This window comes from Varanus komodoensis, unplaced genomic scaffold (genome assembly GCF_004798865.1).
Source record: "Varanus komodoensis strain SLA01 unplaced genomic scaffold, ASM479886v1 scaffold18_1, whole genome shotgun sequence".
Lineage (NCBI taxonomy): Eukaryota > Metazoa > Chordata > Lepidosauria > Squamata > Varanidae > Varanus > Varanus komodoensis.
In genome coordinates, this window is record NW_025335548.1 from 5,808,539 (window position 1) to 5,952,717 (window position 144,179).

A 144,179-nucleotide genomic window follows, 5' to 3' on the forward strand; every position below is an offset into this window, starting at 1 on the left:
ACTGGCCCTCTAGTTCTCTCACCGCAGTTGCCCCTTTAAGAGCACTGGTCAAGCAGGGCGGGACCTGCAAGAACAGGTGGTTGTTGAGGCTGCATTAAAGTTGGCCAGGCCTTCCCAGAATCCTCTGGCTCCACACACATTGTAGAGAAAATCACACCACTGGTGCGTTTTAGCATTCAAGAATGACAACAGTTTTTCAAGAAAAATGATCAATCCGTTCTTCAGCTCACTCCACTTTTGCATGTATTTGTTGTCCTTACCCTGAAGTTCTATTAATTTTAACCTGAAATTAAATTAGAGGTGCATGATTAGTTTCAGGATTTTTTTAAAACTAGGAGACTATGACATTGGGGCACACTGTGGGGGACAGGGGCAAGACTTGTCCGCTTTCAGCAAATCCAGGCAGTGCTTTAGGCCCTCCTCATAAGGAGAATGAAAACATAAAGATGCCTGAAATCAGCTTTCTAAATGTTTTGCTCCTGCATTCCTCTTGCAGTTGAGCGGATGCCTGTAACCTTTCAAGTGCAGAAGATTACAGGCACACAAACAGGACGGTGACTTTAACTGCATTTTTACACCTTCATTCCATGCTATCTTTCCCCCTCTTCCTTGTCCGTTTCCCGCCACTGTCAAAATTGAGACGAGCTCCTTATGGAAGGACTTCGACTATGTTACTCTGTAAAGCCCCATTTTTGTGGATGGCACTGCAGAAATAAATCGCTTCCATTCTTCTAAATAAACAAACAAACAGCACATTATAAATCCTTTAGAAAGTCTTCTTTGTTCATGAAACCCTGGAAAGGGATATGGATAGTAAAACAGATCAATGATAGTCCAGAGTTTTATTACAATATTTTATTATGTGTCTCTGTAAGGAAAAGACCAACAACCATATAAAAGCTTACAAAGATGGTTAACCTCCAACACTATAAATGTGTTAATGTGACAAAAGAAACTCATGATTCAGCATCTTGATTGACTTTTACAGAGTGAAGGAAGAAACGCCCTCAGAAACAGCCTACCAACGGTACGACTTTCGATGAGAGACATTTACAATTGTTGTCAAGCCTTGATGTTTGAACGCAAGTCAATAAATCTGGCTTGCAGTTTTAGAAGTGAAACATACACAACTAGCACCATCACATTAATCTTTTTACACTTCCCTAATTTTAGTGGTCTTGACCAGCAATGACAGGAAAGTATAGGAGCACCCTTAAAAATGCAATGCAGTCCAGCCATAAATGGATTTTAGTCCTGTTGGCACCAGGGTATTTGCTGCTTCTGATGGACTGTTTTCTGTTCACCACAAATCACAGTACAGAAACGAAACAAAACAACAGCAAATATCTGACCAGATGTATTCACCGGTTCCAACGTATTTCAATTTGGCTTTCTCGGTGTGAATCCTCAAACTCATCCCAGTTTCTGTCCATGCTGAGGTAGTTGAAACAGGGAACGCTTTCTAGCTTTATGAACTGCATCTTATTGTGGAAGGTAAACTTGGATGCTTGAATTCGTCAGTGCTTGATCGGTGGGCAAGTATTCGACTAAAATTGAACAGTTTCGTTGTACTTAGTGTTGAGGTTGTAAGGTAGCACCATGGAGATATTGATGGAACTTGGGATTTTGGTGAAAGAAAATAGAGCAAAAGGTGTTTTGTTGTATTTGTGTACGAGTGAAATAGGAAAATGGTAACCGTTTATGTCAATTTATCTCTTTTTTCCTTCCTCTCTCTCCAGAATTTTTGCAAATAAATAACTGGGACACAGTTGATTGGGCTCGAATTGTTGACAAGGTTAAAACAAGAGCAAAGATGGGGTGTGAATTCATTTGCTGGGCTTCAGAATGAGCGTTATTCTTGGCTTACAAGAAGCAAACTGGGCCAAGGTCCACACCGAATTCCTGATTGGGCGCGCCGATATCAAATGGTGCAATATCTATCACAGGCAACCTCATTGGCTTGCGTGTTCTGTACTCGAAGACTGTTCTGCCCCATTCGTTAGTGTGTTTCTGTGAAATGCAGAAAGAAAAAGGACTGTGAGAAGACTCCTGTCAGAGAAATGTCAGATCACATCCCGAGGAAGTCACTACGGACACTTCAGTGGAGAGAGAGGAAGCTCTGGGGTCTTGTCCTAATTCTCCTCTCCACCTTTCCAAGTTATGTGAAGGGAAGGGAAGAAAAGGTGAAAAAACCATTGGGGAAGGTGCTGCTGCTTGTGCGTTTCCTGCAGGCAGCTGATGGGCCACTGTGTGAATAGGCAGACCTTTGGTTTGATCCATCAGGGCTCTCCTTACAGTCCAGAAGAGGTCCCTTGTATTTAAGGAAGGTCTTCCTTTGCTAATTTGTGTAAGATGCTTGCTCACACCCCCAAAACCCTTGAATACCACCTGAGCATTCATGAGGGCTGACATTCAGTGCACCTTTCACATCCCTCAATCTGCCATCACATTAGGAGCACTGGGTGCAGTAGACCTGATGTTCTGGGGAAGTGGAACCCTAGGTCACCCATGGGTCTTCTCATCATGGCTAGGGAATGGCTGAAGTAGGCATCCTTCCTGTCCAAGATAACACTGGATATCCTCTCCAGCTTTGATTTCTCCCACTTTTCAACTTCTGCAGTCTTAAGTTTGAGTCATCCCATACTTTGAGGATTTCTTTCTGAAGTTCTATGGAAATGCACCTGACCAGTGGTGGACATTACATTTGGTGCACCCTGGAGCAACAGTAGCTACAAGGTAGGAGGAACGTAGGAAACCGCCTTCTACTGGACCACAGAATGGTTATATTTAATGTTTGCAACACTGATTGGCAGTGGCTCTTCCGGACTTCAGAGAACAGCTTTTCTAGTCCTCCACACCCTCTGCAGACAACACACTGGTGGGGCATGGCCCCTCCCCTAAGCAGGCCAAGGAGCCGCTGGAGAGGGCTTAGGTGGAGCAACTAGCTGTGGCATAGGCGGTGAGGAGCTTGCTCGTCACAGGCTTTCAGCCTGTAGAAGGGATGGAATATTTGCCTACAGTTCTATCCATGGAAACTCTGCTCAAAATTCCTGCCTCCCTCGTAGTACTTCCTGCAAGTACTGTAGTAGAAATGGAACTTGCACTGTTGTGTCTGACTCTTGCGTTTTGCTCCTACAAGTCTGCAAGGGGGATGTGAAAACACCTTTGCAACATCAGATCCTATGGGTTGGATTGAGACCAGGAGGGGTTGGATCCAGGCTGCTGCCAGATCGGCACATTCCAACCTTCTGCTTCCCACAGCAGTTGCTCCCCTGTAAATGCTGCCAGAAAGCTGGGAGATCCTGCTGAATGGGGTGAACCTTGATGGAAGGGGTGGGGAGGGCCAAAGGCAGAAGGTCTGCTCCCTTCATGGGAGGCACATCCTTGGTCGAAAGCCCCAAGGAAAGGGCACTTTCATCCCATTCATTTCAGTGGAACTGAAGCCGGATAATGTGCATAACTTATTACACCTATTTCAATGAGACCTGGCTGCAACTAATCGCATTTGATTGGCCCGTAATACTTGGTGTTACCTGATCCACCATTCTGCCATAGGACAGGACAGAAAGTTCACAAACAGCACATGGGTAAAAGTCAGGACACACACATTCACTGAACTAGTATGGAGATAGCTACTTCAGTAAGGCTATTTCAAAATGCACACAGTTAAGGTAGGTGTGTGTGTGTGTGTGTGTGTGTGTTCATGGGTGTGGGAAATATATTGGCCAAGTGTACAGAACCCCATTTTCTTTTTTAAAAAAGCACAGTGCTGGGCTTGCATTTACTTACAGTACAACCATCTTCCAGAACAGTGTATGTGATTTTGTTGCTTCCTTCTGCCTTGATTTCACTGTCAGTCGAACTCATCAGCTTAAGTGCTCTCTTCACATTCCCGCTGGCCTCATCCATGTAGGCAATGCTGTTTTTGCAGTGATAGGTGATGTTCTGAGAGGCTCGACTAGAGAGAATTCGAAGGAAGGCCAACTGGACATCTGCAACTTCTTCCGGAAGGTCTGGATCGCTGTAACTGAACTGTGATATGAACACAAAAGGGTCGGTTGCCGCTTTACACAATTGTTTCCATCCTCCCCTTTTGTCTACCAAGCTGAATATTTTGAGGAATAATATAGAAATAGATATATAGATATCTCAATTGCAAACATGCAATTGAGAAGAAACTCAACATTGCAAACAAAATTGCCCAAGTTACTTATTTGAATGGTATACCTGGAAACCTCCGCTCATAGACTCTGCAAACCACACGTGTTTCTTTTCAGGTCCTGGGCTGATCCACCAGTTCTTCCGGGGAATAGTGTTGGGATTGGCACGGATGCATGTCTCCCCAGTGTCCATGTTGCAGAACACTTTAATAGCATCCAACTTGCAACCTTGGTTAGGATCGATCCAATACTCTCCTACAAAGACATCGTGCAAACGTATTTGTATGGTCCTGTGTAGGTGGACCCCTGCAACCCTTCGCTGTATCTGTCGCAGCTTCCTGTGCCACGGGCTCTAAGTAGTGAACATTTGGGTAACCGGGCATGTTGAGTCGGCACATGATCTGACAGATGGCTGATCCCCCTGCCTCACCTTTTCCTTCCTTTCCTTTCTATTTTTAAACAGCCAATTACATAATTTAGGAATTCAGTCCCTTGGGTTCTTGTCTCATTGCGACCGAGCAAGATGAGTAAGCCACAAGGGGTGGAGAGGTCGGGAAGCAAGTCGCTTTCCTACGTGTGGCTTGGACAAAGTAGGCTCAAAACTTCAGTGGTTTCAATAAAATGAAAAGGTTGTAGACCAGTCCTAATGCCTCTGCCAATTTGTACTTGGCAATCACAGTGGGGCCCAGTGCTTAAGGAGGTGTGAAGTTATACGAGGGGATGCTGCAAATCTTTTTCCGTGTCGTACATTCAACGCTCAAGGAAAATTCAAGTTTGTTGATGGGAAGGAACTTTTTATATAGCTTCACTTGCTGCTCCTGGTTCACCCCATAACCATTATGCTTTTTTTTAAAAAAAAAGAAATGCCATTTCTTTGAAGGGGTCGATGAAAAAAATCCCAGTCATATCCAAAATGTGGATGAAGTATTACTATAATTATGGTGTTTGAGTTATATATGGCTTGCAGCAAACAAAATGGTGCTCTGGGTAGCTAACAGATCAAAGCAAGCAACCATACAAACAACATTACATTGCATCAGCTGGATCAGGGGTTGGTGACCTTGCAGCTGCTTTGAACCCCACAATCCTTGAACATAGGTGAGGATGGGGGGCGGCTCATGGGAGGTGTAGCCCAAAATCTCTAGTGCACCCTAGCTTGCCTACCCATGAGTGAGGGCACCAGCCATTGCACTGAGCTTCCTTCTCCCTGCTTTCTGCTCATGTCTGGTGCCCTCACACATCACACATGTGAAGGCACATCACACATGGTAACGTTCACTGTGATGAGAAGGAGCGAGGAAAGGGACAGGGAGCAGTGGCTGTGTTGAGTCTCTTGCATCGCCCCACGATGGTAAGTCTCTTGAGGACCCCCCAGAAGAGAAGAGAACATACCACTCTTAAGTTCAGGATGGCAAAACTTCAGATCTCTGCAATTGCGGGCGGGATTCTTCCGTGAACCATCAGGGCTGATAATGTTTTCAATCTGGTTATTGATGGATTTCAGTGAAGTTAGAACATCACTTAATGCAATTTTGTCTTCTGATGGCTGATCTCGGTAGTAGGTTGGGCCTTTTTCCAGACCAGAAATACCAGTACCACCATCACAACATGGACCAGGAAGTCCAGGTGGGCCAGGAGGTCCTGGAGCGCCAGAATGGCCGGGTGGGCCCTGCGAAAGCAAACAAGCAAAACAGTCCGTTCAGAGGGGCACACAAAGGAGATGCGCATTCAAATAGAGTGGGTCTTGTTTCCATATGAAGAGGGCTTTGCTCCACATGCCTTGCACCAAGTTCCCTGATTGAAGGATTAGTGGTTTCAAGATTATGTTCCTTGTGAAGGGAGCTTAAGAGCGGACTCTTTCCATTGTCCCATACAGTGCTACTTCTCTTACCGCAGGTCCAGATTCACCTCTGCTCCCACGAGGACCTGGAGGACCAATGGGGCCAGCGTAGCCAGATGTGCCATCTTTTCCAGGTGGACCACTAGGTCCAGGGGGGCCCTAAATCGCACAAGAAATCAGTTGTTATCTACAGTGTTCATGTACTGTGAAGCACTGATATGAAATAAGAGGAGGTTGGGGTCCATTCGCTCTCTCTCAGAGATCCAGCCAGAATTTAAGGATGCATCCAGTGGACACTGAAAAGGGAAGTTACTTACTCTAGCACCTGAAGGTCCTGGGCTTCCAGTGGGACCTGGGGGACCCGCTGAACCCTGTTAGATAACAATGAGAAACAGAGGTAAATTAATCCAGATTTGATCGTCGACTCTTTGTGGCACTCGCTACAAGGGGTGGTGACAACCACAAGCTGTTCAAAGCACCATTTCTTGATGAAAAGCTAGGCAAAAATCAGATAAATGAAGAACTTAGGTTCACACAAAGACATTTTCGTAAAGAGAATGGCTGTATATCAATAGCAATGAGCTGTGCCAGGAAAGTGGAACTTCTAGTTCCAGAGACAGAATAGCTACGAGGACTGAGACTAGCAAAAAGTGCCTGTTTATAGTCTTCCCAGGATCATCACTGAAACAGAATGTTGAATTGGTATTGTAGTGGTTAAGAGGCTGTGCTTTGAATCAGGAAATACCGGGTTCAGATCTTACCTCTGTAGCAACTCATTGGCCTTTGGCAAGTTACTGTCTCTCCTAGGAATCCACTGAAACAGGGAAAGCCAGTTCCAATCTAATGACTGGAAACTGTCCAGTTGGGTTTTTTTCTGTCTCTAAGGCTGATCATGATCTGTGCATGATTTCTAATCATAAGTGGTATTTGCATAAATAAACATCCAAAGAACACATGGCTTCAGTGCAATTTGTGCAAACTCAGTCAATTTATGTAAATCATCATTTGTGAAAAATATGATTTGTGCAAAACAAGCCATGTTTCACAAATTGTGTGAGATTGAAATTGTGTGAGATTGGGTCAACTCATGGCATAGCAAATCTGTGTCAGTGCAGAGATAACAAATCATAATCCGGGGAAGGGAGAACTCATGATCACCAGATTTCCACCTGCTTTTTGCATTCCTCACACAGCCTGACTTTCAGCCATCTCTAATACCAACAACAACCATTTCAACAGGCTGTTCAGCTGCATCACCTGGACATACTTGTCTGTGGCCACTGGGAGCACTCCATTACTTTCATTAGTCCAGCTGAGCACATTTTAGATTTGTTGCTCTTTGAGCCTCATTATTAAGAGGGAAGTTGTAGTGTTTGCTTTAGGTGGTTATGAGGAACACAAAGATCCACATGCAAGGGAAGTGAGACTCAAAATTCTCCTTGGTGCTCCACTGAGGACTGTCCTGGCAAAGCCAGATATAAATAATGTGGTCCTCAGATTTCTGTAGTAAGAGATCTAAATGCTCTCAAATACCTTTCAGTTTAGCAGGACTTGAATGCTTACATTTCTATAGATTTTACCAAGGGCCTCATGGGTTATAAGGACTGAGCGCCTTTCTATTTTATCTTGTTGTTGTTGATCACAGAAAGCTAGTTGCTCTTAAGTCCTCTTGAAATTAAAAGGACCTGGATTTGCTGTGATGAACTTGTGGGGCTCATTTCAAAGGAACCGAAGGACCCCATTTTCTGAACTGGTACCACTGTTGATTTCTTCTGGCAGCAAAATCAAATATTGCATGCAGCAAGAAGCTCCTTTTGTGCATTGCTTCCCAGGATTTGGAGTGATGACAAAATAGCTACTTTTACACCTTCACAATTGAAGCAATGACATTCTAAAGTAATATGGCCAGATGTCTTCCTCTTGGGAAACTTAATTGACAACCAAGAACCCAGACAAGAAATTCCAAAATGCCAACTTCTTGGCAAATCAATGCAATTTTAAGATAAAAATGGGGCAAGAGGGGGAAAAATTCAGCCATGTAATACACAAACTGTATTCCTTTAACTTGTCCGAGTTATTTATGCTTATCTCTTGGAACATGCAGAAATAAACATTATTTACCTTCTACAAAAGCAATATAGTTCCAGAAACTTACCGTTGGACCAGCAGGCCCTGGGCTGCCAGGAAATCCTCGATGACCCTTCATGCCATTGGCACCACGTTCGCCAGTTTCACCTTTATCACCACGAGGACCAGCAGGACCCTTTAGAAAAGATTTTTCAGATGCATGTTAGGTCCAAGAGGATCGGTAACATCTAAAGAGCTGAAATTTGGAAGTGTAGACTTACGGGACCTCCACGAATTCCAGCAGGTCCAGCAGGGCCGGCTGGACCAGCAGGGCCCTGTAAGCAAAACAAGAAATGGATGTCAGGTTTTCCTTGTAAAAATAAACATTTATAGTATCACACAAAGATGAATAACACATGGGGATGATAGAGGGTAAACAGGGCATCCAAGATGGCTTTCACACTTACAGGATGTCCTCTATCACCTGCTTTTCCAGCAGGACCGGGACCACCTGGGGGACCAACATGACCTGGAGCCCCTGGCAAACCTGGAGAACCACCTTCACCACGATCACCCTGAGGAGGAGAACATTACAGACCATGTGAAGAATATATCCATACAGTCAATGACTTGCCCATGAACCACTGACGTGCTGTGATACTGATTCTTGTTGTGGCTCACATCCTCATTTCCAACCTCTCTCCTTTTCTCCCCAGCAGATCACAATGACAGGCTTCGAACGACAATTGGTATCAAAGCTGGCCAGCCAGGACTGGCTCTGCAATACAGAATCAGTACTGCAAAGACTGTCAGCAAGAGGCCTCCACTGAGTGCCTCTAACTGTGGACTTAGTTCTTTCCCATATCAAGGGTTTCTTACAAACTGAGTTTCCCTCCTTTCTTCCCCACCAAACAGAATTGGCTGCACGACTGGGGAGATTCATGCTCCTTGTGGATCAGACTGAATTGGCCTGCTCATTTGACTTGGTGTTGGTCTATGGGGCTGCAAAAGACACGCCGCTCCTCCTGCGACCTTCCCTGTTCCACAGTGTCTCACCCTGAACTAGAAGTGGCCTGGTTCTTACCAGTCTCTTGGCTCATCTCACCACCCATTAACCTTGGCTTTCCAGCTAAGCATTCCAACCCAACTCCTCTTCCAGTTCACATTCAGAGACTGAAATATCCCCCTTGGAATGTTGTATTCTGGCAGAGGTGGGTCCAATCCCTACAGTTAGGGCCTAGCAATAGTTAGCAACCTTAATCATTATCATTATACCACGTACACAAACTGTGCTGACAGCTTCTCACCTTTGGCCCTGGAGATCCATCACGACCTGGCAAACCATCAGATCCAGGGTTACCCTAAGACAGACAGGATAACGGATAGGTATAAGTATCAAAGTTATGGAGGGAACATTAACATAACCAATTTAAACACCTAAACTTTTCACCCAAACACCTAGACTTTGCATTTTTATCTTGCACATGTTTTTCCTATCTTAAGTTTAACTCACTTGAAGTCAAAAGGATTTCTCATAGGATCATAGAATAGTAGAGTTGGAAGGAGCCTTGAAGGCCATCAAGTCTAACCCTCTGTTCTTGCAGGACACCACGTCACACTATCCCACCCAGATGGCTGTCCAGTTTCTTTATGAATGCCTCCAGTGTGGAAGAGCCCACCAGTTCCCTAGGCAGCTGGTTCCACTGCTGTATTGCTCTGACAGTGAGGAAGCTTTTCCTGATGTCCAGCCTAACTCTGGGTTGTTGCAACTTCACTTGATTATTCCGTGTCTTGCATCAGCAAGAAGAGATCTTGACCTTCCTCTCTGTGACAGCCTTTGAGGTACTTATAGAGTACTATCATGTCCCCGCTCAGTCTTCTCTTCTCAAGGCTGAACATGCCCAGTTGTCTCAGTTTCTCCTCATAGGGCAATGTTTCCAAAACCTTGAATTATTTTTGTTGCCCTTCTCAAAGATCTTGTGACTGTATTTATAACATGACTCATTCATTGCACCCTGCTTCACATCCACACATTCATCAAGTGGAATGCAGCATCGAGAGATGATTTGTGTGTGTGAAAGGGCTATCACAGCTGCGACCACATAGCACTTTCATGGAGTCAAACTACATGTTGCATTCACTAAACAGCACATAGCTGAAGATAATTTTCCTTTTGCTTTTTATTCTAGACTAAGTCCATATGACCACGATCTGGACTGGGATGACTACATCAGGAGAAGAAGATTTAAACCTTCTTTCTTCCATTTCAGGATATCGAAACATGATCATTTTTTCTCATTTAGTGAGTACAGCATAGTGCGGCTCTTTTGAGCACAGTGAGTGCTTCTTTCTGGGCGCAGCTAAGAGGACCCATGTTGCTTACATCTCTGCCTGGTTCTCCAGCCGCTCCATTAATTCCTGGAGGACCCTGTGGACCTGGGGAGCCTCGTTCTCCTGGGCTACCATTGGAACCTGGTTTGCCATCTTCACCCTGTGTAGGAAGAAGAAATGGATGGGTTTAAATTAACTCATTTTTAAAAAATCCTTCTGAATCATGAGCAGCCCACCTCTATCCATCTAATCAGAAGATACCTTTATGTAGCAAAGCTATGTTCAAATTCTATTTCATTTCCATTCTTGCTGGTTGACTCAATAAGAGGTTTTCTGAAGATCCTGCCTATTTTAATTAGCAGCTCTCAGAGAATCCTGAAATACAGCTGCTAAGAGCTGAAGAAACCATATACTCATCTTTCATTAAATCCTTAATTTTTGCAGACCATGAATTAAGCTCGCAAACAAAGGGTTGAGTCCAACATGGTTATACTGCTGATAGAGGCAATTTTGTCAGTGAAACGAGGTGTGGGGCACTTCTGCCCTTGCAGCTCCCACCGCTGCTTGTCCTCCTTTGCTATCTGTGCTGGTGACAAGACTTGAGAAAAGGGAGAGTGCTGCTACTGCCCTGCTATCAAAGATCACCATCATCTGTTGACAAACAAGCAACGTATCTGATTCTACATGTAATTACTGAGGCAAGGATTGTATTTGCCTGACACTGAAGGAGTGAAGAACCACCCACCGATGAACTGATTTTAAAAAAAGATCCTGGATTGCGCTGAAATGGACAGGCTGACTTTGTCTCTGAAGGAGAAAGAGGATACATACTTCTATCAGACTTGAAACTCTTTTTATTATTGGTTAGAGAAACGGGACTATGCATAGATTTGAATATGTCTATGGATTGCTATAAAAAAAAATGTAGGGGGCTGACCCAGCAGGTCTGATGTATCTGATGAATGATGTTTTTTAGTTTCTTTTTTTTTAGTTTGTAGAAAATAATAATAAAATTTACTTAAAAAAAGTTTATCATCATCATCCACCTGAAAAACAGTGCTCAGGTCCCTGCTGTTGAAGAACTCGTGCTTTTGGCAAAGCCTTTGTTCTGTTAGATACTTACAATCAGTGCTTTTTTTGTCATAGAAAGCACCGGAACAGAGTTCTGGCACCTTTTTTCAACAGATTTTCCAAGTTTTAAAAGTAACTGTTGAAAATTTGATGTTTGGTCCACGTGGATTTGAATTGTCCTGTCGAGCGTAGCAGGTCGGCGGCAAAATCATTAAAACGGTGCATGCGGGCTGCTTGTGTGTCGAGTCCGATGCATGCGTGCTTCGTCCGCGCTGGTTGTGATGGTGCTGCTCGGCTTGTGGCGCTGCTCAGCTTGTGATTGGTTGTGTGGTCGCGCACTGAGTGCTTACTGCGGGCGGTGACCATTATGTTTCGTTACACAACTGACGTGTGTGGGTGTGTGTACAGTGATTGACTACGTGCGAAAGGTAAATAATTTCAGGAGTTTCGACACCTTTTTTCTTACAAAAAAAGCACTGCTTACAATGATTCAAATAGTGGAGTAATGTCTCACCTTTGGACCAGCTGGACCAGGGGAGCCTGATCCACCTCTCATGCCTGGCAATCCCACAGGACCACGTGGTCCAGACGGCCCCAAAATTCCTGATGGACCTGGCATACCCTATGGGAGATAAATCAGTCCAGGACAATAAACATTTAGTGACAGACTTATGAAAAGGCTTTGAAACAGAGGTGTTAGGTAGTCTAGAGAAACAGAAAAGCGTATTTGTAGAACAACTTCAGCTGAGCTGAACATATTCAGTGCAAAGCAGAGAATACATTTGGCATGTTTCAGGTTGTATCGTTCTCTTAGATAAATATTTTGTAAGGTATATTTGGGCCAGACAAAGAATGAGAAGAGTACCACACGTCTTTATCTGCCCTAAGTTCATTTTAAAAAGAGCTTAAAGAAAAAGGGACAGTTCAGACAGAGTGCAAACCACGGCTTCTTGCCATGTGGATGTGCTGGGCAAAACCACTGAGTTTCCATATTCCTTCTCCTCGAAGGTGTACGGAAGGTTTCTCCCTTTGCCTGGTTTGAAGCAAATCATAGTTCACCTTTTTATATGAACTGATAAACTATAGTTTGAGGCTTAGCCTGCAAATGAGGGTTCAAACTCCAGAAATTATGTCTGGAACTTAAATAAAAGAGGGCATAACATTACATGAAATATCACCTGAAAGTCTCTTAGAATTCATCTGCAGTAAAAGTAGGATTTGGAAGCATTTTTTGATATAAAGTGATGCTATTATTCAAAAGAAGAACTACCAAGACTATTGCATTTCTATATATTTATTTATCTACCATATTTATATCTCACCTTTTTTTCCTTTCAGGGAACTCAAGGAGACTTGAGTTCCTCCTATATCCCATCTTATCCCCACAACAACAACCCTGTGAGGTAGGCTGGGCTGAGAGTCTGTGTCTGCCCAAAGTCACCCCGTTGGCCCCATGGCAGAGCAGGGATTAGAACCCAGATCACCCGAGTCCCAGTCCTGCACCCTGAACCACTGCACCACAGTGGCTCTCAATGATATAGATAATGTAGGTTACTGTACTCAGTTCATTTGCAGTTTTTAAGTATCAGAAGGAAGAAATGACAGGACAAGCGTAATTGTCACTGACTATTTACTGGTCCTTCTTTTAAAAGTAGAACTCTCAAATAGTGTACATACCGCTTCTCCCCGTGGACCTGCTGGACCTTTTTCACCTGGCTGGCCAGGCTCACCTTTTGGACCTGCAGAACCTGGGCTACCGGCGGGCCCAGTGGAACCAGCTGGACCTGGTGGGCCATCCTTGCCCGGGGGCCCTGCATTACCAGGTAGCCCAGGGCTACCCTAGAAATCACAAATGAAAAGCAATGATTGAATACAGGATTTGAATCAACATTATCAGAATACCGAAAGAATGGAGAATTGATCATGTAAACCAGAAATGAAGAGGAGAGGAGAGGAGAGGAGAGGAGAGGAGAGGAGAAAAAACAAAACAAAACAAAACAAAACAAAACAAAACAAAACAAAATGGGATGGAACAGGGTGAGATGGGGTAGGAAGAGACGAAATGCAAAGAAAAGGTGACTCTTCTTTGGCCATTCCCTACATCCCACCAAAAGAATATATGGTTGTATTCTGTAAACATATTAGAGGGCTGAACAGATACAAGGAAGAAGAATTAGGATAAACAGACTATCAGTAGAGATTCAGGAAGAACAGAGTCTTATTTTCCAAAGTGGATTGATTCCTTGCTTCAGGGATTCATGTTTAGACTTCTGTCAGGGATATTAAAGATTACAAGTCCTGCACTGAGGAGGTTCCAGTGCAAAGCCTCCAATGATCTTTCTAGCTCTATGATTTTACAGTTCCTCTGACATAATGGAAATAATTTCTGGACAACATGGAGCACTCAGTTAAGGTTTGGCCTTCTTATGAATTGTGGGTGAAGGACTTGGCGAAGACTACTGCTACTAATTAGCAGGCAGGAAGGGCTTTTAGAGGGAGGGTGGGTGGGGAGAAAGACCTAGAAATAGTTACTGTTTTCTTACAACCTTGACATAAGTGAGGCTAGGAAGTAGCTACCTTATCAATGATGGAGATGCAACAGTTTGAATTAGGTTAGTGTTCCTCCATGAAATGCATATTTAAAGCTCCATTAAGAGCAATCAAGTGAGTAATTCAAGAACTACGATCCAGAGTATGCCATACGCCCCTCCAGGGTGCATATGGAGCTTCTGTGCAAATGAGTTTTTGCCTTCATTTCAATGGAAGGGCCAGCAAAGCTCTAGATTAGAGCAAAGGGATTTGAAGAGACAGTGCGAAGGTTGCAAAACGAGAGTAATTCTTACACTGTTGCCGGGAGGCCCAGGTAAGCCACGACCACCGGGAAAGCCGGCCTGGCCCTGAAACACACGATACCGAATGTTCGCATTTACAAGGCATAAAACTTTGTTAAGCAAATGCAGAAATAAAGAATTCAAGAAACTGGAATACTGTTCACCACAGAAGTTACTGCCTATATTTGACAATTATGTGAGAAGACCCTTCACCAAAAATATAAAAAAACATCATTGTGACTGCTAACAAACACTTAACCAAATAGTAAACTCACAGACCACTTCTAAAGAGCTAGAAATGTAACGGCTTGGTCTGCATGCCATAGATAATCAGAACTTCTTGGATGAGGTTGAAAAGCAATTTGTGGCTTATAAACTCTGGCTTGTTAGGAGAGCAACTAGCCATAGTTCCCAGTTCAGACACCACACTAAACAAGCGATGGATGTTGAGTCCCTGGATTGTTTAGCCACTCCTTCTGGCAGGAGGAGCTAAGCAGGAGTGATCAAGCAACAGGGCACCCACACCCTCATTCACACAAACCAGGATGCAAGACCAATTCTGGGTTACCATGACATCAGAACATGGTCGATGAAAGGTCTTGTCCCAAAACCCCCCTAAATATTAATGAGTTTATTTTGCAGAACTTTTCATGGACTAGAGCCCAGCTCATCAGATGCATGAAATGTTACGCTTAGTTGGCCCATGCTCATATATCCAGAGTGAGGTTCTAGAGCAACTCTGTGCAATACATAGTCACATTTCCCCAGTATTGGATCATGTAGGGCAGATGTTAGTGTTTTACGATGGAAATGTCTAACTGTAGGTAAAATATCAACTCATAGATCCAACCACACCATTAAAGATGATTTGCGGAATCAGAATGTCAGGTGAACAGGAACACTAAAGTACCTTTATTATTTTACTGATGCTCTTGAAAGAAAATGTTGGGTACTGTTCATAAATCATGGTGTGATTTAGGACTCCTAAGACTGTGCATTCTGCTGAAGCGGCAACCTGCAACATCCCTGTTGAATAGCTACAGATTGCCTGAAAAAGTCGTACTTACTGGAGGTCCGGCAGCACCACGTTCTCCCTTCCCTCCTTGTGGACCAGCTGGACCCTAGGGCAGAAGCAAGAACGTCCCATTAGACCCCCAAGAAATTCAGGCCAGATAGCCATGAAATCCTTTGAAATCAGCCACACTGAAAATAGCTACGACAGAGAAGGACAATCAAGCCTCAGAAGCAGGCTACTCAAACACATGTCGCTGGATACTCACTGGTGCACCAGGGCCTCCGGATGGACCTGCAGCCCCTGGGGGTCCAGCTTCTCCTCGCTCACCTGAAGGGCCTCTCTCTCCTTTTGCACCAGGTTCTCCATTTTGGCCCTATATCAAAAAATGCATTGTCACACAGAGTAACTCTTAACATCAAGAGGTACCTAATAAGCCTTCATGGTTTTGTTAGGGCTGTTGGAGATGATGGAAGAAATGGTCCTTAAAGGAACCTGAGGTCTAAATCTAATTCACTGTCAAATTCAGTGTCTGGTTATATTGCAGAGACCATGGCAGTTACTCACCACAAACAAGCAGATGCAGGACTATAAGCCTTTTTAATAGCCCTGTTGATTTCACCCAGGACCATCCTTCCCCAATCTGTTGCCCTCCATGTATTTTGGACTACAACCCCCAGAATTCATGAGCATCCGCTTGGTGGTTGGAGAAGACGGCTATGCTTTTTTGCCTTCTTTTTTTTCCCCTTCCTCTGCCCCAGCACTCCCTTTAAGCCGTTTGCTACTTGTAAAAGAATTTCAGTTTGGGAAGGACAGAATTGGTTAAAATAGCAACTGATTGGGACTGTTGCATTGTACAGATCATTTGAATGTTGTCACTGTTAAATCATTATGAAGTAACAAAAAAGCAGTGCTCGGTTATTCTTGATGAAGAAGCAGAAGCAAATACATCTAAATTAGTAATAATCAAGAGAGAAACTCTACAGAAAGGCTGCTGCTCCACCAGCCGTCCTGTCCCGTCCCATCCCGTCCCGTCCCATCTTGTCCCGTCATTTTCAACAGTCTCTCACATTTCATGGCTGCTGAGAATACTCAGTCCTCCATTGACCATATTAGGGAATTGTGCCCCATTATTGTATTTTTAAAAATCTTGGGGTTCCACCAAGCATGCTGATTGGCTCCCTCTTGTTTCCAGGTGCTTCGGTTTTGACTGTGGTTCTATCAGCACTGGGCAGCTGTACTTGCTATGAGGAGCAGGGATATTCCTGCGTGTTGGTTATCTCCTCCTTGCTTTGCTCAGATGAGAAAGAAAAGGAAAGATCCACAGCATGTTGGTAGCTGGGTTCCAAAAATACGTATCTGAAACATTTCGGAGTGGCCCCTCTGAAGTAACAAGAGGACACTAGAATGCAAAGTTTAGTGGTGGGAGCCTACACGAGGATGAGGAAAGCTTGTCCTTTAAAGGTACATATAAATAAGACTCATATTTAAAGACATCGATAAAAACAACTCCATACTTACAGGAGCTCCAGGAAAGCCAGCAGGACCCGGAGCGCCTTGCTCACCTCTTTCACCCTGCGGATTACAAAGACTGTTGTGAAGAATTAGCAAAAACCTACCAAGATAACTTGAAAATCACACCCCTATCTGAAGAGGTTTCGGATATTCTGCCTTTCAAATGTCCTGCCCGTTCTCTCCTGCCAAACATTAAACTATTTAATGTCCCCAAGAAAGTCTGGGAAATATTAGATTTCCAGCACAGCTGGCTGTGGGGTTGGAGGTGGTTGTGTCCTTGGGTTTTAATGTGCATGACCCTCCCAGAGAGCTTTGGCTGTTGGCAGTATAGAAATGAGGCGAATAAACACACTAACGAATTAAGTTGTTTATTGGCGTGCCTGGTGAGGAGGGAAGGACAGCAACCTGCATGTGTCTCCGGTTAATTGCTTGATTTTCTTACCTGCTGAGTCTGTTTCCACCTTGGAATGTCTCCTTGTTCTTCCTTATCTCTTTACCCCCTTGCTGCTTCAGTGCTCAAAAGCAGGGCACTGCCCTTCACCCCTGCTTGAGATTTTGGTATGACTCCCAGGGGCCAACCAGTGAAATTAACCCACTGAGGGGGTCTTCTAATAATTATTCTTTCTAAAGCTCTTTTGGCACCATCATAAACAAATCCTTTCTACAGGGCCACACAGTCAATGTCTCTTTCCAGGACCAATATATAGAAGAGGCGTATCGGCCATATTCTTGCACCTGGCTGAAATGCCGTGCAGGGTCTGCAGATGTTTGATCAGCCCCGTTGATCTTGACAATCAACAATACTGTGCTCAAGATGTAGATTTTAGTTACATGGGTTTCTGATGTGGATGGAGTTGGAAGCTCAACATGCTTGAACAGTGATCAGCAGGCAGGTCTTTAATAAGACAAAGTAGCATGCCAAAGTCGCAACAGTCCTTACATTCACTCAACTGTAAACTAAAGGGAAAGGAGGAATATTCATGCCAGAGCATTAGGTGTGGTAGTCAAACTGGATTGTGCGACACCAGTCTGAAGGCACTACCTTGGTGCCAGTGAGCTTTTGGGCCCTGTTCTAGGCTGCACTAGAAAGTCCTTGACGAGACAGGAGCCCAGGAATTACCGTTACCGGGGTGCCTTTCCCAGTACGGACTAGTCTGCGCTTGTGGATGAGGTGGAGAGGCTCAGCTTGAGGTTCTGCCAGTGGGCATGGCTGGCCCTTTCATGTGGTGATTTGAGATAGGACCTCCCTAGCGGCGACACCCAAGCCGTGGAATTCCCTCCCTGGGGCATTGTGGTTGGTCCCCATGGGGCTGAGCTTTAGACAACAAGTAAAAACATGTTGGTTCACCTGGGCCCTGGGATTTGGAGATGGAACCTGGTCCTGGGACCTGTGTGATGTGCATTTTTCCTTTAGTTCTATAGCTATATTTTTATCATGAATGAATGGCAGTTGGTGTATTTAATTATTTATGCCTGATATAATTTTATTATGTTGGGGTCTTGTGGGAATACAAAGGGTGGAATAAATAACATTTTAGGAGCAGTAGTAGTGTTTGTATATTTATAAGACATTGAAGTTATAGTTATTAGTTTGCATTGCATTTGTAGCCTGCCTTTCTCCCCCTTTCAAGGAACCCAAGGCGGCTTACAAGCTTCCCCTCAATAAAATCCCTACTACCTCCATCACCACCCCTTCTGCTAATAAGGAATTAATTTATTAGTAATTGAAAGATCCAATTAAGATTCACCCACTACCAACTTCCATATAACCTGATTTCCTCTATTAAAGCACAGATCCATCATCAAATATTCTTCCACAAAGTACTGGAAACCTGTGAGATGGTTGGATTCTACCAACTTAGGTTTCTCCACATTTTATTGAGGAGAAAAGTTTAGGAGTAGTGAAAAATAATTGAGTGTTGCATAATCAAAAAAAGGAATGCTTACGGGACCACCACGGGGACCTGTTGGGCCATGAGGTCCAGCTGGACCAGGTTCTCCCTAAAACAAAGAAGTATACATGCATCTTAGAATCTGGCTCTTTAAAATAAGAACAGTTATCATTTATATATCAAAAGCAGTAGTACTGGAAGGAGACTAGTACCTTATCACCAGGTTGGCCAGCTGGACCAGGGGGTCCAATGGATCCTACAGGACCCTGCAAAGGTAGAAAATATATAGTCAGCAACAGAAGACATGGGCACATCCATCCAAACATAAATAAATACAAAATCTGGAATTGAAAAATGTTTTGAATATTTTTGTCATATTGATAGTAGAGATGTATTTGAATTTTTCTTGGATTCACAAAATAATAATGCCCTATTTGCAACTTTGAACATGAGTACAAGCAGGAGAACATGTGCTCAACATATTTATTTAATGGATTTTTTTCCCTTCAGAGTTGTCTGAGAAAGTTTTGAAAAATCAAGCCAATTCCGCGTGAGAATGTGCCCACCGCGAATGAGAATTAGTCAGTTCACTTCAAACCCCGTGCTCTCTAAATTCAGTATAAGTTCTGTCAGACTGAGTCAAATGACACATGCTGTTATGTATGAGGTGAACATGTCCAAATGACAGGGGAGGTTCTACTCACTCGTAGTCCATCTTTGCCAGGTAAGCCATCTGCACCTCTGCCACCCGGTTCTCCCTGTCAAATAAAAGGCAACAACAATTCAGAAAGAAGCCTCTACTACTCCTTGAAATGACTAAAGCAATGAAGCACTAGCAGTCTGCTAGCTGCGTCACCATAGGTGGAATGCAATGGTGAACAGACACTACTGGGAAGGAGAAAGAGTTCTTGCCATTGCCAGAATACCAGACTGTGTTTTATTGTTTTCCTTGAGCTCTATGGCAAGAAAAGGCATGAAGGTGGGGGCACGAAAGGGGTGCCACTGCTCTCCCCTGGCCCTTTGACCCTGGCAAGGGCGAAGAGGCAGACTTGTTACAGCCATTTGGGGCCTACTAATGGCTCCCTGTACCCAAATGGGGGCTTTTGAGTTATGGCAATGGAGGTCAACAGACTGCAATGGCAGTCACAGTCGGGATGGGGGAAGGAGCCCCTCTTCACAACTCCGGAGATCCAGTCCAGCAGACTTTGCCCCCGCTCCACTGCTTGGTTTCAGAGAGGTCATGGGGAGCCATTGTCGGAACATGCCTCATCTGGATAACCCCTCCTCCCCATCCCTAGCTGTAGGGCGCTCTTTGGTCCTGCTCTTTGGAGAGGCCCATGAGCTGGCACCTATATGGTCTCCTCCACAGGGAACTGCCTTACGGCACGGCGGACCCTTGATCCATCTGGTCAGGTGTTGCTTGTAAAAAGCTGTAAAAGTCACGAGGACCAGGAAGATTGAATTGGCAACTGATCGATCATGGAAATCACACACAAATCTCTTACTGAACAACTCCATTTTTGACATAGCCCCAATAATAGGAACATAATTAGAGTGATCAGTAGCTCCATGCAAATTCCTTTTGATTCAGAAGATGGCCCCGTTGATGCAGCAGCAGAAGCGATCTCCGTTTATTTATACTTAGGGCAGAGGACCTGGCCCCACACTTCCACACATTAAGGTCGTATTAGGCTTTGTAAATCTTGGAGTGCTTTTAGGAAAAGAAGAGTACGTACAGTTTTCAGTTCTCTTACCTGAAATGCAGTTGTGCAATAAACCAAGACCCCATCCAGTAGTAAATGTCTAGCTAATGCTTTCCAAATTATCTAATTCTGAAAGGGCATACCTTGTCTCCCTTGATTCCAGGGCCTCCAGGTCCTCCTCTCTCTCCAGGCATTCCTTGCAAACCTGGTGGTCCCATGCCCCCAGGAGGTCCTGGAGGACCAGCAGGGCCCTAGAAGAAGTTTTGAGAAGATACATCATGCCAACAGAAGAGAAAGACCAGGAATTCAGTTTCAGATATGCATAAATCTCAGTCATGTTGACGTACCTTTCCACCTTCTGGACCAGCAGGGCCGACTCCTCCTCTAGGTCCTTGCGCACCTGGAGGACCTTGTGCACCTCGTTCACCTGGGACACCGTTTTCACCCTAATATAAATAAAACAGTTTCGTTTTGCAGCCTCCTTAGTCACATCATGTATTTGCTTGATCTCTCAGGTATCATATTTTTAGAATCATGCATGGTTGATGCAAAATTTACCTTAGTTCCTGGGAGTCCTGGAGCTCCATTTTCACCTCTTAGACCCTGTCATGAACCAAAGGTAGGTAGGTAAGATTACTTAGATGTGTTCTGGGTTATACTTGGTCAACATATCTTCAAGCACTTTTTCTGATTTATCTGTCCAGGTCATGAGCCAACTATCTGAATCCACATCCAGCAAATCACTGCCACCCATAGCTGGATCATAACTTTAGCCATCAGGTGGGGGGCTATGAGCATATTCAGGAGGGGTAGAAAGAAGGATGGGGGCAGAGAAAAGATCTGCATAGGGAAGACAGGTAAGCAGGTGAAATAAAGTCGAAGCAATATGTGTCAAAATATTGAACTACATCCCATGTTGTGGGATAGGCCAGTGGGCCTTGGGTTCACTGGTGTTCCATAACCTGCATATATCAAAGGGAAAGGCAAATGTCTGTGATGGAGAGATCCATTTTGGCAAAAGGGATGGGATAGAAATAAAATAAGTAGGTAAATAAGTAACATGGTGTCTCCCAAAAGCCAATTCTTGTTTATGTGTGTGTATATTAGGGTTAGGTATTCAAAGTCAAAGCCTTCTAAGCTTTTAAGAAGTTCTTTTTCTGGGTAAAGTTCTTGAAGCTCCTCCCCTCAGGAATAGGATCAGGAATCACTCTAGTAAACCTGGAATTTTCTTAGTGTTCTAGGTTTGCTAGGGTCAGTTTGTGGCTTGAACACGTGTTGCCAATTCAGGATACCATTCAGGCTTTTCTGAATTGCTGTTCAGGTGGGAAAAATCTGTAGCAGCAGTCATGTCTGAAGGAGGCTGGAAATTGTTCTTCATACCCAGTAACACAGGATATCTATCGACACACCTTTAGAAGAAGGATAACTTACTGGTTCTCCAGGCTTTCCGTTCTCTCCAGGTGATCCAGAAGGACCAGGAAGTCCCTAGGGTAAGCAAAAGTGCTGCTCAATGCATAGTCCTATACAATATTTTAACTCTTCCCACCCATGAGATTGCATTAATTTTTTCCAGGCTAGGGGGCTAGGTTATATTGTCAGACCAATCAATTCAATTATTACCTGCTGTAATTGGCACCAGACCTTAGACAGAGATCTTTCCCAGCTACCTGAGAATTGAGATTCTTTCACTGCAGATGCCAGGGGCTGAACCAAGAAGCTTATGCATGCAAAACAGGGGTTCTGAGTTCCTGTCCATGTTAGAAGTGTGTTTGGCACATGTAGTGCTATTGATAACCTTGGCAAAGGGTATATTATAACTATTTTCTGGGTGGTTGGCATATAGTGACTAGTGAAGCTAATGCAGAGGCTACAGGTAAGGTGTCTGTAGCTGCAGGGGAAAGGTTAGTAGTATAATGCATTGTTTGTTCTTCTGACTGAACCCCTTTTCCAGAGTTGTGATACTCAAGTGCTACTTATTTTGATAGGAAAGACAAGATGAGTTCACGAATTTATGTATTAACGTATTTGATGTGCATCCTTCCCCCCAAGAAAATGTCACTTAGAGTTACTAACAATCACATGAACTAAACAAACAAAATGATTGGAGCCTCCAGCTTCAGAATATAATTGAACGGAATTAAATAGGCATAATTAAGCTTTCACTTCCCACGCTAACTTTTCAAGTCCAATTTCAACACATTTATTTAAAACAGCAATAAAAGAGGAATGTCAAAATACCTGGAATCCAGGTGGTCCTGTTGCGCCTGGCTCTCCTCTTTCTCCAGAAGGACCCTGGAAAAAGAAGAAGAGAACCAATCCTGATATTTAGCCATCACATCGTACTTAGCCATCATCAGTGCATCCATTTTGCATTGTAATCAGTTTCTTGTTCCTGAATATGCTGAATTTAAGAAACTACAAGTGTACAATACTAGTCAATAAAAATAATAGAAATTATTATAAAAGTATTACGATAAGGCATTGATCCCCACCCCCATCACACTTTAAATGGTGCTATCTAAAACAAAATAACGACCACAAAATGACTCGCACAGGTTCCCACTGGAGTTTGAGCCTCTCTGTCCAATGATGGGACTCACAGACAGTGGGGAAGACGAGTCGGGTCAGTGCTTGCTAGGCGAGCACTTGTCTGAGCGGCTTTCATAATCCTGCGAGTAGTTGACTTACACTGGGTCCTGGGGGGCCTTGTGCGCCAGGCTCACCGTCTTTTCCAGGTCCTCCCTGTTAAAATAAGAAGAATGGCTGCTAAGGTCATACCTCCATTGGTTTTAACAAAATGAATGTGAAAACTGTGGAAATACTAAAAGATGATTTAGTATTTGACTGACCAGTTGGCCAGGGGGTCCAGGTGAACCTCTTTCTCCATTTTTGCCTGGTGCACCCTAAGAGAGAGAGAGAGGAAGATATATCATAGTTGAAAAAAATGTGATTGTTTCTTACGAATGAAGTGTGATAGAATTTTAACAACAGCTGTCAAGACCCTGTTATACATCTCGGATGTGCCTTGTTAAAGACAGATGTGGACAGTCTGCTATCAACCATGTTCCTGTGGTTAAGGTGCTCCTCACAACCACCCTTCCCTTCCATTTGGATTCATTGTCACAACACATTAAAACTGTTGGCACATGGAATTCCAAAAAGTTTCAAATGCCCTTCCCATATGACGTTACTGTGAAGTGTAGAAGAGGAGAATGTGGCATGGATTCTCTAGGTTATACTAACCTCGCCACCCTTTGGACCTGGGAAGCCCATGACACCTGGTTGACCTCGTGGACCAGCTGGACCTGGGGGACCACTTCGCCCTGATTCTCCAGGAGGTCCCTGATGCAAACAAATAGAAGGCATAGAAGAGGAGAGAGAAATAATGATGAGTGCAGTAGAGAAGTGGGAAAAAACCCGGAATAGTATCAGCCTTATGAATTAACAAATTGGTAAAAATATCTCATTATGTGAATGAGATTTTTTAAACTCCCTCCACCTAAGATTCTGAAGGTAAATTCCCATGGGCTAAAAGGAAATCTATACATTTTTTGCCATATAGGTGATAACAAAGTCAGGTATAATGACAGGAGTGGCATATAATTATTTACGTACAGAAGGACCAGGTTTTCCATCAGCTCCGGGACTTCCGGGACTTCCTGTTAATCCCTGTGTGAGAAAATAGAAAGAATATTTGTGCAAGATGTGCGCCTTTATTGTCCATATGTCACAGCACTTGCTTTTTAATGTCGTTTCGGATTAAGCTTGGGGATGTGGACCCAGCAGATCAATAGTATGAAGATTGCTTTCTGCACAGCAAGGGTTGAACAAATGTTTAGGCACAGAAAGCAATAAAGATGCTTATAAAGAAAGCAACAGAGCTCTCATTGCTGAGCCATGCAGTGACTGATCCTGGATTGCTTGCCTCAGTTATCTGCCTTCAACAGGAGGCAGACCAGGCTTCCTCAACTGAGATTTGTTTCCTCTTATTTTGTATGAGATGGGTCATGAAAATGCTCTTGCCGCCTTTGAACCTTTCTTCACCTAGCATCATCCCCCATGCTGTTCTGGAGGGCTTGTGGAGCAGATGCTAGGGGCACAGGAAGCTGGAGATGGTGGGAATGGCATCCCTGCTTCTACCTATAGGGCATCTAGGGCAGCATCCTCAGGTACCCATGTACCCGGGGCATCCACTGGCAATGCAACAGTGAGGCCACAGTACTCAGAGCAAGCCAGAACAAGCAGAAATCTCACTCCTGTCATGAGGAGCTCTCTTCCGGATCTCTCCTGATCCAGGCAAATATTTCCACTCATTTCTGGGATTTCTTCGTGAAATGCTACCTGTCCATTGTGCTAGTATGGGGTCCCACTGGTGCGATGGAATGAGGGGAAATGCAGCAGCAGCAGCAGTGATCACTGCCCACACCCCTCAACCTGCAGCCTGCCCTTCTGTGCAACTCTAGCGCAATGCCAGCATTTTTAGGCTGCAGTTCTACATGCGCTTGCCTGGGCTAAGTCTTGCTGAACTCGGTCTTACTACCTGTAAGAAGAATGCACTCAGTCCCGGAATTTGTGGCTACAGTACCAAGCAGCTCTGCCGTTTCCTCCACTGTACACCAAAGTGCTTCTCTTTATACGTCTCAAAAATGTATAGGGGAAACTGGATTGTCCAGGTCTTGAAAACTGGTAGGGAACTCTCATTAAAAGGGAAATCCCCTGATCTCAAAATGCATTCAGGTTTCCTAGAACATGACCTCTTGATTCTTTGACTCCAAAAAGCAAACGCACAACATCTTGAGGACTGGCATCTGAACTGACTATTCACAAAATAAATTATGGGCATGTGGGTTCTGTCTAGTCACCGCAGCTACTCCCAGTCTTCCTCTTTGGAGAGGGTTGAACTTACTCTCATTCCTGGAAGACCAGGGCCGCCATCACGTCCTTGCTCCCCAGGGGCACCCCTTGGTCCGGGGCTGCCTGGAGAACCTCGTTCCCCTGGTACACCCTGCAAGGACATTGAAAGATTACAACATGGGGCTATTAATGCAATACAGACATATACTTTTCTCTGTCATCTGAATGCAAAGTAGAAGAAACACTACAGAAAGCAGCTTTCTAAGAAGAGGACAAAACTGTACCTTTTCGCCTGGAGGCCCATTGCTGCCAGCAGGTCCACGGAATCCTGGGCTACCCTGAAAAACAAGCAAGCAGACAACACCAGGCGTTTTCATTTTGTGGGCCATGAAATATTAGGTCAAACAATTTTGGAAGGGATATTTTGAAAGGAACTGCGCATCCCCACCTATTGGTTTCAGTCTTTCAGCCAGTGTGAATGATTGACTGAAGGTGAATTAAATAAACCCCAGAGTGGTAGCAGTGTTGGTTCCTTGCAGCAGAAACAAGAAAGAAGCATAATTGATTCGTCCTGGCATAAGCTTTTACGGACAAACACTTGATGTTTGCTGCATATCATTGCTGCAATTGGTGGTGCTTCTCACATTCTGGTCTCCTGCACCTGATACAGCTAATGGAGGGGCACTTAATTGTCTGAAGGGACTTACAAACTCATGGTATAGATAATGAAGAATGATACAGGCCAGGACTGGGATATAAGGGCAAGAACCTAAGGGACCATGGGAAATCTCATTGCCTTTCCTCCAATTAGCTTTCATTCTCCTGGATTCATATTCTTCTGCATAGTGTGATGGGCCTTGACAGTTATGGTAATCGCAACTCAAGTCTCCCATCTTGGAGTTAGGCTGCAATCCAGTCCATGCTGACTGGCAGTGAGGCCTACAGAACTCAGTAAGACATACCTCTGAGTAGATATGCAAAAGGCCGCACTGTTAGGCTAGGGAATGGTGCAGTCGTAGAGCCTTTTCTGCCTAAGCATGCATCCATGCTTACACAAACAACCTCAGCTTAAGTGGGACCCTGGTGTGGATGGCTGCAACTGTGCCATCCCATAAAACGTGATGCTCAAGTACTTGCCCGCTCTCCTGGATTTCCGGGTATTCCATTTGTGCCAGGTTGACCGGCTGCTCCTGGTTTGCCTTCTTCTCCTGGAGGACCAGCAGCACCTGGAGTGCCATTTTCACCCTTATGGCAAAAGTCAATAAAATATTATTAACTGGTAAAGCTGACAATATTTTGCAGATAGAATCCCAATAGGGCAATATATTTTCTGAAATCAGTGTTAATTCATCCAAACAAATAGGAATTGCAGATTTATCCTACCCAAGTTTACTAGGACAATGGAAGCAAGCACTTACCCGTTCTCCTCTTGCTCCAGGTTCTCCTTTTGCGCCGTTCTTACCATGTTCACCCTGAAAAGAACATCAAGCCATTAAAATTTTGTGAAACACAAAATGCTCGGTCTAAACAGGCACAGGTTCCAACAGTCTTTTAGAGTTGCGCTAGCAATCCAATGTGAGGTTATTAGTATTATTTTTATTATAATCCCTATAAAGTCCCCAAAGCTTTGTGAGTGGTTGATCACAATTCATAAGACAACACAAACCAAAATACAATAAAAACAGCATAAAATACCAATATTTTTTTAAAAAACACATTTTTTAAAAAATGGGCAGCTAAAACAATTTCAATAAAACTTGACTGACATAGATGTTCCCCATATGTATTCAGGGGCCTCAGAATTAATGGATGGTTTGCATATTGATCATTTAATGTGCTTATGAGCTCAAACAGTGCAAACACATGATGCTCATGATGATCAAGTGGCGGTCATGAAAAGCATGAACACAGTTACAGATAGTTACCAGTCATGCAATTACAGCTATTGAAATATTTTGTTACTGCTAGTATTTTGGACAGTTGGTGCCATCTCAGGTTGTATTATGGGGATCACAAGAACAACATGCCAGGAAACAACAAGCAACGTTGTTGCCCAAGAAAAGCTGGAAGCTCGAAGATTAATGGTTATTTTCAAAGGATGTCCTTCTGATAAAGGGCATCCTACAGGTTATGACATCACAGGTTTTATTTTTCTAGATGTATTTTTCATGAGGACACATGAAATAAGAGCCTTTAGTGACTTACAGGCGGGCCTCTTTGTCCAGGGTTTCCATTAGCACCGGGAGGACCGGGGGGGCCACGGGCTCCGCTTAATCCAGGAGGACCGGAGATACCAGCAGCACCCTATGGAGAAATAAGCTGTGCTCTAACCCCACGCACTGGACAACGTGTGCAATCTCAGCAGGACTTGAGTCAAAGCCATGTCTTTCACTGCGATACTTACCGGTTGACCTTTTCCACCTGGACTTCCATCACGTCCTCCGGGACCCTACCGAGAATAATTGGACATCAGTGATAAAAGTCCTGTTCTAGACTTCATGCTTTCAAAATTCTACAGTGCTGATGCAATAGACTATTGTGGGTCAATAAACCGATATACTTTTTGTGGAGGGCACTTACAGGAGGACCAGCAGGACCAGGCTGACCTTGAGGACCAGGTTCTCCTCTTGCTCCAGGAGCCCCTCCAGGACCCGTGAGACCAGGAGGACCAGTTTCTCCCTGTGAATCAGAGAGTATAAAAGCAACTGAACTAACCTCATTGATTAGCCAGCTTTTTTCAAGGAGAAGAGGGAGGGCACGGTAGACCACTGATGGACAGGCATCCTGAACAAGCCTTGGCGTGCACATGAGCCATGTTCTCTCAAGAGTCATCAATACTTAGAATGTGAGGAAAAGGCTTCATGGAACTGCTGACTACAAAGTGGAGGACATTCAAGGTGGCTCCACTGCACACCTCTATGAGCTTTCTACCTCTTAAGCTGACTTTCCCCCAAAGGATTCTGGGTAGAACCCAATGTCTTCTATTCAGAAGTAAGAAGAAGAAGAACAAAACCCCTCAGTGATAGCCATGCAAAATGGTAGCCTGTACAGAAGCTGAAGCACCTAAACACACACAGAGGTGATATTCTATAAAACATCTCCATTTTAATGGAAAAGTTAATATTTAAGTGCGAGAGAACTATGACATTTTTCCTACCAGGCATATGAACATAAACAATAACTAATGTAGAAGCGGATATGGCAGTTTCACCATGCAACTAAATTTGGCCTTCTGCCAGGGACTGACATATCTGATTGTGTTGCTTGAGCAGGTGTTTCATTTTCCCTGCTCACATGGGCTAATTCATACATTGCTCATTAGGTCTGCATCGGTAAAAGAGGGTGTGACGCTAGAGACAGGCTATTCAAATCTATACGTATGGACAATTAAAATGTTAATTAATTAATGTAGAATCTATGAATTAAGAAATCTTCTAGTGACAAGTGCGCTATTAACCTATACGAAACAGTGAAAAGCACACATATACCATCTTAACTTCAATTGCAGTGAAACCAATTGAAGAGCAATTGTAAATACATTAAACAACTGTAAATGCATTGAACATTTTTTTTTTCCGCAGAAACACATGAATATGTTTAGGCAGATACCTTAAAACCTGGGGCACCTGGGATTCCTGAGGGTCCGGGAGGGCCTGGTGGACCCTATAGAAAACAGCAACAAAAATGCAAGTTAGGAAAAAATATACTAGTCATTTTCATTATTTTTAAAAAACCGGATGTGTGGCATCATATTCTCCTGGGGATAACCAAATATCTATCAGCCCAACAAACAATCAGGGCAGGGAGGGGTATGAAAAGGGTCACCACTGCTAATGTAAATTAATGGCAATAGCTTCAACTACTATTGAAGCTATTGCTGGTGTTCAGAGTGCAACACCGGTAATGTTAGCTGGCATGCCTACATGTTGAGATACCATTGTCTGCACTCTTCTGTTTAATTTGGAAATGATTTGAGGGTGGAAGGGGAATACGTGGAAGCAGAATGCCAGTAGTTGCATGCATTGCCTAACTATAGCCTCGGACTGCTTCTCCACAATTAACAGAATATTTGAATTGGAATTCAGGTGACTTGAGAACCATGAGTTGGATTTTAACCAATACTTTCATTATGGGAAATCAGAAGAGCAAGGCACTTGCGCTTTTGCCTTGCCTTCAATTAAAACAACAGAGGAGCTGGATGGATGCCACGTTAACATGAACAATATTTACAAATGTTAGAAGAGGCGAAAGGAAAGAGAGATAATCACACAATGTGCTGATACTTACAGGATGGCCAGCTGCTCCAGGAGAACCATCGTTGCCACGAGAACCCTTTAAAAAATTGAATATATTAGAAATGAAATCACTTTGCCATTTCATAATGTAACTGTTGTTGTTACATGTCGTCAAGTCATCTCCAACTTAGGCACCCTTCTAAAATGTCCTGTCCTTGATAGCCCTGCTCAACTCTTGCCAACGCTTGCTCTTTACAAAGAAGTCAGTTGAGGAAGGAAGGAAGGAAGGAAGGAAGGAAGGAAGGAAGGAAGGAAGGAAGGAAGCCTAACATGTGAAAACGTCTGTATCCTTTCCTGTGCTCCTAGGTTACCCACAAAAGAAGAAGGAATAATGTATATTTGAAAAAAAAAAAACTGTGAGTAGTGTCTACAGCTTTGTTCAGAGTCTGGAATTTAAAACAATCCTTTATGTTGATACTGTTGAAGATGTCCTGGCTGAGGGTCCACTGACAATCACGGAACATGCTATTCTGGCCCAGTTACTTACAGCACTTCCTGGAAGTCCAGGTCGTCCTCTCTCACCAGGTTGGCCTCTTGGACCCTGAGGAAGATACATGACTTTTAGAAAAGGAAGCGAAAGCAAACACACTTGGTTTCTAGGCAAATGTTATATTAAAAGGGTTAGGGTTGGGGTTGGGGTTAGGGGATTGCATTTTTTAAAATCTTCCTTTTTTTGTGGGTGTAGGGGAGATGGGAAGAAAAATTACCATTGGTCCAGGGGATCCATTTTCTCCAGGAAGGCCATTTTCACCCTATTAAATAAACAAATAATAATAATAATAGCACTTGGTAAACGTACGGTCTTTCTTGTTTCTCATTTGAATGGTGTGTGCAAGCTATTTTCTAATGAACTATGAAAAATGTTTGCCCTGATCCAGGCAGAATAAGCAGGACACCATACAGAATAAGCAGGACACCATATGTGGAGCCCTTTTGGGATCACACCTTTCTTCATATGTGCAAGAAAGGAAATCCATGGGTTAAAGCTGCCGGCAGCCTTCGGGGCTGTCCATGCAATGATCTTGGCCTGATTGGATGCCCATCCATTTTTCTGATCAATAGTTTGAGAAATCGTGTAGGGCTGGAGGACTGAATCCAGGCACCAAATCTATCCATTCTATCAATGAAATGGCAAATATTCTCCCACTCTGCTTAGCACATGAGTGCATAACTGTATGTCTGTATGGGTGTGAGAGGGTTTAACAAAGAGATACGCAAATAATGGGTGGTATCTAATGCTGCCCACATGCTTGTGGGACCCAGAGCTACTGCAGTGGGACAGAACCTGCAGTGATAAAAAATGAGCAAACTGCTCATTTCTGGAACGAGTCAGGTCAATGAAGCTTTCAGAAAGGAGCTTTGTAGGTCTGTCCTATTTTAGTGCCTGTTGCAAGAGTGGTGGGTTCTTCTAGCTGAACTAAAGTGGCAGGAATACAGAAGCAATATTGGACCTTGCCCTATGTAATTTGACAAAAGGTAGAAATGAATCATTCAGTGCAGCCATATATTTATTACTAAAGTTGCACTGAATTCACATGCAAGCCTGTAGAGGTTTACTGAAAAGTAAGTTCTGAGGTGTTCCATGGGACTTACTCCTTCGGAAGCAGTGTTTAGGAGTACACTCTTAATCCAGCACACAGGTAATGCAGCTTCTGTTCTGGTGAAAGCAGCTGCCAACAGGATAGGATTTATTTTCCAAGGTTTTATAAAATAATAATTTTATTATTATTTATTTTATTTAAATTCTATTTTAATTTTTTTGTTTTTATTTCCCCAATATTGTAACAGTTAATTGGTTTTATCTTTGAATTTATCATTATTTATTGGATGCAGTGTGTTGTGTGTTGTTTGTGGTTGTTTTGTTTTTTGTAAGCCATTCAGAGAATTTAGTATTGGGCGGCATATAAAAACTTTAAGTAAGTAAATAAATAAATAGGTGGTAAGTTAATATTTACCTTTAGACCAGGTGCACCTGTATCACCCTTGGCACCATCTCTTCCATCAAAGCCCTTGATGAAAGGAAAGGGAAGAAATAAAATATGAACAGCACATCAGACATTTCATATGACAACCTTTTGAAGAACTTGCTTCAAGCCTTTTGGATGCACATGCTTGTTCTGAATGGCAAAGAAAGCACCAGAGGCCCAAACCAAATGAAATGGGTATGCCATTATTAAAAATCAATATGTCGAGGTGAAAAAGTAATCCTGGTATTAAACCCAAACTGGATTAACATTGCGATGGAAATGAAAAATCATGAAAATCACATGCTTCTTAAGATACCTTCTAATTTCCCTGTCTTCATCAGTGATGTTCATTCTTCCAAGGGGCCCCGATCCTATAAAATTAATTGCAACTACCTTGTGCTGAGAAAAGGGATTGGTTGAAATGGAGCTAAGAGCTCGATCGTTTGGACTTCAGTGGCTGCCAACCTACTTCAGCCAGAAAAGCCTTTGAGTTCAGATGTGTGGTCAGTTGCAGTAAGGGCTTCCTTTACGCCAGTATTTGTCTGTTGTTGGGAAGGCTGTGTGTCCTACAGTATAGAGGGCAGTCCTTTATTCAAAGGAGTCCTTTCCTTCTGCGCAGTCCAAGTCTAGTTGAAAGGCAAAGCATCAGACAGGAGAAGGAGCAGTTGCCCTGAAGTTGCTGCTTCTGAGCAGCAGAAAAGCAAATTCATCACACCTTACCACACCGCTCCCTATTACAGTAACATGAACTGCATTTCCATTTCCATTGTAATAATTATATCTGCATTTGCATCTATTTCACAGATCAGCACGTGCAGATTGTATGCAGTTCTGTGTCCTCTCTTGTCTTCTTTTTTGCATCCAACCTCTTGGTATTTTTCACCAATTGGTGGTTAAAGTAAAAGTCGCATGTGATAAAACACTTACTCGGTGACCTTTCATTCCAGGCATTCCAGGCATTCCGGGAGGACCTTTGTGGCCCTAAAACGGAAGAGGAGGAGGCAGGAACAGTAAATTAAATTGAGAATTTGATTCATAGGTATTGGCTAAAAGAATTTGTATTGCATTCTCTGTTTTATGTTCCAAGCACTGTAAAAGACAGCACAAAGAGAAACAAGCACAGTTGCACATACTAGGAGGTCCCCGCAAAGCAACTAAATAACTAATAAATCAAGTTCATGTCCACAGACAGCTTTCCAAAGGGCTGGTTGGGCACTTTGAAGGGTTGTCAGTGGCTATTGAACAGGGATCATGTAAGCTGGCTTTTAAGCTGCTTTGCATGAGTTCTGGAATAAAAATGCATAAAGGGCAAAACAGACCCATAAACTGAAAAAAGCTCATGGTTGCAGAAAGGGAAAGAAGTAAGGTAGTGCAGGCGCCATTTGGGTACTTGTGGAGCAGCTGGTCCTGGTAGGCACTTGGGCAACCTTGGCAAGAGCAGTAAGTCACTCCTGCCGAGAAGTTTGCTGGGCATTTTTGGTCCTCATGATGGGGTCAGTCAGCTGACATAACTACCCATTAAAGGTATAACAGATCTATGGGTTGCCAAGGGAGTTTGTTGCCCACAAACAAGCCAAGCTAATCAACCCTGTGGCTAGCAATCTACCATGTTGTACAAATCAGGCTGTATCTAACATGGTTACTTGGAAGTATCTCGCATTGCATTCAGTTAAGCTTGCTCTCAGATAAGCTTATGTAAGAGTGTGACCTTAAGCACTATTGATGAAATATCAAATTAAGAAACGAAGGATATCCAGAGCAATCAAGCTAAGTAAAGCCAAATTAATGAAAAAGCCAAACAGTACTGAATTCAAAGAGGACACAAATGCTTCATGACTGTCAGGAAAAAGTGACAATATAAAAAAAATAGATTCTGAACACATTGGTATTTGGAGTTCACACATCTGGTCCAATAACAGAAGGTCTGAATTTTATAATAGATTGGAACCAGTAATGTTCAGGTATGATTGCTCTGAAAACTTGGCAGTTTTCAAGAATCGGGATGCTGACTCCACTAGTATTTTAGCAGTTATTACCATTAGCTGGTGATAAATTCATTGATTTTTGTGAATTTTTGACATGAGAAACTAAATCACCTTGTGAAATACCCATGTTGTGCCAATCATGTACCCTTTTTTTCTCCTGCTCATTTGGGATTGGTTCAGATTGTTTGTGTTGGTCCATGTGTTTTGGATAATGTGACATGAGTTTATTGGCAAACTTGACTTGGGTTTCCCTAACCAACCAGATGAAAAGTTAGGGAAACCTAATGAAACCAACAGTTCAAAGAAGAAAAATGGACCAGAACATTCATAGCCACTGCAGGGATGGGGAATTAGGGTCAAATCCAGATTCCCACTAGACCGTACCCTTTAACCTGGCCTGATCCCTTTTTTCCCAGTCACAGATCACTTGATATCCATGATAGTTTGCTGGATTTTGTGCATCCAGGGCTGATGCACATCTCCTAAGGGATTGTTTCTGGCAAGACGAGCTTTAAGGCACAGCATGGCAGTTTCTGTACTTTTGGCCCCACCCGCTTTGTCTTCGGCTTCACCCAAGACTGGAATACAGCTGCTGAGAACTTCTTCAGAATTTAATTTGGCCCTTGGGTTGGATGAAGTTCCCCACCTCTGCATTAGGGCATAGAACAGCATTGAAATGATGTGAATGTGTTTACAAAACAGGACACCCTTCTTGACCTGCACAAAAATTAATATGAAACTAAATAAGTAGCCTCAACTTACAAAAATCGGTATAATTAATTGACCATTATAAATCTTACAAGCGCATCTAAAACATCACAACCGCTGAATAGGCCTGAGTAAATTTACAGTTTCACAAAGCTGAGAAGGCCTTTTCGATTTTCTTTTCCTGGAGAAAATGAATCATTCCATGATATTTTGTCAGGGTATTTTGTTGGGAAGGTTGCACTGAGGCTTGTCACAGCTTTGCTCTTTCGAAAACAATTTGCTCCATCACCATGAGCGGCCAGAGAGATGCAATCCTCTGAATGACACTGCAGCAACCTTGCAGAGGGGGCTTTTAATAAGATCTGGGACTTCTTGACATGCCACACCCAGACTGGACTATTCTAGATTCACCCTGGAATATATTCAAAACCAAGAATAGGCACGGGTGTTTCTCCTTACAGCAGCGCCGGGCAATCCACGTTCACCAGGTCTGCCAGGTCTGCCAGATTCTCCCTAAAAATAAAAAAAGAAGGAACTGTATCAATATTTTTACACTGTTTTGCTCTGGCATTGCAGGGCCAAGCTACACATTCTGTTAATCATGGAGGTGTAGCTGAACCCGATCGCTTTCATGAGTCCACTGTCCTAATTTAGATCAGGGTCAGCACATGCCATGAGCAAAAGATTAAACCTTTGTCTTCATATGTTTGACTGCAGAAATTCCACTCAGGAGAGGGAGGGGTTAATTGAAGAAAAAGGTCTCTGCTAGAATTAATCTTTTGATCTTTTTTTGTCAGTGTGGAATTTTGGAGGAAAAATGAGCAGTGGGAAGTTTAACCCTTCTCTTTCCAAACAGATTGGTCCAAATCTGTACTAGTACCACATGAAATTACATTGCAGTACCAGATCCAGCTAGACGTATTAGCAGAATGAGCAATATTCAAGCTTGTCAATGTTTTTCATTTTCTACCCTGATGCTTCTTTCACCTGGTTCTTGCTCTGGAATGTGAGCATCTCCCCCTTGTCCTCCATCCCAGACAGGAAAAATACACACATTTTTGAACAGGGAAAACAAAAAATTTCCAAAGCACATTCCCAAATGTGTGCATTCCCCCATTGAGTAAAGCATGAAAATATTTCTTTTTTGGAAACTGTGCTGGAGAATGTGTGAGTTTTCCCCCATACAATGCAATTACAAAATATTGTGCAAAATTACTGAGAATTTGTACAATACAACTCCAGGGCATATTTGGTGTGAGTGATGGGAGGACAATCCGCAGGTGATCCTTTCTTTCTGATTGCAGGTCAGTGTACATTTATTTATTTATTTAAAACATTTTTATGCCGTCCCCATCGCAACAAAGCCTCGGGGTGGCTTACAAACAAAACCAAAGTTATACAATAAAAATATTAAAACCCAGTGCATCTCGGCTTGAAAATTTTTTTAAATCCTACACAATAAATTAACACTTAAAGTAAGTTTTAAATAAAAAGGTCTTAGCCTGGTGCCGAAAAACAAATAACGACGGCGCCAGGTGGACCTCTCTGGGGAGCGCATTCCATGGGTGGGGCGCCACCGCAGAGAAGCTGGTATCTGGACAGGTGGGACTAGGGTGTCACCAAAGCCGGCCTGCTAATCTATTCCCTCCACCAGTCTCTTTCATGGATCTTTGTGAGTCTTGCGGATTGGAACCCAAAGTCATGTGAAAACCAAGACAAAGTATTTAGCACTGCACATAACAATGGCCCAGATCCAGCACCGTGTGAGCAGAATGCTAGTCACACAAGAGGGTCTTCCTGCCACCTCTGTAGCACAGCCCTCTTAAGTCCTCTCCCATCCATTCTTAATGGCTGAGAAACCCTCTAGAATGGCACAGGGCACGGCACACAGGATTGCATAGGGTGGGAGAACATGGTGAAAATTGGGGACCACCTCACATGAGAGGAAGAACTTTTCATTTGTACAATACACTGTCAGAGAGACACTCTGCTGCCAGCTCTCTTTCAATAAGATCTTCTGCATAAATATTTTAATTGGCTCATCATCGGCCATATCTTCTTTTGGTTTCATTGCAGAATTGAGATCTGAGTACTCCATGCAGAATGGTTTCTCTCCTGCTTTTCTACTAGATGACCTCTAGGTGGCACTGTGTTATGGTGGGATAGCAGAGATACACAAGAAGGATTGCACCTTCTTTCACTTTCTCAGTTAAATGACACATTTTCCTACAATAAACAAGCTTACCGAAAGTGGACATTAGACACATAAATGAAGGTAAACGGGTCTTCTTCTTCCCAACCATGCGTAGAGAATGACAACTACATGATAAGTATGTAGCATGTAGCAAGGGGATGGCATATAAAAACTTTAAATAAATAAATAAATAAATAAATAAGTGCCCCATGTAGAAAAGCCCTGTAACTTTATGTACATATGCTAGCATCTTGCTAATAAACAAAAACAAAAGCAAAACCCACTTACATCTTTTCCAGGTGAGCCAGCAGGACCAATCATTCCAGGGGGACCAGGAGGGCCCTGAAAACAAATAAAGCCAAAATAAATTTCCCTCCACAACTCATTAATGGAAGTCAAGGCCAAAACATTGACCTTGTGAAGTACACACAGCAGAGACCATTTAAGACACGATCCTACAGAGACGAGCACAAACCCCTGCACTTGGAGGTTGCACTTGGCTGATGCAGAGCGGGAGGAGTGGTGGAAGCACAACCTTTGTCCTCCTGCTCCTCCTAGATGGCTGAGTTCATAAGAGTAGGAACAGCAGAGGTGAAGAGAAAGTGACCGGAAGAGCCTTGCGAGGGCTCGTATCTTGCCAGCCTCATTCTCCTCCACTCCTTGCCTGTGCAACAGCTCCTTCTCCCGTCTCCAAGCTTACTTCCCTGATCTCAGGGAGCAGCTGGTGTGAATCATTTCCTGCCAGCTGCAAGCAAGCAGGGAAGGGCCGTCAAAGCTCTGAAGATGGAGCACCCTCTTTGAGTTTGGAGCGGGGAACATCCCATGCCCCCGGATGATGTCTAGGAGCCATGGGATCGTTCCCTCCGTCACGTGAACACATCCTTTTATCTGATGCTTTTATGGTGTGTAGCACTAGTCATCATATGCACCAGTTGCTTGCTCATGATCTTGCATGGTTAGCAAGTCTTGAAAAATATAAAATTTTGACGGTTTTGTGGGATGTTACTACATTTGTTTATGTTCTCATTTACATTTGGCTGTAGTAATTTCACTTTTATGGATCTAATAAGGTATGAACTGGCCATTGTTCAATGACTCAGCATTATGTCCAGTGATGTTTGGTCATATAATTTAAAGCACTATTATGTGCATAATAAAAAAGGAGATCAGTACTTAATCCAGAACTGAAACTCAATTGGTGGAGTAAAATAGGATCTGGTGGAGCCTTCTTGACAGAGGGAAGAATCCAGGGAATGATGTTCTCCAATTTTGCATCCCTCAGAGCACCCTCACACCTTTTTCTGGAGTCTTCTCCAGCCCCCTGAAGCAGATCTTGGTGGGCATAGGAGGTTGCAGAGGAGAGGAGGAATTATCTAAAATGGCTACCTGTTCCTTCCCACCCATGAATTCATGCAGTCTGTGGCGTTCTCCTCTCAAACCAGGATCTATCCCACTATGTTGAATCCTTCCCCCTCCCCCTCTCTTTCCTACCCAATTTACCCCTACTCTTCCCCCCCTCTCTCTATGCCTCCTTGATTTGATATGCTTAAAATCATAGTCCAAACAGGACTGTAGATTTTGTATCTGGGTGAGTTCTATGGAAGGCACAGCAGAAGCTTTCAGGAAACAAATGGGCAGACAGACAGACAAGCAAGCAAACAAGCCTGATGTTTGGAGCCGGTGTGGAGTGGTGGCTAGCGGTGATGGAAGATCTGAGTTCTAGTCCCCACTCAGCCATGGAGCTCACCAGGTGACTTTCGCCAGCCACTCCCTCTCAACCTAACCTTCTGACCTACCTCACAGGATTATTCTTGTGAGGACAAAATGGAGTGGATAAAAATGATGTAAGCCATCTTGGGTCCCTTGTAAGAGGAAACATTGTGGGATAAAACGTGATCTCATCACCATCATCACCATCACCATCCTCCTCCCCCTCCTCTTAGAGGCAAGCTACTTTTCAAACCGGGGGAGCAAAATCTTTGATGGCAAGGTTGTCGTCACTATTTCTATAATTCTAAGAAAACAAATACTGCAGATATCTAATAAAAATGAGGGCTGCTAATGACTGCAGGAAGGATTCAATCTAGACTTCATTACAGTACGACAAAAAACCCCCAACCCCCCAACAAACAAACAAACAACAAAACAAAAGGTGGGGGCAAGCGAGGGGAAGACAAGTTGTAAGGGCCTTTCTGTAACAGGCACCGTGATACTCACTGGTTGGCCAGCTTGTCCAGGTTCACCGGGAGGACCTTGGTATCCATGGGCACCCTAGTAAGACAGACCAAACAACTTAGAACTCAGGAGCTCCATTCTTTGCTAGACCATTAAAAACCATCATCACAGCTAATCGGGACAATTTCTCAATTTGTGAATGCTCAGTTTCTGAGATGCCAAGAGGAAACTGAAGAGCATGAGCTGGCTTTACACCAGTACAAAGATATCATTGTGCAAATTAATTTTTAAAATGCAATAATTAATCGTATTTGTATCATTTAAAAAACTAAATTATATTTTGCCAAACAGTAGTACAGTTTGGACTGAGTGCTGCTGAACCACAGTTTGTGCTACTGAATGAATCTTGGCAAGTATCAAATCTGCAAGTGCATTTTCTCCCTGCTCTTCTTCTGGCATGCACCAAGGGATAGGATTGAAACATTTGTTCCAACTCTTAAACTAAAGTGAAACCTCAGTTATATCTCAGTTACGAGCCAGGTTTGATTATCGTTTGTTTAAACTAGCTAGAATTCCTGGTACTTGGACAAAAGGGGAAGCTCTAGGCACTGGAACTGAAAACAGATGTTTCCATTCTCATCCACTAGTGTGTACTGGGGAGGAGGGGAGGAGAGAAGGTGTGAGAACCCAACACTGACTGAGATTCACTCGTGTATAACTTAAGTATGGCTTTGGATTGGGCCCCTGAGCTTACACTTAAACAAAGACTAGAAGATGTAGTTACTTGCTACACCATCCAGTTGACATCTTCTAATGGACCTAACTCCACTCTCCAACCCAGTGCATCCCCCAGCTGCCCATAATTCTTCTGCTTGTTCTTGCCTTACACACCTCAATTTAGCAGTGGCCCTTTAGGCATTTCAGGGCATGGGAGGTGTGTGCATGAGCACATCCTTCAAGCAGGATTGTGGCCAGGCAATGCCAACACCTCCATGACAAAGGAATGCGGGTAACATCAAGACCTCTTGACGAGGGCATGGGTGCCTCTCTAAGCTGGACATCGGTGCCACCGTTCATGGATTTTCCATGTGTGACATAAGATGCTTTGCTGGAAGTGGGTAGCTCAGGACCTGGACTAATGTGCTGAATTGGGACAACTACTAACTGTGAACCATTGAAGAAGTAGAGTCAACATAGGCATTGCTCCCTAGGTAGTGGCCTGACCGCAGGTGTGTTTTAAAGAAAAGTGGCCATGGGTGTGTGTGTGGGTGCAATCAGAAGAGTGAATGGGAAGAAGATGCTTAATCCTTTGCCTTCTATTCAAAGCACCCCCCTCCAGCGTGTCCCCCCCCCCCCACTTGGGGACTATAGTCTCAGAAAGCCTTTTTTTTTAAAGTGCATCTCTTCTGTAGAACATCTAGTCTGGGCTTTGTTCATGAAATGCATTCCCATTAATCAAGAGACTGTTGCATGCAATAAACAAATAAATTGTACTTACAGCTGGACCGGGAGGACCGACGGGACCAACAGGCCCAGGAGGCCCAGGTAAGCCAGGGAATCCACCAGTCTATGGGAAAAAAAGAGGAAGTCATTGAGATAATGCAGAATTATTGTCATATCATGTGAGCTGAGAATATTCTAGTGAAGCAGAGTGAAGGTGCCAAACATAAGCTGTAAGAAAAGTGGGTTAATGTTGGAGGCAAAAGCAAAGAGCAGCATGTGCTTTAACAGAACCATCTTTAACCCAAACGGAGAGTTGAGGTTCATAGCCATGTTATGGGCAACTGCATGGGGGCTTCCATGGGTGGTGGTAAGAAGGGCCAGTGGCAGAGGAAACAAAGAACCATGGAGCTTCCTAGCTCGCGCGTGTGTGTGGAAAATGTTGACAGTACGCTGGCTCATCCTACCTGCCACGCAGAAGGATTTGGGAAGGCTGGGCCTGGAGCCTGCATGGTGCCAGGAGCTCACTGGAGGACCCTCTATTTCATGAAGAGCCTGGAAGTGGTGGGAAGAGATTGGCAGCTGCCGCACTCGCTCCCTGCCCACAGTTCCACTCCAGTGTAGTGCGCCATTCAGAACGTCAGCCTAAGACTGGGGAATGGCAGGTTCGGGTTCTCCCTCAGCTCATCTAGATAACTAAATTTGGGTAAGTTAGCATCTCTTAGCCTAGCCTAGCATACAGGGTTGTTGTGGGGGAGAGCCATGCATTCTCTTCTGAGTTTCTTGAGGAAGGGTGGGATATATGGAATATGACTAATTTTCCAATGGGTCTTGGGGCTCCCTTCATTATTTTAAAAATGAACTCATTGGTAGGTGCATGCATAAACCCTTCATCATATCAGCTAGTATGCTGATTCGACTAAAGCCGTGGACTATACACGTTTGATTTTTATATGGCACATGGGAGAATGGTAATTGTCTACATGTTATTTCATTTTGTCTTATGTCAAAGATGACAAATATTAATCTTGCCTTCCAGGCAGCTGGGCAACATAAGCCTTGCTAACTGAAGCAGCATTGCCAAGAAATTGTTCAAACATATTAAAATAACTATGCACCCCCTTTGCCCCCAACATGTACACAAAAGGCACAATGTTTCAGGGAAAAGGAAAGGGATCTCTATGTTTGATATCTAAAGCTGAGCCCATACCTTGCCATCAAATGCTTACCCCATAAAACTCTCCCCTGGCCCCTCTGTGTGTTTGCACAGTAAGGTGCATCAGACATCTATAATTGCTCTGATGAAGGGGATCAAACCCCATTGGTTTCTTTTCATTAAAGCACAACTAATATATTCCAGAGCTATGGAAATATATTATATGACTCACAGCATAGGTGAAACATATTTCACTAGGCAGGATGGAGATATATATATACACACACACATATATATATCTCACCAATTGAGCATAAAGAGCATTGACAGCTGCACAGGAAACATATTGCAAGAATTACAGCTGCAGTGATGTACTGCACAGCACAAGGAATGGGCTGAATGAATGGCAACAGCAGCTCCAGTAATCTGTTCCATAATGCAGTTAATAATAAAGCTACTGATTTACAACAGTTCATACATTTGGCAGCTGTTGCATTTCATGTCCGTGTCATTTGTACTCAGTTTTGATAATTCGTATGTACTAAATATTATTTGACAGCTGGCCTGGAAAATGCAGTAAAAGCAGTTGCATCCACAAACGACTAAGCCACGTCGGCTCTCCCACTGTGATCTTAAAGGCTGATGGAGCCGGAACAGGAAATGGTGGCAGGGTGGCGTCGGATCTGACAGATGTGGGGATGTCACAATGGGTTTAGCGGGCTTTTTCGATATACTCGCAGATCTCTCATTGTTGAGGATTACGCTTTGGATCGAAGCATTCAGTGGATGCCAGTTGCGCCGTGGCTGATCGCAAGTGCCCCCCTTAGTTACTGGGGTATCTTGCACATGATGATAATGATGCTTAGAGATGGAATGCCAGATTATATTGTAGGGGCTTTAGTCCCACCTTCTTAATAAGGGCTGTCATTCCTTTAATGCACTCTGCAGAACAGACTGGCACATGCGCTCCATTTATGTACTGTCACTTTCTGGACATGTTTGTGTGCATGTGGGTATAAGTCACCATACAAATCCTCTTTCAAAGTACAGCTTGAATACATTCTGATGAAAATACAAACTCGCTATCCAAAGTCAAGAGCAGAGTAGATTCTATGCACACGGATGCATAACCATCACACAAGTAAACCCGGGATGGTGAGATGTGCTGATAAAGAAATACCTCTCATGGTTAGCTGCTATGATGAAAAAGAAACAAATACTAGGCTGATTTCATTGTCCAGCAACCTGTGAACTGTTTAGAAGGTCCTCATTTGGCAGCAATCCTGAAACCACATATGGATGATCAATAAAACACCCCGTGCTATAGAATGTTAAGCGTGGCAGGTACAGACATTCATGTGAGATGGTATATTTGTAGCTATTGTGTGCCTGACACAGTGAACCTCTCTGCTATTTTACTGAGGCTTCTTCCATTTTCTTGCTGGGGGGAGGGGGGAATTGCACCCTTAACATGCCTCCTCCCCAACCCAGGTTTGCATTGCTTTGCTCTTCTGGAGATTCTATTAACCAACCACAAAGTGGTGTTAGGGCAAAGCTGCATCAGAGTGGATTTGTGAATTCTCATGAGGCTTGTGGCATGAAACTTCCTACCAGAATTTCCTCACTCCAAAACAAACAACCCAAAACAAAAATGTATGCAAGAGGAGGAAAATATCGGAGGGAGACTCTGGAGAACACAAGCTACCATGAAAGAGGATCGTGAGAGCACAGTTAGTGCCTCTTGTAGCCTCAGAACACTAGTCAATAGCCCAGAATACACAGACATTGAGCTTTTATACCTATTTATTTGATGGATCTATATGCCACTGCAAAAGCCCATATCTGGGTCCTCTGTGCAGCTGACCGATGAGTGACTCCCATTCATGGAAGAAGAAGCATGAATCTGCTTCCTTCACTAACAGGAAATTTGCAGCTGAGGGAGTTTTGGTTCTTCACAGTGTTCCCAGACCTGTTTTTTAAAAATGCTGCACCAAAATATAACCATCAAGGGCAGAATTTTGGACGCAAAGTCCAGTTTCTCATTCTAGCACTCTCCAGTGATTAAGAATGCATTTCCCTGCCTGTGGAAGAAGCCTCGTTCCCAAATATAAGCCAGACCAAAAGTTCACAAATGCGTTTGTGACCAAGCCTGCATGCTGGTGAGGTATTTCTTTTTCCCTTCTTGGTTCAGCACATCTCGGATGAAGAAGCCAAGCAGCAGAATGCAAATGACACACACTGTGAGGGAAAAATGGGAAGCAACTGGAAATGGAGAAATGAGTTAGTGGATGGATGGATGACTGGATGGAGGGATGGATGGATGGATGATGAACAAATGAACCGAAAGAAGAAAAACCTGTGAGGAGCAGAAGAGGAATGGATACTATGATTAATGAACATATTAATAAATGGACAACATAGGAAAGATGTAGCAAATAACCAGAAAATCCCTCTGCTGAGAACAATTTCAATAGCCCTGGTCATGGAGTACCAGCAGAGAACCAGAGTACTGTCCTTGCAATGTAAATGTGAGACGTGATCGGCTTCAGGCAGGAGATGGTGGAATGAAGCTGGATCTGCTGCCTGATGTACAGCGGCAAGACTTTTAGCCGCGCTGGCTCCTCTGTGTGTGTGTGTAGGGGGAGGAATTTGGGAACCACTTTGGACATAAAATGCCATGCACTGGGACTGGATCCCTAAATGTGCACTGATTCTCTAAACATACCCCACTGAAATGAATAATCAATAATGTTTGAAACAATCATTGTTGGCAGCTATTGCCTAGTAATAGGAATTACTACTCCTATTGTAATTACTGACTCACATGATTTGCATGTAAAGAGGAAATTACAGAAATTACTCCTGTACACCACATTTGTAACTAAGAGGGTTTTATATGAATGTTATTACCTTTAAACAGATCTAGGGACAGCTCCCTAAAAAATCTGCCCTCCCACAAAACAAAATATTTTGTACCATGCCCAGTGAATGATTTAGCATCCTTACTGGGGGGAATCTTAGCAACTGTAGATAAGAAAAACACATTAAAATGGTGTGGAAGTTTTTTTTAAGCTATAAACAATGAATGTATTGATCTGTTATCAGTCGATACTTGCATTCTGGAAATAGAGAATAAAGCAGCATGAATGGTCTGGAAATTGTCACTAAGGGGAAAAAGAAGTGAAGAAGAAATGGCTAGCAGAGAAAAATGAATTGAACAAGCAATGAAGAACTATATATATATGGTCAAAATATGCATAAGAGAAAAGGGAAGAAGGAGGGAATCAAATATGGGAGCAGGGAGGCAGAGGAGTGGAAATAGAAGAGCTATACTGGGAAATGCAGAAATAGATAAAGAAAAGACGGAAAAGGTAAATGACTGAAAAGTTTCAGACAATTGCTCAGATTAGGATCCGGATAATATTTCCTGGAAAAATACTGCTTTAAAGCTGTTACTTTCCCAGCTACTAACAGAACAGCATTTCTGAATATTTGTTCAATAGGTAATCTGTAGAAGGAGGGGAGAAACAATTGTTTCAAAGGGCATTCAAACACAAGAGAGACAGCGTCACTATCTTACAATAGGGCCTGGGTATGGTCCAGCCTTGATGTCAGTTTCATACTGAGAAGCAAAGTTCTGCAACAGAAATCAAAGAACAGAAGCCAAATAAACAGGTCAGCAATATGGACACTCACAATGTCATACAAAATTGAAACATTCAGTACGTACAAGTCCCAGAGCAAGAATATCTGTCCCAACCTGGAGCCCTTGGACGAGTCTTCATGCCTTTGGTTGATTGTCTCTAACCAATTAGCCAAGAAGGGATGCTTCTGTGCCAACTCTGACAAAGTTGGCCAGATGTGGATCAGGAGCTAAACATCTCCCTTGAGCTGCTAAAGTTCAGGTTCCAGACAGTTGACCATAAATATCTCTTATCCACTTTCCCATCCCTCATCCAGTCTCCTCCATAACATCAGATACATGGTTCTTATTATACCAAATAGTGCATCTTATGTTGAGAAGGAGGCAGCTTGGTAGACAGTGGCCAAGAAAGAAGGTTCTTCAGGGCTTCAGGGATTCCTCAGGTATCATATGCTGCTTGGATAGGAAGAGGGAAAAAACCTCACATTTTTCAGGTTGCCCAAAGCTTGGGTGGCAAGGACAGCTAACAGATGGAATTAGCAGGAAAGGAGAATCATAAAACAACAGTGGGCTTGGCTGTAGAAAGCCACATGTGGCATTTTTCACGCTCTCTGGATGGGGATCCCATTTTAGGGTTGAGGAAGGAGGTCTACAGAACAGTTGCAGAAAAGATGAGAAACATGTGAGGTACGAAGTCCTGCTTTGGATACATTCAAAAGTAATGTTGCTGTGACTACTGTTTTAATACGTCACAATAGCCACGCAACATTTAACAATTTGTGGTGACAGCAGAAGCTATTCAGAACCAGGGAGGTACCACAAAGCCTGATGGTTCTGCTCTACAGTCCTTCATTAACTGTCCGTTTTGCAACTCCCCTGGCCATTTTCTATGAGCTCTTCACTCTCCCATCCTGTTTGAAATATATGCGCTTTCTGTTCTTTTATGGCAGATTTATTTTAGCCCTGGAGGGCATGTACCTTAGAGTACTAGAATGGCTCCACCAAGCCGACATGACTGAGAGTCAACATACACACTACAAAAAGTAGAATAGACATGTTTTTGCTGGAAAAGACTTATCCATTCATGCATATTTGAATGCATTGTGTAGATGCTCAGTGGAAGGACTAACAGAACCTCAAAATCAAATGTGGTGGAATGGGTCAATTTCCCCCCACCATGTGCAACCTTCCTGAACATGCTGTTGAGTGACTAGACAAGTCATGTGAAGCATCTCTAAAGGATTACATGCAGGTTCATTCATCTGCACTTTAAGCTATTGTGTTAACCAGTATTTGTGTCACCTGCAAAGTAAAGCCACAGGTAAAGGCAAGCCCCAGTTTGGAGAATGGACATATTACAGTGAAAGCCGAAGCATCATTGCTCAAAATGAATCTCATTAGGTTCAACAGGACTTACTCCCAGGTAAGTGTGCAGAGAGGCCACGTGTGGACCAGTGGTGGCCCCTGGTGGTGGTAAGTGGCCGCTGCTGCTTCTAAAGCTGTGGGAAAAGGGAACATAAGAACCATGCCAGATCACCCCACAGGTCCATCGAATGTGGCCCACATGCTGACCGATCAGCTGTCCATGGGGAATCCACAAGTCAGACATGAGTGCAACAGCATCCTCTTGCCCATGTTCCCCAGCTACTGGTGTAAGACCTGGAGTCATTGAGAGCCCTCTCCTCCATGAATTTGCCCAACCCTTTACAAGCCCTTTATATGGGTGGCCATGGCTACATCTTACAGAAGTGAATTCTGTAGTTTAACCCTGCACCAAATGAAGAAGTCCTTCCTTTCATTTGCCTTGAGTCTCCTATCAACTGGCTTCATGGGATGACCCCAGGCTCTAGTATCACTAGTACTTCTTCCATGCCATTTTGTGTATCTCTATTATGCCACCTCACTCCCCATTTTCATTCAAAGCACTGTTTGATGGAGAAATAAGCAACAGGTTTTTCTTAACAACTTGGCACTGGATGCAATCTTATATGTAATAAATTTGGAGCAAAAAAGAAGAAAGAATTACTTACCCCATCACCAAAACTAGGGCAATTTTGGCAGATTCCAGGGGGACCAGGATTCCCAGGAATTCCTGGCTGGCCAGGTGAACCAGGTGAACCATTTCTTCCAGGTGGGCCCTGCACATTGTTTTACGGGGAAAATTTCTTTTAAAAATGAATGTCATACACAAAATGCTCAGTGAAATAATGGAAAGTTATAAAATAGAAACAAATGTGCATACACCCAAACACAGAAAATAATAACCTTATTAGTTACTGCCAGTGGTCCATCTAAACTAGCATCTTGCCTTTGACAGTGGACAGATTCAGACATCAAGGGTGCTGCTTACAACATCCCAAACCAAAGGGGAGGCAGGACAGCGGGACGGAAACTGTGGATCTGTCAATATCAGTGCCCCGATTAACCTTCTTCCAACTACAATTGGAGCTGGGAGTCCTCTTTTCCCCTTCTCACCCCTGTCTAATCCTTTCAGCTCACTGCAATTAATTGTCCTGGGAAAACTAATGCTTCTGAGGAAAACAACCAGATATAAGAAGCAACTTCAGATGGCCAGTGGCACAAAATAAATGCCACCTCTCCTCTAATAATCAATTGCGATATATTGACAGACAGACAGACACATATATGGGGCCCAAACAGAAGAAAGGCCTACAATCCCCAACATGTCTCAGCCAGCTGTGGCCGGGGTATATTCTGGGTTGTAGGGCTTCTTTGGCTGCCTAAACTTAAATAAGGGTCTGCCTTTATTCGCTGCAATCCTGCAGTTGTTTGAAAGAGTCTAGAGGGCCCTAGAAGAGGTTGACGTCCCAGTTCCAATCTCAGTAAGAGTCTCTTGGAGAAAGACCCCTCCCTTGGCCTTCACAGCCAGCCTGGAACAAGGCCGGGCCTCAGAGCCAGAGACCTGTGGACATTCGGGGGTGGGGAGCAGAGGAGCAAGGCCCTGGCACAATACACAGTGTCCTGGTGGTGCCTCAGCCTCTTCTCCTGGGGCAAAAGTCTTTGATGGCCAGAAACAGCCATCTAAGCCTTTTGTGGGGTGGGAGGAGTGAGAAAGCAACCTTCACCTCTCAACTCCTTCCAGCATCTACAGGATGTGTGTGCAGGTCCTGGGGCCCCTTCTCCTGTAATACAGACTTTGAAGTTGTTGAATATGATCCTGATACAGAAGTGGAAGGGGTGCTGCTGGGACTCACAGCTACACTGCCAAGGCCAGTGGACCCAGAGAGAAGCCTGACAGTCACTGAGAATCAGGCATTGTCAACTGCTGTGGAAAAGTCTAGTGAACTGGCTGATATGGGAGAGGCAGACCCAATACCGTTAGTCTGATCAAATGGCATCAGGTTAGATGGGTGGACCAGTGCAGACTCATTAGATGCTCAAGTGATCAGCCCATAAGCAGCATGATCCCCAATGAAGCTCTTTTTGGTTTGGGAGGGAGCAGAGGTGGTCAATTTGGAATCAACTTCATATCATTAAGCCACATTTTTCCAATGGCTGAATTCTAATTTCGCTTGCATCTTTTATGCAGACTTCTGCAAGACTCCTTTGTATCTAAAGCCAGCCTAGCTGGACAGCTTTAACATAATAAAGGCATTTGTTTGGAAGAAGTGGGAGAAGACCAGTTGCTGGTTGAGACAGTCTGCAATCCTCCAAGTTCATTGGGTAACAGGTAGCCACATTGGATTGCACTGCCCAAGTTGTAAATTGCAAGCATATTTTGTTAGGAGGAAATTATGTGGCACTTTACCTGAAGAACGGAACAGTTTTTCTACATGAGGCTGCTGTATCTGTTTTCAGTTTTGTTACAGAACTGAGATCAGAGCGTTACACAAAGAATGTAATGCTTTTTCACTATATAACCTCTAGTTGGCACTGTGGTATAATGGAAGAGCACAAATATACAGGTGGAAAGAGTGTTTTCTTTTGCTTTCAGAAATAAAACTGTACTATCCCTGCTCTACATACCCGCCGAAAGGACTCTTTAAACACAGAAGTGAAAATGGAGGGTCACAACTTCATTAAAAGAATCCATAACATCATGACTATGGAATGATAAATGTACAGAAATTAAATATAGGAAAAGCCCACGGTATTTCCCTGAATGAGAGCAATTAGACCTTTGATGGCCAAGGAAATGGGAAGTGGGCAACAGTAGTTGGCCAGCATCTGACTCAAAGGCTCATTCTCTCTCTTGTCTTGCATCCGTATTAGGTATTCAGAATCTCTTGCATTTTAATAAGCTGACAGGATACCCGCTATGCATTCATTCAACTTACAGGATCTCCTTTGGCTCCTTTGATGGCATGCCCATTAGGAGGTCTGGTAATCTAGAAGTGAGAAAAAAAAAACCCAACACATTTTACATAAAAGTTTACAATTGATGTCAACATAAACCTAAAGAAAGAGGTGATGAGGAATTTCAAACAGGGCTGCAAACAAACATTTAGATCAGCACTTGCTTGTAAATGCTGGCATTGATTCTCCACAAATGAGAGCCATGTACTGCAAAGCAGGTAGCTGTCTTGATAAAAGGAAAGAAGCTTTTATCGTTTTCTTAGAGAGGGACCGCATTTGATTTGCTTTCCTTCAATTCTTCCAGCTGAATCTCCCTGACCCCTTCCATCTTCCCATTCTGCTCAGAGCCTCTATTTAACAGCCAGGCACCTCACAATGGGAATGGGTAGTTTTCAGGTTTCCAAGATCTACTTTGCATCTTACTTGAACATAGAGACCTAGTAGCTGGGGCCTGGTGCAATAGACTGGCTGAGATGGATGGATAGATGCTCAGATTAAGGAACAGGGGACAGTATCCCCGGCATGTGAATTTGCCAACATAGTTCAAAGAGGGATCTCAAGTCCTTTCACACAATAATCTACTCTTGTCTACACCCGCGGGGTTCATTTTCAGCATGCCAATTTAGTTGTGTGTGCATAGGAGGATTTTTTAATTCAGAGTCTGATTCTCTTGCTGATTTCAACAGATCTCCCAGTAGATGCTTTCTGCCTGAAGGGCTTGTGTCACTTTAATCAAAGGGAGTGGCTCAGTTTTGAAGTGAGGGCCACCAATTGTCCATGCCTATTGAAGCAACATCAGAAGAAGTACTCTAGAACTGCAGGACTAAACTCTCCTAGTTTCAATGACACTTATCTGGTACATAATAGTGACGTATTCAGTGACAATTTACTGAGGAGTACACAGTACTTCGGAATGCGTGACACAGTCGTTCCGTGTCCGGCTTTCCTCCTCCTTGGTGATGCTAGCCATCCCGCCTGGGGAAGGGGGACATCTTCCATGCAGCATGGCCGATCATCAAACAAGCCACCCTAATCTCATGAGCAGAAGATAACCTCACAGGTGTAAACAAAACAAACAGATACTTTGCAGTGAGACCATCCTATGCCATTTAATTCAGGATAATTCTTTCCCTGTTTTGAACGCCTATGTTAAGAATTTCAAAAGGAGGGAATGAAATAGCCAATACAAAGCTACCTTGGCATAAGAAACTTGTCTCTGTAATGAGATAAAGACCATTCGATGGAAGCCTGTATGTTTTAGGATCATTTGTTTTAATCTGAAACTACAGTCAGAGTGAAAGTGTTCCCTTAGTTTCTGGGTTGCTTGTTCCTTTTTCTTTTCTGCTACAGAATCCTAGTTTGAGGAAGAATGCAGTTGTTTTAAAGGATTGGGGAATGTTATAATGGCTTTGGGGAGACTGGACTGGGTTTTGCAATGGCTCCCGCCATTAAGAATTCTGAGTAGACTTTACAGTTTCAGAATCATCTTGCATTGGCCTGGGCTTACAATGGTGGACCTAATTTTGGAGGGAACTGTGCTAAGCAAAGAGGAAATAGGCCACAACAAAAGGAGTTGTAGACTCGAAGCTTTTCGGAGTGGCTGGAACCTAACAATTTTTGCAAATGTAGTGCCACGTACAATGATAAAAGCCTTTTCAATCATCCTCCACTATTAGAATTGGGTGAGAGGAGAGTGGGCACAGGTCTATTTCTATCCCCACTGGTGCTTTGTGCAACTCATCTTGTGTGTCATTGTTAGAGAAAATGTTGCAGAAAGGTAGTGCATTGGACCTATTTAATCAGCTCTGATAGTATTATTATTACATTGCATTAGTACCCCACCTATTTCCCTCTTGAAAGGACCTCAAGGTGACTTAAATGTTCTTCTTCTTCTTCTTCTTCACAATCTTATCCTCACAATACAACCCTGTGAGATAGGCTGAGCAGAAAGTGAGTGTAGTGGTGTAGCGGTCAAGATCACAGGACTGGGACTCAGACGATCTGGGTTCTAGTCCCCAACCAGCCATGGAGCCAACTGGGTGACTTTGGCCTCTCACAGACTCTCAGCCTGGCCTGCCTCAAAGGTTCTGCAAGCCAGACCATCTGCGGGCGGAGAACTGGTGCTTTGGTATGTTGCTCTTTGCCGTGTTTACACAAAGCAACTACGAATGCGGCTCCACTTTCCAACAGCTGAGCCCCAACCCAGTTGAAGTTCCTTATGCCTGGAACCAGCCCTTGGCCACCACGTGCTGTGGACTGTGTGAGCAACACGTGGACATGAGTGTCGGGCCCTACTTCACGTCCTTCTTGCCTCATGTGGGCTCCCCCAGTGACGTAGAGCCCTGGGAAAGAAGGGGCCTACCTTACACGGGAGGCCTCATGAAGGGAGCTGGTGCCATACGGAAGCCGTTTTGCCCCCAGCATGTGGTGAGCTGCAGAACCAGCAACAGAGAAGCCCGGGAAGAGGGGGCCAAAGGTGACAATTCACGGTGGTATGGAGGAATGACTGGAGAGGACATTGTGTGCCCCATGCAAATGGGAGGGGAAGATGGAGTGTGACTTCAGAGGGGAGCAGAGTCGCAGTGGCCAGCCCCGCTATGAATCTGTGTGGCATGGATCACACATGTGTGCAAACCCTACACACCCAAGCCCTGTTCTGCTTCACAGGGGAGAAGATTAAGCCGGTGCATGTCCAGAGGTCGTATGCATGCCCACAGACTCAGCTGAGAGCTTCAACTGGCTGCTGCTGCAGCATCCCTTCCTCCATCCCGGCAAGCAAGCGAGGGGCACCTACACTGGCCAAGCCTTTCATCTTGATCATAACTCTGAACCAGAGGCTTCATGGAACTGCTGTCAGCTCCACCACTGCAGCTTTTGTGTGTGTTGTCTCTGGAGCTTGGCCTCAGCACACAGCATATTTGGGCTGCTGCGTGGGCTCCCATGGGGCCCGCCACGGATGGCTGGGGCAGGTAGCTGGGAATGGCCACTTGAATTCCCACAATGCCCCGCTCTGATGCTATGCTGGGGGCCATGTGGGAAAACCAAGCGGCTCCAGCTGCAAGAATTCTTGCAGAGCTCTTCCTCTGCCAAAGCTCATTAAAGTCAAAGGTGCCTCATTGCTATATCGCCAGATATTTTGGTCTTCAACTCCCAGCAGCCCCAGTCAGCTGGGCCAGCGTTCAGGAATGCTGGGACTTGAGCTCTAAAGCATACCTTGTGGCTCTCATTGCAATGATGGTTAGCAATTTAGGTGCCCTCCACCATTGTTTGAAGAATAATTTACCTCAGGGTGGGCATTTTGTGGCCTTCAACTCTCATCATTCCTCACCACTGGTATGCTGGCTGGGGCTGATTGGAGTTGTAGGCAAAAACTTCTGAAGGGCCAGACTCTGCACACCCTTGCTCTTAATGCACTCTCATCCTATGGATGATTACTCAGAAGTAAGCCCCTTTGCATTCTGTAGGTTGTACTCCTAAATAAGTGCCCAAGTTCCTGGCAGGAAAAAGGGTGCAAAAAAAATATGTTCACCTTCCCTAGGACTGTAGCTTTAAGCACTTAAATTGTGGTAACACAAATTATCATAGATTTATTAAAATATCAGGGGGGAATGAAAAGAATGCCTTAGGCAAGTAAAAAAGATTCCAATACTTCGTAAACAAATTTCACATTTGGGATCACCAGCATTTGTAGGCAGTCATAAAATGGAGAAGCCTCCATTTTATGAAAGTTTCCATCTTGATCCAAATCTGGGTTTTAGCAGGACATTTTCCGCTAGCGACCAAGTGCTTAACATATGGGGTACGTTCCAAGGATCCACGCAGCATGGGCATGTTCCAGCTGAAATTCACACTTGGCAACGTCGGTGGTGGACAAAGAGGGCTCTCTCCCGGGACAGGGCTCGGGTTCTCTGGAGCCAAGTTTTTTGGCATGAGCAGATCCCGACGAGACTTGCCAGGCTTCCTTTGCACTCAAGTGAATAACAGGCTGAGCTTGACTCCGTAGATTGAGGCACCTTTCCATTTCTATTAAGAACAGATTTTCTTTTGGGATTGCTCGGAGACTTTCCTGTTGACATTTGGCTGGAAAGCAATCTTTGGCAGTATATCCTGGCAATTCACAGCCTAACCCTTTATCAGCCTAGGAAGTCATAGATCCTGGTTGAATGTAACAAGGGAGGAAATGAACTTTCCAGGACCTCCGTGAAACAGCCTGCTCGAGTACTTATGTACCGGGAGAGGTTACAGGGAAGCCTTGTGCAATCCGTGCCCCTCAGTCAACTTTCACAAGCCCTCTGAAAGACCGTCAGGATGCTGGCAAGTGGGAGTTGTTCCTAGCCCAGCAAGCTGGGAGGAAGAGGAAGAGATTGAGAGAGAAAGAGCAGGATGACAGAGGGAGAACAGGAGGGCATGGGAGAAGGCTGGGTCACATGATCACTGAATCCCACTGTGCCATGTGCCACTGGCCATTTTGAATATTCCATGCCCATCTTCAAGGGGCTTGTGACTGCTGCAACATTTCAACATGGGGCAGTAGAGTTGGTGGAGGGGGAAACAACCCTCAAATAACCCTTGGTTGGCTGAAGGGTTGATTGAGAATTGTTTCCCCCTCCAACAAGCCCTGTCACAAGCCCTGTTAGGGTCACATGGAAGACCATGACAATGCTTCTTCCCTCAAGGTCGGAATATTCAGAATGGCTACCACCATGAGCTGCAAATCACTGTGGCTTAAATAAATGACAGTGGGTTGCAGTAATCCGGTGAACCCAGTCAGAGAGAGAGTGAGCTAGTGGTGGTGATAGCGACCAGCAGGGTTAATGGTGGCTCCATCCACTTCTAGCCTCTGCTGTGTGCATTGCCAACATGTGGCCATTTCTAACAGAATGGAGCCCTCATAGGAACATAAGAAAATTCATGATGAATCAGACCAACGATCCATCTAGTCCGTAAAAGATTTCCCCCACACACACCACCGCTTTAGATCATTTTTCTCTCCTTTGCCCCTTTGTATCATTGATCCTAATCAGTCCCTAATTATTTCAAATATATAGCAAAGGAGTGTTTATCATGTCCTAAATGTGGTTATCCCCCTCACTAGTTGTATTTGGGCTACTACACCCCTTTGTAACCAATAAAATCTAAGCCAGTTTAACTCTGGGCACTGGCACTGGATACAGGTTGCACCCCGGGACGCGGCAAGTTTAAAGTAGCACTTACAGGTGGCGGTGTTGGCTGCGGACAGACTGGGCAGCATTCTCCAAATGGAATCTCTGGATTGGGGCAGTCTAACTCCTGGTCGTCGCAGATGATGTCATCACAAAGAACAGCTCCTTGGTCGCACACACAGATTTGGCACGGTTCTGGTTTCCACACATCTCTGTCAGCATACACCTGGCCGAGGTGGGTGCATTCTCCTAAGACAGCTAGGGGAAAATGGCGGGCAGGGGGAGAAATACAGGCACAAGGTGAGTTGTTTGGTGAACTTCGGTACAATCAAATCGATGGACTTATTGAACAGCTTTTTCATGCAACTTGTAAGATATATACTTATGTGTGTACACATTTCTAACAATGGTAAAGTTTAACAGTCTGATTTCATGATCTACTACAAAAGCCAGTGCGGTCATCAGAGGTCAGGTTTTTAGTAACAGAGGAGGGGATACAGTGTTGTTGTTGTTGTTGCTGTTGCTCAAAAAGTTTAAATCACGTTTCACATGGCATGCCTTGGTTAACATTTTCAGGAAGATCAGTGCTAAAGAGAAGACTGCGGCAGTTTTGGCAGAATGCAACTAGGCAAGGTGGGAGACAGACATGCACAAGAAGCCCGTGGGGAATCCATCTTTGACAGAGCCGCTCTCTTGTCCCCTTGCCTGTCCCCTGATTCTGCTCCAGAGCGTTGGAGCAAACTTGGAGGAGCTGCAAAGAGGAGGAGCACAAAGGGCAGTTAGCCTGCAGGCAACAGGTCAGCTCCAAGCGCTGCTGGCAACCTTGTAGGGAGCTTGCTGGTCCAGTGGGCATCTAGCGTGGGAGGCCGAGCTATTTGAAGTTAGGTCCATGCACAAAAGGAATCCAGACCCTCCGGCTGTCAGATTAATTTTACGAAAAACAGGGTGTTCGGGCTTAAATATGTTGACACATATTCCTTGCATTAAAATGGTACCCACCCAGCATTCCACTTATGTCCACTGATTATCTGTATACACCACTGTGCTTTCAAAGTCTACTCAAAGGGATGCTACACTGTAAGCTTGCAGCTGAGCTGCAGCAGAAGGATGCTGAAGGTTTGCTTCTCGGCCACCTTTGTTTACCTGTTCATGGCCATCATTCGACAAAATGGTCACAGTGGCCATCACAGCAGCAGAGCTTCCTGCATGCAGTTGCTGATGGATAATGCATCAATAATCAGATGGGAAATTTGTCCCTGTGATATTTTGTTCCCACATCAGGAATACACGGAAACATGACTGTGGCAATACATGCGCGTGCACACGCATGGGAGGCGGGCCATGCACGTGAATCTTTCCTGCATTCAGCCAGTGCTGTGATCATGCCAGCAATCATGTGCACGAATAGGAATTTGTGGGAAAGGCTATGGCCCTCGCAGCCAATCATCTTGACTTTTCCAGGTTTAATTGCAGTTATTTCTATGAGATGTAGGTTGCTACTTAAAAAAGAGCAAACTACAAACCCAGATTGATATTTTATTTTCTCAGAAACAAAAGAAACCCATGTAAAGGACAAAGTGAAAGAAATACATCAAATGTGACTGTTCTTAAAGCATTAATTAAAATCTATTGAATTAGTATTGAAAAGAGTAAAAAAAAAACACACTGAAGAATGATGATAGTTCAGAAAACTCTTTTATTTAAGTAGGATGAACACTAAAGTACTCCTTCAAATCTATGTATGCTTGTGCATTTTGGTTTACAATACTAGCAGTGTTAAAAATAAGGTCAGAAATTTATATCCTTCCCATTACCAAGTAAGCAATGTGTGACATGTAAAATAAAGCAGGACTGTTTCCTGCATCCTCTGTTTCCTGCATAAATAGAGTTGCATGGCAAAGTCCCAGTACAGTCCCTGAGTTAAGGCTCAGTGCCATGTGGTTAGAGAGAATCTGGACTTGGAATTAGTAGAAGCCCAGCTGTCATCTGAGTCCAGCCATAAACCTCCTGCCTCTATGAGTCTCCCATAGCATCTGCTATCCATCTTTAAAATGGGAATGAGTGTGGAAGGAAGGAAGGAAGGAAGGAAGGAAGGAAGGAAGGAAGGAAGGAAGGACTTAACAAGGGTCAGTCCTCATTGGTTCTCATTGGTCATTGCTTCTGAACAAACACAATGACTACTGCATCTTCTGTAACACCTTGCTTACTTGATGGAGCAGGCCTAAGCCAAGCTTCAGTGGATGGGTAGCAACACTACATTAAAGAGAATGGTCTGTTTGTTTGTTTGTTTTGGGTTTTAGAAAATGTCTATCCCATCGCCTTCCACATTAACAACACCAAAAGTGCAATAAAGACAATGAAATGATGCAGTGCATCAGTTGCACACAATTCATCAGTGGAGATCATTAAAGGAGCAGTCAGCCAGAAAGGCACATAAAATGAATGGGTTGCTTGATTATCCCTTGATGTTCATGGAGTTGTTCCCTTTCCTCAAAATAATGAGAAGGTCCTTCAAAAGTTGGCAGGAGCTGATCTGCTTGTACGGCTACAGGAATAAAATGGCTGCTTAGCAAAATGAGGTCTTTGGGCTGAGAAAAGCTAGTTATTTCCCTCCGACAAAAGCAAATAATGCAATGCAATGGAATGGAATATGCATTTCACATCAAATTGCTGCCGGTCATAGTGAAATAGGCGATCTTCACAGCCTTGTCCAGGAACACTGTTGTTCTGCTAATACACAGTAGGTGGCATTGTTGACCAGACAGTAGGTAAGGTTGCAGCCATCTGGTTATAATGATTTGCAGCCTGGTGGCTAATCCTCTGGTTATTGTTAGATCATTTAAGAGGCAAACTGGAAGTGCTGCACTACAAGTCTTTGTGGGTTTTGGCAGAATGAAAGCATTAAATAATTTTTTCCAAGAGATCCTTCCATATGGGTTGATTTGCCAGTTCAAGAAACCCCTGCTAGGTTAAGATGTAAATCTCTGTGTCAGCTCACCATGACGTAATGCCCTGTATATTGCACATCAAGACTTCCTTTCTTTCCATTCTCAGAAAGGGTGAAAAATACCCCACAAAGCTAAATTGTGTTCCAGCATTGGCAAAGAATACACCAAAAATAATGGGAATTCAATGCTGCAGGCTGAGTCGCGTGTTTCCAGACATGTGCTTGAAATAGTGAAACACGAGAAGCTAAGACGAGCCCTGAGGGATCAGACGGAGGGTTCCTCTTGTCCAGCCTTTGGTCCATGGAGGCCAACCTGCTGTCCACAGGAAGCCCACCTGCAGGACAGGAGAGCAACTCTGGAAGTAACAAAGACCATCCTTAGGCAGCCGTTTGATGCAGCTGCCAGGGATGGCTTTTCTTTCATCCTGGGTTCCTGCAGCAAGGACCTCCGGCTGCATTAATCTCCTTGGCTACTGAATGGTGAGATGTCCCTGAACTAGAGGGAGGAGAGATGGTCCCATCGGTCGAAGCATCCACTGCTAGTGCGGTGCTGTGCGAAGAAGCCTCAGGAAGGCTCCAAAAGTTGCAGACGCAGGGATGGTGGTGAGGACAGCAACCTGGACGCTTTCCCGACCACACAGGGGTTTTCCTTTGCACTGTGGCAAGTTTGGAAGGCTATAAAAATGCATGGAGGGATGGGGAGAGGATCCCCGTTGGCCAAATGCCCCTCCCGTGGAGTTTCCTTTATCAAATGAAACAAGGATGAAACAAGCACACGGAGAAGTGGCAGGGGGCGGAAGGGGAGGAGATAGACGGTGACGAAATACGCCATCCACAATCCTCTGCAGGATTTTGTGAACTTAACCCACTTATTTCAGTGGAATTCTACACTCCCTGCAGGGCTAGATTTGGGGGCCATGTCGGCACAGGCTCAGAGATTTGATTAAATGTCGAGGATGAATCATCTTGTCACGGGCCCACTCTCAACCTCTTCTCAACCCACAATAAATCACAAGTTAAGAGTTGTTGTATACCATTTCCCTTTTAAAAATAAATTATTGGGATGGCTTGCCAGCAATTGTGTAAATAAATTACTAGTTATTGAACATCTGGAAGGCATTTTGCAAAATATAAATGAGGTGGGTAGGGTTGTTTGGAAAGTATTGGAAAATTTGTGTGGAACATCAAAATGACATTTCCTGCCTTTCAGAGCTTACTGTTGGGCATCCACACCAATGGAGTTCTCTCCCTGTGCGGAAACATGTGAAATTCTAACAGAAGTACGCCTTTGCCTCCTACAAGCGATTTTGACACAGCGGCAAAATACCTATATATAAACTATTAAACAAGCACCCCGGCCAATCAGGGTGGAACAGCAACGCCCTTGTTCAAAAGCCATGCTCCACTTCAACCATTAAATTGGATTGGGGTGGCACTATTAAAATAGATCAGGAGACAAGTGATCTTCCCAGTGATTTGTGGGAAGAATGGATAGCCTAGGAAGAAACTTTGGATAGCCTAGGAAGAATGGATAGCCTAGGAAGAAACTTTGACTCACAGAGGTAAATGGGGAAATGGAAGTGTGTCATTAAGGTTGCAGTCCCATCCACACTTACCTGGGAAAGAAGTCCCATTGAGTTCTTGGGGCTTACTTGTGAGTAGGATTACGTTTTGAATGCCCTAATTCCTTTTTGATGTTCTTCCAGGAACCTTAAGCTGGCACATATTGGATCAGGCCCATTTCCCCCTTAACACCCTGAAGCAGATTAGGCTGTGAGGCCATGCCTAGATTCAGTGGGGGGCTTCATGGCTGAGATTGGAACCCCAGTTTTTGCAGTCTAGCTCTATCCCAGTATACCACAGTGAACTGGGAGTTTGACCAGTTATGCACCTGCACGTATTCTGGGCCCAAACTACAGGTCAGATGGAGTTCGGGGAAACTGGGGCCAGTACCAGAGCCGACCTCACCAAGGCTTATGCTACAACCCATGCACAGCTCCTCATCGACCCTCAGAGGCCTTGGCCCAGTTCCTCCTTCTCCTTCCTGCCCATTCAGCTGCTTCCTCCAGGCAAGTGAGCAGCAAGCAGGAGGAAATGCGCCCTCCATGCTTTCTGCCCTCTTCTTTTGGGGACAAGTGGGACAGGCACAACCCAGCGGGGCCAGTGAGGAGAGGGAGGGAGACGGAAGGCACCTGGCCCCACCCCTCTCCCAGCCCTGGAGATGGTGCTATGTGGAGTGGCCTCCATCCTCACCGCTTTGCTCTTAAAGCAAATACAGAATGGAAACGGGGCTCCACTGTCCCCCGCTGGCTTTTTCTCTGTGCAGAATCCTGCTCTTTCCCCTGCAAGGGGAAGGGCAAGGAGAGGAGGAGGCTAAGCAAAGGAAGGAGCAGTGGGGAAGTGCATAAGCAACTCTTTCTGACTCAGCAGTGCTAGAGATTACAGCCTCCAGCAACTGCCAAAGAGGCAGGGTCAGGAGAAAATTATGCAGATGTCCCCTGAAAATGTAAGCAGGCAAATACCGCAAGTTCACTGCACTCCCAGGAGCGGCGGAACAGAATGGCAGGATGTGTCTCCGAGAACCACTCTCTTCTTCCATTTCCCACCAACTGATGTGCTCTGGATGCCACGTTTGTTAGTAATGGTATTTCCCAATATCTGCATCAGACTTAACGGGTGTTAACCAGCGTGAGCAACTAGCTTATCTGCTTTCTAATCACCAGAAAGCCATCATTGCACGCACACTGCTATCTTATGCTGGGGTTTGAGATGTTTTTGGACTGCAACTCCTATCATCCTTCATTGTTGGCCCTGCTGTCTAGCTCTGATAGAAGTTGCAGTTCAGCAACATCTGGAGGGCTACATGTTGTATTTTTATTTATATATATTTATATTTTTAATGTATTATATTTTAATTGATGTTTTGTGAGCTGCCCCGAGGCTTCAGCGAATGGGGTGGCATAGAAAATTTCTAAATAAATAAATAAATAAATAAATGTTGCCCATCCCTGCTGTGGAGCATGGATTAGCTCTCTTCCCTGAGCCACCTACAGTGATTTGAGGCACATGGGGCTCCCATTGTGCTCTTCTGCTTCATTTAAGATAAAGGGGGGAAGATCTGGGATCCCCTGCTTTGCCCAGGGGAAGATTGGTGGTACCCTAAGAACTACAAACAGCAGACGGAATGTCTATAATTTGCAAGTATATGCCTATGTACCTTTCAATATCTGTTCGAGATACATGGATATATACTTGCAAGCATTCAGCTATGTGGAAACAACTCAAATTCTGTCCATTTTGTGAGGATTTCTACATGTACCTCAGTAGAGATTTATGAGCACGTTATAAAGGGTGCCCTTTTTGATTTACCAAACAAAATGACAAGACGAAGATCTCCCCCACCCTGGAGTGAGCAGTCAGAGTCTTACGTTTCTTTTCATGGCCATGTTTACAAGAAAGCCAGTACATTTGTTCCATGCTAAAATTCGTAATAGAAGCAAAGCATATTCTCAACATGAACTCATGGTGCAGCTCAGCCAAAATGGGGAGTGATTTCAGTTTTTGGCACTTGTAGAAGTGCTGAGGGCAGGAAACTGGAAACATTTTGCTCATAAGACTGAGACCTAGACATGAAGAAATAACTATAAAACAAGAATGTATATGAAGGGTGTCTTTTGACCCTTATTCTAGCCTCATGTCATGTGCAGTGTTTTCATCCTTCTGAATGACAAAGGGATAAGCAGATGGGTATTTGCAAAAATCTGCCAGCATCCACCCTAGTGCAGCAACGACTAGGGTGGTGCAGAGTCTTGGATGCCCAGGTGCTCATTCCTTCTCCCTTCTCCCTGCGTTTTCTGAAAGTGCACATGTGCATTTCTAAGATGAGCATGACGTGTTGATGAGTCAGAATAAATTTACCTTCCTTCAAGCTGTTTATAGAGAACATAGGAAACTGGGAAAAGCCCTTAAGAAACCTACAGACCTTACTTCTGGGCTGAGTCCATGGGTAATGAGTCTCATGGGCCCTACGGGATTTACATCTGGGCAGGCATGTCTAGGACTGCAGTATTAGGGCAGTGGCCAATGCTTTTGCTTGGCTTACATACTTAGGAGTGAGAGCAATCTGTAGTGTAAAGCCAACAGCATGTGCTGGCACACTGGGCCTTCCATAGAATTGTGTCCCAGCAGCTAATGCTGTTGGCACTGCACTGGCGGTCTCTCACCTTAAGTGATACTAGCACAGCAGCACTGTTGGATAGTTCCCTCAGTGTGCATGCTATTTAATGACAAATGAAGGCAATTCAGTTTTCCATGTCTCGAAGGCTCAGCTGAGCCAATCTCCATGAAAAGAAATGTAGGCCTTTGCACACAAGATATTTCCTGTCGATGATAGCAATCCTAGAAGGAGCAGAGGTGGACAACAGGCAAACCAGGCCATTCTAGAATTTCATTTTTCTAGGTGTCATGATGACTGGAATTGCACCAATAGGTTATAAGTGAGATCGCTTGAATCACATGTTTATGTGGCTACAACCTCAGAGATGCTTCTCCAGAAATGTTCTTCTACACTCATGTAGAATACAATCTCTTGTGAGAATCTGCCATTAGCTGTGGCTTCTGATTATTGGTCCAAATGATATTCTATTGCCTGTGCATTTGTCTTCTTTCTTAAAATCCTCAAAATACTGGATACTTTCTACTCTGATAGGTTCAGTTTCATAGCTGTCACCTTTATAGTCTCTAACTGCTATCTAGTTGGTATTATTTTAAATTGGCATTAAACATAAGATGGGAACATATATAGTCTATGTAATGGGTGGTAGAAGATGGAAGGTCAAAGTGGAGCTCCACCATTTTCCATGGAAGTGTCTCTTGAAATACAAATAGCTGCTTTAAGAAAGGCGTGTTTGGCAGCGCTGAATTCCCCTTCTTTTCCCGCAGTGGTTCTGAGACCACCCAGGTGAATTCACCAGGGCTGTTGTTCGCATAACCAGTAACACAAGCACTCATTGCTTTCACCAGTGACTGGGTCAGACGACAGGATGGATGGAGTATGAGTTTAAGTGTTGGTTCTTGTTGAACTATCTCTTACAGTTGAAACACGAGCTATCATGCTGTCGGAACGCAGCTGCACCAATGAGCCATGGCTTGTTCACTGCGAACAACACACAAAGAGGACCAAGGATTTGCTGTCGGGTCATGAACTGTGGGTTATTCACCATGATTTGTTATGTTGGCTGGGTTTAGACAACATGATAACCTGTGTTTGAACAATAACCCATGGTTCAGTGACAAACCGTGCTCAACCCATAGTTAGCCTATGGGTGTAGGTTACTGAGTTGTTTGAACCCAGTCAATGTCATGGCACATCTAGTTTGGCTCTGGATTTGGCAGGTGTGGATTTTGCCAGCATCACAACACCATCTCATAAGAAGATGCAGCACATCTTGAAACCAATTAATGAAACCAACTTTAATTTCCATGATTTAATATTCTGGTCTCTGCATAATCCATAGTGCCACTGCTATGGAGAGCTGCTCTCTGCACTCTGAAGCTCATAAATGCCTGTAACGCAGTAATCCTTTGCGGATGTTTGGTATTGGCGGTTACGGAACATATGTAGGAATAAGTAGAATACGTAGGCTATTCCCATCCCCAGGAAGGCAAGACAGTCGTTGCTCATAGTGCGTAAGCTGGCCATGCCCCCCAGTATCATTTTGAATCAGGATGGTATAGGTAGGTTGTGATCCAAACGGTGTAACTCAGCTAAATTATTTTCCTGCAATAAAGTTTGCTAACAAGAAACATCCATTTTTGTCTGCTATCTTTAGAGTGCACCTGGAAAGCTTCAAAGTCATCAGTTGTTGGTAAGAGAATGACAGGTCATATAGAAGGCAATGGCATCAGTTGCCTTGTGTCTTATTAATCATCCCCTTGCATCCCAAGACTGTGAACACCTATATGGAACGTGAAGCAAAAACTGGATCTTTAAGGAAACACATCCTAATTCCTAACACCTACGCAAGTCTTGGAGTTTTCAACAAATGCCCCAAAGCTTTCTCTGTGCTTCCTAGGAAAACTTTCTGCGACTTCTATGCAAAACAGAGTTCAAAATCCAGGGTTCTCTTTTTGCACAGAGGCACGCAATCATCTCTGATATTCAGGGAAACAATCAGGACATAAACTTCCCCAGATGTTTTATAGATCTCCCCTCCCCTCCATTTTCCTTGCCATGCAGGACTAGGTCACAGAACATGAAAGAAAATGTATAGCAAACAGGACAGAATGGAAGGAGAGAATATCAGCAAGAGAAAGCCAGTTTGATCCTTTTATAATTTAGTGGAGGATGCCTCTAATAAAGCACTCTACACCTTTGAGATTTATTTTTCCTGGCATTTTTCCTGCTGCTGAACATCATTCTTTCCGTTATGGCCTGACCCACCATGTCTGCATACCAGAGTTCAAACAAAGCTTGGCACTTGGACTTCTGCCTGGTGCTTGGATGAGCACTTCTATTTGGAAATCCTGCAGATTTCAGTGAAAGTTGCTTCCAAGTCAATATGTTTAAAATAGGACTAACAGCAAGATTTAGTTAAAGGCATGTTGCAGCTATGAGAGCATTGCTAAATTCAGTCTCCTGACCTTATGGACTTTACTTTTAGGTTCCTAGCAAAAATGTTATGCAATATTGCATCTCCCCCTTTTGCCTCAACTTGTCAGAAAGGTACAGAAATAAGTGAGACGATGACAAATGGGATTGGTGGATGCCCGCTCTGTGCAATCATTCATCACTTACTTTCTCCTGAGGAATACTTCCTGTCAAGAACAATGTAATTGATGGAAGCAATCAATGGCAGGGAAAAATCAGGCTGATAGGCTAACTTCAGCATCGACTCTATGCTGATAGTAGAGTTGAGGTGAACAGAATTCGGCAGAAGCAACCTAAGAACAAGAGGCCCTATAGATCGGGAAACATCATTGGAACTTCTGCACACCAGAGGCCATGTTAGGGAGCAGCCCCCTAGGGCTGGAGGCCAGAACCTTTCATGCAAAGTTCCAAATCTCTGCTCCATCACTCTGCTGGCTGTGGACCTTTGCTGAAAGGCCTGGAGAAGACTCCTGCTTTGTCCTGTGGGCCTGAGCCCCAAATCTTTTCAGAACCTGACACCAGCCTTCAGTGCACTTTGATCGTAAACCCTAGCTGCTGTAACGATCATGTACAAGGAGCTCTTCCCTTTTTCTATCTGCCGGGTGAAGAAGGAACTCCAAAGAACACGTGCTTAACAATGCTTGTCTGCCACACGCCTCTGCACTTGATTTATGGTTAGGCAGAACATGAGTGATAGCAATTTTCTAGTAGGCTGCCTGCAGAATTATGCGTGCTCTCTCTCTCCTGAATTCCCCAGTTCCGAGCTTTTAACAACAAATGAATCAATTAGCACGTTCAAAATTGGGAAAGGTCTGGATATTGTGCTGCTAGTGGCATAATGGAGAACTAGTTGTAACTTTTATTTGGAGGAACAAGATGTGGAAGGAGGAACTTCTGTGCACAAACCCTTAATACTAGTTGAAGGAGGCTCTTGCGCTTAGGCAAACTGGTATGTGAAATAGCAGGTGAGAAAAGCTGGTCACTTTTCTTTCCATTTCAGGGTGATCTTGGTGCTGTTGGTGGACCAGAGGTAGAGTCGGGGTAGAGAGAAGACATGTGGTTATCTAGCAAAGCACGCAAGGACTAGGCAAAGGGCAGCGTTACTTGGGAGGCAGATAAGCAGAGGTGGCCGATGATGCCTACACTAAAGGGGCTCCTTACTCATTGCAACTTTTATTGTGAGCTGCCTAGGAACTATCCATGTTGGTCCATGCTGCTGAACCTATTTTGGGCCTCCCCTGCTGCTCCAAGCATGCTGTTAGGGGAGAAGAGCTTAGCAAAGAATGGATGGTCTCAAGAACAGATTGAGTGGGGAGAGCAGGTGGCTGCAGGGAGGGGGAATCGGTGAGAATCACCTCGCCTGTTTCCTATTACCGGAGACTCGGCTAGAAAAACCATGCTCCTCCTTTAAAAGCTGGAACCTTTCTGCTTGGAGAAGAGCATGTCTGGATGGAACTGGGACCAGGGATGTAGACCCTTTGGCTCAAAAGCGAATCTGGCTTGCAGAAGTTCTACGGAGCATCTCCAGGGGAATTCTGTGCCTCCCCAGAACATTAAAACCAATGGCATCAGGGGTGCCACGGAGGGCCTGGCAGAGGTCCGCTCTTCCCCCGGTGCGGCTCTGCACACCTGTGTTAATCACTGCCTAATGCAAGGGCAAAGTCCTCAGTCTGCAATTTCTGGGCACTCCAGACTCTGGAGGAATCTATTGAATGGGGCATCCCTGTAGTTCACAGACTTCACTCTGTAACCGATGGCACCACTCCCAAAGCCTCTAACCCACAATTAAGCCCTGATGCGATGAAATCAATCATTTCCTAATGTGTAAATTTAGGCACGATGACTCAGCCGCCATGTTCATTTCTTACATCCACAGCCACAACCTGGTGCCCTCCAGATGTGGAAGCCTGCAACTCTTCTTCCTTTCCAGTCAGCATGGCCAAGAATGTGCAGCCCAGAACACTTGGAGAGCACCAGGTTGGTGCATGCTGCCTTATTTCCAGAAAAAGATAACATGTGCTTTCAATGTGCATCATCAGTAGTAGTGAATTTAAAAATTCTCTCAGATAAATTGGATCATTTCCATATATAATTGTGTTTTTCCCCACATTTTGCCACTGTTAATACTCTGGCTGTTATGTCTTTGAGGCATTTACCTTGGAGTGGTTGCCATCTGTCCTTACATTAGGCTAAATTAATGCTTGCCATCTGTTACCACTGTATACCAGAGAGAAAATGCAGAGATGTTGCCAGTCAACGATCATGTAGAGGTAGGTTTGTAGACAATTAGACATAAAGGGAGTAATTGCCATTTGGTTTAGTAACCCATTAGGAAAAGGAAATGAATAAATGTACACAGGGGTCAAAATATGCAAATAAAAGGAGGTGTTTCCCACCAATTGTGTGTGTGTTGCATTATGCAAAAAACTCTTGGTGTAGCCACAAAATTGATGATCACCTTTGGGCATCACTGTTTATGAACAAGCACGAGCCTTGTTAGGAATACACATATTATGGAATTCACTAGGACAAGATGTGATATAATGGCTGTCAGCAAAGATTCTACTCTGCATTTCTTTTCTATAAAGCCCCATGTGTGATGCTGGTGGAACAACAACAATGTAGGAAAATAGTTCTCACAACATCTGTTAAGTGTTAGCTCATGGGACCAAGATGCTTAGAGGTACTTTGCTTCTGAATAACAGATAGGAGGTGGCTGGATGGGACTAGTGTGGAGGGAAAGCTGTATATTTTGTGATTGCCAGTAAGTTTCCCAGAAGCTTCTGGCTGGCCACTAGTGGAGACAGGATACTGGGCTAGATTACTTTAGTCTGGCGCTGCAGGCTATGCATGTTTCCATTTGGGAAACCTGGAAACTCAAATAGGAGATCTAGAGTAAGAAATATTAGTTACTTGAAGCTGCTTTGGCCAAATGTGTTTCCTGTTCAGCAGGAGGAACCATGGGGAAAATCTCAAAAGCAGGCGAATTAAGTTTTTCTGCCAAGAAGACGAGTTACACATTTTATACAGTGAATGTTTAAAGGAGTTCTGTGGAAGTCCTTTATGGAAGCACCTTACTATGCACATACTCATGTTCTCCATCCCTCCCTCTCTCTCCCTCCCCCCTCCCACCACCCCACACACACTTTCTCTCTCTCTTTTCAGATAGGAATGAAATTTATTCCTGCTCTGTCTCAAGCTTCAGCACTATTTCATCAGTGACTCATGGCTAATTCCATGCTAAATTATAAATTATGGTCTGGATAATTCCAGTGGTTATGAGCCAGTGAAGAATATAGTGCAAATCATTTCAACGGGTATTAAAGTGATCCAGCATCACTCCCTCAGATAAATGAGTGCAAAATAAAATGAAAGTACATGGAAGTCTTCTGATATAGGACACATCAGCTAAAAACATAAATCTTGGTGCATATATTCCTTTATCAGTTTTCTCTTGAAATCCCTCAATGCATCTGTCCTAGACTCCTTGGTCAGACATGCATGGCACTTTCAGGAGGTGTTCTCTGTCTGCACTGAGACTCCTTTAATAATCGCACACTCAAGTGCGGTTGGGTCTAACTCACAAGTAATATTCACACTGCTTTCAACTTTGTTGTCATGTCCGCTGCTATTCTGGTTTATTTCTCTTTCACAGGGACAACCAGCTTGAGGCCTTTTCAAAGACTTGTAAAACAAAACTTTAGTGAGTGCGCAGGCTGATGGAAGGCAGGTGTTGGAAGGTATGTGCATTCTCCCTGCCACTGAGATACTTCTCGCTTGATCCTGTGCATCCATAATCAGCAGTTGATTCCACAGGCATCTGTAGGGCTTTTTCCTAGGTAGATCTGCACATGCTGGAACCTAAAGGTGAACATTGTCTGCCCTCATTCTAGCAATGCTTTCTCTTCATCCCAGCTTCAGCACAGCTGCACTGGAGGGGAAGTGGCAGTGTGCTCCTGGCTCAGCTCACAAGCCCTCAGGTGCTCCCAGACCACTCCCTGCCAGCTCTCTGCCTGCACAAGCCCTTGCTTTGGCAGGGACACTCGCCGATAAACCACAGGCCTGGCCCTTGAACTTGGGGTGATGCTTCTGAGCCATTCCTGGAGGGTCCTTTCTTGCAGTGGATCATAGAACTGGTAGTTTTACTTGGCAAGTGGGCCTGAGCCTGGCTCAAATGGGGTGCTTCATTTTCAGTGCCTTTTTTCATTTTTGCGACCCTTCTCCATGCACTTCATCAGCCTCCCTGTGCAGAAAGAACTAGGTTCTAACTAGGTTCTACTCTACTCTAATTACTAGATCTGTGCTGCAGAGAAATGAAGAGCTGTAAGCACTCCGAAGCTATTACAGGCTTCAGTGGAACAGAGATACAGAAGAGGGCATGCATGGAATTTCTTCACTTACAATGAATAGCTAGGTTGGAGCAAAGAGAAGGGGGCTACCATGAAATCAGGCAGATGTGACCAATTCCACAAACTGCTAGACCATGGTCCTGAGTTCATAAGAAACAAAATTGGCATTTTCTCATCAAAGATCTAACTACAAATGATCCCAGTGATTACCTGTGGATGGTGATGGAGCTGTGGATTTGTAAGAGGCCTGCCACTACTGTGCATGTGCGGCGCTCTCTGATTCCATAACTACCATCCCCACCAGCACTGGGGCATATTTAAAGCATTTATCCATGAGCAATGGAAATATTTCAGTGTTCCTGATTCTCTCAGCTCACACCTCTAAGAACCTTCATTTCAAGCCTTCCCCAAACTGGTGTCCTCCAGAGGTGTTAGACTGAAACTCCCATCATTCCCAGCAAGCATGGCCTGCAGATCTGGAAGGTACAAGGTTGGGAAGGGCTGCTGCAGTCCATCCCGATTTCTAAAAATCACATGGCAGGCTATACATTCTACACTGTTGCTTTTCCATAGTTCCTTTCCTTCTGTTGCTACAGCATCAGGCTGCCCTACTAGTGTAGAAGTATGCAAAGTCTGACTATCTGTCCATCTAGCCCATGACTGACTGGTTCAGCAACACGATAATCCACACTCAAGGGTCAAGTTTGACTTGCTGTTGAACCATGGTTGGGAAACACAGTTTATTGTGTTGCTTCAACCCAGATGTGCTGACAAGCCATGGCTAGTTAACCACAAACAAGCCACAAAAAGAAGCCATGGTTTGTTGTTGAACTGTGAACTGTAGGTTGTCACCATGGTTTGCTACCTCAACTGGGTTCAGACAACACAATCATATTTTGGAAACAGCCCGTGGCTCAATGACAACTCACACTCAACCCATATTAAACCCCTGAAGATTGGTCACCATGTTGTCTGAAGCCATTCCTTGCCTCTTTTGACCAGAGACAATGGAGATCAACTTGAGGCACTGGGGACTGCGCATGAGAGCTGCTGCATGCAAGGCAGGTGCCCTACTCTGGAGCTGTGACCCAACCTTAATGAGGAGGCCATGAGGGACCAGCACATGCGAATGGTACTTCTCACAGAAGCACTACCTCCTCTTGGGAGTTAACAGTGCCAACATGGAGAATGACCCAAAGATACACCCTCCCTGCATGATGCCCTGATTGCATGCATTTGCCAAATGCAGTGGGAGGCTGCCGTACGAAGGAGAGTGCCCCTACACTGCTAAACTGGCATAGGAACTGGTCCAAACAATGCTGTTCTGCGTGTGACACCTAAGAGGCCTCTAGTGGCAAGGTGAATGAACATCAAGGTAGTGATGTAACACATATCCCATAGAATAGACCATGCTATTTCTCTGAGATGAGAAGGAACAACTCATTGGAGAAGACCCTGATGCTGGAAACGATTGACAGCAAAAGGATGAGGTGGCTGGATGGAGTCACTGGGGCAGTGGGGGTGAGCTTGGGTGGACTCTGAGGGATGGTGGAGGACAGGAGAGCCTGGAGGAATGTTGTCCTTGGGTCAGGCATTACTTTGTGAGTAACCATTGAAGCAAACATTTCTCCCAGAACATTTCTTTAGGCTCATTTCCATGTGGATACATTACATTAATTTCTTATATTATAAATTATATTTCTTATATTTCTGTTCCACTGCTTTCCTGCAAGAAACTGTAGGTGGCTTACAATAATTCTCTTCCTCTCTAGTTTATCTTCACAAGAAGTGACTGACCCAAAGTCATGCAATGAGCTTCATATCTGATCTTGAATCCCAGTCCAACCCTCTAAGCATTATACCAAGCAAAATATGTTGTCTTCTATTGATTAGCAATGCTCTCTCACCAGGATTACAGAGCTAGGCAGGACTGTTGTGGCTGTTGAGAAGTTCTGGCCCGCAACCCTTCTCAGCCCTAAGACGGCACCGTCAATGATGAGTTGTAGGTCAAAACATCTGGAGAGCCATAAGTTGACCATCTGTGAACCCTTATTTTAACAAACCTGAGGAAAAAATAGGCCCGACCCTCCCTAAAATGGTAAAAATCATTTCTTTGGTTACCACTCCCTCCCCACACAATTCTTGGTTCTTGGCAAATGTGGCATCCTTTATCTAGCCCAGGGCATTTTTAAGTGACTGTTCCTTTGAGTCATAATTATCAGGGAAAGTAGAATCTTAGCAAAATAAAGAAGCAAAATAAAACCCAAGAGAGGGCTGTTCTATTGACCTCCAGGATCAGCAACACAATTCTTTATGAAAGAGGAAGCATAGCTTCCTGCCACAGATCAACAGCATTTTTATGGGAGAGGGGAAAACACTGCTTGAGAACCAGTGTCCTGACTTAGATACTATTGAAATGTTCAAGAAAATATGGGGCGGCCCTCCTAGAAGTCTACTGCATCAACATTTGTTTTGGCAGTCTGTGTGAATTTTTGTGGGGGCAGGTCAAAACCTCCCTCCATGTGGAATACTTCGTTCACTGGAAGTACCACAACATGAATCACAGAATCACACAAATGGAAGGGGCCTAGCAGGCCATCAGGTCCAACCCCCTGTTGAGTGCAGGACTCAAGTCTCCCGTCCACATTCTAACCAGGCCTGACCCTGCTTAGCTTCCAAGATTAGGCAGGATCAGGCCCTCGTGGAAGCATGGACTATGAACTCTCTGGGCACCAACCATTTTGTACATTGTTTTTATATTGCTGTTATTTATTGTTGTGAGCTGCCCCAAGGCTTCCTAAATAAATAAAATAAATAAATACAACAGCTAGTAGCAAAAAAAGCATTAAGTTAATTAATAAGCAGCAGAAAAATACGTTCTCAAAAAGGTGCAGCTACTTGGCAGGATGGTAAGGGGATGTTTCATCGCACATAATACTTTCTCCTGTAGTGCTATATATTATATGAAAGCAGTAAGAGAACATAAAAAATATTACAAAAGGGCCCATCATAGCTTTTGCCTTCTCTCTCTCTCATTCTCTCTCTCTCTGTTTTCTTCTTGTCTCTTTTTCTCACTCAGCATGAAGTCTTGGAAAATGGGCATGGTGTTATTAGCTAATACGAAAGGAATCTCCTTTGCTGTATTTCATTAAATACAGCCAAAAAAATCCTGTGGTCGAAGTGCGCCCAGTGTTAATCTAACAAATGACTGTTGTTAGAAGAGTTATATCATGTTTTCCATTGTCATTTTGACATGAAACAGGCAAACTTTCCAAACACTGGAAATCAGACTCAGCTTGCTGTTAGGAATGGGGAAAGGGGTGCATGAAATTTTCCATGCAACAGGGAAGAATCAAGGCTTGTAAACAGTTGTTCCAATGTTTTGATCAAGGGGTGGCAGTGCCATACTAAAAGCTGCATATACATATCATTTTCTTTGATACTATGGAGAAGTATTTTTGATATACCCCATCCCTCCCAAACTTACTATTTTTTACTTTTATCAATATTTTTGTTCCAGGATAAAGTATATTGCCTGATGACTCTTTGAACTTGCCAGATCACCAACAAAATGCTATATATAACATTTATATATATGTGTGGGCCCATCTCTCTATGTATATCTATCCATCTAATGAGCATTCAGACCTTTGGTTAAATGGAGTGACTGATACTTGCATCAATGGCCAGCCCCCAACAGAGAATGCTGTTGATCTGAGCTATGAATCAAGAGTTTGACTCTGAACTGAAACTTTAGGCATTTAATTTAAATGCAATTTAAAGCATAAGGAGCAGAAGAACAAAAGTTCATAGGAAATTTACAAGAATTGACTGCATTGATTCCTATGTCACATATATATAACTCTCACTGAACTATCTATATGGGGGAGAAACTTTGGAATTTCATTTCACAGCTACTTCATCCTTGCTAGATCTTTATCCTGCTGAAAATTGTTCTTTGTAAGACAGAACTAAAAATTAAAAGGCCTTCTATGGTCTTTTTCTCTTGCCTTGTTTGTAACATCTGGTTACACCTTGATCCTAGTATCTCCCCACATCTCACATCTTTGGCTATGGTTGTGTGGCTGTAGAAATGCACAGCAGTGATGCATATTAGAGATTATCAAAAAGAGGGAAAAATAGAGGTAAGAAGAGATACCAGAAAGGAGTATGCATCTCTTATAATACATTGGACTGAAATTGTCATTCATGACAAATTAATGGTATGAGAAATGAATGCGGTGGGTTTTTTTTTCAAAGAAATCATATTGTAGCTAGTCATCATTCATGCAGAGGCAAGAAATTATTGTCCTGTACTTGCAACGTTCCCCTTTTGATTCTGTTTTTTTTTGGGGGGGGGCATTCTGGGGCAAGCTGGTGGCCACAATTTTGCCCCAGAGCAGCCCGGAATGATGCAAACTGGAAAAATAAAATGGCAGCCACTAGGTGAAACGCACTGAAAGAGGTTCTGATGCTTCTGCCAAAGTGGGAAGAAATAAATAAAATGTCAGTAGCAAATAGAAATGTGATTTCAAATGAATAATGAAAAAGATGCAATGTTAATAATTAAAATTAATGGAAAATGAAACAAAAGAAAATACCCTAGTAACACATGTTTGTTATCCTGTTTTGTTTGTCCATAAACAGAACTGTACAATCTTTAAAATATCCTTTTTCTATCATTTGATGTTGGGTATGAAATGTTGAAGAAGGTGTTGCAATTTAATTAAGACTCTGATTTCTTGAATACAAGAAATACTTTGGGAACGCTGCATAATCTATCATTTTGGCTCTTGGATCCATAGATTTCAAAAACTGTAATTAAAAACATTTGGTTAACGTTTTGAAGAAGACAGGCCAAATACATCACATCTTTAGAATTCATCAGTGTGGGAAAATAGGAAATTAACTATGACACTTCTTTCAGCAGTGTATCCTCTTTGCAAGAATATTTGCAAAACCAGAAAACTTGAATGTTTCAAATCAATTATCTTTTAAAAGATGTGTGCACTTCCTCATGTCCATCAGACTGTAGACCTATAATCTTTCAAAATGGCTTGGAAGAATAGCTAGGCAGATACTTCTTGGGCCTGGGAAGGATCCATACAGGTCAGTGAAAATGAGAGTGAAGCAATGCTGGCCTGGGTTGTTCTCAGCCCTGAAGCTCTTTGGGTGGTCTTGGACCAAGCACTAACCCTTACCAGGGACCATGTGGTGGCAGCGGTGGGAGTTGTAAAGAAACAATAAGGTAACCAAACAAATACGATACATAAATGTTCGTGTGGTCAAGCAAGACAAATCAAGAGACTGGAAAAAAGTACTTAGTGTAGGCTTTCCCAGTGTGATGCCCCAACGCCAACCCCTTGCCTGTAACTCCCATTACCCCCCCCGCCCCCACAGCATTGGGCAATCTCTGGGGCTGCTGGTGCCCTCAGATGTTGCAGCCTACAACATCTGAAGGGCAACATGTTTGTTTGTTTGTTTGTTTGTTTATTTAATACATTTCTATGCTGCCCTATTCGCAAAAAGCCTCGGGGCGGCTTACAAAACAGATATCATTCACACAATGTTGAGGGAAGGTGGTGGACATATTTTTCGATGTCCACTTGTTTCTTTAAGTTTACAGTACTTCACCTCTATCACATATTCTAAATTCTGGCATCTGCTTTTGATATAGTGATGGTCTGCATTGGTCCACTGAGCACACAGCTCATACACCAGTCATCATGATCCCCATGGCTAAGCAGGTGGCTGGGGCATTGGGCTTCTGTCCTCAGCCTTTCATACCTGAAGAACTGAACCCATTGCAAGGGCCACAGTCTAGATGGGCACTCAATGGGCTTAAGGACACACCACCATGTGGGGTGAAATGTAGCCATTGGGTGGCATCCAGGATCTGCCTTCCATACTTGCAAACCCTCTGGCTGATCCAGAGGGTTTCAGGAATACCTCCCAGCCAACACCATCTTATGAAGCAGGGTCCCCAGCCCTCTATGGAGTATTTTCAGATGGTTGGAGGTGCTGCCATGGGGATGAAAGGAAGCGAAGTCTGCTTCTGCCAGCCCGTTTACAGAAGCCCATGTCTGGATCCAACCTAATATGTTTAGTAGTAGAACCAGACTTGCAAAGGCATAGCACTGACACTATTAGATATAGATGATAACTGGATATTAAGACAGAGACAGATTACATAGATGATATAGATATAGAGATATAGATATAGATAGATATAGCAAGGACACTGATGCCACCAGCCAACTGTTTCCTCTGAGCTTGACTGTAATTTTCACAGTAGCTGGAGGCAAATGAATTCTCTCAACAATCTTTCCTTTCCGGTTGTGATGCAAATTATTTTGGGATAGCTTGCTCTTGAAAGGGCAATGAAGACTGATTCGTTTCACAAAGGAGTCTTTCTAGGTGGGGATGAAAACATGCTAAGACAATGGCTATGGGAGCTGAGATGATGAGCACCAGTGCTTCTAATTATGAAATAGAAGTAACTCTATTTACAATTAGACTTGATACAGGATATGCAAGATGGCTGCCCAAGCACCATGCAAGGGAAGAGAGACTTGGCAGGTTTTGTTACAGACTGCATGATATTGTCTATAAAGACTGATGCATGGAGGGTAAACAACTTTTATTTACTGCTTCCTGGTTTAGAACCCAACTTCAGCAAAATGAAGCAAGATTGGGGGTGGGGAGGAGAGAGAGAGAGGAGATAAAAACTTATTCAAAACTCATTGTCAATTTTCCATTATTTTTGGAACAATCCCAGTGATAAGTCATAATATTTTTTTAAGGATGATCAGAATCTTCAGCTGCAGAACCAAAAATCTTTATGGCTACATCTGTATCAAACCATTGGGGCATCCTGACCAGTACACTAAACTTGCTAGGTTTAGTGTACTGAAGCCAATTCTCCCTTGTTTCTAGATATGACCAGCCTTGATTCTTCCTTATTCCTGTTCAGCATGTATAAAGTTCCTGCTTGGCACTGCACACCATGGAGAGTGTGAACACGGGAATGCAGCTCCAGCAGTGGCAGTCGGATGCACTGACCTGACGTCTGGGATGAGCATATTCTTGCACCCAGAACCTTTTCATTGAATTCATTCATGGAATGATGCATTGCAGATACTGACTGGAACTTCAGTTCAATTAAGGTTGGAGAACCCTAATCTCACCAATACAGAAATGGAGGCTGCTAAAATCAAGGGCCTTCCAGGCGTTTGTGCTACAAGGCTACATCTGTTTATATTCTGAATATAGCTATCTGGAGTGTATTCAGGCTCCTCTGGAGGGAGCCTTAAAAGGGCTGAGCCTCTACAGGCCTCACTGGAATGATGCTGTTTGCGGCTGCCACTGACCTGCTCAGTGTCACTTGGTGCCCATTTGGCCAGAGAAAGGATCCGTGATTCATGTCACTTCATGGTCTGAGAAAACATGTCAGTGTCGACAGATCGAGGAATAAACTGATGTTGAAGTAAATTTGGCAGGGAAAGAGAAGCCTTAGAGTGTGTGTTAGCCGCTTGAGCAGCCATGCAAATCAAAGCTTGGCTCATAAAATGTCATCAAGAGCACGGGCCTACAAACCTTTCAGAAGCAGGGCCCACTTTTAATGGTTTATCTTATATAGTATTTTCAGTGTCATCTGTTTAGATGGGTTCTTATTCTCCATGCATCATTCTTCTTCCGTCTTTTAAAAGTATGGCTGTGGGACTACCAGTGATGACCCAGATTGCGAGAGCCAGGTAGGGGCTAAGACCAATGATCCAGCTTCTACATTATGGTAGGAATCAAGATAATGCATGACTCTAGAACTCTGCAAGACATTTGTAGACACAGGGCCCTATCTAGTACTGCGTAAATACTAGTTGGTTCTACAACTATTGCAACAGGAATGTCTTGCTTTCCAAGGCAGTCCAGAATAAGCAGAAATGATTGTTTCTAGAAAGACACAGGTCTGTGGAGCTTGTAGAGAAGAGCTCTGCTGGTCTGGAAATGAACATTTCTGGGGTTGTTTCTGGGGTTAGTTTGAGAATCATGTATTTCCTGTTGTGCGTGCAGTGGGACCTGTGAACATAATGGAACTGGTAGAACTGAGCAGCAGACCTGGATCCTACCCATACAGAAGGCATTGTGGGAGGTCTAAGGGCACCACTCCATTTTTGTTTCTAAGGTCCTGACATGTTTAGAGGGGCATATTAACTCCTCGCCATCACCACGACACTACAGAAAAGAAAAAGGCACTCAAACGTACGCATGTGTGCAAACTTATGCATGAGATGGAGAAAGTGGAGAGGGAGACATTGTTCTCCCTTTCCCATTATATGAGAACTTGGCATCATCCCAACAGTGGAAGATCCTGGACAGGTGAAGGGAAGGGCTTCTTCATACAGTGCTTAGTTGAACTATGAAATTTGCTACCACAAGATATAGGGATGGCAACCAATTTGGATGGCTTGAAAAAGGATCGGGCAAATTTGCGGAGGTTAAGGATAGCAATAGCCACTAGGCCTGGTGGTTATATGCTGTCTCCAGTACAAGAAGCAGCATTTCTATGTATGTCAGTTGCTGTAAAACATGATTGTTATTTTTATTGCATACATATTCTACCTGTGGGTTTCCCATGGGCAGGTGTTTGGCCAGTGGAAGAGGAGACTCCTGGATGAGATGGACCCTTAATGTTCTCTAACATTGCTCTTATATTTTTTACACAGATAATTTAAAGAAGTTTAAGATGGTGGGTGGAATTTGATTAGAAGGCATCCTTTGGAAAGAACAAATCAACAAGTTTCCCACCTGAATTATTACTTGTTTTCTGTTTCAGCCATGAAGTCAAAAGTCAGAGATCCATGGTTGCTGCTGTACGTTTTTCCAGGAGTTAGAAAGTGATGGAGGTTCTACTTAGACTACCAAGACTATAACAACATTGATCAGCATTGTTCAAAGTAAGCAAAATGATATTAATGCCAATAAAAAAAGAAACACTAGCCTCATTTCTTCCTTCCTGCAATAGAGCAATAATGCTTTTTCCAGCTCTGTGGCTTTGCCCCCTTCTTCAGGCAATGGCTGATAGTCTTGGTCTCAAGTCAAAAAGCACATATGGAAAGTCAGGCAAAACAAAGGTAATCATCTAATTTTCATAAAGCTGCAGGCCTCCTCAAACATATGAAATTGGCCTAATTTTCCACGAACACCTACTCACCTACAGGATGTAGATTCCCCAGGACTTAATTTGGATTTGGACTTTTCTAAATGGCAGGAAGTCACAGATAATTTTTATGCTGAAGGCTAAATTTGCAACACTTTAATCCCCAGGCACTCACTTTCAAGAATGCTCTTATTTTAACGGTGACAATCAAAATTGTGCAAACAAGTTGAGCACAGCTGTGTGTTCTTACTCAGGATTCCTTAAAGTTTGGACTTCCCAACATATCTTGCTCAGCTCACTTCACATCCAAGCTCCCCACCCTTTCCAAATATGAAGTAGAAACATGTGGGAGTTGGAAATGGGATTGGTGGAAAGAGGAGATGGCAAATGGTTCAGCTGTGGAGGAATCAATCAAGCACATGAACTGTTAAGGCAGTCAGTAATCCACTGTGAGCACTCTGGGGACAGGACTGCCCAGAAGCCTCGCCAAGTCTCCCCACGCATCCGCACGCCCTCGTGAATGGGGAATACTTGACTCTGGGGATGCTGATCTACAGGAAGCCAAGGCGCAGATTAAGTGCGTGTCAAAACTTAGCTGGCATTGGACATGCCCACCCCTGGCTCGGGGATCAAGCAGCTCATGGACAATTCTGTTTTGTCCTACTGACCTTATGTACTGCATGAACACAAGCACATTAATTGGGAAAAGTGCATTTATTGCTCCTGGCTCAATTGGGACCCATTAAAGGAATTTAAACCTACATATTTTAGCCAGCTTTCAGGTTTTAAAGTCAAACAGGGACAAGAGTAGAAACGTGGTATAATACAATCAGATTCTTTAAATGGGGTTTTTTATGGAAAGTAAATAATGCATGTAGTCAGGCTATGACAATTGAAAGCTCTGGGATAATTTGGATCAAGTGATAATTTTATAACATAAACATATTAGACCTTGAATTGGCAGAGACCATGGCTATGCTGTATGTAACCTTTAGCCCTAACGATTCAGTGGAAAGTACAACATTTCGCACCAGTTATATACATGGCATCGCTCAGGAATGGTGTTTGTGTCCTGCACCACAACTTTGGCCACTGCACACCTTTACTGAGCGAGGAGAGGAACCATTCAATGTGTACATCAGGTCTCTTTGATAACCAATGAAAGAGACCCACATGACAACTCCACTCCTGCACTCTGCCTTGCAATTTTGAGTTTGGTCCACTAATTTCATCATGTGGATGCCAACAAGCATCATTAATGCCCGCTGCTTGTGCAGGTCAGCAAAAGCTTAGATTGTAATTGAAAAACCAGAAGATCATGCTAGGTGCTTTGATTCCTCAACCAAAGCCTTATTGCAGATGAAACATGGCTGCAACTATTCAGCAACTCTTTTGGGGAGTGGAAATCTAAATGGATCTACGTCTGACCTCTGTTGTGTGTGGTTGCTGTTCAAGCATGGCTGGATTCCAAGACTAGCATATAAATCTAATAATCACATAGTATGGGTAGAGCATGATCTATCCGGTGCCACTAACCCCCAGGAAGGCACTGTGCTGGTAGGGTGACCTACATGTGCTGCCAATACCACATGATTATCAGATTTAGACATCATTGGTCTAGGCTGGGATCCAGTCATAAGGAAGTGGCAGCCAGAATTGGATCTTAGAGGATGGCATTGATGTGGGGTGGAGGAATAATCGACTCAGATGTTTTTGCCATGCTTTTCAAAGACAATCTAGTAGATTATGCTGAGTCAAACATGTTTGTGTCCTGCATTTTCACATCAGCCACACTCTAAATGTGGCTGTACCTGTTTTCAAAAATATACCATTAAGTGCCCAAAACAAATTAATTTATCCATGATGTCTACAATGCTTTTAACACATCCACTTTTCATTATGCACTCAAGTCAAAAGGAGATGTCAAACCTGAAGATGCAAGAGTGCAAGGAATCCCAGCACTCATTCATCATGGCTGCAACATAATGGTTAAATATGGAACTTTTTTAGTTTGGTTTTAGCTAAAATTTTGAAGATATGTTGGAAATTCTCAGAAGGCAAACTGGGGAGCAACCCAGGAACTCGTTTATCTATCAGTTTAATAAGGAATCATTCTATTGAATGAAATGCTTTCAGGCCTACTTGTTGAATGATGGAAATGTTAATAAATAGGAAACAACAAATATCAAATATGATCAATGAATGTAGATCGTACGGCACCATGGATAGACTACATCAACAGCAAAGGGAGGGAGCAGGCAGGTAGGGAGTGAGGAGTACAATCAGCCACTAGGTGGCCCTTCACTGTAGTAGAGGGTTTGCTACTTGACCTTTGGAGCGGTGGAGCTGGAAAAAGAAGACTTGACTCCGTGGTTGAATCAAACCAGAAAACTTAAGCTTGGTTAATCTCAAGCTCACAGTGATTTACAAGGAAAGGATCCTTACCAGACTAGCACAGCAACTATCAGCTATGACTGTGGGATCCTCCCACCCCGCCCCAAGTAACCATAGCCAGGGCTCTGCAAGATGTCATAACAGCCCAACTATAAGATCAGCATCAAGGGATAAAAAATGGGGTATGTTGACGGCCGGTTGTTACAACTGATGCTATAATTCAAGCATGTTCTGGTGCTCTTTTAGCTAAGTGCTCACAGAGAGGCATGATAGAATAATGGATCAAATCTCCTTCTTCTCCCTTTTTTAGTTACTGTTGCTAATACAACAACCTAACAAAGAAGAAATCCTTTTCTGAATCTGACAACCTGATCACTGTAAGCTCACTGCATCCCCAGTATTTCCCTTGATGTTTTTCCAAATATTTGGCTAGATATGCTAAGAAAAAAGTATACGTTCGTTTGATGCTCAATGTAGAAACATTATTTTCGACAGGTAACAGGGCAGTTTAGTGCATCCAGGACTTTGCATCCTAGAGGCATCCCATTGCATCCCGGCCCATAGCTGCCTCCTTGCCTGGGTTGTATCTCTCAACACTTTGCCCTGCTGTTAAAGACACGAAGGCCATTGTGGGGAGTAAAAGACACAGAATGCCATCCCGATCACTTGGATTGCATGGAAACATGCATTTCAACCACTTTACCTGGTATTTTGTACAGAAAACCTTGCATGGGTTGAAAAAGACTGTCCACTAGAATTACGGTAATTCAATTTCTCTCTGTCTCTTAGAGAACCCATTTAGAATTCAGATAATGACAACAGGAAGAACAAGAATCAAGGGGCATTTTTGGATACGTTTTTGGCTTCTTCATCACACTTTCCCAACTTCATCACATATTTTTCTTAAAACCAGAGCCAAACATTGTTATCAAGCATGCAATGATAACCGTAAGGAAAGCCAGATGCATTAGAAGCTGTGGGAAATAAGTAGTTGACTCCAGCGGGGTGTGAAAAGCTGGGGGCGGAGGATATAGAAGGAGGTTCCTATTCATGACTAACTGAAAATCTGTGTACTTCTCTACTGGCAAGCATTATTTCTTACAGTTTGGAAGATGGATAGCTGATAGCTAATGAATGGGTAGATGGATGGATGGATGAGGGTGGGTGCTCATGAAACATCCTGTTTCAAACAAAGAAAAATAAAGAACCACACGGCAATTGTTGCATCAAGGATAAAGCATACAGGGAAGGTAGATTGGAAAATCCATATTGTGATGTATGTCTGTTTTTGTGTGTGTTGGGGTGGGGGTGGGGGGAGAGAGAGAGAGAGAGAGAGAGAGAGAGACTGGCATCTGAATTTTAGCAAATGATATCTGAAGGATGCATTTCTTCAAAACAGCACCATGGAAGTTTAGAAAAGTTAGGAAGTTTTATTTTCAACTATACAGTCTTTACAGAGTGCTTAACATGGCTATATGTGGTTCATTTTCTTGCATGTGTATAATGCTTGCCTTCTTCATAAACAAAGCTTGTCTTTTATTTAACTGAATATGCAATCAAACAAATCCCCCCCCCCCAAAAAAAAAAACCTGATGCAGAAAGACTCCCATTCAGGCCTGGATTTTGGAATATTTTTCCTATTGATTCAAATAATCCTTTTTTATAATTACAGAAACGGACTGTATAAGTATGTTTGACTCTGATAAGCTCTAAGGGAAATTTCCTACATCATTTAATCAACCAAGCTATGCATTCCTATATTCAAAGCTATACATTTCCATATTCAAAGCCTGAATCAAAAGAAGTGTTGCACAGTTCTTGAAACATAACCCAAGGCTTCAAGCATATCCACTGATTCGATTCCTAAAATGAAAACAAAGTAGCAACTTGACTGACTGCACTGGTACTTTAGTATAAATCCATTTCTGAGTTTGCTTTTCATGGCCCACCCAGGTCTATGCACATTTACTCAGATGTAAATGTCACTGTACTCAGTTGGGTCTACTCCCAGGTAAGCATGTGTGAATTTGCACCCTGAAGTAGTTTGCTACTAGCAGATCACACAAGAGCTTGCGGCAGACTTGGATGGGTGATCAGAGGATCTGAGCTATACACATTTGCTTATCCTTCTGCTTACGTCTCAGAACTAAAGCACACTCACACACACTGAGTTGGAAATTCCCTCCCACTCCCAAAGCTGTATCCACAAATTGCTTCCTTTTGCATCAAATGCTACTTTTTAAGATTCATATTCCTGCAACATCAAAGATACGCTTCCTATAAAACAAAGAGTGGTTATGTAGCGAGTGGCTGAAATTAAAGTCTTATCACAGATGACAAATGTCTCCCAGATTTCACTCAACAAAGACTTCCAGACTTTCTCCCAAGAGCTAAAAGAAAGGACTGTTAAAAATGTTCCAGTGCTTGTCAAGCAAAGCGAGTCGGGATGCAAAGAGCTGAAGCTGAGAAAAACAGCAGAGAAGGCTTAAGCCGGGAGAAAGTCTCTTCCTTTTAAGGCTCGGCTACATCATGCTGCAGAACTGAGCGGAACCCCCTTAGTTATTTCACAGTGTCGAACCCGTAGACAGAAAATGGATTTGCTAAGCTCTGATCTCTGGCAAGCTCAGAAATAAAAGGGATTTTTAAAAAGTGGTTGAAATTCATAAAGTCTTAATTGGGAATTACTCACCCTCTTGTTCTTGTGCCAAAACAACTAAGGAATGCAACACAGCAAAGAAAAGCAAAATGACTCTCTGCACACAGCTCATCATGCCTAACGAATTAGACATGAGACTCTATGTGCAAAAGAGAAGAAAAAAAGAGGGGGAGAACAATCAAAAGAGCACCATCAATTTTTTCCTGCCCCGTCAGCCACCGGGCCTTGCACAGAACTCAGCCACAGAAATTCCATTCCTTTGGCCTTAAATAGGGAAATCTTTGGCTGTCTTTAGTTCCCAGCCCCTTTCTGAAATATGAGAGGAGGTCCCATCCCCTTAACATGAAATGATTAATATTGCTTTTGGCCTTGCAGATGGAGCAGCCAGCTGAGGCAGATGCAGAACACATCTGGGCCATGTGTTTGCAGGACTCTGAGCATGTATGAAACACAAACACCCACATGTGTAGCAGCATGTTAGATTATGTGATGTATGAGCTTAAGAATTGTGTTCATTGTGTTCCCTGATTTTTTTTAGTTCTCCATGGAAATAGGAAATAGAATCTGGTATTTCATTTTTATTTGCAGCAGGCTTTTGCATTTTAACAACTTTTTTTGTTTTGGTACTTCTAAGCCAGAAAGCTCACTGTGAGCATATAAATCAACTATAAAGTTAGAAATCTATAACCTCTTTCTCACTCCCTCTCTTTTTGCTCAGTCTCTAGTGCGGAGATAGCAGGCAACACTGAAAGCTTCCCTCCTGTTTGCACTTACTTATCTGAAGCACATGTATGAAGCGTGAAGAAGGGGGCGAAATGAACTTCCCTTGGATGTTATTAACAGATTTTCCTTGATGAGGAAGGCCAGCTATGATCCAGCTCCAGCTCCCAGGATTGACTCCGTGATGGATTGATTGATGTAAGGCTATAGCATTGTTCGCATAGGGCAGGGTTGAGGGGTTTATGCAAAAATATCCTGTCCATTTTGACATTTTGGCCAGCCTGTTTCTCCTCTGGCTCTACCTGGTTTCCCCTTCAGTCTGCCCAAAGGCTTCTCCCGAATGGAATTGGGCTCTTGAGCTGCTGTGGGGCATTCTGCCCAGGAATGTGCCTGGGGCAGCCAAGCCACCATTTGCACTGGGGGTGAGTCTGCTTGTCCTTGTTGTTGTTAAAGACCTTTTTTGTTGTTAACCCTCCCTGCCTCTGAATTTAGGCAAACCAAAAGCCCTTGCGATTTGCCTGCCCCACAAATGTTGCTGAATATCTTCCCCATTTCAGTAAGGGTGAATGGCCCCTGTAAGTGGGTGTGTGGATGGGATTTTCTGCCTTGATTTACTTTTAGGGTGGCCACTTACCAATTGCCCTCCCAAAAGAATAAGTCTGCATAAAAAGTGCATAACATAGGCATCAGCCAATGCATTTGTACAGGTGCAATATAATTTATTTTTATATATCGTTGTTGTTGATTCCATTCATCCACCCACATGTTTATATGCTGCCTATAACTCCCAGAACAGTCTCCCTGGGTAACTCACACAATAAACAGTTAAAGGAATAAGATCATAAGACATAAAAATAGTACAGTATAATAAAACCAATTAAGGTCCATCAGTGCTCACAAAGGGCTAAGACATTAGAGCATTGCTTTAAAAGGTATGTCTTTACTTGTTGCTGAAAACAAAGATGATGCCAGGTGAATTTCCCCAGGGAGGGAGTTCCAGAGATGGGAAGTGGGAGGAGAAAAGGCCCTTTGCCTCATTTCCACCCCTCTTATTTCCCTTCATTTCTGTACTGCCCTTAGCTGAAGCTCTCTGGATGGTTTGCCAAAGGTATAGAAACAATAAAATGCACAAGATAAAAACAACCAGCAAGAGTTAAAATTAATTTTTAAAAGCATGAAAACATTAACACAGCAAAAGACAATAAAAAAGGCAATTAAAAAGGGTAAAGCGCACCTGACTAATTGTGTCAGGCCCCTGAATGATGTGGAGGCCTCCATGAAGAGGACTGTCCTGACCGGGCAATGAAAAAATGGCAAATGTAGTGCCAGGTGGGCATCAGGAGGAGGTTGTCCTACAGATGGAGGGACACTTTATGTAGAAATACAGTCCTTCCCACCATATCCTAGTCAACTAGGAGCAGCTGACCTCAGTCCCTCGCTTAGTCAGCTGCCTTCAAGGCCCTGCTCTCCTGGCGGTACTTGACTTGGCCTGAACAGCCCTCCAAATGCAGAAGGCCTTCAAAACAGAGGGCAGCCCACTGACAGACCTTCGAATTGAGGACTGTCCTGTGTAAAGAATGACATGTGGCCACCCTATGCACGCAGAGCTGCTCTCTGACAATGAAATTCCATTTGTTTGAAGCAACCCATTTTATTCCCTTGTGTTTTTAAGGGGATGGCTGCTTGTTTAGCATCACTCTTGCCTTTGAAGCATGGCTTACACCAGACCATAGCAGCAGAATTATCTCTAAGAGCATCCTAATTTTCTGCCAGTGGAGAATCAGTTTACAGCAAAAGTTTTGTGCTTAAAAGCAACATAAAGCCATGTCATGGGCCTACTTGCAGGTCACGAGTCCTCACTCCCATGCAGTCATATGACATTCATTTTCACATAAAACGTGAACTCTTGACCTGTGAAGTTCATTCGGGGTCCTGTAGATGGGCAAAATAAATCTCTTCCGTGTTTTGATTTGGCTGACGCAGATAGGAGTGTCCTAAGTATTCCTAGCACTAGGACCACAATTTGTAGAAAAGTTCAGATAGACTGAATTGATTTTGATGCCATTTACATGAATTCTGTGTATGATCACATTTTAATAACCAGAATAAATCACATCTTAAGTCCCATTAATTTCAGTGAGCTTTTCTTTAATAGGACACAATCTGGATCCAACCCTCAGTGTTTATAATTCCTATAATCAAGCAATTGCAGTGTATTTATCTGAAGGTGATAAACTAGTGGTACCGAGCTTAAGTCATTTGCCTATTGATGATCAGATGCTGAGGATTTTCATGGTCATCACAGTACCACAGCGTGTAATTTTTCTCCAGAATCCTGAAAATTGCATTTTATATTTAAAATCAGCTTGCTAGTCTCCAATGCTTTGTAGCACAGTCTGAAAAAGAGTAAATACTTCCAGATCTCATCCTTCTTTGCTAAGAAGATATGAAGGCCTGTCCTCCTTTGCAAAGCACCCTGTGGGAAGTTTTCTTTACTGTGGAGAAAGCAGAAAGAAGAAAGGGAAGGTTTCTTAACTGTCCTCTGGGCCAGCTACTTTCCCTTCAGGAGCCAGATCTGTGCATGCAAAGTAACGTTTCGTTCAGAACGTGGTGGAGCAAAAGGAGCTGGGGAGCAGTTTTGAGGAAAGCATCTGCTGCCCCATACTTTTTCTCCTATAAAATGCATCCTGCCCCCATGTAGAATATATGACAGATTTGAAGCAACTGTGCTTGATCTTGGGGGTGTCCCAGCTTGTGAGCAGAGCTGAGGTGACCAGGGCCAGTTGTGAACTCATCCCTTCGCCACTTGTGTGACACAGTGGTTAGGGGGTGTGCTGGGACTTGGGAGACTCCCGATTCAGCCATAAGTTCCCTGGGTGACTTTGGGCTACTCTCAGCCTAGCCTACCTCACAGGGTTTTTGTGAGAATAAAATGGAGAGGAAGAGGAAGATTCTAGATTCCTAGCTGGAAAAAGGAAGGTTATAAATATAATAAAGAGCAATAATAGTAACAATAATTTGGCCACATGCCAAATTAAGTCCATTTGCTGCTACCTGTCCTGAGGGAAAATTCTTTGACTTAGGGGAAGGTAGTCAAAGTAGCAGAGGGCTCCCTCAGATTGGAAAGTCCTGATGGTGGTGCACCTTCTTCCTGAATTAAAAGTAAGTAAAGATGCTAATGGAGTGCCAGGAATCAGGGGGCTGGACTAAAAGTTCCCAAGATCCACAGCCGAAAATGACACTGATGCACAGCCAACAAAAGGAGTCCAAAGGACACATCTTATTGGATTCTTCGATTTAAGGAGCAAATAAATGGTCTAATTTGATTTCAGGGTGAGCATGGGGTGGTTTTCCCAACATCAACACCACTCCTCAAGTGAATTTTCAAAGGAGAAAGGATATTCAGGCTCACTGTAAAGTTGGATGCAGGTTTAGTCATATTCAGAATACACCCACAGAAACAACAGGAACTTCAATGGAACCAACTTCAATAGGTCTACTCTAAATATGACTAAGCCAGGATCCAACCAAGAGGTAGAGGGTTGTGGGAGCTTAAGTATTATGCCATATGGCTGAGATCCAGGATATACTTGCAAAGATTTCAAATATTTACAAATATTAATTACTAAACCCTAATGATCATGAACTGCATGTGAAACAACCATGCTTTCCAGTGAATAAATAACCTTTCCAGGAGGTCTCACAAATTAATATTTAGGAGTAGGGGAAATGCTGGCAAATATTTCAGCAGCTCCGCTCTCAGCACATCTTTCTCCCAACATGCAAGTGTTGGTTTGGGATATTGCAACCTTCCCTTGATTGAGGAATAAGAACCTTGGACCAGGGGGATAGCAGGGGCCGGATGGGGATATGGAGAAAGTGCATCCAGAGCTCTCATTCCCGGTAGCCATGACAGGGTCTGTGGATTCATGGATGGAGCACCCAGCTGACCAGACTATCTCCTGCAGCACCCATGCACAGGGGGAATGTGTCCCTTTGCATCTGTTCCCAGAACTGAAGCTCCATAATTCACGTGGAGAAACACTGGTATGTGAGGGGGATGGGAAACAAATCTAATGAAGATAATGTGGAATGCAATTATTCATCTGAATCATTTGGAGGACTTCATACAGTGTCCAGCACAGCTGTAACTGCTCCTAAGACACAGCCAAAATTATGATGATAAACGGATGAGCCAGAGAAGACCAACGATCTTTTGTCTGGAAGGAAAGGAAAAAAAAGAAAGCTGCTGTTGGAGTGTTCGAGGAGCATTTGGTCAGCATATATTTTCTTGACCCTTGGGAAATGGAGATGAAGGCAGGGTGGAGTCTTGTTTGTTTGCCACTACAGTATTAGCCAGGGATGAATCAGATAATTTGGAAGGCTACTCCAAACTGCTGTTCTAAAGTATGCACATCTTTCAAATGTTCTATGTGCCGTTGCATCTTCCTAGGTTATTTTTCCTCTGGAATGACCTGTGTGGTGCTGTAAGGTGGACTCCTTTAATTCCAGGAAAACTTAACATACCCAAGGAGCAAAAGAAAGATCAAGGGCACTCCAGTAGAGGTTTTGTTCTAGTCTGCCACGGACACAAGGTTGGGTTCAGACTTCATATCCACCACTGAAGTTCTGCTCAGAATGCTCCCTTGTGTGGAATGAGCTGGCTGGAGGTAAAGACTGTGCTGATTTCCCTTTCCACACTTTTCTAGAGGGTCCTCCAAAGCTCTGAAGCTGAAGGAGGGCATGGCAGTCTGCAGGGGGATGTGAAAAAAATGGAAATAATATTTCCAATTATTTTTTTCCAGCAACAAAACTAATCCGGATCAAAACCCCTCCACAGATGGAAGGAGCCCTCCTGTTCACAAGGTGCAAATTCTGGATAGCATTGTATCCCCCTGTAGTTTGCTATTCACACAAACACGCAGGAGCGGTTGGGAGTAGAAGTAAGATGCTGAAGAGTTGCTTGACAATAGTAGGCATAGAAGTATCGCTTGTTCAGTCCTTCTGAGGTCAGAGTGTACAGAAAAAAGCATTGCATGACTCCCAGCAGGGGCAAGGGCACCCATGCAAAGGAGCATCTTCCATGATTATAATTCTGTGACTTGTATAGCTTTAAACAGGATATGGAATGGCATAGCATTAGGTGGACTCTTAGTTACATGGCATTGCACTGATGACCAATCATTAAAAAAAGCAACAAAAAACCCTCACTATGGTTTAGATTACTCTTCCCCCAGCTGGGCTGCTCCAGATGTTTCCGCAAAAGCTTCCAGGTGCTGTGTAAGGGAGGAGGAAGAGCTACCGAGGCCAAATTGCGAACTCTCCGGCAAGTAAGTGGTAGCCAAGATGAGGAGGGGGAGGAGAAGGCTACCCATGGATACCAGACTTGGTGTCCACTGCAGCCAAGACCCTCTGAGCAAGGGCCAGGCCTGGGCCAAGACACTGTTGTGCCTGAGGTCAAGGGCAAGGTGGCACACAGACACTGCTCATCCGTGGCCAGACTGGCAGTTGACGCTTGCTTCGGCAAAGTGCCACAGGCAAGCTGAAGGAGCAGTCACGTGGCACACGCTGCTATGCCAGCCAACTCATGGCCGCTATGGTATGGCCCGGCATCTGCCCGCTGGGCCACTGGCTCACTCTGCCCAAGAGCAGGGCCGGCCCTGCCTGCGACCCGCCATGACTGGCAATGCACTGGCCGGACTCCACACGTGGCCTCTCAGAATCTGGCTGTTCAATCCTCATGCCCGACTGTGCACCGCTATGGTTTGGCTGCTTGCACTGAAGTAGCGTCGTGTCGCCTGTTCACCTGTTACTGTTCTTTACAGATGGACATTGCTTCTCAAACATATTCCTATTTTCCTGCTAATGGTATGTTTTTAAAAGACTTTACTTCAGACTTGGATTCTCCCCGAGGAATATCAGAGCAATCCCTCTTTTCAGTAGCAGCTGACAGGCTGGCGACAAGCCCTTCTGTCCTCATTTCCTTCTACCTGCTCTCCTGCCTCCCCTACGCACCATCATAGATTGCAAAGCCCCTAGGCAAAAGTCTGCTTTCCTCTATTTCCTAAAGTCCAGTGTGTGTTAATGCTGTGACCCCTTTATTCTTGTATGTTGGGAATGAAAGGGGCAGCTATCCTTGGCGTGTGTTCCATGGCCAGGCAGATTCAGACTCGTCAGGTGAGGAGCGACCCTGGGAGCCAGAAATCCCAGGTGCTGGAATGGGGCTTATGTCAAGGGCACCCCCAAGGGGTTCAGGCAGATGTTGAGCACAGTCAGGACCTACAGCTGCAGGCAGGGGGCGTGGAAGAAGAGCTCCTCCAGCCAGCCGAGCCGGCACACTCCTGCCCCTGGGATGCGATGTTGGGAGAGAGGGGCTGGCCAGCTAGAGGGGCAGTGGGCAGAGAAGAGGCTTGCCTGCCTCTGGAAGGGGCATCCCAGAGGGGGGAACCCCAAAGGTGCTCAAAAGCGGAATGCTGGGAAGCAGTTGCTAGAGTGGGTTCAACAAACTACTCTGTGCATGCTCAGAGACTCCTTCTTTGTTGGTTGTGCTTCCTGGAAGTGCACTGGAGAATAAAGAGCTCTTGCCAAACAGCCGTCTGCATTCTGTGAGTGCAATGGAGGAAAGCTGGCTTGAGGCACTGTAAATGTTTGCTAGGGAATGCTGGGCTAGGGACATAAGCGGCAATTGCTGCATACACCTCACTTCTTTTCACAAAAAACGATAATATACATGAAAAATTAAAACCATTATCTCGGGAATAAAAGGGCGTAGAGAAACAATACATTACATGGGCCTAGAGAAACAATACCGATTATTTTCAGTGAATTAGCAAATTGTGATGCATTACAGTTTAGACTTGCTGCTAAAGGTAAAATGCTGGGATCCAAACAATTTTGGTTTAAGAGATGAGTTAAGGTTCTTGCAAAGTCTCTCACAGACCAGAGAATGCAGATGTTGTAAGTCAGGGCTCACGTACAATATTTGCTTAGAACAAGGGCTTTATACGTGGGCACCAAATTTTGGATATAATATTGAATTAGAAAAGTGGCAAAAGCTGTGCGAGAGAAATATCAAGGTAACATTAGCAACTTCGTATAAAGAAAACTTGTATGAAATGTTTTATAGATGGTATCTGTCACCAAATAGATTAGCTAAGATGTTTCCAAATATGTCAAATGGATGTTGGAAATGTAAGCATAAATTGGGTACTTTCTATCATATGTGGTGGACTTGCGATAATGCGAAAAAGTATTGGATTAAAATACAGAAATGGCTCGAGGAAATGTTACAAAAATCCTTAGCTTTTAAACCTGAAGTTTTTTTATTAGGCATTATACTGGAGGGCATTAATAAACAAGAAATGTATCTGATTTTACATGTAATTACTGCGGCGAGGATTGCATTTCGCTCAACACTGGAAAAGTGAGGAACTACCCACCGATGAACTGATTCTAAAAAAGATTCTGGTCTGTGCAGAAATGGATAGATTGACTTTATCACTGAAGGAGAAAGAAGATACTGACTTCTATCAAACTTGGGACTCTTTTTATTATTGGCTAGAGAAACAGGACTTGGCTTAGATTTAAATATGTTTTTTAAGTTATCATAAATGGAAAAAGAAGGGTGTGGGGGCTGACCCAGCGGGCCTGATGTTTTTGATGAGGGATGTTGTTTGTAGTTTTCTTTTTGTTTTTTTAGGATTATAATTTCAAATAAAACTTATTTAAAAAAAAAAAGAACAAGGGCTTTATGTGATCATGTTTTCCCTTTCAGTCTGAATCTCGAACCAGGGGAGAAGTGGCTGCCTGCCAGTGCACTGAGATCCTCGGCTTCCCTTCATACCAGGGAAGGACAATTTGTAGCTCTCAAGATTGCCTGGTTTACAACTCCCATCAGTCTCAACCAGCATACCCAGTGGTGAGGCATAGTGGGAATTGTAGGTCAAAATATGGGGATGGGGGTGCACAAGTTGCTCAGCATGGCTTCATACTTTTACTTGACTTGGAGAGGGTACATGTAAAGGGGGAAAAGGTTGATAGATGTGGGTCAAGGGGAGAAATACAAGTTCTTCCTTGCTCTCAGAAGCTTTGAGAGGCGTGCAAGTTTCTGCCCATCTCCCACCTTATCATCGTACAACCCAGTGAAGTAGATTATGCTTAGAAATCATGACTGACCCAGTGTTACCCAGTAAGCTTCAGGGCTGATCAGGGATTTAAACCCAGGTTCTTCCAGGTTCAGCTTGGCATTCTCTTTTATTTTATTATATTTTTGAAAGTAACCATGAACAGTAACCCATTTAGGTACCCAGCAGGTGAGTCAAATCCTTTGCAGCCTTCCTGAGACTCAGAAAATGTTCTGAGCTGGAGTAGCAAGATTCTCCGTAAAGCTGGCGCTCAGCATCCTACTAGATCCTGCCACAGTATTCTGTGGGTTTGGGAGGTTGTCGTGCATTTCCTCTTAGTGCTGGCAAAATAAATACATGGACCATATTTCATTAACATAGTGAACATTTACTTGGACACTTTGTAGCTGAAAATGTTTCTCCATCAATGTAAGCTTCCCAATATTCTTCCTCCGCATGTCAAGGGTGGATGCTTTTCCTTGTTCCCAATGAACATAGCAGCTGTCCAGAAAATGTGAGGAGCTACATATGCCTTATTTGTCGGTTAGAGTCCATCAAAATGGAGAATGGCCTGGTGTTAGAGACCGTGGTCTGTCTGATCGGCTGACCTCATTAGCGAAGACAAAGATATGGACTCACAAGCGTTCCAGCAGCGGGCAGTCCTACCTCATTCGCCGTTGGGGACTTTGGTGGGCTCCACACCTCCCGCCACGAGGATTCACATCATAATTAAAATAGCCCTACTTCAGTGGTGCATCATCCTCAGTGCATTTTCTTTCCTCTTTGTGATCATACTTCATGGAGGCATTAGGACATCCCTCTAGACTGTGTGGTGTTATTCATTCATTCATTCATTCATTCATTTTTTATCTATCAGATTAATATTCTGCTTTTTTCATACAATGAACTCAAAGTGGCTCACGTCATTTTCCTCCTGCTGCTCTCAATCTGATCCCCACAACAGCAACCCTGGGAGGTGGGTAAGACTGAGAGTACATGACTGACCCAAAGTCATCCAGTTGGCCCCATGGCTGAGTGGAGACTAGAACCCAGATCTCCTGAGCTCCAGTCCTGTGCTCTAAACAACTACACTACACTGACTTTAAGTTAGGTCACACAAATACCAGCAAGAGAAAAATAAGAGGGGAGTAAGTCCTCTGTTCTTGAATATAGAAATGTATTGGATTGGGCTTCCCAAATTTGGCTCTAATAGCATCTTTTGTCTTTTGTTATGGTCACTTTACTTGTTTGTTTCTTCTCTATATGCATTGCATGCAAATCATTTCACAATAAAAGCTTCCCTCAGCTTCCTCAAAATAAAAAAATAAACAAATAAACAAATAAAAAAATAAAAATCAACAACTCTGTATCCAAAATAGCCATATAAGAAACTTCAAGAGTTTCATCATGAAATATTGATATTAAGAATGCTGCAGCAAATTACTCAATCATCAGCAAGAACAAAATGGAACAGCCCCTGGCCTAGATGGTAGCAGCAAATCAAGAATTATCTTTTTAAAAAGCACTTTAAACTAAGTGACTAGAATCAGATTTCCAAGTGTCAGTGCATCCCCTCTCCCATTTCAGCTTGGTTTGATAAAAATGATTTGTGTTGTATAACCTGCTAACATTTATCTCTTCAAGGGATGCTCTGACACTTGGAAATCTGGATCTTTTGAGCATGATGGATTTCCTGCCCATTTCCAAACCAGCGATTGGAAGCAAGCCAAGTCAGGGCAGTTAGATGTTTAAAAGAAGCTGTAGGACAGCTCTGGCCTTGTGCCCTACAGACACATTCGGACTGCAGCACCTGGAATTTGGAACTGTAGTCCAAATACCTCTGAAGGCCACCAGGTTGGGGAAGCCTGCTGTAAGAAATTTGAACAGACGGGAAATTGCAAAATATGTGCTTCTAGCATGATTTGCATAAATTTCCTTAGTGGTTTTTAGGAAATTGAGCAAATTGGGGTCCATCTTAGTGAGCCGGTGTGACTTGTAGAGCTGTGGGTCCGTATCGGCACTGGAGTGGCAAATTAGGATCCAGGGCCCTGCAAAGTCCTCTCTGTCCTCTTCCTGACATGCCGTTTCTCTCTCCTAAGCTTAAAACTACAAAATGCATTTTATAAAATCAAAGAGACACTTTTAGTCATTTCAGGCTCCAAGAAGATAACTTGCAAGCCATGTTATTTCTGGAGGAAACTGTGAAAAACCACAATCCCCCAGCCAAAATGTTTAAACTACTATAACTCACCCACTTTTTATGCATTTGTGTAGCCCAACATCTGGACTACACAAATTACAAGCTCTCCAAGGAGATTCTTTGTATAGAATGGACTATTTCAGTTCTGTAACAGATGGAACCCTGCCCTTAGGAGGCGCCTCTGCACTTATGGATGTATCTGTAAGGGAGTGTCTCTATGAACAGCAATAAGACATTCTCACAGAGGAGCCAGTCCAGTGCATGGCAAGATGAGAATTCTCAGTGAGAACTTTCAACTCAAAATTCAGGGGTTACAGGGCATGTAGAGGAGTGAAAACGCACCCCTCTTTTTGCGTTCATGGCTGCTAATTTTGCAGTGTTGATCTTCCTAGCACCTGCCAGGTGGTAGCTACTATTCCTGCCTCCCCTGAAGCCATCTGGAATGACACCACCTCATGACTTGTGTAGCTTCCAGTCGCATAAACACAAGAGTGTTTTACCATGAAACACCTTCTTGAAGATTTGCACTATTAGCAAATGTTTCATTTTGTGCTCTGAAACACAAAATGTGTTTTGTGGGACTTGATTCCCGGAGGATGGAAAGCTGCCCTATTGTCCCTTGGTCATCTGCAGTAATACTACTACGAAATAGTCAACATAGGCCACCAGGTCCCTTGATTTTCAAGCAGGTTTGCCACACTGGATGCCTCATGTCTTCTCTGCTTCAGTATCCTAGCTGCTGTGCAAGGCTCAACAGGTTCGGGGTGCTTAGTATCCCATTGCAGTCTTAGTATCTCACCTTGCAGTCTTGGAACGGCTTTCACAGCAACTCTTGTGAGGTCGCATCATGGTGGACTCATGCTGGGATTTTCAGAAAACGAGTGTTGACATGTTCTCATAAAAGGTAAAACAGCCCCTGTGGATTTTACTCCACTTAGCCAGCGGCTAATAGGGGGTGGTGCCCATTTCCATTTCTAAGGCCATGAGCCAGCGCTGCCCAAATACGATCCAGCGGTCATGTGGCCACCATGACCTCATGGAGCACTGCTACTGTACTACATGAAGAAAGAAAAATTTGGCCATTCCTTAAAAGAGGGGATGTCTGAGAGCCCCGTCTATTGACTCATAAATCAATTGAACAAGCCCCACTTGCAACTCTGATGCAGATGTGAGCAGGAGAGCATGTTCTCCGAACATGTTCACAAATTGTTGAGCGTGTCATGGTGGAAAAAGTTGAATGCCTTTCTTGAACAAGCGGTTTGCTAATGTGCAACTATAAAATTGAGCTATTTCACAATTTACTCTTTGTGAAAGTTGCTCAACTTCTTCTCCTCCTCCTCCTTCTCCTTCTCCTTCTTTTTCTTTTGCAATTTCTCTATATGATCACATTCAATTTGCACAATTATCCTGTTCCTGAAAATTGAGCAAGAGATAGCAAAGGTTCACAGAAAGTCAGTTGACAAGAACATCAAGCTGTTGTTTAGAGGAGCTGGGAGACCCCAACCATGGCTTGTGCACTATTCCAATTTTCTAATCATTTCCAAAAGAAAAGGGACAAAATACATTACTAAAGAAGAAAACGATCTGTAACGTTTTCATGCATGGATTACTGAAAATTATTTTAAAAGTCTACAGTGCTTTCATGCATGAGTCAAAAGTTAGAAGTGATGTAGATTCCCCCTAGTCATTAAAATGTACATGGGAAATTATTTTTGCAAATACGGAGATTGGAGTTTTGGCTTTAAAACCACTTGCTGTATATTTGCTTTACTCAGTAACCATAATATTCTTTGCTCCATGGTGCATCTTCTGATTAGAACAAACAGAATCAGCCAACAACTGGAAATGTTCAGAATTCTTAAGAATTAGAAAAACCAGGCCTGGCCTGGCTGAAAACGTTTTTCCTACCTGGGACATGGACCAAGATGTTGCTTTATCTATTTTTACACTTCATTCCACCAACAGAAACTAATGAGAGTTCACAAATCAATGAAAAATAAGGAGAAAGCATATTGTAGTGATATTTTGATGGCAAAGAACTTCCAGATGAAACATTCTCAATTGCCCAGTAATCATCACATTACTGAAGTGGAAGACTGCCTTCCAGTCTCCCTTTCCGACGTGGGTTGGATTTCAGTGTTTCTTGGACCTTCTCATTCACCCCTACATGTTACCCTAATCCTACCACTCCTTTGTGATAGTGGCAGGATGTTGAGTCTTGTGGGATCAAACCAAAGTAGGACCGAAGTTCCTCCATAGTAGGTGACAAGCAGGACAAGAGGGAAATAGTTCTGTTACAGCACTGCTTGCAGAAAATGCTATTCAGTGCGACACTGCCTCCAATCCTGGAATTAACACATGGACATCCATGAAAAGCATCCACTTTAAAAGTCAAAGTCACTCAGTTTATGGGGTAGGATGCACCTGGGGACCAACTGAAATTACCTCTATTAACACAGAGCTCACTTCTCACCTAAGGGATGGTGAGGAAGATTCCCTGCTTCCTGGCCAAAGGAACAGCATTTCAGGGATGAGTCAGGCAAACTGGTCAAATTTCGAAGACGATGCTTTGGGGCAAATCTTTCCAACGATTGTAGTAATACGGTTGTCTGCCATGTTTTGTGTGTGTGATTAAAATGAAAGTCATACATGCACAGAGAGAACTGAGAATCAGTGGAAGGATGAAATGGTATGGATGGATGAAATGCCTATTATGCTGGAATTGCCTTTTAATAGCCCGTTGTCCACGAGCAAATTAGCAATGTACATTATTGCTATTACAAACTCAACCAATTTGCGCCAGATTTATGGTGGATTTGTATCCCTGTATATGGCACCACTGAAGCAGTGCTAGACATTTCAAGGGACATGCATTTTCTCGCCAACAACCTTAATGCGGTCTATTTGCATATATTACTAATAGTCATGGATAGCTTTATCCTCCCTTATAGCTTTATCCTTCACGAGGAAGGCTCACATGGAATTTTTAATGAAACGGGTGCTAGGTTCTAGAACATCCATCCCCAAGTAACCCAGTTGCCACAGCATATTCTGTTCTTCTTCTGGACATTCCCACGGCTGTAACTTTCAAAGAGCTAGAAGTTACAACTGGAAACCATTCAACTTTCATCAAATTCAGTGTTGAGGCTGAAAGCCAAACCGACATTTCTAGTAACCACTGCAACAACTTTCAAGAAAACTATGGAACGGTTTCCGCTTAGTCACAGTGGTAGCCTCGTTAGCAGTCCCCTCTTTGTCTCCAGAATTACTTTGCCACAAAGTTTAGAAACAAGCTTGCATTAGCCCATACCAGTGTCCATGTGAAGGCAAGTGAAGAAAACAGTACCGTAGAGACAGAGTGACAGAAGCTGGCAGCGTTTTGTAAAAAGAAAAAAGGGAAAGGGAAAGAAAGGTCACATGTTTGGAAGCTGATGATCGCTTTGATCTTGTTGTGGGAACGATGCAGAAAATAAACAGCATTCAAGTATTTTGCATTTTTATACAGGCTGTTCCCTACTGAGAGTCAGACTGAGTTGTAAGAATTTTGGAACCCTTGAAAAAGCAGTGAAGCATTGCCCTGATGGGTAAGCTTTGGTTGGATTTCATTGTTTCTCAGATCTTCTCATTCACCCCTACATTTAATTTGACCAATTTTCCAGTATTTTCTCACCAATAAGCGTTCATTCTACCAGGCAATCAGGGTTAGAGTCTGAAAAGCCAGGAAATGGCAGAACCAGTCGGAAAGATACAGTGGCTTTCAGTCAGAGTCAGTCAGGCCCAAATCATAATGTATCAGGTTCTGCTCCAGACTGATTCTGTTCCAGACTAACTCACCAGGTTTGCCCCTGGCTTAATTCCTTTGGTATTGTCCAGATATTAGGCTTCTTACACACCAGACAAAATACCAGCTAAGATACAAGGCTTAATACAACCATGTGGATCGTTGCCTCAAATTGACTTTTGTATTGTGGGCTGGTTCCTTTCCTCCTTCCCTCAGGTTCCAAAACTTAAAACAAATTCTTTTATTGAGGCTGCATGGGTTACAAAACAGTTTGCACTCTCAATAGCCTTCTACCAAAGCTGAGAAAAGCAAATTCTGCTCATGTAAATAGTTGGTTCCAAACTGGACACTTCCCCTCCATCCTTCCCTTTCAGGAAAGCTTCTTGTTCTACCCTCAGGGTGGCCATTGCTGTTGGAAAGCAAGACGGCATGAATGATGAAGCCCCTCCAGTCATGCAGCTTGTTTCTCCTGATGCCACCTCACTAGGTCAAGGGCTGGGCCTTGCACTTGTTCTCCCTCCTAAAAACACTCCTTCCCCTTCCAAAACAGGCTGATTCTCATGCTCAGCCTGAAAAACTTCACTAAGGGCAGTTGAAGGTGCTCCAAATTCCTCCCCACACTTCCTCCTTCCCCTGTCCAGAATCTGATGGTAACTCCCCAGTTGAACAGGCTGCAGTGTACCTTCTGTATAGCCCGAAGTGCCTGATCCCTTCTAATCTTGGAAACTAAGCAGGGTCAGGCCTGGTTGAAATCTGGATGGGAGACTTAATGCTGTGAACCGCCTAGAGAGCTTTGGCTATGGGTGGTATATAAACTAATAGTAACAAAAGCAATGTGGGAGAGGCTGGCCCAATCTTTACACCCTGTGGTATATCAGCAATTCATGTATTTAAAAGGTTCATGTCTTACCTCTTAGTCAAAGGGACTCATCAGACTGCTATCAAGTCAAAATAAGAACAAATAAAAACGCCAATACACCTAAAACTGCACTTAATACCAAGCAGCCCAGTCCGATATAGCACCAATGCATGCTAGTGCATGTATATGTTTGTTTGTTTGTTTAAAACTTTTTTATACTGTCCCACCACAGATGTCTCAGGATGGATTAAAACACATTACAATAATCCAGTTGGGAAATTACCATAGTGCCTGTTGCAACCCATAGCGTGGGTGCCTGTTGCAAGGCATCATTCATCCAGGTAAGAGCACAGTTGGTAGACCAGCTGAAGCTGGAGAGAGGCATTCCTTTCCACTGCCTCCACCTGGGATTCCAGGGACAGCTCTGGGTCGAGGAGCGCTCCCAAACTGTGCACCCTTTCCTTTAGGGGGAGTGGAACCCTGTTCAGGACAGGGCAGATGTCACTCACCTGTAGGGGTGAATGGCCTACCAGTAGGACCTCCGTCTTATCTGGATTGAATCTCAATTTACTGGCCCTCTTCCAACCCATTACCCCAGCCAGGCACCAGTTAAGGACGGCCATTGTCTCACCTGGACTAGATGTAATAGAGAGGTAGAGCTGGGTGTCATCAGCATGCTGATAACTCTGCAGCCCAAACCTCCGGATGACCACTCCCAGCACTTTCATGAAGCTGCTATTTATTTATTTATTTATTTATTTATTTATGAGATTTATAGGCTGTCCATCACAGTCGTCTCTGGACGGCTTACAGTATATTATAAATCCTAAAGAAAATAAATGGGCTATATCAAGATATAGATGTTAAAGAGCATGGGGGATAAAATGGAACCCTGTGGAACTCTCCATGGCGAAGCTGCCATGGTGCAAAGCCACAATCCCCCAGCACAACCTTCTGGAATCAGCCAGACAGCTAGGAGTGGAACCACTGTAGACCAGTGCTCCAACTCCAAACTCAGCCAGCCTATCCAGAAGGATACCATGGTCGATGGTATCAAAAGCCACTGAAATATCCAGGAGAACCAAAAGGGATGCCGTCCTCCTGTCCCTCTCCCTGCACAGGTCATCGTACAGGGTGACCAAGGCAGTTTCCATTCCGTAGCCGGGCCTGAAACCAGATTGAAATGGGCCAAGATGATCCATTTCCTCCAAGAGCACCCGGAGCTGTGTATCCACCACCCACTCGAACACTTTGCCCAGGAACAGAATATTAGTCACTAGTCTATAATTGGCAGCTATCTCTGAGCCCAGGGATACTCTCTTTAGTACAGTCCTGATTACCCCCTCCTTCAAAGGGGTAGGGACACTCCCCTCCCTCAGAGAAGCATTGATAACCTCCCAGACCCAGGTACATATCCCATCCTTGGCTCTGATGAGCAGCCACGAAGGGCAAGGGTCGAGTAAACAAGTGTTAGGCCGGACTAGTTCAAGCACCTTGTCTACATCCTCAGGTTGCTACAATCGAAACTCATCCAACAAAGATGGATCAACTGGTGCTCTGGACACTTCCCGTGCTAGAGTCTCAACAACTGTGGAACCCAGCTCTTGGTAAATTCAAGTGATTTTATCCTTAAAGTGCTGAGCAAATTTGTCACAGTGAGCTACAGATGGTATGATCAAGTCCTTTTTGGGCTCAGATTGTAAAAGGCCCCATACCGCTTGAAAAAGCTCAGCTGGATGGCACTGTGAGGATGTAATGGAAGCAGAGAAGAATTCCCTCTTCACCGCCCCCACCGCCACAGCATAGGCTTGATAATGAGCTCTAAGATGTGCTCAGTTGAATTTGTCCTGGGATTTCCTCCACTTGCGCTCTAGTCATCTCCCAGCCTGTTTAATCACCTGTGTATACCATGGTGTATACCAGGCGTATACCATGGTGCCAAGCAAGTTCTCCAAGGCAGGAGAGGGTGCTTAGGAGCGATTGTGTTGATTGCCCTGGTCATTTCCCCATTCCACAAATCAACCAAGGCATTGACAGGAGCACCAGATTTATCAGCTGGAAAATCCCCCGGAGTCTGCTGGAATCCATCCAGATCCATAAGACTCTGGGGGTGGACCATCTTAATAGGGTCACCACTCTTACAGAGGGAGAAATTGGCCCTGAGTTCATACCTCACGAGGAGGTGATCTGACCATGACAAAAGGATTAAAGTCAGATTCCTCACTTCCAGATCACCATCTTCCTTCCCTGTTGAGAAAACCAGGTCTAGAATGTGGCCTTTTTCATGTGTTGGGCCAGTGACATGTTGAGACAGCTCCATGGTTGTCATGGCAGCCATGAAGTCCTGAGCCGCCCCGGTCAGAACAGCCTCAGCATGGAAATTGAAGTCCCCCAGGACCAGCATCCTGGGGGTCCTCAACACCAGGTCCGAGGTGATCTCATCAGCTCAGGCAGGGAATGTGTTGGGCCAAAGGGTGCACGGTATACCAGCTGAATCCCTCAACTGTCTTGATCACCCAATGCCAAGTACAAATGCTCCAGACCTGATCTCAAAGGGATAGGAAGCCTCACAAGGGAGATTGAATCTCGGCATGGATTAGGAATCTTGGCATGGATTAGGTCCATGCCCCCTCCCCTCCCCCCAGGGCAGGGCTGGTGCTGCACCTGATACCTGGGCGGGCACAGCTGAGTGAGTGACATGCCCCCAGCTTCTCCCACCCAGGTCTCTGAAATGCATGCCAGGTCAGCCCTCTCATCCATAATTAAGTCATGGATGAGCGATGTTTTATTCTGGACTGACCTGAGATTCAGCAGCAGTGCCAGCAGGCCCGGGGGCCAGCTGATATCACTGCCTGGAACCTTCTGGTTGGAGGAATAACCAGAAGAGGGGGCAGATATGAGGCATCTCCCCTCTTCACATGAAACCCACAGCACCATATCTTGCCATGCCTGTAACCACCCCAGTGGGTATGCATCAATCCAGCTCTACCAGAAAAGAATCTTCGTACAAAGACCTTGCCTCTCAAACTAAGATGGCTTTTTTTGGCAGTGTTTTATCAATGTGTCTATGTGCACTTGTGTTGTGAGTGGTGTGTGAGTAAGATGGCATGGACATATGGAAGGAAATATGCATACACAAAGGCAATGAAAAGTCTTATGGTGCCTTAAAGGTGAACCGGTTTATTCTGGCATAAGGTTTGGGGTAATAGCTCGCTTCGTCAGATGGTTGGAGATTTATAGAAAGATATATATATATATATATATATATATATAGCAGAGGTCCTCAATGCAGCATCCACAGGAACCCTCTAATAGGGCCTGTAAAGGGATACTCAGTGTGGTGCCTGCAGGCACCCATTTTTTTACTTTTTTCAAATACATGCATAGATTTTGTATGAAATGCATACAACTTTCCAGCAATTATACATAGGCATCTTCAAATAAGTACCCATTTATATGCCGCCTGTTCACATACTGGGAATGTTGTTAAGGTCCTCAGCCCTTATCAGTTAAGTCTATTTCTTTCCAACGTTGTAATATTTGCTTACTAGTTGCTCAAAGAGAATCCAGTTTCCCTCCAGCTGTTAAGATCTATGAAGCTGGTATATAATAAGAGGAGCACATTCATCAGTGAATATTAAAGAATAATTCAGGACAAAAATTATCTGTGCAAAAATACTCCACCCCAAAATAATAAGAATAAAAAACTTTACAATGACCAAGTATTTGTCTAAAAGAAGCTGAATTGCACTGACATGCCACGATTTCCAAGCGGCTTACACAAAAACACATACAATATAAACAATACACGCCTCTGACTATTAGATCAAAAGCAGCAGTAGAGAGCAGGGTCATGATTGCGGCAAGGAAAGCCTTTGTGAACAAAGGGCATTTAGGGCTTGCCACAGTCTCGGTCTCTTGAGCCAACCTGCCCCGTCACCGTGGTCATTGCAAGGCACTCTCCTGGTGGTTCCATGTTGACCTGGAGGATCTGTATACCGCTGCACATCCCAAGTTAAAACAAATAAAAGAATAAAAAATATACTAGAACATTAAGGACAAAAGAACATTAAGTCTGTTGCCGGTCTGCAAGAAGGTTTCCTAGAACAAGGATGCCCTGAGAACAGTGCAGTCTTGCTGCCTGCCTGACTTCCTGAGGTGGAGAATTCCATGGAAGTTGGGTTGCCACGCTGAGGGTTATTTTCACGGTGGTCTCCAGTCATGCTGTGGATCATGTGGAACTACTAGAAGAATGTCCTCTGATGACCCCAGTGACCAGGCATGGGAAAGATGCTCTCATGCAACCCATAGCTGCATCCAGGCATCGATCCGGCATGCGCACAGCTTCCCTTGATGTCTCAGAGAAATACAACTGGATCTGATCAGTATATTGGAAACACTTTGCCTGAAATCTTCTAACAGCTTAGAAGCTTCCCAACATCTTCAGATAAACATTAAATGACAATGGGGACAAAATCCCACCCTCTGGCACCCATGGTTCAAACTGTCAGGAGACCAAGTCACAGTCACCCAGTATTATTCTTTGGAACCCACCCTGTAGGTAAGAGCCAACTCACTGAGAAACCATAACGCTCACCGGTAAACCAGGAGGATGCCACAGTCAATGTTATCAAAAGCCCATGAGAGATTGAGAAAAATTAATGGGGTCTCATCCATACTGTACTTCTTCCAAAGAAGTTCATCCATCCATTTCATTCCAGCCTTGAACCCAGACTGGAATGAATACCCATAATTAATTTCATTCAAGAGGCACTCTTGCGCTCTCTCAAGCACAGTCACTTTATTGGATTTCGCAAATGCATAGCTACTGCATCCAGTGACAAGTGGCTATCTAAAGCAACTTCTAAGATATGCTTAGAAGTAGAGTTGCATCTCTCAGTAGCCTAACTCCTGAAGTCTTTGGGAAATAATTTTCCAAGCTGGAAGTAAGGATGGAGGAAGGATTGTTCTATAAGAAGTGGGTCTGATTCACTGCTAGCTGCTGCAGGAACAACTTAAAGTAAAGCAAATCATACTGGGCTCAAGTTGTGGTTTTGCTTAGTGGAAAGTATTTCTGCTTGTGTAAGAGATGCACCAGATTTGTGCTGGTTCCCACTGTCAGTTCCGCCTCTTCATCCCCTCTGGAAAACTACTTATGAATGTTGGAGGACGGTATGGGACATGGCCTGAAGGGCTGCAAGAGATGCTTCATGTTGCATGAGTAGAAGCATTTCTTGCCAGCATAAAAACAACCTTGGATGCAACTGGATGTGGAATCGAATCAATACAACTACGTACACTTTTTTCTGGTCTTGCAGTCTCCCAAAGCCTTCTGGGACAAATATTCTTACATTGGTCCCGAAGATGTGACTTCCAACATTCTGAATCCATGGGAAATATCAGTCTTGACAGGGAATGTTAAGATCTTCAGATCATAAACTAACAGTTTCTTGGTACAAATAAAATTAGACTGGCCGATACTTCAAAATAACTTCATAATAAGAGCCCATCAGTTCTGACCGTGTGGATAAATGGCATGATCTCATAGGTCAGTTTAGTCTCCAGTTGCCTGTATTTCCCAAAACTGTGCCATCTGAGGATGAGTTTATTTGGACAATGATCTGATTTAGTGGGACCGAGAAGTGATTCTCCAGGCCTAGCAACCAAGTTGACACACTGGTAGTTCTAGTCTTAAGGAGTAGGCATTTCCTAAGGGTGGACCAAACCAAATAAGTTTGTTGACTAGAGTTGATCGGTCTCATGCACACTTTTCCCCATGATCCAGCTAAAAAAACAGGGGAAAGTTTTTTTCCCACTAGGTCAGTGGCACAGGATCTTAGCTTTCTCATTAACCCATATATTTTTTTTCCCTAGCTTCATAAACACTTTGAATTACATTTCCAGAAAATGGCTAGTTTACACTTGGTCTGAAATGCCTTCCCCTTCTGTAGCTGTACTAGCCATGATGTCTTCACTGCAGTGAGTGTTGCAAAAACTGGAAGGGGCAAACAAAAAAAGCAAGTCCAGGAAAGGACCAGGAACATTCTGTATGCTAAGAAAAGAAAGGTGACTCTTTTTATGGTTTATAGAAAATAATGCATATGGATTTTTAAGAGATGAATATGCTGCCTTATTGCAAAAACTGAATAATCGGTTGACTCATTTAAAAGAGTTTTAGCCTTTCTTTTGTGGAACAAAGGCTTGCATAACCTCACTCAATACAGTTCTGCATGTAAGTGTCCTCTTAAACAAAAGGTATAACAAATGTAAAGACAAATATATGGCAAAGTGAGGACCTAATTCAGAAGAACTGCAGTCAGCAATCTGGGATAGTTCCCCTGTGCATTCTTTAAATGTAAAGGGAGGCTATTGAAAATGCATATGTGCTGGTCTGGACACAATACAGTCTTAGGAAATAACCCTAGGTAAAAGTTATAGAGTTATCCTAGAGGAGATCAGCCCTGACTGCTCTTTAGAAGGCCAGGTACCGAAGATGAAACTCAAATGCTTGGGCACCTAATGAGAAGGAAGGACTCCCTGGAGAAGACCGTGATGCTGGGAACAACAGATGGCAAAAGAAGAAGGGGACGGCAGAGGATGAGGTGGCTAGATGGAGTCACTGAAGCAGTTGGTGTGAGCTTGGGTGGACTCCGGGGGATGGTGTAGGACAGGGAGACCTGGAGGAGTGTTGTCCATGGGGTCGCAAAAAGTCAGACATGACTTTGCAACTAACAACAACAAAAGTTATAAACAAAAGTGTTTTGTGTGTGTGTGTAGTACACATGTCTTGCTGGGAAAGACATTGGCTGTATAAGTTGCAGCTTATCATGCAGTCCGAACTGATAGCTTTTTTCTTGGATAAGCAAATTCTATAGGCATTTCTTGGATGAACATTTTATAGACATTATTCTGAGAGTGTCTGTTTAACCTGTCCCCCACAACAAAAGAGGCTACAGAAAAACAAAAAGGTGCAAACCTCTTTTGATTATCACACATGCCCATACTTGGAGGTTTACAGTCATTCTACAAAGGGTAAATTCTCCTCATTCTTCTGCTCTGGGTTCCTGTTTGTTTTATTGATGGGCTTTTTTCTCCATATAACTGAAGTGCAGTGGAGCAGGAAAAAGGCGCTCTCTAGCCTGGTCCTCCCCTAAGCCACGAAAATGCCCCATTGTTACCCTCTGTGAAGTAATTTCCTGGCCTTGGAGACCAGCTGAGGAGGTTCTTTCCATGCCAGCTGCAAAAGGGGTGGAGGAAGTGGCAGATCACCGACTGCTTCCTCCAGGGTGGGGTGCTGTCTATGGTCTTGGCTCTGGAAACCCAAAGTGACCTGTTGCTCCCCAGATGCTCTCCAGGCTCCAAACAATGCCTCCCAAATGACATATCAGTCAAAACTGTATGTCTCGTTTGTCAAAATTATCCTTCTCTCAAAATCAAAATAGGTCTTTGGGGAACTCTCTTCCAGTAGTTCTTCTAATGAGTGGAATCTTGGCCCTGACTTGTTCTTGATAATGGCCTTGGAATAACGCTGGGAACAAGTGCCATGGAAAGCTTCTTTGGAAAATAAGACAGTTCAGATGTTCTAAGGGAAATTCTCTCCTGTTTGTTTGATATTAGCCAGTGCTTTGTCAACTCTTGACCCTAATCCTTACCATTTTTTCACAGAGGTTTCAGAAATACACCATTTGAGGGTATCCTTACCATCTTGTCAGGGTTTATTTATTTATTTATTTAAAACGTTTATACCCGATCCCGGTTCGGTGGGACGTCTGACTAGCCGAGAGAGGAGTTACCGGTAAGTGCGCACAGCGGTTACCCGCCATTTCTTAGTATCTGCAGATCTGGTATTGGAAAGAAAAGCCTGCTGGACGCAGCGCAAGGGCTACTTTCCGGTCTGGGGTGAGACGTCACTTCCGGCCTCAGTTCCTGTTTAGGTTGTGCGTCTTTTTTTAGATTGTCCGTCTTGTCTTGTCGTCTATCTTGCTGTCTGTCTTGTTGATGTTTTGTTGATCTGACACTTGAGTAATCTTTTTACAGGACGGGAAAATGGGGCAGGGCCAGTCCGTCCCTACCACCCCTCTGCAATGTCTTCTGAATAACTTCTCTGATTTCTTTAAGAGGGCTTCAGGGTTCGGGGTCTCTGTTAAGCCAGGGACCCTCCGGACCCTTTGTGAATTAGAGTGGACCTCTTTTGACGTGGGATGGCCCTGAGAGGGCTCTTTTGATTTAATCCTGCTTAGGAACGTTGAGGCTGTGATCCCTGGGAGTCCCGGGCACCCAGATCAGATTCTATATATAGAAACGTGGCTGGACACCGCCAGAACAAAACCTAGTTACATTAAACGGTGTCAACGGAAACTCCCAGGATCCTGGTGTCCGTCTCTCCTTATGGTTAAAAAGGGCGGAGAACCCCACGACAGATCACCCCTCGCCCCATCCACAAAGCCCCACATCCTCACGGATGATCAGACGGGGCCGGAGGACGCTCTGGACACATGGACTCAGCCACCTCCTTATGCCCCGAATTCCCAGGCTTCCGGGATCCCGCTCCACACTTTCCCCCATCCGTCCCGAACGCGGAGTGGACTTCCGTACGGCCCCCGTCCACCTGTTCCTCCGAAGTCCTCTAGCCCCGGGGGCAAGGGCGACAAACGGGTGTCGCCGTCCTCCCCCGATCCCGGCCCTGAGCCCTCCACTCTGTTGCCCCTCCGGGAGCTTGCCCCCGCGCAGGGGGTGGACCGTCCGTTTATGGTTTATGTCCTGTTCTATTGTTGCTGTCTGTGTTTTCTGTCTTTTCTGTTTGTATGGTAAAGTGTTCCCCTTTCTGGGAGGTAAGCATAGACCAGAGTGGGTTTTGGGGTTCCTCAGGAAATAGAAACCCCCCACGCAGCTGCACCAATCTTGTCCTCTTCAGGGCATGGTTGAAAGCAAGGGTGTGGATGGGTGTTCTCGCCCCTGAGATGAGAGTGTGGGTGAACCTGGCTTTGATTGAGAAAGATTCATGAGGTCATTTGCCTGAGCCCAAGCATGGCTGAGTCCGGCTGGGAAAAAGGTGATGATCAGGGCATGTGTGTGTGGGATTTTTCCTTCCCCCATTCCTTGTATATGAGCCAGAACTGGGAAGTAAGGAAATGTGTGGCCCTTGAATTGGGCTTGCAAACACAGGTCCTACCCAGTTTTCTGGACATACTCAATAAGCTTATCCTGTGTGAAAGCCCTGTGTGCAAGAGGGGTTATATAGAAACATTTCTACGAAGGTCCTTTCCTTGTCAGAAACCGGGAACACTGTTTTAATGTCTTTAATGTAAGTTTTCTGCCTCTTCCATCTGCCTTACAGCCCTCCTAGGTAGGAAGATTCCTTTTTGTGAGATTAAATAATTGTGTTTGAAATTCCAGGAGGGGATGCTGATGGGCAGAGGAAAGATGGGAAAAAAAATGTGTATACGGTTGGGAATACTCAGTAGGAATCCTGAAAAGGATTCCCAGTGAGATAAAGAAAGGGTTTTACATTGGGAACATATTGCTGGTAAAGTTTTGCAAATTTAAATTGTTGTATTTAGCAATTAGCCTGAGCAGTAGCAGGCTGGAATTCAACAGAGCAGAGTGTAAAATCAGGGGAAGACAGATTGTAGTTAACCATTAATAAAAATTTCTGCCAAATTGATTGGTTTTTCTTCCCCTGTTGAACTTGCAGCTGTTTGGAATGTGAGTTAATTCTAAGAGTTTTGGTAAATGGTGATTTGGTACTTTTTCTACTGGAAAAAAAATATGGGAAGAAATGTGTAACTTTTGGAGTAAAGACAAATGAAAAAAAAGAAGAAGAAGAAGAAGAAGAGGAACAGTCTACCTTGCTAAGAGCACTCCCATTATTTAAAGAGACAGTAACTGCAGCCTCTTCTCTGGATTTGGTCTGGCCAACTGAATTCAGGAGGGATTTGTGCTGGAAAATTTGGATTTCTTGACTCTGTGGACTTGGCTATTCCACAGAGCCAAGAAAAGGGGGGATGCTCTGGCAGGAAGATACCACAAACACCACTTTGTGAGTACTGCAGAAGCAGCACATACAGCCTCAGCATGTGCAGAGTTCAAGATGCTTTGGGAAGTTTGAGCAGCTCCGCTTCCAGCCACAGATTGGAGGCGGGCTTGCACTAGTTCTCAAAGAAAGTCTTTGAGTCTCTAGAAAACTCTAAAAGGAAATCTTGGTGTCTTGAAAATAAATAAAAGTTGTGTAACTGAGGTAAGGCATTTGAGGTCCTCTGAGTGTTCAGAGCTTGTATTGCCTCAGGAAAAATTCTGCCTGGGAAGGGTTGGGTTAAACAAAAAGCAATGTTGTGAGCATGTGATTTGTGTCAGCCATCAAGAGTTTTCCCTCTCCAATAACTTCTATTTTTCTATGCAACATGGATCTGGGTCTTATATATGTGTGTGGGTATAAGTTCTGAATTCTGAGTATACCATTTTGTTATTTTGCTATGTTACAACTGAAGGATTGGAGGAAATGGATGAAACTCTGGGGCTGTGTGTGTGTATGCAGTGGGAAGAGTTTCTTTTCAAATCTATGGGGCTACTTTTCCCTTTGGTGTCCAACAGAAAGTTTCGTTTCCTTTTTCCTTTTGCAATGTGCCAAATATTAATGGTAGTAATATTGCTGTTACTGTTGTTACTGGTATTGATGCCCTTACAGTAGCCTAATGTTTGTTGGGGACTGAGCCCATTTGCCAGCCCAAGGATGCCCAAGGATGTTCATCTAAATGCGCAAGCATTGATGGTTAGATGAAATGTGCATTAGTTCAGGTTTGTTTGTGTTAACAATGGGTTGGTGCATTTTGCATCTATGTGGAAGAGTATCATCTCTGCAATAAGAAATTGTGTAAAGCTGTTCTCATTGTCCAGAAGAAAGCACATTTCTCTTTAGCCTAGGCAAGCAACAGGTTCGTGCAACACCAGTGCAACACCAGTTCAACAAAGGCGTTATTTGGTGTGCATTTTTTTGCATTGTTTGGATTGATTTATACCTGGAAACAGCAGAACCCCCCTTTCTCTGAAAAACCACAAGGCCCCCGGGAATCCCCCTCCGCTTTCTTGGAACGCCTACTTGAGGCATATAGGCAATACACACCTATCGACCCTCGGGCGGCTGAGAACGTGCGGGCAATTAACACAGCCTTTGTTTCACAGTCGGCCCCTGACATCAAAAAAAAAAAAAAAAAATCAGAAGTTAGATGGCTTTGAGGGAAAGTTACTTAGTGAATTAGTGGAAATAGCCCAGAAAGTATTCAACAGTAATCCTAGTGAAGGAGGCTAAGAAATTGACGTTGGGCCAGGACCTCCAGATCATCGGCGCCCACACGGTAGAGATCCTTATCCGAAGCCCACCTGATCGCTGGATCTCCAACGCTCGTGCCACGCAATATCAGGTATTACTGTTGGACCCTCCCCAGGTAACCTTCTCCAAGTCCCCAAGACGATGGTCCTAAATCTGGCCACCCTCCTGCTGGGGGACAAACAGGAGGGCCCTGCCCCCGATTGCACTGAAGTCCTCGACACTATCACCGGCACCAGACCAGATCTGTCCGATGTCCCGCTAAGCCCGCCGGCCCACAACCTATTTACAGATGGGAGCAGTTTCGTCAAGGACGGAGTCCGGTATGTGGGAGCAGCGATGGTCACCAAATCTGAGGTAATATGGGCCCAGTCACTGGGACACGGCACGTCAGCCCAAAGGGCGCAGCTCATCGCCCTAGCGCAAGCCCCCCGGTGGGGGAAGGGGAAGACTCTTAACATTTACACAGACAGCCGGTACACCTTCGCCACCGCTCACGTCCACGGGGCGTTGTACCGGGAAAGGGGACTGTTGACCTCCGGGAGGAAGGATATTAAAAACACGGAAGAAATAATGGAGGCCCTCTGGTTGCCAGAACAAAACTGCCAGAGAGGCGGCCCTAAGACCAGTAGGGCCACTAGAGATCCTCCCGGTACATCTGCCTCCCCGAGTTCTTCCTGAATGGCCAACTTATTCACAGAAGGAAAAGGACTTGGGAGCACTCTTGAAGTTGGCGGTCACTGGACGGACCTCCTTCCGTTTGCCCTCCTCGATGCTCCCCTTATAGGAAGCAATTGTATTTGGGCGACCGCCCCCTCTGCTCCCCCGCCTGGCGGAGGGGACACGCACCGAGTTGTCTAACTACAACTTGCTTGAGTCCTTGCAGGCCCTCGATCGCGTCCGGCACGATATTCGCCGACAGGTTCGGTCCAACATGGGCGAGACTACGGAGGCTCCAGACCCCGCGGCCGACCATCCCCCACGCGTAAACCCGGGAGATTGGGTCTGGCTAAAGAACTTTCACCCTGTCACTCTAGGTGCCCGGTGGCTAGGACTCTTCCAGGTGATCCTCTCCACTCCCACGGCGGTAAGACTGGCCGAAAAACCCCACTGGTTCATCTAAATGCGCAAGCAGTCCTCTCGGAACAATGGACGGTGCACCAAACCGGAGACCCTCTGCGAGTCAAGTTAAAAAAGGGTCCCCCTCCCAGCAGCCCTCCTGATTCTTCTCGCCCGCCCAGTAGGCTGTCCCCTCCCGAACCCACGCCAGGAGTGGTGATGGGAGAGCCTCTTTCACCATCCCTGGGGCTGGCAGGCTGTCACTCTGGAGTGAAGTGCCTGATCCTGCCTAACCTTGGAAGCTAAGCAGGTCAGGCCTGGTTAGAATCTGGATGGGAAACCTGCACTGAGCAAGGGGCTGGACTTGATGGGCTGCTAGACCCCCTCCAACTCTGTGATTCCATGATATGTCACTCTGCCTTTGTACACCTTGATGCTGCTGCTCCACTGCATCTGCCCCCTGAGGAGGGGGTCTCACTCTGTCTAATCATGGAACCTACTTATGGGGTAGAGAGACAAAAATATGTCCATCCAATGATCCATAGACTCTAATTAACTGACACATTTTGATTTTCACAATGAATATGGAAATCTAAAATAGTATGTATTATTACACTCCATGAAACCACTGACTTGGCATAGTTCTCACTCTTCAGCTTGTTCCACTTTATTTGCTCAGGCTACTCAAATTGTTCAAAGGTGTCACATTTTTCCAGGGCTCTTGGAGTTTATTTGGAAGCACAATGAATGGCACCTTCATTGGAATAGCAAGTCATCTTCAGGCATGACTTGACCTTGAATGGAGACTCTAGCACAGAGGGCAGAATGTCTGCCCCAAACCAGTTCATGGGAAGGGTGCAGAGGTTTGCTGGAGTTGGCCCTGGCTTTCTGCCTCTCCCATTCATAAGATCCCAGCAAGCAAGCTGGGATGGTGCCATCAGCCAGAAGCCTGGAATCCTGGTCTAGGCCCCACCAAAACTGCAGGAGCTGTTCTTGAAATGAAGTTGCCTTCTATTTTCAACCATTCCTGTCTGTGAGTTGATTTGTTTCTCACTGTCTCCTGTGCCCCCCACTTCACTTTGCTCACCCAATCTAGCTCAGAATTCAGCTAATGCAAGAACATACTTCCCAGATAATAGAAGTGAAATGAGTGCCCTTTGGTCTGTTTATCCAAGTTTCTTGATCATCTATGTAGGCAAGAAATGACATCCAGACCAACATAAAATTTTGGACCTTGAAGTTATTGAGGACTCTATTTTCCCCATGAATGACCTTTCCCAGTCATTTGACAGCAACTGGCACTCCATTAGGAGCTTACTGGAAAGCCACTTCCTGTTCAAATAGAATATTAGCTGCCATCAACAGAGATTTGATCTCTTGCTCCCTGCAGTTCTCTGGGATTGGAGACTCTTCAAAGCAATGCAGAACCACTGCTGGATCCTGAAGATCAGATACCCTATAATAGGACTGATTCTAGCCAAATAGCTTTCCAAAAGCCTTTCATGTTCTCATAATGGTACCCTCCAATGGTGCATAATGCACAAGCCTTTCTTGACAGATGATGTCCTTGCCTTGGTTTCCGATATTGTTGAACTTTGTCTCTGCTCTCTTATTTATTGTGCTTATTCATGAATGTGTATCCCACCTTTAACTATCCCAGGTTAGTTGTTGAACAAGGTTCAACAAAAAAACCCACCCTTTTTGAAAGCCATTTTTCTAGCACATCAGTCTGAAATCGACTGAATTTTTGAAATTAGATGATTATAGATGATTCTCCACTAGTCTTGTAAAGTTAGGAAATGAAGGCAGAGCTGATAGAATTTCATAATTCTGTGTCCGCATTACCTAGGCACAAACATATTTCTTTCTCCTTTTTGTGGCCAGAGCTCCCAAATTATGAACAATCCATAAACATCATGAACAACCCAACTTAAGCACAGGGTACAAATCAAATTTAAAAAATGACAAGGAGGGCTGCTGAAGAGGTAGGACGAAATAAGTGGCAGAGAAGTAATGCATTCATCAGTCTTTCCTGCCACATGCAGTTACTCTCAGATATATTTTTATACAGCTGTCTGTGCAAATGCAATCCCATCCCTCTGTTCATTGAAGTCAAAACAGGCTCCCTAAAAGTTTAGCAGTTAAAGGGCTCTTTGCCAGAAACCTGGCCCAAGGTTCATTATTTTAATAAAACAGTCATGGCTTAGTTATTCATGCTAAACTCACTCTCTCTCTCTCTCTCTCTCTCTCTCTCTCTCTCTCCCTCTCTCTCTCTCTCTCTCTCTTCTGTGAGAAAGGATTTTCATCACTTGGTGCCCTCGATTCTGAATTACAGAAGCAGCATAAATGCTGAAGCTGAACCAGAGAAACATTACATGCAGTGCTTTTTTTGTTAAAAAAAAAAAAGGTACTGGAACTCACGTCGCCGCCGGCAGTAAGCACTCACACACACCAATCCCAAGCTGAGCAACATCCCAAGCCAAGCAGTGCCCTATCAGCGCGGACACAAACGCAGCCCGCGGGCACTGTGTTAATGATGTTTGCTGCTGACCTGCTATGCCGACAGGCGATTCAAAATCACTTCATAAAATCCATTGGAAAAGTTCCGGCGCGTTCTATGACAAAAAAAGCCCTGATTACATGCGACTTCACGGCTACCTTGGCATGAAAACAGGCATGTCTGTTGCGTTGGGAAGACAAGGCTGTGGTGCTGAGGGCAAAAGCGGTGGGTGGGGCCAAAGCGCCAAAACAGTGCCAGTGTATTTTAGTCTAAGTCACTTACTGCTAACTCTTTCTCCTGAATGCTGCTGGAGAGGCAGTTTAGAAAGTGAGTGAGTGAGAGAGAGAGAGAGAGAGAGAGAGAGAGAGAGAGAGAGAGAGAGAACACCTTTCAGAGAGGGGATAAAAGTGCACAAAGGCTAGGAAACTTCCAGATGATTGGCGGCTGGGGGAAAAGAGCCAGGGAATGGTGTGTGGCCATTGGAGGAAGCTAGACTGGCTGGATTCGGCCCCCCAGTCTGGAGGTTCTGCATCTCTGAGTTACATCATTGCTAGAATGGACATGACTAAAATCCCCACACATTAATTCCATCTGAAAAGATCAAAGGAAAGAGTTTGATTTTCAAGCATTTACCTAATGGGAGAAAAGCAGGAGTTCCTATTTTTTTAAAAAAATAAAAAGACCATGACTGGTTTCGTCTGCAAGCAAAGCTGGATGCATTCCCTTTGACTCATATTTTGAGTGATTTTAAATTATAATGTAAGATTAGCTCAAGAAGATGTTAATAAACAGAAAAGGCAAACACTGTAATTATATACAGCTTCTCAAAGAAAATTGCTAGCATAAGATTTTTATTTTCTTGCAAAAATCAGCTCTTTTGGTTGTAGCCCTCAGAAGCAATTGGCTTGGAATCATCTTATGTTGGGATATCAGACATCCAGCATTATTGCTAGAAAGAACACAAGGAAGCCACACAAGTATTAATCAGGGCTTCATGGTGTCTGTTCAACTGATATACTAGTGGAACGGAGAACAAAGCAGGAATCAGACTCACAGAATCCAAGAATCATAGAATAATTGGAAGGGACCAGAGGGCCACTGGGACCAACCCCGTGTTCAGTGCAGGACTCCAGGTCAAACCATCCCCTCAGATGGCCATCCAGCTGCATCTTGAATGCCTCCAGCGTGGGACAGCCCACAACCTCCCCAGGTCATTGGTTCCATTGTTGTACTGCCTCAACGGTCAAGAATTTTTCCTGATTTCTAGCTGGAATCTGGCTTCCTGTAACTTGAGCCCATTATTTCATGTATCTTGAGCCCATGTTATTCCATGTCCCACATTCTGGAATGAACAAGACGAGACCCTAGCCTTCCTCTTTGTGACAGCCTTTTATGTACTTCCAGAGTGCTATCATATCTCTTTCAGCCCAGTGTCCCAACCTATCAAGATCACCTTGAATCTGAGTTCTGTCTTCCAGGGCATCAGGTGTATCATTCTGTTGGGAGAAACTAGGTTGTGAACAATAGTCAAGAACAATTAAAGTTATGTTTGCACAAACAGTTGCATATGAGACTCGTCCAACCCCTTGTGCCTGCAGCTCTTACCCTATTCTTGCATTCCACTTGGTTGCATGATGGAAAGATTTGGCAGATCTTTGGAGCATGAGCTGAGTTTGTGGGATGCCACCATTGGAATCTGCCCCAAAGGCTTTGGTAGCCCAGAATTCTGCTCAAACAGTGACCAACTATCTGTCTGTGGGAAGGCTACAAGAAGAAGCCAAGTGCAGCAGCATCCTCCCATTTACGTTTCTTGTGTACAGAGACATCTCGCTTCTGATCCCGGAGATAATATAGTTACGATAACTAGCAGCCATTCATAGTCTTGCCCCCTGTGTTTCTTTTTGTTATCCTTAACTTTATCTCTGAGGCACTTGTGGGGTGAGTGCCATTTGACTAGGGCGGGCCGGCTGGGTTGGCAACATATAAACGTGTGCAGCCTTTGGCAAACGATCTCGTGAGACAGCTGAATCCACAGCTGTGCACAGATGTCTGGTTTTATGGGGCAGGAGCGGTATAGCATAGTGTGAATTTTCAGACACAAAGCACCTTGTGCCTACGATGATACAAATGCAGCCACTTAGTGCCTGGGCATTGGGCACAGCCACTGCCACGTGATCCCACAGGAATCTCAGTCCACTGCCATTTCCCTGACTTTGCAGCACCCTGTTCTGGTAATTAGCCGAGAGGGTTGCATTGTGGCATGAGACAAGGAGGGCACGAAGGAGGCTGCTCTTAAACTCGAAGCAGTCCGTTTCTTTGGTGATCTTAGTGCATACCAGATGTTGGGCCATTCCTTCCGCATTTATTCATCCTCTGGGGCATGGAGCTATTGGGGACGGACTGCCCTCAGCATACTTGGCATGTCAGGATAAAGATCCCTACATTTGTATCTGAGTCTAAGTCTAAGCAGAGGGGAGATGCGGGGGGAAGAGTGCAGAGAAGAAAGCCACTAAATGCAACAAAAAAAACATGGAAATGTGACTCTCTGGTGCAACAATTTTCTTCTGCTGTTGCAAGAACAGGACACACTCCAACAGGGCACTAGGCCAATCATTCCAACGGGAGGGAGGGACAGCCCCAACTGAGCAGAACTATTCCTTACTGGAATGGGGACAGTTGTATCATTCTGTTGGGAGAAACTAGGTAGAGCTCATATCAGGGAGTTCCTCTCCCTGGCCTCATTCCAGAAACAAGTGTTTCCTGGAAGCATCACATCTCCCTGGTCCCACTGGCACCTCGGAATCAGCAGGACTGGCCACTTGCAGGGGGGAAGTGGCTGTGAGCCCCCATAGAGAGGGCCATGTGCTGCCCAGCTCATACACTTCTGTATTGATAGTGCAATTGTATGGCCCCATTTATTTTTTGACAATTTTGGTATGTCTAGTAAGCAGTGTTAATTATGGGAAACCCAGATGGATGAGAGTTTCATGCAGTAGATGAGTGTGTGGTTTCAAGAGTATGCATGTGGGATTTCTTGGAGGGGGTAACTTATGAATCACTAAAATAAACCAAAAATGAAACATATGAAATTAATGCTGGGTTGCTCAAGAATAAACTCTAATTCACCTTTGATTAATGGTAGATTCATGTGGCTTGCATAACCAAGCATTGGATGGGTGAAGAGAAGGGAAATTGGTCTCAGCCAGCCGGGTCCACCTGGCCAGAGTCTGGAGGGTCAGGGAGCACGGGGGGAGGGGGGGGTTGCTATGGTCTATGGGGATCCCCAGGCTTCCTTCTCCCTGAGTGCCAATTTGAATGTTTGTATTTCCTGTTAGGAACTGGGATAGATGAGTGATTCTGCAGGAAGACAGTGATCCAGACGTGGGGGAGGTTAGGATGTGCCACTTGGTCAGGGAGAGGTCAAACCTGTTAGGATCTCTAACAGTCCTGCACATCCGAAAGAGTGGGGAACCTATTAGAATGGACCCCATTAGCACACAATCAGGTGCAGCGAGCAGTCCTGTCTTTCACTCATTACGGACTGTTCAGATAGATTCATCCGGCTCTGAGGAGGAAATGGAGAACCAGGAAGTGGAGAGGACTTTGCTGTTTCAAGGTTACCCAGCAAAGTTGGTCAGGCAGAGTGTGAGAATCAGCTCTGCAGGGTGGGCGGGGGGGAGCATATGCAAGACTCAGCCCGTGATCCAGTGAGGAGGCGATGGGAGAAATGAGCTGCCCAGTTAGAGGGTCTTTGCCATTCCTGCCCTCAAGCAGCAAGAGACACCCTGGGGATGCAGTCAGAAGCCTTACTGGGACAGCGGGATGGAGAGGAGTTTCTGGTTTTGATTCTGTTCTTCACATGGGCAGAATCTTCTGCCTCAATTCTGGAAGAAGACCATTTAGAGGGTTCAGTAATCTGTTGACTTCCAAAGGAAATAGGGAAGGGGCCAGCTCATGACACTAAGTCTTTGGCTGTCATGACATCCATAAAGTCACAAACATGGATATCAGGGACTCCCAGGACAATTAGCACCGCGGTTCAAGGCTCTCTCTAGCAGCTCAAGCAGGGAGGTGGAGCTATTGCTGACTTCAGCGGGCAGCTTGAAGGTCCTTCCTTCCTGCGTGGAATCAGATCTCTGCTCTGTGGTCTGACCCTCAATGTGCCATCATGTTTCAGTGCAACTATGGTGAATTTAGTTGAACTGTGTCAGCATCTGGTCTGCTCTGGTGGCCAGGACCAGAACAATTGTCCCTGTATTAGCGGGATCAGACCCAAGCCCTGCTGCAGTTCTCATTCTATTGATGTGTGGCAGCTGGGAGGCCCAAGGGACAAGCTATAGAAGAGCGAGCTCGTCCAAGCAGAACCGGCCTTAGCGATGCCGGTTCCCCTCCTGTTCAGCACAGCTCCTCTTGTTTGCTGTTCTGTCCCCCTGCCCTTGGTTCCTACCTTGACTCCTGCACCTTGCCATCGTGCCTCAGCAACACAGGTTGCCTGCTTGCAGCTGTGCCTGCCTGTTCCTTTACCTGGTGCCTGCTTTCCATGTTTCCTTACAGTGGTGCCTGCACCTTGCCTTACCTGTATCCTGCCTCACTGTGTTGCCTCAGGAACACGGGGCTTCCTGCACGCTGTGGTTCAGCTATCGCCCCTTGCAGCATCTGGTTCCTGCTGTCTCCAGTACCCTGCTGTGCCATGTCTCCTGTCCAAGAAATCTGCCCCTCTGTTTGTCCTCCCGGGTCTTGCCCCTTGGCTTGCTCCTGACCATGTCCTTGTTCTGCCCCATGCATTCTTCTGGTTCCTGACCTCAGCCTGTACCATGACCGCAACTTGGCCTTTCCCTTCAACCCTGCTTTTGGACTCTGACTCTCCCTGGTCCTGGTGCCTCTGCTGCACTTGTCTTGCCTTGGCTCTGGCTGCCTACATCTCAGCTATGGACCCTGACAAAAAGGATCAGAGGGATGTCCGAGGACAATTTATCCTATTAGCATGCTGGGCACAGAGAACAGATGTCCCCCTTCCATTTGTGCCTATTTCAGGTAGATGGAAAGGGTGAAAAATAATGTGGAAGGAAGAGGGAAGTGCTAAAGACTGTTGAACTCTTTCTAAATAGTGACTAGTGCTGTTAAGCAATGTTCGTATATCCTAAACAATAGTTTAAGAGTATGATCTTGTGTATAAACTCCAGTGATCTAGCTCTCACAATGAAGGTTATAAATAAAATGGAATCATATAATAGGAGAGTTTTAAATGTTTGGGAGCCTGACAGATTGCAGGAGGCTAAACCTGGCATCTGAAAAGTTTAATAAAAGATGTATAGATCCTTGGAAGCAACTTAAGGAAGAAAACTGATGAGGTGTGTTGCAGAGAAAGATGGCTTCCTTGTAGTCTTCCACTCATCACTGTCCAATAAAATTCCTTTCTTGCACTGACAAAAATATTAAAAAGAGCCTTTCCTTAAAAGTGAGCTGAGCTTCTGTTTGAAGCTGACATCGTCTCTGTAAACTTTATAGAAATAAAGGGTGCTTTCTAAGCTGTAGGATTTAACTGGAGTGTAAGTTATCAGGATTCTGCTTCTATTTTTTTATCATTTATGATGAATAGTTAGGCCTTAAAAGGAAGGTTATATTGTTCAGCCCTAGACCCCATTATTCATCACATGGCAATTTTATATGGAAGATATTTTAAGGTTAATATCTTGCTTACAGTGAAACAGCAGGATTGACTGTAGGGTAATCCTGACAGATGTTTTGCTTCATTCTATAAAATGCACAACACAATCCCTCAGAGAAATAGAGAATTAGAAAGGACACCAATCGGCCCTGCTAGAGCTGGTAGGCAGGACATTTTGGCCCTGAGGATATTCATTGGGGAAAACTGGATAAGAAGTTTAAGGAAGATCCATCAAATAGCAGACATTCTTTAAATATTTGTGGGAGGGGCACTGATGTTTCTTAATTGGAGGAGATCCCAAAATATGATCTCACATTCATATTAATTTAAACTGAAAAATTTCCCTTTCCTAATGTTCTATGAAACTATTGCAGGACAACACAACTGAAATTGGATGGTGTGGGTCCCTTGTCCTCCTTTAAATAAAATTTTAAAAAGAGTCTGTATTTTTCCCATTGCAAAAGCTTTGATTAAGGTAAGTTTTGTGATATGTTTTTAGAATTAGCCTTGTTATTCTTTCTGAGACATGACGGTCCAGCAGGACACATTTTTCTCCAAGAGGAAGGGACGCCAGCAGCCTTTGCCAGCCCATTATCCTTCCCCTCCTCTGTACCAGTCCTCCCTGGCGATCCTATGACTATGAAACGTGTGTGGAACACGGCACTGGAAATTGAGTTGAATGTCAAGCCAACATGGAAGACAGAGGTACTTTTGCCGCCCTCTCGCAGTTCTGCATACTTAGGTGATGACATGCAAACAGAGGGCCACATCTGGCGAGGCATTCGATCCTGTAAACCACCGTGCCTCAGCAGAAAGCAACTCGAGCAAAACGAGTATGGCGCTAGGCCAGATGACAGGATTCCCCTGAAACGCATCACTCCAGCTGACATTATCAGCCTTGCACTAAAGATCCCTTCTGCTAGTACAGCCTGCATCCCTGACACCACGTGGAGGTAGGTTTTACTTTTAGCACCTGCTGTCCTTTACCTGCATGCAAGTGTCACCAAAATATATTTATATTTACTTATTTATACATGTATTTATAGGCCGCCTATAACTGCTGAGGCCTTCCTAGGCAGCCTATAATACATAAAACATATTAAAAGAGTAAACACATGGAAACACAATGAATGAAAGCATGTATAAAAGCTATCTAAAAAGGGCCACAACATTCAGGCTAAGTGCTAAAAAATTTCCTAAAAAGATATGTCTTTGCCTGGCCCCGAAAGGAAAATAGAGATGGTGCCAGGAGAATTTCCCTAGGGAGGGAGTTCCAGAGATGGGGAGCAGCAGCAGAAAAGACCCTTTTCCTAGTTGTCACCTCTCATCTCCCTGAGGGGTTGTTCTCGTAGAAGGGCCTCCTGAGCTGATCTAAGGGGGCGGGTTGGTATATATGGGTGCAGGCGGTCCTTTAGATAGCCAGGCCCCAAGCTGTTTAGGGCTTTAAAATATGACTGACCAGTTCAGGCAAAGACTGCATGTACAAATCACAACTCCTAAAATCTTTGAACATTAACTGAGAACATATCACACACAGCCAGGCTTCAGCTACCAGCCTCTTACTTTGCAAGATTCTATTTGAAAAGACCCACACATAAAATGTGGCTGTTCCAGTAAGAAATCATGGGGCTTATGGGCAGTATCCAATAGAACACGACAAATCTGAATTCCATCATGGCATCCTTTACTAACATAGACAGGACCCAATTCACACTGCACTAGCTTGGTTTCACTCCTGGCCACCTTCTCAAACACTCAGGATGCCCCCATCCATCCTGATCTCCCATATGCTTGCGCCTGAGAACAGTGGCTCCTGGATCAAGTCAAGCCAGGGAGTTCCTTAGAAGCAAAAATGAGAGCACTGGCTGTCATACATTGGGCACAGCATGAGAAGGCAAGACTCCCTGGAGAAGACAATCATGCAAGGGAAAGTAGAAGGCAGAAGAAGAAAAGGAAGAACAAATGTGAGATGGATTGACTCCATCAAGGAAGCCACAGCCCTGAATTTTCAAGCGCTAAGCAGAGCTGTCATGGAGGGCATTAAAATCACAGGGTAACCTCAAGTCAGAGTCTGGAAGTATTGAAAAGGATCTCCAGTGCAGACCACAGTATCTGCAACATCCATACCAGCTGGTGCCATGCTTAACTTTCTATGTTCATGCATTAATTGATCCAATCACATATGGGTACTGAGGGACTGATTATATGGTAAGGAATTATATATATTGTCCCCCTCTACCACCAACAGCTGCTTGCTTTATTTCTTAAAAAATATTAATTAAAATTCCTTTAAAATGTGTTCAGAGGGAATGACAAACAGGCGCTTGAGTACTTACTGATTGTTCTCCTAGATCCATCCTCATCCATTTTTTGCAGCCTTTCCATGACAATCCATGCTCAACACGGCTCATCGTAAACATTTGCAAAATAAAATAGATCTGCTTCCTGAGACAATTATCTAACAATAACAAGAAAAAGCGACACATACTGATATTAACCAGCTATTCAGAACAACTCATATTAAAATGCATATGCTCAGATTAAACAACTGGCTGATTATTCATGCTTAAGATTAACCTCAGAACACAAATTCCAAACCTGAATAGTGACAAAAACACTACAGGTGTCTCCCCAGAGCAACCCCTCCGAGCAATGCCACCACGTTCCCAGATCAGGTGGGACGGGGCAGGCGGGCAGGCAGCCGGGGAGAGATGCTCCAAGGATGTGCGTCAAGGGCAGGCATAGCCCAGTGAGGCACCTGCCCAGATTTCAGCCCCAGCAGCAGCCCAGTGCTAAGAACCCCTTGTCCTTGCTTTCCCGCTCTGCTGTTGCGGTCGTCCTCTCACCTTTTTGCGCTAGCCTGTATAGCGGTGGTGGTGAGACGGGGGAGCAGCAGAACTGCTGGTGGCAATGGTGGTAACTGGATAGAGTTGCCATGGGGTACCTTGACTGAGGGTGGCCGGAATCCTGCACAACTACTTATACTACTGTCCTTGCATGAGAATAATTTCAGCTAGAATCTCCTCTTGTGCAGAAGTTGGAACTGGGTTTCCACCAGCACGTTGCGTGGATGGGGTTATCAGGGCTACTGTACAACAATTCAAGCAACAAAGCATTCTAAAATCAGACATGTTAACATAGTTAAATATATAAAAACATAATTAGATATAAAATTATATATCAGAATTAAAATATTACATAAGTGCATTAAAATAAGCAAATTTAAAATGAAATCAAGCAACTTTCCCCAAAGATTATGGGGTCAGTCCTATGATAATCCTATGATATTATCAACACTGCTAAATAACTAACTAACTATAAGATAGTTGCATATTTTGACAAATGGTTAATATCTCTACAATTCAGTAACTGACTTGACACTGGTTTTGGAGCCAATGTAGCAGATAAAGGGTCTGACTGGGATTTAGGAGGGCTAGTCTTCACTTGGTCATAAAGCTTACTGGATGAATTTAGACCAGTCAGTGATTCTCCGCCTAACCTACTTCACAGGTTGTAAGGATAAAATGGAGCAGTGGAAGATAATTGTGTAAGCTGTCTTGAATGTCTTGCAAGGAAAAAAAGCTGAACTACTAGTTAGTATTTATTTATTTAGTAAGCTTCTATGGTGCCCCATTCGCCAAAGCCTTGGGGTGGCTCACAATAAATAAATAATCACAATATAAGAACAATATAATTTGAGTTAACCTGGCCAAAGAATAAAATAAATAATATTAACAATTAAAATAATGCTTAAATAAAAAGGTGCCAAAAACTTTGCAAGATTTCGGCGCCAGGCGAAATTTGTTTTTCGCCTGGCGCCGAAAAACAAATAACAACAGCGCCAGGCAGACCTCTCTGGACCTAGTATAAATACAGTAGATATGTTGCATCTTTGCCACTGGCTGATACGTAAAACAGCATATAGGTTTGTCACTAATAATTATGGCCATCATCCAATATGGCCCTTAAATAATTCCATTGCATCAGTGGGAATGTCTGCTAGAACAATGGGGAATTAGTGTTCCTGAGATGAATCCTGGAAGGAGTGGAAAAACTTATTTCTAGAATGGGACATGTCATTGAAGCTCTTTTCCCAATTTAGGAAGCGAGCATTTCTCTTCAAAAGCTATGGCAAATCTAGACAGCATACTAAAAAGCAGAGACATCACCCTGCTGACAAAAGTGCGTATAGTCAAGGCTATGGTTTTCCCAGTTGCAATGTATGGCTGTGAAAGCTGGACCATAAGGAAGGCTGAGTGCCGAAGGATTGAGGCCTTTGAATTGTGGTGCTGGAGGAGACTCCTGCGAGTCCCTTGGACTGCAAGGAGATCAAACCGGTCAGTCCTAGAGGAGATCAACCCTTACTGCTCTTTAGAAGGCCAGATACTGAAGATGAAACTCAAATACTTTGGCCACCTAATGAAAAGGAAGGGCTCACTGGAGAAGAGCCTTACGCTGGGAACAATTGACGACAAAAGAAGAAGGGAACGGCAGAGGATGAGGTGGCTAGACAGAGTCACTGAAGCAGTTGGCGTGAGCTTGAGTGGACTCCGGGGGATGGTGGAGGACAGGAAGGCCTGGAGGAGTGTTGTCCATGGGGTTATGAAGGGTCAGATGCAACTTTGCAACTAGCAAATAGCAAATTTCTCTTCGTATCCTGTTCTTTTAAGAACTGCATGTTCTCCTTTGTGCTAGCAGTGGGCATAGTAAGACCCTATGCTGTGTCTTCATTATTTAAGCAAGTTAACTGATCCAGGAAAGCAAAATATTGCTATGTTAGCAGGGCAGTCAATTGTGCACAATTTGCAATGACAATTCCCGACGGATTTCTTGCAATCATGTGGTTCCCTGAACTGGAATGCATCAGTGAGGCAGAAATGCATCACTGCAACAGCATCCTCCTCCGGTTTGTTAAAATGTTTCCTTTACAGAACAGAATTCAGACAGCACAGAATTCTGGGGAAATAACAAGTGGAATTACCACTCCATTAAGGAAACTGCAGTGCAGCATCTAAGACAATCAGTATTATCACTTGCTGAGAAATTACTGGTTTGCATTGTGTGCACGTGTTCACATCTTGGGCTCTGGAAGTATTGAAAATGATCTGCAGTGCAGGTCACAGGGTCTGTTCATTTGATGCAAAGCAGGGCCCATTTTCCAGCTGCACAGAGATACAGAATATCCATAACCTATTCACCATAAGGCTCAAAAATTATTTTGAATTACAGAGTATTTCTTAATCGGTAGAGATGTGTGATCATAATGCACATCAGCAGAAGTACAGAGAAATTAATACAGATTGTGATCATATTGTTGGTTTGGGAGCTCAACATGAACAAAGTTTTCATAGTTAATTACTCATTCTGGAATGCTGACCTATAAGCAAAATACATAGTAATATCATTAAACATATTTTGCCAAGGAGTCCATTTTTATGGACTCCTTTGGGTGCAACTAAGATTCTTTTTGAATGTAAACTCTAAAATGCCCTTCTTCTTTAATGGATTAGTATAGTAAGGAAGGCGAAAGAGCAATGAAAGTAGTGTTTGTTCTAGGATTCCCAGGGCATGGCAAGAAGAGAAATGTCCTCACTTATTTATACTGCAATAGTGTCTTCCAACGTCAAAGAGGATGAGTACACACACAAGCACACAAATGTATACTCCTGTGCGTGTCCCTATATTAAGGCGGTAGAAATCCATCACCAAATAAGAGAAGAGGATAAGGATCTGCATAAAATGTGCATACGCAGGTGTACATTTAGAAATAATTGCTACCAAAGCACTACACACCTTACTGTAATGCAGAAGACAGTGACCTGTTGAACCAGGTACCAGCTCTGTCTGTGACAAGCAGCTTCAAGACTCTCCCTTCTGATGGCTCTTCAGCTTTAAACCAGATTCGGATGGTGCAGTAGAAGACTGTCCTCTGATAGCTGTGCCTGTCCTCTGTAAAGCAGGATACTTGGCCATCCTACCCAATACGAGGTGCAAACCTGTGGGAAAGGAGTGTGAGTTTCCAATGTCCTGCCAGACTGTTGCCATCAGGGCCAGAAGGGGACTGGGATGATCTCCTCTTTCTCTTCACATCTTTTTCCTTGGGTGGCCTATTGGAGAAATGCTCCTTGTATTTGGAGGGCCATATGGTTCTTTGGGTGCTCTACTCAACCTCCGATAGGTTGGAATAAATGCTGCTGAAATGAGCTGTATTGTGGCTGGGGAATTGCGATATAATCTCCTGAAGCTCCAGGGACATTTGCATTGGAACCGGGAAGAAACTGACACGTTCATGGGGTCTGGAGAGCTCCATATATTAATATGGAGATAAGACGCAGCCAAGAGTCGGTTGACATAGTTCTCGGTTTAATAAACAGATCTAATTGGAACTTTATATTAAGTCAAAACAGATGTATTTGAACAAACTGTTTATTTGACATCCAACTTATAAATGGGCCTCCTCGTCTATGCAGGTTGTGGAAGCACATCTGGGAATTTTTCAGAGAACCGTGCACGAACTATAACAGCTGGAACAAACAGTTCAGCTGCTGGTTATCCCATTTTCCGATCTACAAATAATCGTGTCAGATTGGGCATACAAGACATTATCCATACATTGATCAGTCCCAGAGATAGTCCAAGATATATTCACCTGAGCCATAAAAGCTAAATAATACTCCATTTATGATAAAAATGTGATAATACACTAAGTAGATGACAACTGCTAAGTGGCAGCCCACACTGGGTTGTATTTAAATGTGGTACATCTAATGATAGGTCTGATGCTGCTCTCCAAAGCAGGCCCTGATTATAAGAATGATTCCAATGGTTCCCTTTCTTTATGGGTTTCTGGGGTAGAAAGCAGTTTAACTTATATCGCAGCCCATGTGATGCATTTTTGGTACCAGTAATGCAGCTTTCTGTATGTTGGAGGAGTATTGTAAGCCATCCTGAGATGTTCTGCTGCATTGGATGGGGTAAAAACGTCTTAAATAAATAAATTACATGCACATTGGAGTCAGTGGTGGTGCTACTCAAGGATCTCATTTGGTCAACACCTTAAAATTAACCAACTTGAGCCACATGTTCGGCGCTTCTATGCCAACTGGAATGCAGATATTCTCTTAAAGGTATGATAGAGATCATGCCCCAAAGAAGACACCAACATACATATACAATTGTGTTATTCGAGGGCAAACTACAATTAAAATGTGTACCTTTAGAGGATTTACATTTCGAAAAGCATACAATGTTGAACAAATGAATTCATGTTTGAACTTCAATATGCATTTTCATGGAGATTTTTTAAAATCTCAAAATAATGCAGAAATGGGTTGGAATAGAGCTATGAATGACACCCCCCCCCAGTAACCCCTCCCAAATAAAACCTGATATGGGACTGATCTGTCTGTTGGTAGGGGCAGCATTTGGGAAGAAAAATATCTCACCGTAGGATATTGGCCTTCTTTCTATCAGCTTTAGCAAATGTATATGGTTACTTATGTTACAGATGTAACTGACATGCCAGAAACCACGATGTTCAGAATATTGTTCAAACACACTTGCATCCTGCCTGATCAGAAAAGCTTAGTAGCATCCTTAAGAATAAAGACCTGGTTTCCCCTGCCTGCAAAATCCCAGGGATTAGTAGCAAGTGATCTACTGTCCAGAGACATTTTTGTGCAGACTTTTCAAGTGTTGCTTACATTGCTAGTAACTTCCCATTTCAGGGGGCAGTTCTATAGTTGCCATCATGAGCAGGTGTCTTTCCACACCCCTAGCTTCTCTCTTTTCCCATCACAGGTGAAAATCAGAAGCTAACGACCGTTTTTGATTATGTTAAAGCCAGTCAGCGGGACTTGTTCTGTGATACCCTGGGAGAAACGTAAAGATCATTAGATGGGGTCACACTCCCCCTAAAGGACAGGGTCTGCATTCTGGGCGTGCTCCTGGATCCTGGTCAGTCCCTGAGGTGGACTCAGTGTCTAGGAGTGCCTTTTTCCAGCTGCAGCAGATTTTCCAGCTCTGCTCCTACCTAGACAGTGGGAACCCGAAGATAGTTACCCATGATCCGGTAACTTCCAAAATAGATTACTGCAGTGTGCTCTTTGTGGAGCTGCCCTTGAAAATGGTCCCACAATTGCAACTGGTGCAGAATTGCGCTGCTCAGTTGGTAAGATAGCTTGGGGCTGGCTATCTAAAGGACTGTCTGCTCCCATATATACCTACCTGCCTGCTTAGATCAGCTCAGGAGGCCCTTCTACAAGAACAACCCCTCGGGGTGATGAGAGGGGTGACAACTAGGAAAAGGGCCTTTTCTGCTGCTGCTCCCCATCTCTGGAACTCCCTCCCTGGGGAAATTCGCCTGGCACCATCTCTATTTTCCTTTTGGGGCCAGGCAAAGACATATCTTTTAAGGAAATTTTTTAACATTTAGCCTGCATGCTGTGACCCCTTTTAAATTGCTTGTATAGGTGTTTAATTCATTGTGTTTTAATTGGCTTTAATGTGTTTTACTCTGCTAATATGTGTTATGCATTGTAAGCTGCCTAGAAGGCCTCGGCAATTATAGGCGGCCTATAGGAACCCTCCGTGAAAGACATTAGGAAGCAAAGTACCTGGAGGAGGGCCTTCTCTGCGGCGGTGCCCCACCTATGGAATGCGCTCCCCAGAGAGGTCTGCCTGGCGCTGTCGTTATTTGTTTTTTGGCGCAGGCTAAGACCTTTTTATTTCAACAATATTTTAATAACTTTTAATATTAGCTATATATGTTTTAATCTGCAGCCAGGCTGGATCTGGAATTTATGTGTATTATGTTTTATTCTATTCTTATTTATTTATGTAAGCCATCCTGAGGCTCTGCGAAAGGACGGCATATACATATTCTAAATAAATAATAAATACTTGTAAATGAATGAATGGCATCTATCAGGGTAGCAAGCCCTCTAATTGTGAATGCTGATTTTGCCCAATGCAGAAGTTGATCCCTGACTGACTCCCCACCTCTTTCCCCACCCGATGGAGCTGGCTCCACCCCCAGAGAGGTTTGCTCAGCATGGAGGCCAGATGGCAGGGATGCTGGGCTTTGCTGAAACAGTCTGCTTGCCTGATCCAGCACCAAACCGCACTAGGTTGCCTCCATCCCACTCTGAGTCTTTGTTCAACCACGTCCCACCAGGCTAGAGGCAGCCTGTGTCTCAGCAGCTGCTTGGCTTATTGAGCAGCTTGTTGGCCTTGGCAATTCAGCTAATCCTCCTGAATCATTGCTCTGATTTCGAGCCTGAGGTATCCACCTTGGAATGTTGTATTGTGAGAGAAGCGAGTCTACTCTGTACCTTTATTTATTGATTGATTTAGAATATTTGTATGCCATCCTGTTGCGAAGGCCTCAGGATGGCTTACATACATAAACATTTGCCTTGGAAAATGTCACTTGCATCTATGCTTATGACAGTCATGTTCCTTTTTTAAACTGAATTGTGGCAACAGCTTGGATGAAACTCTTCCAGGCTGCTCCATCTCTTGCTGGCATGACTTTTTGTGTTTTTCTTTCTGATCATGCTGACTTTGAACAATAATTTGAGTTCTTTCCAGCATCATCTTGGTGTGTTTCCATCCTTCACAGTTCTGGCCAGATGTTTCTTCATGCACACAGTAGAGATTGTGTGTTCTTTAGAAAACAGCTGGGTGGGGATAAGGGAATTATTATTGTACTGACAGTCATAAAAGCATGAAAAAGAGTAACTTACATTAAGGAAGCGTGGTCCTACTTTCAGAGTTCATACACACGTCCATGCTGAGCCATGCCTTTCTTGAAAATCATATGCAGTGCAGCTTTACCTGGAAGTCAATCTAACTGTGTTCAATGTTCTTCTCTGAAAGTGCCTTTAGAATTACAATCCAAGTTACTCAGGATTTGATGTCATGTGTATTAGTGTGAAATTGGGGTAATACAATTGCAGTTAACAGCAGCAACAACAAGGAATGCCGAAACTTCCATTGCCTTCTCTTGTTTTGCCTTCCAGAATGTGGGACCCCTTAGCAAGAAACCAACCCCTAGTACCAGTCTCTTCTTTTCCACCTCAACTTATACCAACCAAATTAGGTAGGTGACGCAGCAAAATGGTGACTTACTCACTGGCAAAATGGAGCCTAGAGCCCAGATTTCCCAAGCCCTAGTCTAACATTCTCAGCACTGTACTCCACTGGGTGAATTGTCCAAAATCATTTTCTCTGCATGACAGATTTGACTGTGCTATATGTGCAAGCATCTTCTAGTTCATTTTATGCAAGAGGATGGCAACATCTGGGATTTGGAACTCATGGGGCCTTCAGCCCTGCCCTGCCCCTCCTGAAATTCCCGTGACAGAAGTGCTAATGGGGAACAAAGCAGTAATCTTGCAAGATGCTTCCCAGAACATGATTCTTCTTCCAAGAGCTCGCCTGGGAATGAACAGTCAAATCACTCTAGTCGGAGAAATGTTCTTTGATAAGAACATGCATACAGGCGGCTGACTTGGCTGAAGAGGGGGCATGCCCAAAGAGGTCTCCTAGACCATGCCAGCAGATGAAGCAGAGAGAAGAAACAAAGCACACAGTAACTTAAGCTACTGGACTTACTTCTAAATAGACAAGTATAGCATTGCAGTGTAAACGTAAGTACATAAGAAGGGCTGTGCTGGATCAGACCAAGGGTCCATCTAGTCCAGCATCTTGTTCACAGCCAACCAACAGCCAACCAACTGCCCATGGGATCCCTCAAGCAGGGCATGAGTGCAACAGTATCCCCCTGCCCAAATTCCCCAGCAACTGGCATATGAAGGCATCCTGTCTCTGATACTAGAGGGAGCATAGAGCCATCAATACCAGGGCTGTTAAGAGCCTTCTCCTCCATGATTTTGTCCAATTTCCTTTAAAGTCATCCAAAGTGGTGGGCAACCCTACATTTGTGTCAGCAATGCCCATAGCTTAACTATGTACTGAGAGAAGAAGTCTTGGAAAGTGAGAAACATGGAAAATCCACGTTGGAACAGACTAAATGTCCATCTAGTCCAGCATTCCATACTCTCAGTGGAAAGTCAGCCAGCAGGATGGGTGCAAGACCTTTGCCTGATCAAGCGCTATGCAGACACACCACTTCTGGTTACAGAAGTAGCACATAGCCGGTAATGCTAGTAGCCACAAATAAGCTATCCTTCTATGAACCTGTCCAACCTCCTTCCGAAGCCTTGTGGATTTGTGGCCATGTCTGCTTCCCATGGCAGTGCATTCCATAATTCATTTACACATTATATGAAGAAGAACTTTTCTTGCCTGTCCTAAATCTTCCTGCAATCAGCCTCATAGGATGACCCTGAATTTGAGTGTTGTGAGAGAGGAAGAAAAATGTGCCCCTCCCAATTTTTTTCCTACCCATGCATAAATCTGTACACTTCTACCATATCTCTCCTCAACTGTCTTTTTTCTAAGATAAACAATCCCCGTTGTACAGGCTTTCCTCATATGGGAATTACTCCAGCCCCCTAATAATGTCAGTTGCCCTTTTCTGCCCTTCTTTCAATTCTTCAACATCCCCCCTTTTAGGTATGGTGGCCAGAACTGTGCTCAGCATTCTAAATGCGGTCACATCATAGATTTGAATAAGGGAGGAATAAAAGTGGCAGGTTTAGATACTTTCCTAATTATCCCTGGGGGTCTCTCTCATGGTCAGTCATCACTAGCTCAAATCCCACACCCCAGTAGTTGAAGATATTGAAAAGTAATGGTCCTAATGCAGATCCCCTGGGACTGTTTACATCCCTCCATTGGGAGATTAACCCTTTACTCTCTGCTTTCAGTTCATGATTAGCATTAGTACATTGATTTCATTTCTGTACTGCCCCGTTGCCAAGGCTCCTGTAGGAATGGCTGGGAGAGACTAAAGCCGCCCTGTCACTCACCCAGGTTTCAGTCGTGAAAGTAAGAACAGCCCCTCACCTGCTATTAAACCCTAGACGAGGGAGGTCTTGTTCTACACTGATCTGGCATCTGAAAGCAGCATCCAAAGGCATGGCAGCAGGTTGATAAAGCAACCACCAACGCTGGGGGAACTGGGAGGACTGGAGCATTAGCTGCCTGGCTGCATTCTTCTTATCTGGCTAGCGATGCCTCCCTCAACCTGGCACTGCAATGCTTGGATCCTCCATGGTCTCCTTGTTGGCCCCATGGTCCAGGCACAAACTTGAGAATAGACTGTCATAAACCCCTGTGATCTCCTGCAAACCACCCAAAGCCCATGGGATAGGGGTGGTACATAAAAATCAAAGCAAATAAATGCATACATGCTTAGTAGAAATCCAGGGGCAAGTGAAGGAAAAATAAGAGGTAGCCTTACCCTCATGGCATTCCAATGGGCAAAACAACGAGGCATGGCACCCTTTGGGGTCACCACGGCCAATGGTGGCCGGCCACACAGCATCGGGGCTGCTTCTATGCCCTTGGAGACTGCAGGTTTGGATTGCCAAGGGCCAGTTGTGCTAATCTGCGCTCATGTGCTAAGCCTGAGATGAGGGAAGATTCCTGGGAAGGTGGGTAGGTGTTATAGTGGCAAGCAGTTGACTCCCAAAGTTTCCCAAAGCCTCCTCACCACGGGTGAAAAATGTCCAAAAAGATGCACCAATTTTCATGTGGAAGGACAAGGACAAAGCTTGCAAACTGATACAGGCACAAGGAAGAATAACCTTCAAGGTAGAATTGAGAGAATTTTGACACTTTCAGGGTTTACCGATCCTCCGTTTGAAGCTTCTTTTGAATTAACTCAGAAATTATCCAGAAAAAATGGAAAGACTAGAAATAATATTTCTAGACAAGACAAGGGAGGGGAGTCAATTTCTGCTGCCTTTCTCCATCTCCCAAAACCATCCACCATCCCCAGAACTTATGTATTTGTTGTTTGTGTGTTTCAAGTATTCAGAATTTGCCTTTTCTCCTATAGTTCAAAGCAGCTTATAAGAATATTAAAGTATAATGAAAACAGTATATGCGAATGGAACACCCAAGAAAAGCTAGCAATAAAACAGATTTAAAGCAGCCAAACATGTAACAAACCTTGATCTTGATCTAATAAACTTTATTAGTTTGGAATCCAAAAATAATTACAGGATCCTTTATCTCTTCTGCGCCTGTGTGGTCTCCAAGGTTAAAAACTCACACTGCCATTTTCTCATGCTCTGCTCTTGGTTGCCATAACCCTTTACCAATTCCCAACCCTCAAATGGGAAAGTCCCATTTGAAAAGTCCATGCACATGGAACGATTTGATTTCTATTCTTTTGTTTCCAATTGCCTCCAAAACCAAACCGTTTATAAGCTTGGATCAGATATGGAACAAGAGTCAAATCAACTTTGCAGAAATGGTTGTGTTGATTAGTAATCTCTGCTTGTTCAGCATTTTTATCTTACTCATGCCTTGGCATTTACTCATTATCCAGCAATGTGATTTGTGGGCAAGACTATTTATCACAGAAAAAATCTTGCTTTCTTCCTTTCTCTGTTTTTTCAAGCAAAGGCTTAGACCTGGGAACTGGGCGGCACTGGAATGGATATTGGAAAGGAAATGTTCTCTGTTTGTGCAGCATTAACACACAGCCTGAGGGAAGTCAGACTGCAAGGTGAAAGCTTCAGTGGTATAACAGAGAAAGAGGTCAGAGGGGTGGAGATATAGTCCAGGATGTAGAAGGCAAGCGGCTGTATTTTTACTTACCAAAAATAGAATATTTTCTGTGTGCTAATTGGGAGGAATCTGGACGACAATTCAAATAGATGGGTCATAAATGAACACCAAACCATAAGCGAGAAAGAAAACACAAGAGTGAATACTATCTCCACTAATAATAATAACACAACTGCGTGTGTTGGAGATTTAATAAATATTGCATTACATTGCATTTATAAGACCTTAATTTAATAAAGGAGTTCCATAATTTCCATCCAAACATGTGGAATTCATAACATGGTGAGCTAATTATTATTTCTGCAGTGGTTGAATTTCCCCATTGCTAATTAGGTCAATCTTCCTAGGTGGGGGGATCTCCAAAGTCTAAGCATGGTGGGAAAGTAGAAGAGAAGGTCCTTCTCCTTGTCTTGTCTTTGATCCAAGTGTGGGCTTGGAATTGGGAAGATAACACTGGCTGAAGATCTTAAGATCTTCCTATCTGGCAGGAAGATCTTCCTATCTGGCAGGATGATGCTTTGGTTCCAAAGCATATAGGATTTCAAAGGCCATAATTACCTTTGATTAGGCCTTAGAGATCAGCCACTTAGGGAGGAATTATGTGTCCCCCTAGCCAGTGTCTGAAGGGACATAGGATATTTGACACTTATAATTTTGAAAGGAAATTGCTTTCCATTCCTACTTATGAGTAGCTATGCTTAGAATTGCACACTAAGTTATCAGTGTATAAGCACAGCAAAGGAAATGCCCACTTGATTTCTCCATTCCGGGCCCAGATTTTGTGGCTACCTCTTGGATGGAGGAGGATATTGTGCAATGAGAATTCCTATGGTTCAGTGTATCCTTTCAGAGAGTACAATATTTTGGAAGCAAAACACACCATAAACATGGGTTTATTTTGAAAAAGCAGTCCTTTCCCCCCAAATATATACGATACAGAAAAAGGATTGGTGGTTTATGTTTTTAAATTTTAATAAATTAAAAATACCACTATGTCAGGAAAAGTGTAGCACAGAGATAACACAAAGCATTTTTCTTATGTTTACAAATTTTCAATATACAACTGATGCTCATGTATTGCTGCTGTTTTTAACTTCCTTTTTAATAAAAGGAAATACTTTAAATTCCAAATTTTGGAATAAAGAATTTTCTTTTCAATGGAATGTTTGTTTTGTGAGCTGTTAGTTATAGACATTAAATGTCTATGATGATAAGCTTCATAATATAATTTTAATTTGGTTATTCCTCACCTAGCTTCCCATATTCTCCTATACCATAAATATTTTGATCTCCTAGATCTTATACTTTAAAAATAAAAGCATCAATTGCTGATTGTCACATTTTAAAGGGTTTTTTTTTTTGTGATACTAGTGGTTAATACATAGAATTTACATAGAAATGTAAATTTTGGCACTACCATCTTCTTTATGACTGATAAATATTGACAATATTGATAAATACTGATTCAATATTGACAACTTAACTTTGTTCCATCTGTTATTATTATAATTACATTGCATTGATATCCTACATTTTTCGTCTTATGAGGAACCCAAGGCAGTTTACATAGCTCCATTTTATCCTCACAACAACCCTGTGAGGTGGGTTAGGTTGAAAGTGAGTGACTGGCCCAAGGTCACCCAGTGAACTTCATGCCTGAGTGCAGACTAGAACCTGGATCTTTTGGGTTCATAATTTAATTGAAATAATTTTTTCTTATTTTATTGGAATTTGGAGTCTTAAATAATGGAATGATTTGTGAACTAATAAAATTTTTGCCAGATTCAACATATCTTTCTTCAGCATCAGTTATTGGTATGAAAACATTTTAATTATTGTTTTCTTAAAAGAAATCAAGTACAGAAAGGAAGACAATTGTAAAAGAAACATAAGAATGCCAAGGATCTTATATATATAATATATCTTATAACCTGCAAATTCCCAAAGAAGCCAAAATTTGGTTTTTTGTCAGTTAGTACTTTGCTGAAGCTCACCAAAAAGATAATTATAATTCTCTAAACCAACTCTTTCCCCAGTCACTTGGAATCAATTATAAATGATCAACAATATGTTAACAAGCTTCCTTCTGTTCTATATTAATTAAACTGCATATAATAGAATGTCCATTTATCATTTAATTCTTCAATCCGTTATCTGTTTACATAATCAGTTCTTTTTGCCATCATCGCATATTCAGCCAGCCTATTTTTCCAATCTTCTGTTGTTGGACATTCTGTTGTTCTCTATTTAGAAGCAATTATAATTCTTGCTGAAGTTGTCATATATTTAAATAATTCTGACAAGTTCTTTGACTCTGACATTATATTGAAAAGCATGTTCTTGGGCCTCATAGAAAAGTAAATTTTAAAGTTTTTTTGGTTTGGCTGCGTATGATTGTATATTGATAGGTTTTCTGAGAATTTTGACTGATATTATTTGGTCAGATTTACTCTCACTGCTTTTGTTACATCTTGCCTGAGTTTAGAGCATGCCCATTTGTTCTGAGTTTGTCATTTCCAGAATAAAACACTTGCATTTGTCTGATGGAAAATGGTCCAGTCCAGTCCGCTTTAGTTCACTTGTTTGAACTAATGTGATGTTGGACCGTCCCATTTCTTGCTTTATGGTTTCCAGTTTGCCTTGATTCATCCTTCTGAAGTTCCATGTTCCAACTGCCTGTGTTGGGCAGTATCAGACCTTCCTTTTGTTTCTGTGCTTGCCACCACTAGACTCCCTTTCAGCTTTGATCTAGTTGTGTCATTAGAGACAGTACTATGTGCACTTGTCTTTTGCTTATCCCCAGTAGCTTGCTGAATGCCTTCCCACCTGGGAGTCCCATCTTTTGAAACTATCTCTTGCTGCATTTTGGAAATTTTCATCTTAGTGGTTTCAAGGAAAGAAATATTCAGAAGTGGTTCGCCTTCATCCAGGCATGGTTCTCCTTCTTCTAAATAGCATTGCCTTCCTGTGTACTGTGCTAACCAGTGTTATTTTGCCATTGTCTGTGAAAAATCCACCAATGTTGCCTTCAAAAGCTGCTGCTACCCAGTAGCTGCCCTTCAGGAGTTTCTCTCCTTTCATCACCATTAGAGAGATCCATTCCTTTCTGCTGATGTGGCCATTACTCCTGAAGCGGACGGATGGTCTGGCATCTCATCAGCCTAAATCAGATCACAAGAAGTTACACAAAAGGCAATTAAGTTTAGGCATGGGCATTAGCTCTGGATGGATCCTGAATCAAAACACTTTGGATAGATCCAGGATGCCTCTGTGGCAAAGTGGGAGTCCTCTACATCAATCTGAACCAAATTAGGCTCATGTGATAAGCAGGTCACTTCCCTCTTTCCCTCTCTTTTCCCTGCTCCCCCTCCCACCCTGGAAAATCTCCCTCCTTTTCCAGGGTGGCCACAGTCTCATGCTCTGCCTCTGAAACTTCAGAATCTTAGCCTTGAATCTCTCAGCTCCTCCACCTGCTCTTGCTCCTCCACCTCCTCCTTAGAATTAGATGGATCTGCCTTGCGGAATGTGTGAGAAATGGGCCGCTCTCTCTGTATCTTTCCAAAGTGATATGGAGGGGCACAGACACATATAGTGTGGCATTTTCTTCATAAGAAGAACTTGGAGGAAATTGAGAAGGGAGAAGGAGAAAGGAAGAGGATAGGGTGTGTCTGACCCCACTCACCACAGGCAGGCAGCCCCGATACACTACCTCGGAATGCAGCCCCAACCGGGGCAAACGATGTTACATTAAGAATGCGCAGGATGATTCCCAACTGTCTCCTAACACCTGGTTCCCTTGGGAATTTATCTGGGTACCAGCGATTGGCAGAAAAAAGAGAAGCCCATTCAGTGGTCTCTATTCATCAGTAGCATGAAAACAAAATGTGTCTTTTAAAAGTAGGATTACCCTTGTTGGATTGTAGGTGCTAAAAAAAAAAAAGTTCTGTGTTAACATTAAGAAATTGGGCAATCCCCACCCAGGCAAAGTATGAAGCAAATAAAGCTGGTAAAACTGAGCAAGTAAAGCTTCCACTTCTCCTTACAGGCTTTTAAGTCACCCATAACAGAAGTCCGTCCGTCCTTCCTTCCTTCCTTCCTTCCTTCCTTCCTTCCTTCCTTCCTTCCTTCCGACAGAGAAGTTCAAAAGTACCTCATGTTCTAACATGCTGATCTTCTGCAGGCTACAAGACCCTGTCCTCAGTTCACTTTCTTCAGCTACTGTCAAGCAGGGAGAAATCAAAGCGGAGAGTGTATGTACTTTAGACACAGAGCCAAATGCAGAGGTAGGATATGTGCTTCACAGAGGGAGGCCTGTCACCAGAGCTAGGCACTATCAAAAGATGGATTGGAAACCAAATAAAGATGTCAGAATCACTTCCTCCTTTTCTTCTGCAGATCTGAGAAGTGGCATGTATAGTTAGATCCTGCTGTCCAGCGTGATCTAAGCATACATCTGGATATTGTCCTTGTAATGCCGAGATTCTTTCAACAACGGAGTGTTGTCCTGCACTTTGCTTTCTTTCGTGGAAATGTTCTTCATTTTTTGTATCGTTTTGAGGATGCAATGGGATGGGGAGGGATGTGCATTATCCTGACAACTCCCAAAGGATTAGGAGGTGTATTATAAAATCAGCACTGTACTTGCACTTTCCTGCCCGTAAGAGGAGCCTGTAACACTCTCTGGGCATGTTCTAGTTGATTTTTACTTTTCATTACTATGTGCAAAAGACACCCCCACAAATAATAAACATGAGAAAATTACTTGCTGTCATCTGCTAGTCCACCACTTATTGGCTCTTGAATCAGCTTACACTTGACAGAGAAACAGAAAATACAAACCACTTAACAAAATTATGTAGCATCCATCATAGCCAGCAGCCAAACATGGTATAAATCAAACAGGGGTTAATTATTGGGAGAGGTTTTCATTTACTAGCTTACAATATTTTTTCAGGCTTTGGGACAATTATTTTCTGTCCCAGCAACAGAGACAGATGGAGAGGGAGGGAGGCAGGTCTTGTCTTCAGGCTTCCAAACTAAAATGGCATGACAGACAAGAGAAGGGCATAGAGGGAAAAGGAAGAGGAGGGAGATCAGTTTTTCATGGCCAGAACTAAATGATAAGTGATGAGCAGGCATTTCCTACAGGGGCATTAAAACCTGCAGCCAAAACTATATGAGAGCCAGTAATCTGGTCCGGCTTAGCCAATAAGAAGTGTTACTGAACTTGCTCTCTGCCTTTCTCCTCCTCATCTTTCTTCCATGGGACCTACCAATACTGAGTCTCTGGAAGAAGGGGTACCAGGACATAATAGTCCAGCAGGTTTCATTCTTCGAACATGTGAGTAATAAAAATGCATCCATCACTACATAGTATCCATTGCTGGCTTCATCCATTTTGTCTGAGAATAAGGAATAAACCTCCAAGACAAACATTCTGGTTTCCAGCTCGGCTTGAGGCTCAGCATTGCACCTTTCAGAAATTCTGCTGCTTGGCAGCCCCAGCACCTCAACAATCTAGGTTCAGATCCCAATGCAACTCCTCAGGCAGATGGACAAGCCCCAAAGTCAGCCTGGCACCCAGATGCTGATGAGACATAATTGAAGGAGGAAGCTAAATATCCAGACAGCAGTAGCCGCAACCACCCTCAGTTCCCTGCCAGACATATGCACTTGTTCCCTTCTGTCCCGTGTGTTCAGCTGCATTCCATGCTTTAACTTGTTAAGATCGCTAGGGAAGCTCAGGAGGAAATCCCATAGGAAAGTCACTTGAGTAGCCAAATGTTCAAGCACAGTATTACTGAGTAATTAGGTGGTTTGCAGATGTGATGCACAGCAAAAGTTGAACCGAAAAAGCTAAGCAGTCAGATGCAATAACCAAGGAGCAGGATCACATGAGAGCTGAAGGTTAGCAGCATGGCATTTCAATCGCAATGCAAGATCAGGGATGCAAGGTGCTAGATGCAGTTGTCCCTCAATGGCTAGGCTATTGAAGTCCTATGTAGCCAGCACTTCTTGATTCTCACCACAAGAGGAAGAAAGGATCACGAGAGGAATCCTTTCTTCTTGAAGAGCTTTGCTCTGTAGTTGAGCACTTCTTCTCACAGGAGCCCTACTGACCTCTCTGACAACACCTCAAGAGCCAGTTGATTGCCTAGCCTCCACCTCAGAGGTGGAACTCTCTCCTCCTAGAAGATGGATCTACAATCATCTCCACGGAGGGGTCAGGCTCCTCCAGTTCTCCTGATGTGGGTGGCTCCTTGGTACGGTTCATCTTTTGGAGCTCTAGCTCCTTGGAGAAGGAGGAAGTGAGTTCCTCCAGCGTGACATTGGGGTTCAGTTACACAGCTGAACCACGACCACTACCAGCCTTCCATTCAGGCTGCTGGGAAGGCAGAGGCAGGTTCTTCAGGGCCCGTCAGAAGGGAAAGAAAGAGACCGGGTTCGCAAGGAGCATTCCATTGCATGTATATCCCATCCCAGTGGACTAGACAGACCGACCAGCTTTTAACTTCACACCACTGCTGTTCGTAAATTCCTCTGCCTAGCAGGCAGGAGCTAGAGCAGGGAATGCATACATAGTGTACAGGAAATTGTGAAAGCAAGCAAGCAAAAAGAAAACAAAGTAGCCAGCTTGGTTACTTCTCTCTCCCTTGAGACAAGTTATCTCGTAGGAGTGGCAAACTTAAGTGAACAACAACTTAATTGTTGCTGCCATTTAGGATGCAGTCATAAGGTCAGGCAGAAAGTGATAGAAAAGCGCCTGACTGCAGTACAAGACAGATGATCCATACAGATGGATACTTCTGCAACTGCTGCAAGATGCAGTAGCAAAAGGGTCGTCTCCTTTCACCGTAAGTCAGTATTGTGTGTGCCAAGGTGCAGAACTTGTTACAGATGAAGAGCCGATTCCCATTGTGGAGAAATTCGTGGGGGCAGCATCCAGTTGTGGGCTGGGCCTATGGCAGATGAGGGTGGAACAGAGGCAATGGACAGCTTCAAACTGCAAAAGAACAGCACAGTGTACCTCTGATTTCTTACTACTAGTGGCCCCATTAGAGGGCACAGGGGGCTGCCCAAGAGAGAGGAAACAGGGCACATTTCCTCGCTCCATTTCCACTGCTGCACTCCATTCCCTGTCTTTCATCTTCAAAGGGACACCCGTTACTTAGCAGCCAGAGTCAGCTACGTCCCCAGCTTCTGATTAGGAATTTTCTTATTCAAACTCTGGAATTCCTATTACACAATGATGATGACGACGGTGATGGAAATTCTTTAGGAAATCTGAAATGGCAACATACAAAGAATATGAAAATTGTGAACATTTTAAAATGTGTCCACTTGTTTTAGAACATGTGATTTTGTGTAGGGGAGGGGACTGAAAGGGTGGGCTATGCCAATGACCAAAACCATGCTTAGGGTAGATAAATCCTTCAAAGATTAACAAAAAAGCTCTTCCCCCTTAGTTTGGGTTTGTTTATCTTTTCTCAGGCTTCATTTACAAACACAACATTGCTGTTTAAACATTCCCAAATTGAATGCTGTTTACTTTTCACATCGTGGCCACCCGCACTTTTTGCCCAGGGTTTTCCTAAAAAATGTCTAGAAGAACCTTCCTAGTGTCTGACGGTCTCTGTTACCCTCAGAAATGTTTTCAAAATGCAAAAATCCAAGATGGCTTCACACTCTGCTCTGCTGTGTTAGGAAAAAACGATTGTGGCCAAATAACATTTTGATGCAATTGTTATAAGACTGGACTGGTTTGTCTTGGATAAATTGATCAGTGTGACTACAATGGGAAACTGAGTTTGACCTCTCGCTTTCTGAGTGCCCATTGAGCGACTGAATCAGAATCACCAGCAAAAAAGCGACCTCAAACTGGAGTAGAAAAGCTGCAGCTGCTGTAAGGCAGGCAAGCACCTGAATGTGCTTTATGTATCCCTGTATAAAACGGCACTGGTTTTGTTTTACTGCTGGTCCTTGGTGCTAGATCAGGCAACCAAGGGAGGGAATGCTCCCATAGTTGTGGAGGAGGAGGAGGAGAAGGCAGCAGTGAGGAAAACCACAATATCCAAGCCCTTTGCCTGAGGCTGGTGGCTGGAGTACTGCTGGTCTCTCTGAGGAGCTGGGAAGTGGAAGAGGCCGAGGGTCTTTCATGGGTCCTGAGTGAGAGGCAAACAGGATAGCTGAGGGGAACAGGTGACCTGGAAAGGCCTACAGCTCAAGCAAGAGAGTGGCATACATGCAAAATAAAGGTGGTTAAAAATCAATCAACACTCTAATGAGCTTTCCCACAAAGATGGGGTAGTGATATAAGACGTGGTATGCAGTGATGGGATATGACAGCCCACTGGGATATCTATAGTTAGATAGGTAGAGCCCAGCAGAGGTGTGGAGGGGGGTGGCGGGAGGACAGTTTTGGAAAAGAGACAGTGTGACAAGAAAGGGGGTTCTTGAGGGAAAACATTTGGGTATTGAGTAGATGCTGATTTGTGTGTGTGGAAAAAATTCCCAGTTAAGAAGTGGCAGTCCAGGCATTCCTGAGGCAAGTGTTCGTGGGTAACATTAGGGAACTGCAGTGAAAGGGATCCCATGGAAACAAAGAAGGAAAACAGCTTGCACAAATATAGGTTGGATGCTCCTGAAGGGCTGGCTCGGGTAAAAAGTAGCAAGTGATCTGGGAAATGGCCCTGAAAGACTAAACTCCATGGTGGAGAAGGAGGGAGGTGAAGAAGAGAGGAGGAGGAGGAGAGAGTTGCAAGAAGAGGCTTGTGCGAAAGAGGCAGGAAGGGCAAGAGGGGTTGGGTTGGCGGGAACTGAGAGAGAAGACAGAGAAGGTCAGAGGGAGTTTGCGTTAGTTAAGATGCTTACTGAGGAAAGGGAAATAGATCGGGTGGTGTGGCGGGGAGACAGAGAGAGAGAGATTGAATTTGGACTGGAAGTGATTAAGCAGAAGCTTAAAAATAAAGGGCAGGAGTGGGGAGAGGAAGGTACCCAGGACTGCAGTAACAACTGCAACACAGTCACACACAATTTCTCAAGAAATAAAAGGGGGCAATGTGGAAGCTTTCTTCACTAATTTAAAGAATGTCTGCAAAGTTTTCAACATCCAAGTAGATGAAAGGAATATATTTGTCCGACTTGGGGAGGTTAAAATGAAGAGGCAAGATGCATGAGAGCGGAGGACATGAGCAATGGGGCACTGTTTAGTCTCATCCTGTTTGTTGGAGGCTCTGAATACTGTGGGAAATGGTGCAAAATGTTTGGTTGTGTAATTTACACATAAGTAGAGCTACAGTCCAGCCCTTCTAGTGCAGTAGCGGAAAACTGCCTAGTCAAAAATAAGTTGTAAAAAGTCTCCAAATGTTAGCCCCCTGCCTTTTGCAGTTTTCTTGCAATAAATAATTCTTTCTAAAAGCGTGCCTGGGGAAAAAAGTTTCCCACGAATCAGCATAAGAATACCTTTTATGGGTACCAAAACTTGGCTTTCAATGAAACTAAGATGATCTATACTTAATCTTATTTTGTTCCTTTAAGTATAGATCATCTTAGTTGCATTGAAAGCCAAGAGTCTAGCAAACGGAATCAAGATTCCTTGAGGGAAAGCTTTTATATGATGGTCTAGTTAGTATGCCAAACTATTTCTAAGCAGGTCGAAGGTCAATAGGCTAAGCATTGTTTTTGCAAACGTCATTGTTATGCATAGCATCATGAAACTTAAACTTTCCATTACTTGCACTTGTTGAAAGCTGAAAGTCAGTCTTACACAGATTGAACCTTCCAGGGGAAGGTGTGGGGGGGGGCGGGGGGCGGGGGACATACAGCCAGAACAAAGGTCTTTCATATGCAGAATATGCTTTGCCTGAGGCACTTTTGAATGGGGTAACAAAATGACCCCAAATGTGACTAATGCTAGGTTGCATATTGATGTAGGAAGAAGTTAAACAAGAAATAAGTGTTAAATTAAGTTTAACTCCAAAGAGTATTCATAAAGAATTTGAGGGGCAAAGCAGGATAAAAAACCAGAGAGGGTGGCAGGAGTTGCAATGATAATGGATCATTTGATCTTGCTAAAAGGGGAGCTGAGGAGGAAACCGCTCTCCTCATAGAAGCCTTTTCAAAAAGATGGGTGAACAAGATCACAGAACCACCTAAGAAGGCTGGAATTAGTGGTAGAGGAAAGGTACTAAAAGAGATATACTGGGCAGGAGATGAAAGGAGTTACAAGTTCAGAGAAACAGACACTCAGATTTGATTGCGCTAAAACAGGAAGGATAAGGAAGAGCAGCTCTTGCTGGCCTCACCTGCTGCTTCTGGGCACACAGGGAAAGGACAAGCAGACAGTGATGCCATTGGAAGAGAACATGCGAACCCACACAGGGAGGATGCCCATGGACTCAGAAAGTGGGGATACTAAGGGCATTTTGCATAAGGGCCCCATGAGACCTGAATGCCCACTGGCCTCAGAAAATATGGAGTCAGAACTGGACTGTCTTTACAATCAGTGTTCTCAAGTCCTGTAAGACTTACCTGAAACTTCTCTCCCGAATAGATTTGGCCCTAAAGCAGTGACTCAGAAAGAGTTCCTACAACTCATCCACCAGTTCCAACTCACCTGTTTGGCACTCACCACTGCTTGTTTTCTGGTCCTAGAGGTGGATGCAACCGTGGAACTGTGTGTCGCATACGCAGCTCCAAAATGAGGGCATTTTGAAACCTGGTGGGTAAAAATGAAAGTGGGAAAAACACATGCAGTGACGGTAGAATTCCCAAGAGTAGGAATGCGACCAGTGGTCTCCGGGCATGCTGCTTGGCACAGGGCACATTGTCCTCCCATCCTGGTATTTGGAAGAACGTGCTGTAATCTCTCGAAGATGCTCAACCTGAAGTAAGCAAGTCAAAGCTTACTGCTGGGTCTGGCTGAACATCAAAGCGTTTCATAAGCAATCTTTCAATGAGAGCATCAACACTTTGCTACGCATCCAGGTCCAGTTTTAGCAACCCCAGCTATGGAATCAGCACTAGATTAAGTACCCGCATAACTAGACCTGGCACACCAACTGGTCACTTCCGCCAAGACCTGCTATGACCAAAGTTCAAATATCCCATAGAAGGGAGTATCTCTGGATGTGTGGATGCTCATCCCCATGTCTGGAGAGGACATTTGTTCACAGTTAAGTTCATCGCAATTCACCCTTTTTCCTGTTTATGCCCCTGCCCCCAAGTTAGCAAAATGCCCCTTCCAGAGTTTCACATCTAGTGGGGTTGGGTGGGAGCTTATGAACATGAGAAGAGCCCTCCTGGACCAAACGTAGGGTCTGTCCAGTTCAGCATACTGTCCATACAATGGCCAACCAGCTGCCTATAGGAGACCACAAGCAGCATATGAGGGCAAGAACACCTTCCCCATGTTCCCCAGCAACTAATCTACATGGGCCTCTGTTACTGGAGGTAGCACGTTGTTGGAAGTGAGGTACAGTTGCTCTTGGTGCACATTCCCAAAGCATGACAACTAGGGCTCGGAGGAGGAGGAGGAGGCCTCAAAATGGGGGCCAGTTCCAGGTGTTGAGATGGGAGGAGGTGCTTATCTGAAGGCCAGACTCCTCATGGGTGCAGCAAGCCTCTGAGAATGGCCAAGACGAGCAGTTATCAGAAGGAGGCTTGGAGCAGGTGAGTTACTCAGAGGCAGATGAGGTGGGTATGGCTCTCGACCTCCTAACCCGAACCCCCACATCAGCAGAGAAGGGCAGCCCAATTAGAGGACTGGCA

General features: G+C 44.0%; 1 protein-coding gene across 1 annotated transcript; it reads right to left on the reverse strand.

Annotated features, from left to right (window-relative positions):
- Window positions 1-840: 840 nt before the first annotated feature.
- COL3A1 (collagen type III alpha 1 chain) lies at window positions 841-82,706 on the reverse strand. The gene is made up of 51 exons (XM_044427063.1): window positions 82,504-82,706; window positions 54,371-54,576; window positions 49,138-49,188; window positions 46,870-46,977; window positions 44,777-44,833; window positions 40,099-40,167; window positions 38,643-38,696; window positions 36,714-36,767; window positions 34,691-34,744; window positions 32,466-32,519; window positions 31,527-31,580; window positions 30,279-30,323; window positions 30,059-30,112; window positions 29,564-29,608; window positions 28,886-28,939; window positions 27,857-27,955; window positions 27,681-27,725; window positions 27,482-27,580; window positions 26,695-26,748; window positions 26,414-26,521; window positions 25,561-25,614; window positions 25,329-25,427; window positions 24,038-24,091; window positions 23,666-23,764; window positions 23,272-23,325; window positions 23,111-23,164; window positions 22,661-22,714; window positions 21,854-21,907; window positions 20,981-21,025; window positions 20,770-20,868; window positions 20,566-20,673; window positions 19,424-19,477; window positions 18,932-18,985; window positions 18,775-18,828; window positions 16,834-16,887; window positions 15,581-15,688; window positions 15,368-15,421; window positions 14,313-14,366; window positions 13,147-13,308; window positions 11,984-12,091; window positions 10,451-10,558; window positions 9,375-9,428; window positions 8,535-8,642; window positions 8,349-8,402; window positions 8,156-8,263; window positions 6,318-6,371; window positions 6,052-6,159; window positions 5,553-5,829; window positions 4,228-4,415; window positions 3,790-4,032; window positions 841-2,010 (listed from the first exon to the last, which is right to left on the reverse strand). Exons 1-51 carry the CDS (start codon window positions 82,601-82,603, stop codon window positions 1,864-1,866), a joined length of 4,389 nt encoding a protein of 1,462 aa, XP_044282998.1. The 5' UTR covers window positions 82,604-82,706; the 3' UTR covers window positions 841-1,863.
- Between the last annotated feature and the right edge of the window lie 61,473 nt (window positions 82,707-144,179).

Coding starts and splice junctions, on each gene's coding strand:
- COL3A1 (XM_044427063.1), bottom strand. CDS start 82,603: ATGTCTAATTCGTTAGGCATGATGAGCTGTGTGCAGAGAGTCATTTTG. Junction 27,956..28,885: donor CAGGTGCCCCAGGTTTTAAG/GTATCTGCCTAA, acceptor TCTGATTCACAG/GGAGAAACTGGTCCTCCTGG. Junction 22,715..23,110: donor AAGGCCCCCCAGGACCCAGT/GTAAGTCAACTA, acceptor TTCTTTTTCCAG/GGTCCTTCTGGAGAAAGAGG.